The following is a 142391-nucleotide window of genomic DNA, read 5'->3' as shown; positions in this document are numbered from 1 at the left end:
CTGCTGTGGTTTCAAGCCAGCCAGTGGGAGGGGATCCACCCCCTCATTTACACGGAGGCGTCCACACCTCCTGTGGGTTCTGCGGGAGATCCACGCTGGAGGTGGGGAAACTGAGGCCCTCAGAGGCCAGGGCATCATCCAGTGCTGACCAGCCCCCTGACCCTCCTGGTGCTGCATCTCCTGGCCAGTCCTCTCTAGGCGCAGAGCAGGCAGCTACACCTTGCCCAGGGCAACCTCCTCCTCACCTGCCCCCCACCCCAGGCAGGGGCACTGATGTCCATTCCCCCCTTGCTCAGCAAGCGTCTGTCTAGCTCCTGGGTCACATCCCACCCCAACTCCTGGGATTTCCAACCCACTTAGCCAGCCTACCTTGGGGGGGGGGTCGCGGAGGGGGGGCGCAGTTATTTCCCAGGGCCAGGAGACACAACCAGGCCATAGAAAGCCCTGGTTCCTCTTCCTCTCTTGTCCTTAAGAGCTGGTGTATGGTTTAGTGGCCCCACTGTGCCTGGGGGCCACGGTGGGTGGGAAGTAGGAGTCCCCCACTGGGTGACTTTGACCAACTCATTCCCTCCTCTGAGCCTTCACATATTCAACTACACAACAAAGATCATAATAATAACCACTCCTGCTGGGCACAGTGGCACATGCCTGTAATCCCAGCAGCTCAGGAGGTTGAGGCAGGAGGATCTCGAGTTCAAAGCCACCCTCAGCAATTTAGCAAGGCTCTAACCCTGTCTCTAAATAAAAATGAAAGAGGGCTGCGGATGTGGCTCGATGGTTAAGATGTGGCCTCTGGGTTCAATCCCTGGTACCAAAAATAAATGAATTAATAATTATAATGATAATAATTACAATAATAACAACCATTCCTAAAGGTTGCTGTGAGAAAATGGTGGAAAAACTCCAGGGTGCCCTTCTCAACATGCTGGGCACCCAATAAGTGCTTAATAAATACTGGCAGGTATTAAAGAGAGCTTACAGGCCTGTAAGAAGGGGCGCTTAGCCTCTGGCTGAAGGAGGTCACCTGACCAAAGAAAGGCCAGGGTGACAGCAGAGCCAGGGACAGGCAGGCTGCACCAGTGGCCGATGGCCCCATGGGGCTGCAGCCCGCCCCCGCGCTCACACAGGACACCAAATCCCTTGCTCGTGACTGTGACTCAGCTTAGATGCTGCTCTCAGAGCCTGGGGGTGGCCCAGGGTGATCCACGCACAGGGAGGAGGGGAGCTGGGGATATCATCTGGATTTACGACCAGTGTGACAGCCAAGGTTCAGAGTCTGGCTAATATGAACGTAAACCAGGTTATTAACATGCAGCCAAGAGGTGTTGACTAAGGTTAAATGTAGGGAGCACAAAGGAGACCTGTAATAGTGTTGTCACCAAACCTTTCACAGTTCTCTAGAAACACTGAGTGCACCATCCAGGCCAGGGCTGCGGTCTCCCACGCCCACTGCAGGCGAAGCCACACAATACCTGTGGATACAATGGCAGCTGCTCTTGTGGAACTCACGGTAGGCAGGCGGGGAGACTGAGGCCTGCAGAGGGTCAGGGCATCACCCAGGACCCAGGCCATGACCCTCTTTGTGCTGCACCTCCATGTAGACAGTACCTTATAAGTAAACATGAAGTTTCAACAGCAATGAGAACTGAGCAGGGACACTCAAGTGACAAACTATGAGAATATATACCAAAGGAACTAAGGGTCAGGAAAACAGACCAGGCAGAAGGCCTCTCCCAGCTCATAAGGGCAGATGGAATTCAGGGAAGTGACAAGACCTGGCTTAGATATTCAAACACACTCCTGGCTGCTGGGTGAAGGATAGTTTATAGGGGGTCAGGGAGATACAGGAAGGACAGAGAAGAGGTCATGACTGGCAAGTGACGCTGGTGAGCTGGATCAGAGACAGCACACATGTCACCAGTGTGAGACTATGCAACTACCCAGGGCCCTCAGTCAGAAGGGTCCACGCCTAGTTTAAGACTCTATTATTTCTGTCTTGAAATTCTTAATAATTTTGGAGCCACAGGCAGTGTGTTTTTATTTTGCACTGGGCCCTGTGGGTTAGTGACCAGCCCTGACCCAAGTAGCCTCAAAGATACCTCAAAGCCTCAAAGACACCTTTCCCCACTGTATGCTGCAGCTGCTGTCCCACTTCCCAGAGCCAATTGGTTCATTTTGATTTTTTTCTTTAAAAAAAAAATGGTTTGAAGGGGCTGGGGCTATAGCTCAGTTGGTAGAGCACTTTCCTTGCATGCACAAGGCCCTGGGTTCGATCCTCAGCATCAAAAAAATGGTTTGCAACTCGCCATTTAGGGAATTTTGGCAGCAAACATTAGCCCCCAGCCCCAAGGCTGTCTTTATCAGCTATTCCCAGAAAATATCTAAGGTCCACCTCAGCCCTGTGCTGAAAAGACAGTTTTGGGCACCCTCCCCAGGAGATTGGGTCACCACAGTCCCCTAAGTCTGGAGGGCCAGGGAAGGAAGGCAAAGGCCCTCATGGGACAAAGAGGCAGAGGAAACCAGATTTGTGGGGTGGAAACACTTGGCCTGGGCTGCTGAGGTGGGCTGCTTCTTAGGACAGAGAGGGCAGTAGTTTGGGGCCCCAGCTTCAGTGTCCACTGCAACCACTGAAGTCCCCAGCCTTGGATCCGCTTTCCCCGGCTGGAAGCGGTCAGTTAGCTGCCCCCCAGCCAAACTAGGGAGAAGGTCTGACCACATGCTTCCCTCCTTGGCCAGACTCAGGGCCCCGGGAGGGACTTCCCAGAGGGTGAGGAGTCCCCCAGCAGCCCTCGGCCCAGCAATGCAGGGCCTTGCAGAGCCGGACAAGGAAAATGACGACGATTGTCACCACTGCTGTGGATGCACCCGTCCCACCTTCAGGCTGGCGTGTCCCACTTTCTACTCCCTCTCCTACCCGCCAGGACCCTGCGGGAGCCAGGACACATTGCACCCGCTGCCGGTTGGGCTGGCAGGGGTGAGGGGGGTGGGTGAGGGAGTAGGAGGTAACAGGGGTGGCCGGGAGCACGGGGGTGCCGGGATCCTAAGCGGACACCCTTCCTCACGCTCCACCTGGCAAAGAGCCCCCCGGGGAAGGACCCAGCCTCCCCCCCCCACCCCCCCGCACCCCGTCAGGCTGCGCGTGGGCCTCACTGCCTGGGAGATGGCGCCACCTGCAGGCCCCCTGGCGCGCTGCCGCATTGGCCCCTCGTACCCTAAGCCCCAGGCCCTGCTCCCTCTCAGGACTGGGTCACTCTGTCCCTCAGCGTTTCCCAAACGGTGTCGCTCCTTGATCCAGTAGTTTGGGAAATGTCTTGGAGATTCTCAACGCACATTTGACTTGGGTTTGCTCCTGGGTTCCCTGAATCTGAGGCTGTGGGAGAAATGACTCATTCTGGGCTTTGGTTTCCTCATCTGCAGAATGGGCTGAAGCTGTTGCACTAGAAGAGATGATCTCAAAGGCAAGGTGGGATTTTCAGATTTTAATGAGATTCATCTGAAAGCGCATTTAAATTCAAGTTTCTGGGCTGGGGCTGAGGCTCAGTGGTGGAGCACTTGCCTAGCATGTGTGAGGCCCTAGGTTTGATCCTCAGCACCGCATATAAGGACATAAAATAATGGTCCATCTACAACTTAAAAAATATTAAAAGAAAAAATTTATCTTAAAAAAAAATACTTTTGACACGAGAGACCAGATGAGTTAGCGTAATACCTGGCACACACGAAACCCTGTCAATTATCACAGTAGACTGTTTCCCAAAGATGGTCCCAGTGACATCTCCTGCCCCCAGCCCATGCTCTGAGAACTAACCACGTCCCTATCAGAGGTGGACTCTTCTTCCCCTCCTCTTGAGTCTGGGTGGGTTTGCAACTCACTTATAATTAATGAAGTCAGTAAAGTATCCTTGTGGCTTCTGAGGCTAGGTCACCAAGGTGACACACCTCCCGTCTTACTGGCTGGGACAATAGCTTTGAGAACCCTGAGCTCTGACGGTGTTGAGGCTGACATGATGTAAGAAAGCCCAGGTCACAAGGAGAGGCCACATGTTCTTGCTGACAGACCCAGGGCAAGTCCCAGTGGCAAGTGGCATCCACTCACTACCACACACACAACATGACCCAAGAGGGCAGCGAATGGTTCCTGCCTGCAGCACTGGGTCACTCCAGCCTCCAAGCCTTCTCAGGTAGGCCTCAGTTATCACAGATCAGAGACAAGTCACTCCACCGAGGGAGGGGGGTTTGCAAATTTCTAATCCACAGAATCTGAGAGTTCATTAAAATAGTTCTTTTCCCAAATAAGTTTCAGAGTGGTTTCTTTTTTCTCTTTTTTTGGTACTGGGGATTGAACTCGGGCACTCGACCACTGAGCCCCATTCCCAGCCCTATTCTATGTTTTATTTAGAGACAGGGTCTCACTGAGTCGCTTAGCACCTCGACATTGCTGAGGCTGCCTTTGAACTCACCATCCTCTTGTCAGCCTCCAGAGCCACTGGGATTATGGGCATGCGCCACCGCACCTGGTTGCAATGTCCTTTTTAGTCACCCCATCAAACCGTGAGCTTCATGAGCACTGGCACAGAGATGCCCAAATACATTTGCAAGGTTTCAAGTAGAACTCGCCTGGCATGTCGGGGGCTCTAGGTTCCATCCCCCCACCACAAAATAAATCAGTGAAAAATAAAATTTAAAAAAGGGACCAAGAAGGCTGCAAAGAGGAGAGGAAGCCAAGGGCCAGAACTCTGGGTAACAGGAGTTGGGGGGATATGGAGGAAGGGGCCCTGTCATAGAGGGGCCACGAAAGCCATTCTGAGAACTGTCCACCTGAATACTCCAGTGTGGGTTCCAGCCCATCTACATTACAATCACCCAAGGAGTGATTCTCCAGCCCCAGTTCTGGGGCTTTCAACCAGCTTCTTGGGTGATTCTGAGGCACCTTTAGTTTTCCAAACACAGAAGAGAAGGTAGAGGCTGACTACGGGGTTTGAAAGAAATGTCATGATCCGACCTGCTTTTTAAGAGAAACCGGTAGCACTAACCACATTCGGATTTGTTTGTGGGGTCTGATGATTGTGGGTGTCAACTACCCAGCCACCATCCCCTTCTTCCCAGGTATCAAGTGGGCGGGCAGCAAGAATCTCAGGGAAGGGTGGCCCCACCCTCAGCCTTACGGGAGAATCCTGACTGAACCCCTTTGTCTGGCTCCCACTTTCCCAGACTTCCTTGGAGCAAGTAGTAGTCATGCGCCAGGCATGACCCATGAGAACTGAGGGCGTTTGCGTGGGTCTTCAGGGAGTCTGCCTCCTGGTGACGTGGGCAGGGTGAAGGCAGAGTCAGCAGATACTGATCCTGCAGCCATCAGCTGATGACAGGCTCTTGGCCTCTGGGGTGTGAGGCAATGCCAATTAATGACCCAGAGGTGGCAAATCCAAGGAGGAAAAGCCTATGTGAACAGAAGGACCCCAAGAGCCTGGTTCCTGAGGACATGGTTGAGCACTGTCCCAACCCACCACTACTACCAAACTTATCCTGATTAGAAGATTGTAACCAACCTGAAGGTAGAGACCCCACCTGTGAGTCACGCACTCCCAGTGCCTTCAACAGAACCTGGCACAAAGGAGGTGCTAAATACTTTGTAAAAAATATTTGTTATTGGGGGGGTGGTTACTGCAGATTGAACCCAGGAGTGCTTAACCACTGAACCACATCCCTGGTCCTTTTCTTTTCTTGAGACAGGATCTCACTAAGTTGCTTACGGCCTCACTAAATTACTGAGGCTGACCTTGAACTTGTGATCCTCCTGCCTAAGCCTTCCAAGCTACTGGGCTTACAGGCATGCAACACCATGCACAGCAACTTGGAGTGAATTTTGAACGAATAAGTGAATGTCACTTAGGTCTGTTGGTTGAGTCTTCTGTTGCAGGTGAAAGGGGGATGAACGGCTAGTACTCTTCTTTTTTTTGGTACCAGGGATTGAATTCAGGGGCATTGACCACTGAGCCACATCCCCAGCCCTATTTTGTATTTTTTATTTAGAGGCAGGGTCTTACTAAATTGCTTGGTGCCTCACCATTGCTGAAGCTGACTTTGAACTTGTGATCCTCCTGTCTCAGCCTCCGGAGCCGCTGGAATTATAGGGGTGTGCCACCATGCCTGGCTTCTTGGTTGGTTTTAATCTTAAGAGGTTTGGGGAAAATGGGGTATTCTCTCACTACTGCCAATTTGCATGCATACTTTACGATGAACGTGCATAATCTATTTTGCTGAGTCTAAAGTGTTCATCCAATTCTCAAGCAGGTCTAAGAGTTAAAAAAAAGTGGAGAGAATGGAATGGGCTGGACCACAGTCACATGGCAACCCGCAGCAGACTGGAAACAAGGGTTGGTGTTAATTCTGTCACTGCCCACACTTCCTCCCCAGGGAAAGGCCAATTTCTTCAATCCCACTGGCCTTGCCCAGTGGGAGCACCAGGGTTTCCAAGAGGAAAGGCTCCTACCCGTGGACATGGACAGAAGAGGACAAAGACCCCAGAACTACGTGAGAGCCAACTCACCTGAACTGAGCCCAGGGGGTCCCCAAGCAAGGTGAGCCTCACAGATCCAGGGCCTCTAGAACCTGAGTAGATGTCTGATAAGACAAGCTCCACTCTTTGGCTCAGACTGTTGATATATGTCATGTTCAAGTTTTCCATGTTTCCATAGACACCACTGGACCCCATGCTGGCCTGGGAAAGGTCAGCTCCCAAGGTAAATGACAGACTAATTGAACACAACGGCAAAGTATGAAAATTAATTGAGATATTTAATAGACAGTGCAAACCATAATTTCATCTGAATATAAATGTATGCACATGTTTCCAATGAGTTATCTATCAGTTATCACAAACAGCAACAAGGACCTTAGAGCCATGTTAGAAAACCGTAGAGCTGGAATTTAATTCTAACAATCTCTCTTGCTCTCAAGAGAACACATCCATTTCAAATCAGTGTCACAAACTCCAAAAGAGCAGGGGGTGGGAGTGAGGAGGGCCAGGGTGGTAGACACAGGGGCCAGTACACAGGTGACAGACAGAAAAGAAACACAGCTCTCGAGGAAGCCAAAACCAATGCGTTATTACAGCTAAGGACAAGGAAAAGCCTATGGCTTTTAAAAAACGACTTTTCTGCCAGTACCATACAGTCTTACAAAGAGATGTGCGACAAGTCAACTGACTTAAAAGGACAGAGGCTACATTTTCAGATCATTTCAACTGCAAATGGTCGACCCTTTCCATTGAGGATTCAGCAGTGGAGTTAGCATAGTCCAGAAGCTCAATGTTGGATTTGCAAATACAGTTTATTTTACAGAAATTCAACATTATAAACAGCAGGCACCTCCCTCCCGCCCGCCCGTCCCTCCCCCCCCCCCGCCCTCCCGCTGGGCGCAGACCATGCTCTGCAAGAGTGAGTAGCGATGTGGCCTGCTGCTGCTTTGGAGTGAGATTGAGAGCGATGGAGGCTGCCTGCACCACATCCTGCCTGCCCGCACACGCAGCGCCTGCCCGCAGCGCAGGCCACCAGAGTCTGTCTGGGCCCAGCCTGCACTGGACCAGTTATATGGATCCGGCCCAGTTCTCCAATTCCTTCATGTCATCGTCCTCCTCTTCCTTCTTCTTGGCTGTTTAAGACAGAATAGGCTGTTTAGGGCTGGCTGAGAGGATGCTGGTGCACTCTGGCTGGGGACCAGGGCTGCGCTCCACCCTGCAGCCCCCTGGCCTCCAGGCTGTTAACCAGCGGCTCCTCAGGGCCTAAAGCTGTCACACAAAACTCCAGGACCCCAGGCTCACCCTCCCCAAGGCCTCCCCTCGGTCCAGCAGGGGCAGACAGGTAAGGAGTCTCCACACTGAGTCACCAGCATTCCCATGGGGTCTCAGTCTCAGAGCACCACAGGTGGTGGAGAAGGGAAGTAGTTCACAAGAGCTTGATCCTCGCCAGCCTCCCACCTCCACCCCAACTGCTTGAACCCCCAGGGCATGGCCCCAGGAGGCTTGCTGGGCACTGACTGCATGAGAGGCCTCTCCTCTTACACGGAAGACACAGGTGACTACGGCCTGGTATCACACCACTGCCTGGGTACTCTCTCCATACCAGATCAACTGCTTTACCTTTTTCTTAAAAATATTTGTAGTTGTAGATGGACACGATACCTCTATTTTATTTAGTGATTTTTATGTGGTGCTGAGGATCGAACCCAGTGCCTCACACATGCCAAGTGCTCTGCTACTGAGCACTTATCAAGAAGCTCTGGGTGGAATATTTTTATCAGGGGTGAAATATCATGATAGGGGAGGGGGAAAGTGACAGGGAGAAGGAAAATATGGAACAGCCAAAGCTGTCCCCTGCCCCAGGGGCTGTCTCCGAGGGCCTGGGCTTTTGCAGGTGTGCATAGCATAGGATACTAGATGAAGCATGAGCTACTCAACTAAAATTCTCACACCTTCCCACAGGGCCTGGAACTTTCTCTGGCGAAATATCAGTCTAGAATAGGGGCTCTCAGATGGGAATGAGTCCCCAACCCCCACTGCCAGAGGACATTTGGCAATGCCTGGACAAGCTTTTAGTTTCACAAAACAGAGGGTGTTGCTACTGGGGGAGGCCAGGGTGTTGTTATTACCCACAGTGCACAGGACAGCCTCCCAGGATTACCCCTACTTTCAGAATTATCTGGCCAAGTCCACAGTGCTTAGGTTAAAACAAAACAAAAACAACAAAAAACCTGTTTTAGAAACTAGAAAAGCGCAGAAGACATTGTTACTGTGGCCACTGCAACACATTCTGGTTCTCAACCCTGCATAAGCCCAGGACCCAAACTGAAGTCAACCAACCATAAGACACCTCTCACTTGATGCCGGTAGATGTTGGCTGTATAAGAAATACTCACTGGGTTTGGAGGGTAGGGCTATAGAGGGAACATTTGGTAGAGGAACTGTTTCGGGTCCACTGATCTCCAGCAAATTCTTGTCTAGCTCCTCCTGTTCTAGTTCTTCTAATTCTGCCATGAGCTCATCCTGGTGAAAGAAAACAGAGTGAGGGAGAGTCCTCCTGGGAATCCCATCTGCAGCCGTGTCTCTGACAGCCCCTACTCAGGGGACAGACCCTTCTGAGAAGGTTGGGGGGAGTGAACACCAGGTTCCACAATCTCTGACTCATCTTAAACAAGCTTCTATCCATGATTGCTTCACAGCATGGATGTATCACACATCTGGGATCCTGCCATCGGCTGTGAGCATCTTGGGAGGAGGGACTGTATGTACTTCTTTCTTTCAGAGCTGGATACCCTGAGTGAATGCTCAGGAATATTTACTGAATTGAAGTTAACTTTATTACCCATCCAACTCCAATCTGAAACCATGAAAATCCCAGTGTTGGGAGGTAAGGTAAGAGGCTAGGCTGGTTTCTCCTTATACGACGCAAGTCAGAGAACACAAAGAATTTGAGAAGGGCTGACCTTCAAGGGACTCAAATCTAAGGCATAATGAAGTATCCTCACTAGGGGCTGCTACTGCATTTTAAAAACCCAAGGGACTCCAAGTCCCAAACTGCTAGAGCAGCAATGGGTAGGCAGGTGGCCAATGTCCAGAAGGATGGTTCAGAGATCAGAGCTAAACGCTCTTTCCCTGGCTTTTCCTTTACGTTAGAGATGTCCGAGGGGAAATCCCATATACTTCTCCAGGACATGGTCACCTCTGCTCCCCCACCTCTGAGCCCAGTGCCCACCACGGAAAGGTGCAGGGTAACTGCTTGTTGAAACCAATTACCGAGCTGACGCCCGATGAAGGTTCCTTTAGGTCAACTACCCAAAACCATGACAGCATCCCTCAAAATCTAGCATTTAGGAAGATTTAACACCAAGCCCGTCTCTATCCAAGTCTGGAGGGGTAAGAACTGGTGATTTCCAAACCACACGCCCCTGCTGAGAACCTTCAATAACACATCAAGGGACAGCCTGGGTGTCGCCTGTGAGGTTTCTGTGATCTGAATGAAACCACTTACCTCATCAAATTCTTCTCCAAATCCTACAGGTTTTGAAATAGCTGTTGAAATCTCCTCTGCAAGTTCTTGCTGGTCAGCAATGTCCTGCATTAACTCATCGACTTTATCGATGTCCCTTGAAATGAAATGAACAGATTGTTATACTGGCCGACAGGTCTGAGTGAGGAGCTGCAAAGCAGAGCAGAAACCCTCCGCACACAGCCCGCTTCCCAGCTCCATCGCTACCATCAGTCAGGCCCCTCCAGGGATTACTTGTCATTACTGCCTCCTACTCCCCTTTAAAATAAGGAACAGGTATGTCCTTAAGACATCACCTAGTCTAACACCCTAAGAAAATAAGGCTCAGCAAAGTTAAGTGGCATAGTCAAGGTCCCAAACGCAAACGAGCAAACATGTCAGATGAGCCCACAGGACTTTAACTCCTGAACCAACAGCTCCTTTTCAAGCTCAAAGGCAACTCTGTAGGGAGGGAGGTAAAATCACAAATCACAAAATACAGCATGTGACCTGAAAGCCTTTCACATCTGCCCAAATCCACTCTGGCTCCACTACTAGGAAAGGAAAAGTGTATATGCCAAAAGAAAGGCAGTGTGTATGCAGCACTGAGCATGAAACACACAACTATTCAATATGAGCCACGTGCATGTACTTCAAGGCATGCACAGTGTTCACAGAGATGTGCTCTGTTCTAGGTGACTGAGAGAACAGCCCTCACCAGATCAGCCTGGTCCAATGAACATCCACCCTCAGATGACACCTCCCTTATGTAAAAATAACTTTTCCCAAAAAACTCTCATTTCTAGAGCAGGGAGCAGCAAACTCTTTCTGTAAAAGGCCTGATAATATATATTTGTGAATTCGTGGTATCTCTGTAATAAACATTCAACCTTGCTTTGTAGTACAAAAGCAGTCACGGGGCTGGGGTAATAGCTCAGTGGTTGAGCACTTGTTGAGTAGATGTGAGGCCCTGGGTTCGATCCTAAGCACCACATAAAAATAAATAAAATAAAGGTACTGTGTCCATCCAAAACTAAAATTAAAAAAAAAAAGCAGCCACAGATGATAACTAAATTAAAGGCATGACTATGTCTCAATAAAGCTTTATTTAAGGCTGGGGATATGGCTCAAGCGGTAGCGCGCTCGCCTGGCATGCGTGCGGCCCGGGTTCGATCCTCAGCACCACATACAAACAAAGATGTTGTGTCCGCCGAAAACTAAAAAAGAAATATTAAAAATTTTCTCTGTCTCTCTCTCTCTCTCTCACCTCTCTCTTTAAAAAATAAATTAAATAAATAAATAAAGCTTTATTTACAAAAACAGGTGGCAGGCCCACAAGCTGCATTTTTAGGAGGAGGTGGGTACCAGAGATTGAACCCAGGGTTGCTCAACCACTGAGCCACATCCCCAGCCCTTTCTCTATTTCACTTTGAGACAGGGTCTCGCTAAGTTGTTCAGGGCCTAAGTTGCTGAAGCTGACTTTGAACTTGTGATCCTCCTGTCTCGGGCTCCTGAGCTGCTGGGATTACCGGCATGTGCCACCACACCCGGCCCAGAGGCTGCATTTTGCCAACCCCTAGAGCCCAGCTGGGTACTAAAAGGGAAGCAGGAAGGGTTCCAAGCACCCGCAATATAAGCTGCCAAGTCAAGAACTAAAAACAAATACAGAATTTTGTTCATGGAAAAGGCCCTCATTTGAAGCCTCCTACCTTTAGTTACAATTTTAATAACCTTGGTTATCTTGTTTCTTAGGTCATTCCCATGAGAAGCAGCCACCCAGAGAAGGAAGGACTGCTGAAGGCAAAAACATTGCCAACATGACAGCCATAGCCCAAGAACAAGGGAAAAGGCAAGTTTCCACCACAAGCAGACAGAAGAGCAGGGAGATCCAAAGCTCCTGGAAGCACCACACACACCAGGGCCCTACAGTGACGGCAAAGTCACGACCACTGGTTCTAGCCCCAGTTCTGTCCATGCTCACACATAACCCAGGGTGTGTGGCCTTCCTCCTCTGGGATACAAGCTTCTCCCTTGATGAGAAGACTTCCTAAGGACATTCCCAGCTTAAAAAGTACGCTCATCACAATAGTAAAGAATCAGGCAAAAAAAATATTTTTTTCACTCCACGAGTTTTGCTTCCAAAGATGACAGGATTCATAATTATAATTCATTTTAGAAGGCTCCCCAAAAGAAGGCAAATTAAATCAAATTCGGGTGCTTAAATAAGTCAAGGGGTCCACCCCAGGACACAGCCTGAGTGTGTGCGGCAAGCCAGGGCTTCCCTGGACTTGGATGTCCCCTGCACCAGCAGTGACACGTACATGTTGTCGTGGGCAGCCTTCATGGCCTTGGCGGCATAGCCCATGTTCTTGAGCACCTCGGTGTTGGTATTGGCGTTCTCCAGGGCCTCCCGCTGGAACTCGATGGTGGACAGCGTGCCGTCAATCTGCGCCAGCTGCTTCTCGTACCTCTTCTTGCGCTTCAGCGCCTGTAAGGCCGCTGCATGGGGAGAGAACATGATTTCAGAGAGTCCAGACTTGGGAGATGTTCTAGAAGTCACTTGAGCCTTCCCCCAGTTGGGACCTCAGTTGTTGCCTCCACTACAACCAATGGTTAATAAAATATTCTCTTCTAAAGAAAGCACATCAATTTTCTAAGAAAACACAAAAAATCTGCATACCTCAAAATGCAGCCAGGGAGCAAGCACACAAGCAAAAGTTCACACCTCTGCCAACACACACCCAAACCAAAGCAGCCAGAAGAAGAACACTTTGAGGTCAAATTCCAGCTCCCAGATGTTGGTGAGTTGGTAAGCTTCCTGCTAGGTTCACTAGAGTAAATAAATAATGTATGCAAATACCTAGCACCTTAACATGTAGACACCCTCCTAAAGCCCAGCAGCGCTGATTATTATAAAGCAAAATCAAAGCACCATTTAATACCAACTAATTCTAAAAGTAATAAATGCCTATACCAAATACTAGGCGAATTCACATTAAAATGCTAAGCCAACAACTCTATGTTTGCATGTGCCACAGTGCCCAGCCTGGCTTCTTAAGACTGTAGGGGGCGCTGGGGATGTGGCTCAAGCAGTAGTGCGCTCGCCTGGCATACGTAGGGTGCTGGGTTTGATCCTCAACACCACAGAAAAATAAAAGATATTGTGTTCATCTAAAACTAAAAAATAAATATTAAAAAAAAGATTGTAGGGGTGATTTTGTTTTAAAGACCCAGTCAAAGCAAGCAATTTGACCCAAATGAATTTATGAAAAAGCTGTGCCAAAACCACATTTCTCAAAACCCAGATTTCCTTCCCGTTACTGTCTCAGTTCCCCTTTTCAGCACCCATCTTAGATGGGCATCAAAGGCAAAAAGGCACCTCAGCAGCCTGAGGCAGAAGGAATGGTTGAGCTGGGCCACACTGGGCTGTGCGGGCTGCCCAACCCCACCTCAGGTCCAGGAGCACCAGGCCCACAGACACACACAAGCCTATGCGCTCCCTGAGGTCCAAGAGCTACAAAACCAGAGCCACCTACTGCAGGCTATAGGTTACAATCACCTCCCTGACAGGGCTGTGGTTTCTCTGTCACATCAACATGAATAGCTAATAAATTTCTTCTACTCTCATACACTGTTAGTCTAGGATTCCTTCCTGAGAACCACTCGCCAAGGGAAAATGGCTTGGCCTCTACGTTAGTGTCCACAGGTCCTCCAAAAGCAACAGCTGAAACAACCAGGAAGAACTCCCCCAGCCAAAGGATAAAGCAGGCTAAAGAGAACTTGCAGCAAAAGTGAAGAACAATAAAATGTGCCTCATTAAATCTGAAAGGCCACTTAATCTGTTTCTCTCTTGATCCTGACATGAATCACTAAAATGGCTGACCCCAAAACCCTTGCTGAAAACCCTCACCTCCTGCCACCACTAAATCATATGCATGCTACAGAAGTTCCTCACAACAGCAACCCTGTAGGCAGAAGAGGAAGCTGAGGTTCAGAAAGGTTCCATAACCCAGTCCAGGTCGTCAAGGTAGTGGAGAGGGATTTAAGCCAGGTGTGGATCCCAGGTCCATGCATGTCCTGCCTTTCTGTTGTGCCTCCCACTTGATTGAGAGGGCAGGATCTTGCCCTGGAGGGGCTACCAATCCATCAGTGAGTGCCCAGGGGACTGTGGAACAGAAGAGGGAGTGAAAACCAACTACTCCTTTGCTTGAAAAATCTCAAACCCTCCATCTGCCCCCAGGACAAAATTTCCACATGGTTTCATGTGACCTGAAAGGACCTGCAGAATCAAGGGACTGGGATTCTCTTCATAAACCCGGGTCTTGGGAGGCCTAGCACCAGGTCTTCAACAACCACGATAAGAGACACCCTTTCCCAGGTTCCCCACTCCAGCCGTCCCTTATCTACCATTCTAGATTCACCAAGGCATTCTAAGAGCCTGCCACCAGCAGGGCAGCATCCCACCCACCTCATTTCATTGAATCTTCTGGCACTCAGTGATGACAGAGAGCCAGACCCCACTCTAACACGGACAGTGTGGGTCAAAAGGATGAAAAGACACCCAGGCCAGCTATGTGATGTGAGGAGGGGAGGGCTCAGCCACTGTCTGTGTAACTCCCAGCCCTCTGCTGTTCCCTACCACAGGCTCAGAATGACAGCAAGCAATTCAGGGACAGTTCTCAAGAACAAACAGAGAGATGATGGAGCAGTCTTGCTTTTTAGTATCCCAAGTGTAACAGGAGCCTGATAAAATGTTTATGAAGCTAATTTTATACCATCAACATCCTGATCTGTAAAAATTAAAGTGTTTCCAAGGGGAGGGGGCCTGAGGGTAGGGATGATAGTAGAATGAATCGGACATTATTATCCTGAGTGCATGGACGATTACACGACTGGTGTAACTACATCATGTACAACCAGAAGAATACACCCATTTATGTATGATGTGTAAAAATGCAGTCTACTGTCATGTATAACTAATTAAAACAAATAAAAATTTCAAATTAAAAAAAAGATAAAGTTATTGTTTCCATATTAACATCACAAATTTAGAACTACTTTTTCTTTTTTGTGTGTATGTGGGGCAGGGGGTGGGCACTGAACAAAAGGATGCTCTTTCACTGAGCTATATCCTCAACCCTTTTTAATTTTAAGACAGAGTCTTGCTGGGTTGCCAATGGTAGCTTCAAACTTGTGATTCTCCTGCCTCAGCTTCCAGTAGCTAGGATTATAGGCTTGTGCTCCCACACCCAGCTTGTTAAAACATGTCCACTGGCAGTGACTTCTTGATGCCAATCCTAAATTTCTCTAACCTCCACCTCCCCTTCTCAGCTTCCCCCATGATCTTCCAATAAATGATCTGGAAGCAAATACCACTACACAAGGAAGATAAGCAAGAGACACCCTGCAATGAAGAATCGTGATAATACTATTTATCTTTGCAGACTAACATCTAGCACAAGGACTGGGTACACAATATGTGCCTAGTATATATTAAACTGAATCTCTACTTTCATCTGTTTTATAGGATTTCTATACATAGTCTCCAATTTAGAATCTTTCACTTTACAACAGTGCAAATGCACACCCATATAACCACTTCGATTTTCATTTTCAGTATGGTATTCAATAAATTACACAGACATTCAACAACACTTCATTATAAGTAGGCTTTGTATTACATCATTTTGCACACTTGTAGGCTAATGTAAGTATCCTGAGCATATTTACAATAGGCTAGGCTAAAATATGATGTTCAATATTAAATGCATTTTTGAAGCACCTGTATTCTGGCGAGGGTTCCCCATGTGAGGTGCAATTCTGACTCAGAGGAAAAATGACAGCATCTTGTTGAAACTCAGACTAGAGCAATCATCTGGCATGATCCTCTCCCTGCATCTCTTCTGGTTCATCAAATAGGACCTTCTATAAGCTACTCACCATGAAGTGTACCCCTCTGAGACTGGGAATAGGTTCCCAGCAAGGAGCCTGGTTCCAGCAGCCTCTTCCTACTACAAGGTTGACGGAGCTGCCTCCCCTCCAGGTGGGTTCAGGGACTGCTGATCTTTTTTACTCCATCTAACTTCCACGTGTATTTCTCAACTTACTGAAAATGCCAAAAAGAAAAGGTATATCTTGAGAAAAGCCTAAACATGATTCACAAATAAAGTAACCTTATCTGCATGTGGGCTGCAAGAATATGTGTCAATAAATAGTCACAGCACTGGAACCATCCCATCCTGTACAACCTGGAGCACCGCAGTGGAGTGTAACTTGGGGTACACAGAAGGCTGAGAGGAGCCCATTGCTTCTAAAGGTAAGCGATACCCTTCCTGAACAATATCCTTCTTAAAACTTCCTCCAACACAACCATATTCCTGACCATAGAGATTTGCTTCTACATGTAGCCAAAGTCCAAAAGGCCAAGCCCAATGTTCACATAAAAACATCCAGGCTTTTAATGCTGTGCCTAAGGTTTATAAGTTCCTGATGGTTAGATTAGAAACAAGCATTTAAGGCCTGGGGATTCAGTGCAGTGGAAGAGTATCTGCTTAGTAGGCAGAGGATACAGGTTAGATCCCTAGTACTACTTCTTATTTTTGACTAATGAGGGGCTGTTCATCTAAACCAAATATTCAAAGAGGTAGCCAAAGAAATTCCTTTTCTGCCAAAGAACTCCCAGTGTCGTTTGTAAACAAAATGGCTTTAATAACTGAAATCTAACCCAGACCAGGCTGATAGAAGTTTAAGAGGTTGCTTTTAGATGGAAAAAATAGTCCTTGGAATCTCCATATTTAATTATGCCTTTGCTGGTTCCAAGAGAGTAATTACAGCAGCAATTACAGAATCTAATAACCAGCTTTATTGGCTCTGAAAGCTGAAGCAAAAACAACTCCAACCATGTTGAAATAAACATTGGTCTCCAGATAGTTGCTTCATTAGACCCTCCAACAGCTATTTGGGAGAAAGATACAGAAAAGACACCCTAAGAAGCAAAGAGACCAGCGGGAAAGACATTCACTTAGGATCAGAAACCCTTTCTGCAAGGCATCTGTTGTGACCACAGAAATCATTTTCAGAGACTACATCAGTTCCACACAACTAGATAGGACACGGCTCTCTCCTAAGCAAAGGCCAACATCGCTTTGAAGTGGTGTGAGGAGGAAGGCAAGGCTGCCTGCTACAATGTGCCCGAAATTCAGCACAGGGACAAATAGCCCAGAGTGTGTCTAAGACGCCACAAAGTCATAACCACGCAATCCCTACTAGCAGAGTCTCTGGCATATAGAGGAGGGCCCAGTGATCTGCTCTCACTAAACACAGTGGGGTCCACAGCTCTTTCAAAGACCAAGATCCTACATTTGAAGGCATCTGACAGAAGGGATGGGAGGGAAGAAGTGCCCACTGTCAGCATGAAGAAGACAACAAACACAAGCATACTCCAAAGGACACTTACACACAAATGCAACACTGAACTCCAGCTAGGGGGAGAATTCTGAAGAACCCTCAGCAGCCTGGGGGCAAGCAACAGGGCACTGGCAGGCAGCCAGGCAAGTGAGGCGAGGGAGCCCCAGAGAGCCCGGTTCTCCCTGCCTCCCCCCATCGCTCAGACGTTTCTGGCTCATTATGCTTGTGAATCGACTTCAGATGCTGAGGAAACCCTAAGCCAGGAAGGAGAACCACATCTGGCCTTCAAGCCACTAGTCACTTTACCAGAGGTGGGGTGGGTAGGGGTATCATCTGTCATCTGCCTCCTGTATCTGAACAAGATATTGAAAGTCAAAACTACAAAGTTAACCAATGCCAAAGAAACTCATCCTGTAGAAACCTGCTGGTTATTAGCAACCATCCCTGCACCACATGACAATGTGGTATGAACTTGACCAGTTAAGAGTTACAATCTTTTTTTTTTTTTTTTTAAGAGAGAGAGAGAGAGAGAATTTTGATATTTATTTTTTAGTTTTTGGCGGACACAACATCTTTGTTTGTATGTGGTGCTGAGGATCGAACCCAGGCCGCACGCATGCCAGGCGAGCGCGCTACTGCTTGAGCCACATCCCCAGCCCCAAGAGTACAATCTTGGTATCAAAGACAGAGAGGTCTCAGAGGTACTGAATTCAGTCCAACTCTTCTCATTATATAACTGAGAAAAATGATGTGCAGAAGTGGGCACAGGCTGCCAGGACCTCACAGAAAGTCAGAAAAAGAATCAGGACTAGAACTAGTTCAGAATTCCTTCTGCTACCTCAACTCTGTTATCTCCAAACTAACTTGCTAAAAATAAACCAGCAGCTCCCTTTGCCATAAGAAAATATCTGCCTAACTCTCTTTCACTCTATTTCAAAACTCTTCTCTTTGCAAACCCCATTTAAAAGCTTGTGTCACTAGGAGGCTGAAGCAGGAGGATAGCAAGTCCAAGGCCAGTCTTAGCAACTCAGCGAAGCCCTAAGCAACTTAGACCTTATCTCAAAATTAAAAAGCAAAAAAGGCTGGGGATGTAGCTTAGTGGTAAAATCTCCATTACCAAAAAAAAAAAAAAAAAAGTTCCTGTCAAGTCAGGCTTGGTGGCACATGTAATCCCAGCTACTTGGGAGGCTGAGCCAGGAGGATCCCAAGTTCAAGGTCAGTCTCAACATAAAATTTTAAAAAGCTTGGAGATATGGTTCAGTGCTTGCTTTATGAGTGTGAGGATCTGGGCTCAATCTCCAGTATCCCATAGGAAAAAAAAAGTGCATGCTAAGAATCAGAAAGCTGTCTAATTTGCTCTTAGAAGAGTCCCCAGTTAGAAGAAAAAGAAAGAATGGAAAAGAGGTGTTAATTGGTCTGGGTCATGAGTATTTTCCCAAATGGGTGCTACTGATCTTACCTACAGTTTCAGAAAATGGAGATAGGGTGGGGCTCTCATTTCTCTACCCTGTACGGAGGTGGCAAGAATAGCATGGATCTATAAGGCTTACAGAAAATTCTCAGATTTGGGGCTGGAGATGTAGTTTAGTGGTATAGCACCTGCCTAACATGCAATTCAATCCCAGAACCACCAAAAAAAAAAAAAAGCTCAGAAACCAAAATGCACCTTTGAAGCCCTAACAGACCGTTTTCTGTCAACCACTGCTCAGTGTCCAGGCTCACCTGCAGGCCTGAATGCCTCCTCCTGTAACAGTCCTGGACTGCTGTCCCAACACTGCTATATTTTTCTCCCAGGCACTTGTGAGCAGGGTGGTTGAGGCCAGAGGCACAGACACATTTTCCAGAGCAGCCTCCTTCTCTGTGATATATCTCCCTGTTCCCCTAATGTGCTCTCTGTGGCCGGGAGCTAATATGCTCCATTTAGAGATGGTAAAATAAGTATTTGTGTATGACCAGGAAGTCAGAGTCTGAAGCCCTGCTGACTTCATCAGCAAACACACAGGGAGTACAGTACTCACTGCGAAGGAAAACTGGAGAAAAAGAAAGCCCGTTATTATCTTAACAGGGACAAAGAAGAAATAAGCTAGCACCACAATAAACAAACTAACAAAATACTAAATGCTCCAAAATCATTTATTTATTTTTTTGGGAGGAGGGGGTACCAGGGACTGAGTTTACCAGGGATTGCTCAACCACTGAGCCATATCCCCAGCCCTTCTTATATTTGACTTTGAAACAGGGTTTCACTAACTAAGTTGCTAAGACTGGCTTCAAACCTGTGATCCTCCTGCCTCAACCTCCCAAGTCACTGGGATTATGGGCTTGTGCCACCCAAAATCATTAAAATAGCATATACAACTGGTGTTCTATTACAAGGCTTGATGAGGCACCTGAGCAGTCAAGGAAGCTGGGCCACTTCAAATTACAATAGTGGTTTAAGGTTATCCAGTTTTCCAGCTTCAACTTTTAGTTCCACCATCAAGTCCCCCTAAGCAAATTACTTAACCTCAAAATCCCCGTGATAACAACAGCACCAGCACACAGGGCTATTGTCGGATTAGGATGAGGCAAGTATGTGATGTGCAGCACAGAGCCTGAAACACAGTGAAGCGCTAAGTGTCTGCCACTTGTATTTGTAACTGCAGGATTTCTCAGAACTTGTTTTAATGGGAAGAGAACATACCACCACCACAACCCCCGACCCCTCGGAAACCATTTGCAAACCACATTGGGAAAAGTAAATTTAAAACCACCTTGATCATTTTTTGTCACCCCTACCATGGCTGAAGCTTACCAGCACTGTAAGAAAACCAGGTCAGAAACCTGTCTCTAACTCTGAGTGTCATGTAGGTTACTTCAACTCTGAATGTGTTTCAACAGATACAAAATGGGTGTGATACCACTACGCCCAGGACGGATGAGCTCTATGAAGACACTAGATGAGCGTGGTGTTCTCTCCTGCCTGCTTCCTCCTCCTCTGCCTCTCGTGCCCTGCTGGTGTCCATTATGCTCTCTGGAATCTAGCTTCCAGTTCTTGTCCCATCTCCTGGCTTAGCATGTCTCTCTAAGAAAGAGTGTGGTAGAGAAAAATATAATCCTGTAAGTAGTCCCCCTTATCTGTGGGAGCTATGTTCCAAGAACTGGGTAGGTGACTGAAACTGTAGATAGTACCAAACTCTATAAATAATATTTTCTCCTATTATACACACATGTATGTACATAAAGTTCAGTTTATAAGTTAGGCTTAATAAAAGATTAACAATAATAAAGCAGAAAAATTAGAACCATATATTCTAATAAAAAATTTATGAATTGTTTATTTCTGGAGTTTCCCATTTAATATTTTCAGATCACAGATGACCTGTGAGTAATTGAAACTGCAAAAGGCAAAACTGCTGCTAAAGGAGCGCTACTGTATAAAACAGAGTTAACATTTATGAGGGGTGCTAACCACCATGAGTGGTATGTGCTCAGTGGCTATGCAGGAGTTGTTATTGTTCCACTTGGCAGATCAGGATATTGAGGCTGGTCAAGGTCACTAAGTCATATGGTTATATAGTGCCAGTCTGGGATCAAAGCCAGGATATGCCTGTCTGCATAGGGCACATTCTTTCTCTGCAGAGGAACACCTATCCTGCCCAAGTAGGCAACTGGGCCTGTTTCTGTCCTGAGCCTGGCAATCTGAGAGCCTCTGCATCCCACAGATTCTGCAAGCTAGCAGTCTGATACCAAGGGCTTCCAGGGGCTTCTCGGTCTAGCCAGAAACTCCATTAACTGGTAATCCAGGTGGGAAGGCAGTAAAAGTCTCTGAACAAAATTTCTTTCTTGTGGATTTTAAATTGGTTAAAAGCACATGTGATGAAATTCAATCACTTTATCATCTCCCTGCACTTATGCTGATGATTTGACACAGCTGGGAAGTTTACAGAATGCTTCTTTCTAGGTTTCAAGGGATAACTGTCTTCTCCCATGCCTGTCCTATGTCTTCCCTAGACAAGCAGCCCCTCAAGGGCAGAAGCTACCTCTCTGTGTCCCTAACAACACTGAGAAAGGAAGAAAGGCAAGGCATACCAAAATGCTCAGCCAGGTCCTGTCACTTCTTTACCAGTCAATGCCCTCTGTCTCCTAATGGCCTTCCTTCTACATGCCAGAGGTCCAGGGACCTTCATAAGACCTTAAGGTTTCCCACATTTCTTTCACTTGCTTGCTTTTTCCCTATGTTAACCCCATTGAGATTCCAAAGGGTCCAAAGGGTTTGTTATCAGAGATAGTCAGCCTGGGATCTCCCCGGTGACTACCTGGTACCACCTCAAGGGAGGAGGCACAGACCCAGAGTGAGCAGTGGTCTGTTCCAGAACTAGGCAGCAGGAGTGGCCCAAGTATGAGAAAAAAAGGCCAAGGGAAATCAGGCCCACCAAAGGGACCAGCAGAAAGGTCTGTGTGGCTGGTTGTGGCTTCCAAAAGGGCAACTGATAGCTTTCCATAGCTCTGTTGCAGTTAGATTCTATTCAGACAGAAAGAGGAGATTGGTTTTTTTCTTTTTCTTTTGGCAGTGCTGGGGATGAACCCAGGGTCTCCTGCATGCTAGGCAAGCAATCTACCACTGAGCGACACCCCCAATCCCAAGAAGAGCTGTTTCACTTCCCAGACACAGCAGGCAGCAGAGAATATGTAGCTCTTAGTTGATAACTCAGGGCCAGGATGGGATAACTTGGATCCTAGGAAAGAAAGTGACCTACCCCTAGTTATTGAAAGTCATAGTCAAAAAGTCTATGCTCTGAAATCCAAGGTCAAGGTCCTCTCTTATACACAAAACAGTTTACAGAATTTCATTAAAACAGCTTTCAGAAGCTAGCACTGAGCATCCACGAAGCCCACAGATTTTTTTTTAATAGTTGTAGATGGACACAATATCTTTATTTTTATTTATTTATTTATTTGTTTATTTATATGTGGTGCTGAGGATTGAACCCAGGGCCTCACATGTGAGGGGCAAGTATTGTACCACTGAGCTACAACCCCAGATCCACACAGATGTTTTAACTGTCCCAAATCTTAATTAAAACATGTCTTAATATGTAAATTTGAATGTTACATATTTCACACAAAAATTCATCTTTGAGGTTTCTTTTGTAAATTCAGAGTATCTGAAACCACACTGGCACCTAGCAACAATCCATTGGAACTGAGTAGCTGTCATCTTTTAGAAGGAGCACACTCCCATTCACCTCAGAAACTATCACTGCCCACCACCTGCTTCTGGACTGGCCCTCTAACCCCTGACACTAATCTGGAGGAAACTGCTAGGAATTATCTGGTACAACAGCTTGCCTTCAAGCAATTAAGGTTATCCCCAATTTAAAGCTAGTCAAATGAAGTCCCAAAGGTTTGCTTAAAGTCCCAAAATCAGAGGTAATAAACAAAGAATCCAAGCCAAGTGTCCTGAATAGATGCTCCTTCAACAACTCCTGAAAAGACTTGTGTCCAAATACCACCTGCAGCATGGTCCTGTATGTGGCTTTCATTTCCAACTATGCCATAACCAAATTATGTCACTAAACAAGCCTTCTCACTTCTTAGGGCCTCAGACTTCTCATCAAAGACAAGGGAAAGGTAGATATTCTAGTCTTCCTCCAAATGAAACACGATACAGGAAGCCATGTGGTTCTAACTAGATTAAAAAACACAACTTTTTCTGGTTGACCTTGTGTGATCCTGAAAATGTAATTAACATCTTTACAATCCATTTCCTGAAACATAATCAAGTTTGCCCTGTCCAATGAAATTAGCAGTTTCTCTCTCATTTTAACTGATTTCACAAACTGAGTTAGAAAGATCGGAGACTCCCTCTAGCCTCTGAACTCAGCTGCTCCAGCTGGGCAAAGGCAGCCAGTACTGAGATTCAATGCTCACCACAGATGTCACTCAGGAGGAAAAGGTAAATGCAGTCAGAATGTGAACCCAGATGCCTCATGCCCTCACAAATTCTAGCAGTGTTGTCCTCTTGTCTGAAAATCCTCTCCTGCCAACCCTGGGCGACACCCTAGCATGGTTCCCCTACCTGGCAGCCATTTCTTCCCTTTTTTTTTTTTTTTTTTTTGACAGGGGAACAGGGTTGAAGATCAAACTCATGCATACTAAGCAAATGCTCTACCACTGAGCCACATCCTCAGCCCTAGCCATTTCTTCTTGTGCATTTTTCCTAAATCCTTTCCTTCTTCTTAATTCCTAAAGGTTGGAGCTCAACCTTTGGTTCTGAGTTCTTCCTTTCTCACATACTAACCTAAGTTAACACCTATTCAGAAAGTTGGTTTTTCATTTAATCATCATAGTAAGAAATACATTTAATTAGCCTATTTTGCAAATGAGATTTGAGGCCTAGAAAGATTAAAGTGACTTACTAAACTCTAAAAACTTGTGAATAATGAATGGGCAGACAAGATTCAAATAAATGCAGCGCATGGTGGCTCGTGCCTGTAATCATAGCAACTTGGGAGGCTGAGGCAGGAGAATTATAAGTTTGAGGCCAGCTTCACCAACTTGATGAGGCTCTAAGCAACTTAGCAAGACTGTCTCAAAATAAAAAAATAAAAATAAAAAGGGCTGTAGATGTAGCTCAGTGGTAAAGAGTGGCTCTGGGTTCAATCTATAGCACCAAAAACCAACCAAACAAACAAATAAACATTTCTGCTTCAGCTAAGATAGAGTGGAAGGACTATATTTACCCTCCCACCCAAGATAAATGAAAAAATAATTTTCAAGACACTGAATATCAGGCAAAAAAGGACAATGATCCCTGAAATATAGGATATAAACAAGGTGAACCCCATGACTGCCCCAGCCCTTACTGCTTTGAGAGTTTCTAGGCCGAGGTACAAGGCGGCAGACTAAGAAGCCTCAGCAAATCAGGGTTGACAAGACAGAGCTGAGAGTCTGTAGAGACCAAAGTAGCTGTGGCAGAACACAGGGCACCAGAGCAGAGAGCTGCAGAGGGTAACCCTGAAACAGCAGAATAACGACCAGCACACACGAAGCAGCAGCAGCTACCTAAGGAACCACTGAAAAGGATGAGAGCGAACAGAAGTAGAGGCCAGCTGGAGTACAGTTCCTTAGCCAGACGGGAAAAGCCTCATAATTCAAAGTTTTTCAGCAGGGTCTTATCTCAAAGTAGGGAATAAGTGCCTTGTACTAGATTAACACTGTTCTGGCCCTGACTAACAAATCTTAAAAGCAAGACCCAGAAGGACAAAATGTTACTAAGAAAATTGTGCCCAAGACAAAGGTAAAAAACATGTAAAGGAATATAGAAATTTTACCAGGGTAAAACTGACATTTGACATCCAATCATGCAAAGCAGTGGGTAAATAATATCCATAATAGGAAGAAAAACAAATCAACAAACTATCAAGTAATTCAGAACTAATGTGGATGTCAGAATTAGCAAAGACTTTTATTAAAACAGTTATAACTGCTATGTGTTCAAAAAGTTAAGGAAACACATGGAAGATTTTTTTAAAATCCAAATTGAGCTGTGAAAGATTAAAATTATTAAATGGGATTAACAGCAGATTAATACTGCAGAAAACAAGACTGTTAAACTTGAATACATAACAACATAAACTATCCAAAAGAAACACACCTGGTACTAAGTGAAAGAAATATTTCAAGAAATAATGGTTTAAATTTTTCCAATTTGATAAGAACTATAAACCTACAGATCCAACCTCAACAAACCCGGAACATAAGAAACACGAAGAAAACTACACCAGAGCATAGGGCTGTAGATGTAGCTACAGAGCATAGTATGGTAAATTTCATCAAGACCAGAGATTAAAAAAAAAAAAAAACTCAAAAGCAGCCAAAAGAAAATACACTCATTATTTATGAGTGTATGTATGTATGTATGAGGAACAACGATAAAAATGACAAGTAGGGGCTGGGGTTGTGGCTCAGTGGCAGAGCACTTGCCTAGCCTGTGTGAGGCACTGGGTTTGATCCTCAGCACCACATAAAAATAAATAAATAAAATAGAGGTTTTGTGTCCATATACAACTAATATATATATATATATATATATATATATATATATATATATATATATATATTTGTTGTTGTTGTTTGTTTTTTAAATAACACTGGGCACAGTGGCACACACCTTTAATCCCAGCGACTCAGGAGGCTAAGGCAAGAGGATAGTCAAAGCCAGCCTCAGCAAAAGCAAGGCACTAAATAAATCAGCAACATCCTGTCTCAAAATAAAATACAAAATAGTGTGGGGATGTGGCTAAGTAGTCAAGTGTCTCTGTGTTCAATCTCCAGTACCAAAAAAAAAAAAAAAGAAAGACAAGTTACATGATTATAATCCCAGCTACTTGGGAGTCTGAGGCAGAAGGATTCCAAGTTCAATGCCACCCTGGGCAACTTAACAAGACACTGTCCCAAAATAAAAAAATAAAAAGGACTGGGGATCTAACTAAGTGGTAAAGCACTCCTGGGTTCAGTTTCCAGTACTCACCCAAAAAATAAATCCCCAAATATTTGGAAACTAAGTCATATATAGGGGGGGCTAGGATTGTGGTTAAGTGGTTGAACACTCGCCTAGTACATGTAAGGCAGTGGGTTCAATCCTCAGCACCACATAAAAACAAACAAATAAGACAGAGGTATTGTGTCCATCAACAACTAAAAAATAAATAAATAAATTATATATATGTGTGTGTGTGTGTGTGTGTGTGTGTGTGTGTGTGTGTGTGTGTATGTATATCTCATATTTTTTTCTTGCAGTACTGCAGATCAGGGGTGTACACATGCTAGGCAATCACTACATTTCCAGACTTAACAGTATACTTCTAAATAACCCATGCATCAAAGAAATAATAATACAGAAAATCAGAAAGATTGAACAAAATGAATATGAAAACATCACATATCAAAATTTGTGAGATAGTACTTAGGAGAAATTTTATAGCACTAAATGCTGTGGTAGAAAAGAAGACAGATCTCAAATCAATGACCTCAGCTTCCACCTAGAAAAGACCAATATGGTGTCACATGAATGTAGACCCAGCTACTTGGGAGGCTGAGTGAGGCAGGAGGATCGATTTCACAAATTTGAGACCAGCCTGAGGAACACAGCAAGACAGAGATTCAAAAAATAAAATAGGGCTGGGGATATAGCTTTGTTGGTAAGAGTGCTTACCTTGTATGCACAGGACCCTGGGTTCAATCCCCAGCTCCACAAAAAAATAAATAAATAAAATGAAATAAAAAGTAGAAGAAAGGAAGGAAAGATCATAGGGGGCAGGGCACAGTTGCACAGTCTTGGTAATTCCAAGGCCGAGGTGAGAGTATTGCAAATGAGAGACCAGCCTGGGCAACACAGAAGACTCTGTTTTTAAAAAAGAAAGAAAGAGGGCTGGAGTTATGGCACAGTGGTAGAGCACTTGCCTAGCATGTGTGAGGCACTGGGTTCAATTCTCAGCACTGCATATAAATAAATAAATGAATAAAATAAAGGTCCATCAACATCTAAAAAAATTAAAAAAATATATAGAAAAAAGGTGAAAGATCAATAAAAGAGAAAACAGAAACAACAGAGAAGGTCAAGAAAAAGAGCAATAAAAATTGAATTTCTAGGGGGCTGGGGATGTGACTCAAGCAGTAGTGCACTCGCCTGGCATGCATGCAGCCCGGGTTCAATTCTCAGCACCACATACAAGCAAAGATGTTGAGTCCGCCGAAAACTAAAAAATAAATATTAATAAAATTCTCTCTCTCTCTCTCTAAAAAAAAAAAAAAAAAAAAAATTGAACTTCTAGGGCCTGGGGCTGTAGCTCAGTGGTAGAGCGCCTGCCTTGCACATGTGAAGCACTGGTTTCAATCCTCAGCACCACATAAAATTAAATAAAGGGGGCTGGGGATGTGGCTCAAACGGTAACATGCTCGCCTGGGATGCGCAGGGCACTGGGTTCGATCCTCAGCACCATATAAAATTAAATAAAGATGTTGTATCCACCAAAAACTGAAAAATAAATATTAAAAAATTCTCTCTCTTAAAAAAAAAGAAAGAAAAATTTAAAATAAATAAATAAATAAATGTGGTCCATCTATAACTAAAAAAATATTTTTAAAAATTGAACTTCTAGCCAGACTGATCAGGAAAAAAAGATTACAAATACCAGGAATGACAGATGTAGTATCACTACAGATTTCACAGATAAGAAAGGGATAAGAGGGACTGGGGTTATGGCTCAAGTAGTAGTGCACTCGCCTGGCATGCATGAGGCACTGGGTTCGATCCTCAGCACCACATAAAAATAAAAATATTGTGTCCACCTAAAACTAAAAAATAAATATTTTTTAAAAAGAAAGGGATAAGAAGGAAATATTATTAAAAATATCATGTCAATAAATTTGACTACTCATATGAAATGGAAAAATTATTTGAACTATCCAAACCTATGCTCTTTTTTACTATATCAGAGATTATATTTTGCTTTTGATATTTTGCTAGGAACCTAAGGACAAAAATTATACAGTCCCAAGGCTGAAAGAGCTCCCAGGCCAGTAGAGACAGGTAACGTGAGACGATGAAAGAGGTAAGCACCAGGCGCTGGAGAAGACGAGAGGAGGAAACCTGACTTTGAAGTTATATATATATATTTTTTTGTACTAGAAATTGAACCCAGGAGCGCTTAACCACTGAGTCACATCCCCAGACCTTTTTATTTTGAAACAAGCTCTAAGTTGTTTAGGGCCTTGCTAAATTTCTGAAGCTAGCCTCGAACTTCAGAGTCAGAGTTATAGTTGCCACCGCACCCTGCTGAGTTATCACACATTTTAAAAGATGGCAAAGGGCCATCTCCCAGCGGGAGGAACCAAGAGGCACCAGAGTAATAAGCAAAGATAAAAGTCTAGGAGAGAAACTCAAGAATAGACTTGTATGTCTGGCTACAGAGCTGCTGGACTTTATCCTAGTATTACTAGGAAGCTATTAAAAGATTCAAAACAGGACAGAAATGTGAGCAGATTTACATTTCAGCAAGATCCCCCTGGTTGCTGGGGGAAAAAATATTCAACCACTGCAATAATCAAGGTTTCAAGGGCCTGAACTGAGGCCACAGCAGAGGGCTGGCCAGAGGGCTTGCACTTGAGACACTCAGAGGAAGACTCCAGGGGCCTGTGCCACCTGTTTGAACATCCAAGCGAAGGAAATGGAAAGAGATTCAGGATCAACTTCCAGGTTCCTGGCAGGGGTAGCCAGGTTATGGAGAAGATGCCATTAAAAAAAAAAAAAAAATTACTCAGGGAAGACAGGACCAGTACCAGAAATCACTCTCCAGGTCTTTCTGTGGAGCTGTGGCCTTCAAAATTCAAATTAGCACCTGAGATTTGAATTCTCATTCTCATCCATATGATGAAGATGAAATTCAGGAACTTCTGAATGGGTCAAATCGAAATAATTTCTCACAAAACTATAAAGAGCACAGGATTCAAAGGTATCCTAAGAAGCTGGGAATGGTGGTACACTCCTGTAATCCTAAGGGCTTGGAGGCTGAGGCAGGAATAAGTTTGAGGCCAGCCTCAGCAACTCAGCAAGACCCTTGTCTCAGTATTACAAAATAAAAATAACTGGGGCTGGGGATGTAGCTCAGTGGTGCAGTATTTGCCTAGCATGTGTGAGGCACTGGGTTTGATTCTTAGCACCACATATGAATAAATAAAATAAAGGTCCATCAACAACTGAAAATTAAAAAAAAAAAAAAAGACTAGGGATGTAACTCAGTGGTAGAGTTCCCCTGGGTTCAGTCCCCAGTACCCCCTGCCCCCCGCCACACACACACTCAAAAGGTAACCTAAGAGTTACTATTTATGCATGTGTGTGCATCAGGAGACTGTACAATCATGCATTTGTATTTGCAGGGACTATTTTGGGGCCTCATAGCCGGTCACCTTTGAGAGGCACAGAGTAGGTGGGGAAGGAAAGGTACTTTTAAAATTATGTACCATTTATAGGACAGCCTAAAAAAAGTATAAACAAAAAAGCAACAGCCAATTTCTTCCTCTCTTCAGACAGAAAGTCAGTTGTATTTAAAATAGCAAAGGTCAGCTAAGAACAGCCTAATTGCATGACACTGGAGCTACAGTCTGTCCCACCCATAAAAGTGAAGGCCCTCCCCGCACCCACCAGATCACAGGCTGGATGCTCTTAGCCAGAATTGCTCGGGGTGAGCAGGTTCTTGGCTGAGACAGAAGGGGAAAAGGCCTCCCTTGGTTTCCGTTCCCAGGCTGTGATGCACTGTTTCTTTTCCAACTGGCTTTTCTTCCTCTGCTTCCAGCTGAATCCATGCCAACAAGAGCCCCCTTCTGCCTGAACAAGCACGAGAGTGGCAACTGAGAGGACAACAAAGGTCTAGGGACTGGGACATTTGTAGGGAGGTGGGGGGAGAGGGGAACGTCAGTAGAAAAGTATTTCCAACTTGTGCATGCTGCTCTTGTTAGAAGAGCAAAGCAACAGGGAAACTAAACCAGCTAGTTCTCCTTTAGCAATCAAAGAGAAATGCTGAGGGGGCGGGAAGAAGTGGGGGTTGGAGAGACAAATCATTCTCCTGTGGTGGCCAGGGATGAAAGGACACGCAGGTTCTCCTCTGGGAAAAGGTAGCCTTCCCTTGGTCCACAAAAAATGGGGCATAGAGTCCTGGTATCCTACTGAGTATCTCCTTTTTAAACTTCATGCAATTTAACTAGAATGTTCACTCCTGGAGGACAGGCACAGAGCCATATTCACCTCTGAGTCCTTGGTACAAAGGAGGTACTCCGTTTTGACTGGTTCAACACTCGTACTGTCAGGGAAACTAAGGCTCAGGAAGTAGATGCTCAACAAGGTCTCCTACCTTTCCCATCAGCCCGGCTGGGGTTACGCACCAACAGGAGCTAGGGAAGAGGAGAAACAGGACCGGCAACTGTTTTCCTAAGGACCAACCTAAAGACCAAGCCTTTGCAAACAGACTGGCCTCCCAGGCCATAAAGTGGTGGGGCAAGCCTGGGATCCAAGCTAAGACAAAGAACCTGGTTCTCTGGATTATAGTGACTGGATAGCCATGAGCACATGATCCCTGGAACCAATCAGAAGCCCGCTCTGGGATTTTTCTAATAGAGCAGGGAGAGAACTGAGATAGATGGAGGGACTTTCCCTCCAGAAACCAAAACTATAAACCTTAGTGGCCTGCAGCCATGGTCTTGGACTCACAAGGAAGTCAGTACCTAATAAAGTCAACAGGCAGAAAAAGAGCAGTTCCACCCTGCCCTTTCCCCACAGTCATGAGAGTCAATAATTCCCTTTCTGCAAGGTAAAATGGTATGAGCAAGCATGCTGTCACCTGTAACTAAAAAGTACAGTTAGCAATGGTGGAGTCTGAATTCAAACTCAGTTCGCTGACTCCAGAGCCATTTTACTATTATATTCCCATTTTTACAGTCGAGGGCCCAAGCTCCTAGAGGTCAAATAGCTAATTTTAATGGCAAGAGCCAAATATAAGCACTATTTTACTTAAGAGCAAAACAGATTGGTACAACAAGAAGTGGCACAGAACTGCACATTTATAAATGGTTAAAATGGTTAATTTTATGTTGTGTATATTCTACCACAATTAAAAACAACAAAAACTGGGGATGGGAGTGCAGCTCAGTGGTACAGTATTTGCCACTGCGTGAAGTGATATATATGCATGAAGCCCTTGGTTCAATTCTTAGAACCAAAATAAAACCCCAAACACTATGTACTCATCTCCTTGCCATAACCCTTGCCTAAACTGATTAGTGCCTTCATGCTCCATCCGACATAAGACCTGATTTTGGCTCCAGCTCTGCTGCCAGCCAGCTCTGATCAAAAGTCTTATTTTCCTCATCTGTAAATGGGGTAGGCAAATGGACCTAAATGAATTTCTAAGCCTGTATTTCTGATGAGACACAGTAACTCATTAGAACCCCAACAAGAGTCAGTCAGGCTGAGCCATCGTCCTTCTTTCTTTCCTATCTGCTCTCTACACATGTACCAAGATGTGGCTCTGTTGTTGAGAGTCACAGTGGAAGGGGCCCCAGCAAACTTCCAGCTGCCAGCTGATGATTGGCTCACAGCGGCCCCAGCAAACTTCTAGCTGCCAACTGATTGGCTCCTCTGAGGTGATGCTCATTGGGCTGTTTCCCTGCCCTTTCAGACCATGAAGCTGCTCACTGGGGGACTTTTTTTGGCTCCGCCCACACGATCCAGCCAATCTGGCCTCAAGAGCAGGAGAAGTGGGGGAGGTTGAGAGGCTTGTGGGAAGCCAGTGGTGGCAGTTGGGCTCTGAAGGTTTTCCTGAAGAGCTGTGTGGTTTGGTGTGTGTTCTAAAAATAAAGTTCGTTTCTTTTGACAAGTGGTTCCTGAATTGTGCCCAGCCAGACTGCAGCACTCTGTAATGTTCAGATGTCCTAGGGTGCTGTCTCTTTACACTGCCCCTATCTTAGGAACTGGTCTTAATTACCCCAGCTGCCTTTCTTTAAAGAAGACAATCCCTGTGCATCTACGTTGGACATGGCCTTCTTGCCTCCTACCAACCACAGAGTCATATGCCTTTATTAGCAATTAAAATCAAAAACTTGATTCTCATGCAAAGGCTCAAAAAAGCCCTTCCTGGGTATGTTTTCACTTAAGAAATAAAAAGTCTACGTTTTAAAGTATACCACCAAACAGGATAGAGAAAATCAGGCCAAAATTATCTCACAAGACAAAAGAGAAGTCAGCTGGGCTGGGGTTGTGGCTCAGTGGTGGAGCTCTCTCTCCTGGCATGTGTGAGGCACTGGGTTCAATCCTCAGCACCACATAAATAAATCAATAAAGGTATTGTGTTCATCTATGAGAGAGGGGGGGGAGAGAGGGAGAGAGAGAGAGAGAGAAAGTAGTTCCTTAGAGCCTGAGGGCTAAAGAAGGGAAGGAAAGCTTGTTTTTGCTTCTGCTTTCAGCCATGCTGTCCCAGTTGCCACTTGCTTCCCAGAGGAGAAGGCAAGGCTGAGCAAACTCCAGGGCTGCAGATCTTCAGCCGGGCTTGTACCACTCCAAGTATGAACTTGGCTGGAGAATGCAAAGAACTGGTAGAAGTGGCTATAGTTCATGTGGGTTTACAAACACTGCAGAGACTGGGAAACTTAACACGCACATTACATAAACATGCACACCCTTTCCTCTCCCAGAGAGGCAGCGTCTCCCTCAAGTTTCTTCTCCAGCCCTTCTCACTTTTTCCCTTGGATTCTGGTCATAATCCCTTGTGGGCTATAAACCCAAGACAGAAGCCAATCATTCCTCATTTCTGTGCTCCCAGAAATACCTAGCACAGCATCCTGTACTATATGGTGTTTGAGAAACACAAGGAATGAATAGAAGGATAAATGGCCTCTGAGATTCTTAAAGAAGTTGGGGGCTCATGCCTGTAATCCCAGCATCTTAGGAGGCTGGCAGAGGATTGCAAGTTCGAAGTTAGCCTCAGCAAAACCAAGGCACTAAGCAACTCAGCAAGACCCTGTCTCTAAATAAAATACAAAACAGGGCTGGGGATGTGGCTTCATAGTTGAGTGTCCCTGAACTCCATTCCCAATACCAAAAAGAAGAAGAAGAAGAAGGAGGAGGAGAAGGAGGAGGAGGAGAAGGAGGAGAAGGAGAAGGAGAAGGAGAAGGAGAAGGAGAAGGAGAAGGAGAAGGAGAAGGAGAAGGAGAAGAAGAAGAAGAAGAAGAAGAAGAAGAAGAAGAAGAAGAAGAAGAAGAAGAAGTAGTAGAAGTAGAAGTAGTAGAAGTAGTAGTAGTAGTAGCAGCAGCAGCAGCAGCAGCAGTAGTAGTAGTAGGGGTAAACAAATTCTGCTTTCTTTTCAAGTCCTCATCTGTTAAAAAAAATCATCAAGACTGCTGGGGTGCTACAAATGTGCTCTACACTGCCTGGATATACACACATATGTATACATTTGTAAAAACTTACTAGGTCTATAATAAGACTTGTCTGCCTTATTATAAATATGTTGCACCTCAATTTTTTAAAAAGACACCAAAAATTGCTACTTATGTATACCAACTTTTTCTTAGGTCTATCTACAGATTTCCTAATCCTCCCCAGTCTTGTAAAATGGGCTCAAAGAAGAAATTATTCTGAACTGTTAGATGGGAGGAAGCTGGGACACAGGGAGAGACAGTTACTTATCAGCCTGCTTACAGAGTCAGAAATGCAGCAGCAACAAGACCCTGGGATTTGTGATTCTCCACCCAGGCTGTGCCAGCCCACCAAACCACTGACAACCAGTTACAACTCCAAAGAAAACAACCCCCTGAAATAGCAACTGTTTGCTCTGCCTCTCCTGTCAGCTGGCTTTCTAACTTTATTTTCAAAACCTGGCAGGTTAGGAACTGGCCGCCACAGAGGCTGTTTGAGGAAGAGTGAGGCTGCAGAACTCACTGGATGAGGAGACCAGAACCACAGGTTCCCAGTACCAGCTCTGCCTCCAGGGAGTTGTCTCTATTAACAGGTCACCTACCCTCTGAGTGTGGAATTTCTCTAGGTATGGATAAGATGAGCTCTGAAGTTGTGTGATTTTCCAAAGCTGCTTAAGAGACAAGAATACACTGTGCACATTAATAAAAGGGCAAGAGCTGATTTAATGGGCACTAGTAGGGACTTGAGGTTTTAAAGGTCCTAATTTAGAACCAGGTGGGTGATGTTTTCCATATTCCTAAGAGGCTTAGCTGCTCCTGCTGGGGCCAGGACTTACACTAAGCACAAGAACACAGGCCTCTAACACTCCCCACATCACCACTGGAGATGGTGATCACCAGTCACCATCCTAAATTAGAGTAGATTTAACCACAACCACTCAAGTCCCGTCAGCCCTTAGCAGCTGGTTTGGTTCTCCACTATTCTTACATAAGAGACAAATCCCTTAATACCCTATGGTCCCACAGGTGGGTCAGTGAGCAAGTAAAGTCCTGTCACAAGGATGCACCCCTAGTGTGCTTAACTGGTCGCTGCTGGGTTTCTGTCTAGTAGGGCTTGAGCCTGCTCATCCCCAAAGAAATCTCTGATTTGTCAAAAGGCTGGCAATAAAGTCAGGGAGGCAGGCCATTGATTGAAAAGAGGCTCAAGCACCAGGAAAGTCTCCCTCTGGCATTTATGCTCCTTACCTAGATGGAGGCTCAGGGGAGCAGCCAAAAGCCATTATTTAGCACTGGCCTCTGAACCAGGAAATCAAAATGGAAAAATGTCCAGCACCTCTACAAAACAGCCTGTGGCCGCCCTCGATTTTTACAATGAGCAGAGGCATACCCAAGCTGTTAACAGACAAATGAATGCTGAGCTACTCCATCATTTTATGCCGCAAAACTGCTTGAAGCAACACCTGGCTTTCTGGAGGGTCACTGGAACATTGCACCTGTTGACTCAGAAGATGGTAGCCAGGAAAGAACCTCAGCACTCATTTAACACAAGCTTCTCTTTTTATTATTGAGAAAACAAAGTCCCAGAGGTGGGAAGGCACTTGCCTAAACAAACACAGTAACAGAGGAGAACTAGAACCTGGATGCACAGGGAATTGAAGTCCCCTGGCTCTGTTTGACTGTCATGGGTGATGAAGAGAGCACCCAGGGGTGTGCTTCTCAAGATTTTTGTAAATGAATTAAGAGTCTTAGCTGAACCTAAGATGTACTGCCTCAGAAACAGGTCACTGTCAGCCAAGAGAGGCTCCCACAGACCCTTCTGCCTGCAATGGTCCTACCCCTCCCTTCCTCTGTCCCAAATCCCATTCGTCTGTCAAGACCCCATGAGAACTCTCCCTTCCTTGCTGGAATTCATTTCTCCCTCCTTCCTTCTCCTGCCATACTTTAAATACCAATGACAATGTGCCTCATTGTAGAGATGGCTGTCTTCCCCAGCGCTCACCAGACTGGAGCTCCTGGAGAGTGCTATACTGTCCTACACATGAAGTTTCACAGTGAATACTCAAAATGTTTGTCTAATTGGGTGGAACTTACTCTAACAACATTTTTCCTTTTACTGTCATTGTCTGAAAGATGCCCAGGAGGAGGCTGGAATGGTTTCCTCTGTTTTAAGGGGACTTTTGTGTGGCCTGGCCTCTCTGCTTCTCACCTCTGAAATAAGAATAATAGTTCTTGTCTGAGAAGCTGAGTGCTTTGAGATGAGAGTCTCTAGAAACACAGATTCTCAAGTTCAAGGCCATTATTTTAAACTCCCTTTAGACCCTTGCACCATTTACCAACTAATGCTAGAAACTTAAAGCTTGTTTCTAGCCAAATGCCTCTTCTTTGATCACAAATGCCCCAGTGTATAGCTGTTGAGAGAGCTGCCCTGAGGACTCTGGGTAGCCTGTTGACTTTTTATTTCCAGAGTGTAGAGATTTCCATCTCAAGTGTAGAGACAGTTCATGGTTTCAGGAAAAGGCCAGAGTTTCAGACCTGCTATTCGCTTGAATCTCCTGGTAAAATGCTTCTAATAGTCAGTTCTCAGCCTACAGGTTGTGAACCCGCTGGGTTCCCAGTTAGCACTCCAGCGCCCTGTCAATCTGCCTACAAGCATACCACACTCTAATATAGCATCTACCACTTGACCACCTGCTATCACTTATGACAGACAGCCCTAGGCTAGAGACACAGAAAAGTGCATGCTTAATGAAAACTGGTTTAAGGAAATTATGCGCTGTATTTTCTCATTAATGGATACTAAAAGTACAACTATTATCACATGACCATTCCTGATGTGTTCTGGAATTAGAAAAGGATTGTCCAACCTGAAAATACTGAGGATCTTTGAGAGTGATAAAAAAAAAAAAAAACCCTTGGTGGGAAGAATTCAGGTTTGGGTCCCAGACAAGCAAGACTCCCAGAAAGCAAAGCCAGGTGGCCCTGAGCTAAGACTCTAGTCTTCAGCTTCCTCAGAACAACAAAAGGGTATGACTAAAAGTATTCTATCAGGTCCTCTCAGCCTGCTCTTTATGACCCTTTCATCCTTAGATCTGACTCTGGCATTCTAGAGTGACATATGCCTCGGCTGACAAGCCCTAGAGCAGTGGCACTCAACTGAGGAGCTTCTGTCCTCCCAGGGGACATTTAGGAATATTGGGAGACATTTTAGTTGTCATAACTGGAGAAGGATGCTATGGACATCTAGTGGTTAGTCTAAAGATGCTGCTAAACACCCTACAATGCACAGGACAAGCCTCCCACAACAAAGAATTCTCTAATCCAATGTCAATAGTGCCAAGGCTGAGAAACACCATTCCAGAGACTACAAAGAAAATTAGCCTGTCATGGGAAAAGGTAGAAGCCAGGTGAGGAAATGCACAATGCTGACGTCATAGCAGACTGTGAGTAGATTAATACAAGTGAATAAAGGTTATCAAATCATTCCAGACATGTATAAACAGTCTCTCTTTCTGCCTTTTTGGCCCTAGTACCACTGTATGCAGTATGATCCAGCCACACTAAGGACTCCATTCCCAACCTGTCCTCCTTAACCTGACCCTCACCTACTACTGACACATAGCCTTGCTGAAGCTGGCAGGGGAAGCTGAGAATGAGAAAAGGAAGGAGCCAGGAGGTAGCGTGACATGGGAGGAAAGCACTAAATATAGATCCTAAAGAGGGTTCTAGCCTTGACTCTGCCTTTGGAGAAACGACTTAATCACTCTGAGCCTTAGTTTCCTTTTCTACAAAATGGGGTTAAATATCACATCCATCCTCCCCTGCCTGCTTTAAGGCTTTGCCGAGTTTCAAAACCAGATTATGACAAATAAAAAATTAAAAAAAAAACAGTTTATGATGTAAAATTGATTTGGAAGCCATAAAATCCTGTATAAACATGAAGTACTCCTCTACAGGTGCTCACACTAGGGAGGAAATATTATAAAAATTCTCTCCCAATAAAAGCATTCTGTCCACTGACAATTTATGAGCACTCAAGGATGTGGAGTTCTAGCCTATGTGAACACCAAAGACACCAGAATTCAACGGGACTCATTGCAATTCAGGATCCCCAAGTCTGACTTGGGACAGTCCAGTGATTCATGTAATCTGAACACTTTCTCATCTTTGAAATGGGATAATACCACTGAACACATGAGGTTACTCTAATGATCAAAAGTGATCAAGTTTACAAAATATTTGACATTTCCAAAAGATGGGGGATGTTATTATTTTTTATGATTTTTTTCCCCTCCAGAAAAAAATTTAAAGTTTTAAATCAGGGCTGGTGATGTGACTCAGTGGTATGATGCTTGCCTAGCACACATGAGGTCGTGGTTCGATCATTTGCACCAGAAGGAAAGAAAGAAAGAAAGTTAGATAGATCGGTCAATCAATCGATCATTCTTGGGAGGGGGAAATGATGAAAATTACCTAAGTATTTCTATACTGTTATCTGTTCTTTACAACTCTAAAATCTAACCATTAGGGCTGGGGATGTGGCTCAAGCGGTAGCGCGCTCGCCTAGCATGCGTGCGGCCCGGGTTCGATCCTCAGCAGCACCACATACCAACAAAGATGTTGTGTCCGCCGAGAACTAAGAAAAAATAAATAAATGTTAAAATCCTCTCTCTCTCTGTCCCCCCCTCTCTCTCACTCTCTCTTTAAAAAAAAAAAAAAAAAAAAAAAAAAAAATCTAACCATTAGAAGGACTATGTGTAAGCCAGGTATGATGGCGCATACCCATAATTCCAGCTACTTGGGAGGCTGAGGCAGGAAATCTAATTCAAATCTAGCCTGGGAAACTCAGAGAGACCCTGTCTCAAAATAAAAAAGGGTTGGGGGGGGGTATATCTAAGTGGTAGAATCCATGCCTAAAATGTATAAATCCCTGGGTTCAATTCCTAGGTTTTTTTTTTTTTTTTTTTGGGGGGGGGGTGGAGCGAAGGACTGTGTGAAAGCTATGAGTCCTGCTGCCCTGTCAACTAGGAGTCCTGAGCTGTATGGAAAGCAGGATGACACCAGTTCCCTCCTTGCATTTGACCACAGAAGGCTACCTATGCATTTACAACTTGACACTCAAATCTTCTATCTCCAGACTTGCCAAGAAATCAGTGACAATGAACTACCTGTGTGTAAGACTCTAAGGGGAGAAATGCTCTGGAGAGGTGAAAGCCACTGACCCACTAGAGAAGAATTAGCTTCTTTTTTTTTTCTTTTTTTTTGAACCCAGGGCGTTATGCATGCGAGGCAGGCACTCTACCAACTGAGCTATATCCCCAGCCCTGGAGGAAGAATTAAAAACTAGCAATCATTTGGGTTTTAAATGTCAGCTTTGCCAGTCAATGACTTCAAATTCTAAGAACACTGGGACACTAACACAATCTACTTCTTCACCCCAATGGGGAAGTCACAAAGTAAACACTTCATTCTGGGTGCCTAGTCTGGGCAGCAACTCCTCTCAAAGCCTCTGCAGGGAACAGCTGCCAAGTTACACACATGGACAAGACTTGCTTTTACTTTTATAATTATCAGATCTTATAGGAGTACAACAAGGAATTTACAGTCCTGCTTATGCAGACTAACAGAGAAAACATTCCTTAGATTTCTTAGATCCTGCTTCTTTTTGTAGGAAGCAAGACAAATTAATTATCAGAATATACTATGTCTTAAATTTAGTATTCCAAGGCTAATTATTTTATGACTAACCTAAATTAAACATTGATCCGTTCTTATGCCCCCCCGCCACTCTAGGGGTTTCTGATTCAGATAAAGTGCTTTTAAAAACTACTACATATATTTCCTTGTTACTGTTTTTTTTTTATTTCTCAAAACACTTTTCCTATCGATATGCACATTTTGAGTTCCTTTCTAAATTAACATTTCACTACTCTCCAAAATAACTATTCAATAAAATAGACTGGAGGCCCCTCCAATGTAGCTGAAACTGCTTCAGCTCCCTCTACTGCATGTCAAGTACTCTAGATTCTCAACATGCCTCCAGAACAGATCACACTGTACCCCCAATTATCTATTTACCTGCCTGTTAGACTACAAGCTCCTCAGAGACAATAATGACCTGACTTGTCTGCACTTACCTAGCAACTAGGACAGTATCTGGCACATAGCTCCACTTAAAATATGCTTATCTTATCAAATGGATTCAGGAATGAAGCAAAAGTTTCCAGCTACTTAAAAAAAAAAAAAAACATGAAATTAAATGCAAATGTCCATCTATGCAGCATTAAGACTAAAAATATTAAATTTTAACACTGGAATCCCCAAACAGTATTTCAACACTGGAATCAGCTTCAAAATACCCTAAACTTTAATCAGTATACAAACCACCTAGGGAATCTCATGAAACAGCAGGTTCTGCTTCAGTAAGTTAAGATATGGCCTTGGAGTATGCATTTGTGGCAAATTCCCAGAAATTTCCACAGACCACCATTTGCACCAAAGCCATATAATACTGTGATCTGATTTTTGCAGTTTTAGAAGCTACTGCTCACCAGGCATGGTGGTACACACCTGTAATCCCAGAGACTTGGCAGAAGGATCATAAGTTCAAGGACGGCTTCAGTAACTTAGTGACATCCTGCCTCAAAATAAAAGATAAAAAGAACTGGGGATATAGCTCAGCGATGAAGTGACAACAGTGACAATTACTGCTTAGGGATACAAGGAAACTTGCCTGGAATTACAAAACTACCAAGTGGCAGAGATAGAATGTGAACTCACAAGTCTTCTGACCCCCAAACCAGCACCTTTCACTATGCCGTGTCACTAAACTTTTGAGCTAAATAGCCACAACCAAAGGGATATATAGCTCCCCCCATCTCAAATAAATTCTCTAGGCAGTTTTGCCCTTTAAGAAAGAAAGAGAGGGGCTGGGGATGTGGCTCAAGCGGTAGCGCGCTCGTCTGGCATGTGTGCGGCCCGGGTTCGATCCTTAGCACCACATACCAACAAAGATGTTGTGTCCGCCGAGAACTAAAAAATAAATATTAAAAATTCTCTCCCTCTCTCTCTCCTCTCTCACTCTCTCTTTAAAAAAAAGAAAAAGAAAGAAAGAGAGGTTGAATTATGGGAGAATAAAGCCTGTCAGTTCTTCATGTTAACTTCGTGTTTATTTCTTTTAATAAGAATTTTTTATGTTATTATTATTTATTTATTTGTGTGTGTGTTTTGCTAGGATTCAACCCAGTGCCTTGTGCATGTGACGCAAGCACTCTACCAACTGAGCTATATCCCCAGTCCCTGTTTATTTGTTTTCTTATTCTTTTTTTTTTTTTTTTTTTTTAGGTATTGGGGTATTGGGTTTTGCACCCAGGGCATTCTTACTACTGAGTTACATCACCAGCCCTTATTTTTTCTTTTGAAATTGCCTAGGATGGTCTCAATTTTGCAATCCTCCTGTCTTAACCCTCCTAGGCGCTGGGACTAAAAGTGTGCACCACCGCGCCCAGAGCTCACGTACACCTCAATCTTTCAATTCTTCAGCTAAGACTTTTTTTTTCTTTCTTTCTTTTTTTTTTTTTTTTTTTTTTTGGTACTAGGCTTTGACTCAGAGGCACTTAACTACTGAGCCACATCCCCAGCCTCCTTTTATTTTTTATTTTAGGACAGGGTCTCATTAAGTTGCTGAGGCTCGCCTTGAACTTGCAATCTTGCCTCAACCTCCCAAGCTGCTGGGATTATAGGCATGTGCCACCATGCTGGGTTCTTGACTCTTTAAAAAGGGGTTGAAGCTATAGCTAGCTCAGGGGCAGAGCACTTGCCTACCACTTGCGATGCACTAGTCCTTAGCACCACATAAAAATTAACAAATAATAAAGGCATGCTGTCCATCTAAAACTACAAAAAAAAAAAAAAAGAAGAAGAAGAAGAAGAAGAAGAGGGCTGAATAAGGGGCTGAGGGTGGAGCTCAATGGTAGAGTATGTATTCAGCATGTGAGGCTCTAAGTCTAATCCCCAGCACATGCGCGCGCGCGCGCGCGCACACACACACAAAATGGAATGGCTATACAGAATCTAAACATTTCTTTCTTTTTTTTTTTAATACTTATTTTTTAGGTGTAGATGGACACAACACAATGCCTTTATTTTTATGTGGTGCTGAGGACTGAACCCGGGTTCCGCCCAAGCTAGGTGAGTGCTCTACCGCTGAGCAACAACCCCAGCCCCTAAACATTACTTTATTATCAAAAGGCCACAGGAAAGTAGGATTGCTTTTTGGTTGTGGTGGGGGATCTGTCTCAGTAATATGGAAATTATCAGGACCAAAAAGCTACAGAATTAATTTAACTCCTAAACAAATGACTTGACCCTGTATGTTCTGGTCTGTGCCACTCAGACCCTGGCTGGAATATTCTGAGTATTCAGCTCTGCCCACCGCACACTACGAGAGCATACTACAAGAGCAACATGTGAACAGGAGTGTATCTAGAGGACAATCACAAGGAAGGAACAGAAACACTATGTAATGAATAATCAAGGGAACTGAGGTCTATCCCAGAGAAGTGCAGGCTTAAGAAATAAGCACCATCTTTCTCCATCTGTCACCTCGAAGGGGGATCAGATCCAATCTCTGTGGCCCCAGGATGAAGAATTAACAACAGCCTGTTTTCCAGTTTACAGTTGTCTAATGTCTGAGCTGGGATTTGCCCCCAGACATTTCATCTCCAATATGACTCCACCAGCCCAGGTTGCTCCCCTACAAAGCTACCACCCCAATCTGTATCCAAGGTAAACACTATAGAAATCAGACCTCAGTTTCAAATAAAAAGGTGATTTCACAGTCAGAGCTGTCCAAAGACAGAGTAGGCTGTGATGTGCGAGGACAGAGCACCTAATACAGATGCTGTTAGCAGAGGGGTTCAATTGGAGGTTAATCACTAGGCAGGAATACTTACAAAGGGAATCTGGGCTTGGATGGGTGCTGGGTAAAATCAACCCCGCCAATCCCAGAAGAATTATCTCTTCCCGCTATGATTTTTTCAAATGCTTCACTTGTACCTTACTATGGTTTGTCTTTCATCATGGTTACTTGTACCAGTGTGGGTTTTTCTTGCTGAACTATTGCGTCCTTGTGAGAAGGCAGGGTCTTATCCCCCTTTAAACCCTTACTCTGCATAAGACTATATGGAGGAAGCCAAGGAAACACCTCTCTTCTGTGTGCCAGCCCCTCTGCTAGACACTTTATATACACACACCACTTATTCCAGACCCTCACAAGAAGCCTATGAAGAAAGTAGTAGTATTTGCTTTAAACCCATGGGAAAACGAAACTCAGAAGAGGGTAGTAACTGCTGGTAAGTAGTAAAGTTGTATGTGAACTGGAAATCTTTTGCCTACACCACCACGCTGCCTTCCTTCCAGAAGGCAGCTAACTTGAGCTCAACACCTTAAGAGCAGGTAAGTACCATAACAGCCAGATCTGTTGTTTCCCCTTGGTGTGCTTAAATTTTCCTTGCAAATATACTCATCTTTCCTTAAAATGACCAATCTAAAGTTGTTTGGGAGAATCCTCTCTCAAGACTGGAACAGCACAAAACAATTCTGAGCAAGAGGACTATGTTTTCAGATCTTTGTTCCTCCCAGTGGGCCCTGACTCCATGTCAGGGCTCTGACCACTGGAAATAAGTGAGATCCTGGCTTTCTGCCTCAGAGACTGGTGGCCTGTCTACATCACAGACTGTTCTCTGGGACCTCACTCCCCACACTCAGTTACAACTCTGGACAACTCAAGATCTCCCCCAGCACAATGGGCCAGCTTAAAGGTCCTCATATTTGGTTAAATTTCCAAGCGAAATCTATCTTGAATTTCAAATCACATTATAAACCTACTCCAGCAGGCACTTAAAAATATTTAATCTCCCTGCCAAATGGGGCAAGAAAAGATTTTGTCATTTGAATCAAAGGCGCCAGCATGTTTGTACAGCCAAAACATAGGGCCACTCTGACACTCCATCTGTCTTAAGAAGTAAAGCAAACCCAATCTGGCCAACTATTTCTTCTAATGAGAAATTTCAATATCACTAAGGGAAATTCCCACTGCTCAGTTCCCTGGGTGGGTTTCAGGTTTTCCACCTCTGGGTTTCTGGGATAGGAGCTCCTGTTGGCACGTATACCATTAAGATGCTGTGGTTTTCAACCTGATATCTTGAAATGCCAGAGAATCAAAAGGCCATGTTCACTATAAATTTAACTTATGAAGATGTCTTCCCATATGCTAATGTTTTAGAGTGACTTTATTAAATATGAGAATGCCACCCTTGTTCCAGCAATGAACAAGAACTTAATGAGGATATATTTCCCACGAGCTCCTGGCCTCTTTAAATCCATCAACATTCTCAGCTGAACCTAAATTAACCTGCAAATGAACTGATTTGCATCCATAAATCCACAGAAATGTACCAATGTAGGGTGTTTGAGATACCCAGTCTCCATTTCCTAATCTCACACAATTCTCTTGTTGAAGTAAGGTCCTTTCTACAAATCATTTTCCAATTTATTAATTAAAACAGGGGAAAAAAGGGAGGTGGGTAAAATCTGAACCACCTAGGGTAAATTTTTTTCCTTAACTTGTTACCATGTCATAAAAAGAAACTGATCTGTAGCTGGGCACAACAGCACATACCTGTACTCCCTGCTGCTCAGGAGGCTGATGTAGCAGTATGGCAAGTTTGAGGTTAACTTCAGCAACTTAGTAAGACCCCATCTTAAAATGAAACATAAAGGATCAAAGATACAGATCAAATATATAGCTCAATGATTTCCTAGTACAGCAAAAAAAAAAGAAAGAAAAGAGTCTTACGTTTCATTATCTTTTTTAGGTAGAAAACCAACAGAACTGTTTATAAAGGTACCAAAAAAGACGTAAGTTTGGGTGATTCTTATTAGCTCACCCAGAACATGATCCTGTTTTTCATTCAGCTCTCAGTGAAAAAACTTCACCATTTGACAATTAAACCACAAAAGTCTGATCAATAATAACTTTATCAGAAACTCAAAGAAAACACACTCACTCGTTATCCACAACATGCCACACCCTTTCCTACATTATCTTAGCTAATCCTCACTAGAGCCATGTGAGAATATTATCTCATAAGTGATATTTAAGTCTCTTGTTGGCAGGGACCGCATCCAGTCGTCTCTGTATCCCAGCACTGAGCATGAGGCCTAAAACACAGCCTACTGAGCACAATGGCACATGCCTGTAATCCCAGTGGCTTGGGAGGCTGAGGCAGGAGAATTGCAAATTCAAAGGCAGCCTCAGCAACTTAGCAAGGCCCTAAGCAACTTCGTGAGACCCTGTCTCAAAATTAAAATAAAAAGGGTTTGGGATGTAGCTCGGAGATAAAGCACCTCTAGGTATAATCCCTGGCACAATAAATAGATAGATAGATAGATGTCAGCCTGCCACATTCTTGGGAATAAATACATGGCAAAAGGAATGGGAAATAAATTTAGAACAAAACATGTACACCAAATTTTGCTGTAGGCCTCTACCTGAAACAAATGCCTGGGATACACTGCAAAAGTTTGTTCAAAGAGCCGTTTATTATCTTTCTAATGTGCACACCACCAAGATAGCTTCCACATTTGGCTACATATTCTGTAGGACAAGGCTTGGTCCCGTCTCACTTTTCTCTCATTTCTTTCTCACTTAGCACCACACCTTGTACAGGTGGGGCATTTAATAAACTAAGCAATAACAAAGGCCATGATGATACCTCTGGAGATCATGGGAATAAATTGAATGCAAGAAGCCCGCAGCCACCAAATACATTAGCCTCTGAGTTAAGTCCCACCCCCTTAAGCCTCATTCTCCTCTCTGTACAATGGGAACACCAGAACACACCCACAACACTGAGCATTAACCAAATGCCAGGCACTGTGCTGGGAACACAGTGGTGAGCATGATCATAACTTCCTGCTGTGAGCCTCGAATGTAAGAGTTTCATAAACTTCTGTACTGTTATGACACTTCTCCCCGTTTCCCGGCTTGCTTAATGGCATCACCATCTACAACAGCCCAAACTGTAAACTTTGGAGTTGTTCTTCTCTCTCCTTCATCCGACCCACTCCCACAATTCCATTAAATCACCAAGTCTTCCTTGATTCTCCTTCAGAAGTCCCTGACATGTGTTATTTCTCTTTCTGTTTTCCATGCTTCTACTCTGGGCCCTCTGTTCCCACCTGAAAAACTGCAGGTCTCCCAGTGATAATGATAATGGAGGGCATTTATTGATCTCTCACCATATGGCAGGCACTATGCTAAGAGCTTTGCATACATAACATATTTCAATCCTATAAGGCAAAGACTAGAACCGTGGTTTATAGAGGAAGACTCAGAGGCTTGGAGTAACCTGCCCCTGACACACAGCTAGAAAGTAATGAAATTATAGCTCAAATCCAGGCCTTTGAGATTCTATCCATCCCTTACTGTATTCCTGCCTCTCAGTCCCTTCCTGGTCAGTCTACACTCCTTTATTTATGCTAATGAGTATAGGAGAGGAGGTAAACTGACGGCCCACCTCATTCTCCTTCCTCTGCAAAGCCCGTAACAGCCCTTCCACAGGAACTCACCTCTTCAGCCTCAGCCATCATACACACTCATGCTTTAGCACTGACATAATTACTCTCCACCCTCCCCCACCCCCACACTTCCAATCCTGACTTCCTGGAGGGCAGGCACAGTGTCTGCTCATCTCTGAAGCTCAAGGTCCTAGCACTGTAGCAGGTCAATGATTATGATGAGTGATTGGTATGTAGGTGGTGGTGTTAACACCTCACAGAAACATTCTATTACAGAGGACAGTAACAAAAAGACAGGCTAACTCAAGGACAGACTAGAACCCAGCCCAGTGGTGCACACCTGAAATCCCAGCTACATAAAAGTCTGAGGCAGGAGGATTCAAAAAAAAAAGACTACTTTGAACAGTAATTGCCAAGTGAGACTGATGTTCCAGCATGCCAGCAGCCTTTCTCCAAACCTCCTGAAAGCCAATTCAATCACCTGTACAACTGCAGAAACTACAGGACAACTGCTCTCTCAGATGGGAGAGGAGGTAAACTGAAACCTCCTCCACTACCCTGCAACAGGACAAGCTTTCCACAGTGCAAGACAGGCAGAAACCATGATTCTAATTACCACTGGCAAATAACAGAATCCTAATCAAGGGAGAGTTCTCAGAGAAAAAAGCTAGTGACAGCAAAATACAGCCTGCTCTCTATCTCCATAGTTACAACTGGAGTCAAGGCCTCAGATGGACATCTACAACTGCCAGATGACCCACCTCCTTATTCCAGCCCTCATCCCCTCCCACTTTCCAAAGAGCAGTTAGACAATGTTTTAAAACTCTTATCACTGATTAGGGCACACTCCAACATAAAACCCTCCAAAATTCTTCTATCCACTTAGAATCCAATCCTTGAACTTACAACTGAAAAGTTTGGATTCTAAGTTGAAGGTCCAATTGGACCTTCTCCTTATTTCACATTACTCTCCCTTCAATCACTACACTTCTTTTGCTTTCTTCCTCTTTTGGCCAACTTCCTGGCCTTTTCCCTTGCACTCCTCCCAGCCTAGAAGGCTCCTCCTTCCTCTCAAGGCTCAGTTCAAACTTTACCTTTTCAAAGAGGCCTTCCCTGATCATTCTATCAAAAGTGACATCCCTCCTACCCATCACCTGTTTTTCTTGTTCAGTACTTAATTCCATCTCCAAAATGAATACTTTCTTCATTTATTGTTCTGTATCTGTCTCTCCCCCACTGGGGTGGAGGTCATGTTTTGTTCACCCCTATGAGTACACCATTAGGCACTCAGGAAGAATTTCCAGAATGTTTGTTGATTATTGCAGAATAGTATTCTTGGGATACACAATACTTTCTTTTTTAAAATGGCAAAAACATCTATTTAGCTCCTACTATGTGCTGAGCACTATGAATCCAAGATCTTCTTTTCAGAAGGGTAAATTAACTAGCTCAAGGTCACACTACAGACTTTGCTAGCTGACTTCTAAGTTAAATACTTGTTTGACTCTTAAACCCCTCTCATTTCTGCCCTCTTTGAGGGGAAGCACTGCCACTACTATGATTCTTTCTCACATTACAGTAACAAAAAATAACAAACTTTACAGTTGTCAAAGCATTTTCACATTCATCTCACTCAAGAAAAATAAAAAGTACTTGCTCAGAATGCAATAAAACAACAAGAAGTAAAGTAAAGTGCCTCAAAGATCAACAACCGGGAGTGTGGACTGGGGAGGAGTCTGGCCAACGAGGCTTGGAGTCCATATTTCTAGTTCAGAAGCGATGGGGAAGCAGTGAGTCATAGGACTGCAATACGAGGAAACTGATAAAGCCAAGCTGAGGCAACCAAAAGTGAATCACAGAGCTGGAGGACACCTTAGGCCTCATGGAGGCCAAACCCTAGCTGATGGATGGGGAAACTGAGGTCTCAGGGGAAAGCAACTTGTTCAAGTTCACTTAGAATGTAAACAGAGCTGAAACCAGGGGGGCCTCCTGTCCCCCAATCTTCTTTTCTCTCCATCGAGGAGAGTTTTCAAGGAGAACCCTGAGTCAGGGGTAGGGAAGGGGCTAAGGGCAGCTCAAAGACTCCACGTAGGGGTCGGGAGAGGGCAGGGGTGGGGCCAGGAAGCACTTAAATGTTAGGATGGGGGAGCAGACAGGAGCCAAGAAGGGTCAGAAGCAGTGGCCGGGAAGGTGGGTGAGAACAAACAGAGGAAAAGGAGGAACAGACAGGAACAGAAGGCAAGTGCTGCCAGATCAGGGTCTGAAGGGCCTGGCAGGGTGAGGAGAGCCGGAGGGGAGAGGGGTGGCATGAGTCTGGTGTGGAAGAGCCCAGGGTCGGGAGATACTGAAGAGGTCAGAGGCGTCCCGACCCGGAAGGCCACAGAAGGGGATCTGACGGGAAAGAGTTCCAGGGTCGTAGAAGACCCTGAGGCGAATCAGACGAAGGTAGAGTCCGGGCCCGGGGAGCCTGAGGGGAGCGAGTGGGGAGGTGGTGGGGCCCGGGTGACTCACCGCGCTTGTTTTTGGTGCCGTGCTTCTTAGCGGCCGTCAGCTCCTGTTCGATCTTCTTCTCCAGGAACTCCTGTTTCTTGCTTAGCATCTCCTCCGTGTCCCGCAGCCGCTGGATGGCCTCTTGGGGGGTCGGGCCGCCCTTGCCGGCCTTACCCCCTCCAGCTCCGAACAGCTTCCCGAACACCGACATGGTTGCTGCTAGCCGAGGCGGCCTTCGCCGCCCGCTCCGGCTCGGCTCGGCTCCGGCGCCCGCTCCCGGCCCCGCCGCTCCCTGCCGCCGCAGGCCTCTCCTCCGCCTCCGCCCCGCAGCTGGGCCCGGCCGCGCCACCTCCCACAGGCCCCCACGCCCGGCCCGGCCGGCGTCAGGGCAACGCGCCGCCGACTACAACTCCCGGTGTGCAACGTGCTGGCGGCGCCTCGAATCTAATGGTGGGGGCCGCGCTGCATGCCGGGAGGCTATAGTCTTCCGGCTTGAGGCGCTCCACGGCGCACCTTTTTGGTATCGCTGGGGTCAAAGGGCGAGGTGGCATGCTGGGAAATGTAGTCCCCTAGGACTAAATTTCTGTAGGACTGGAAGAACAGGAAGGGAATTAACAGTATTAAAAAGATAGGAGTTGGGGATGTTGTATTAAAAAGACAGGAGTTGTTGGATGATGTTAGAGCCCTGAGTGCGATCCTAGCGCCTAAAATAATAATTATTATAATTATATTTATAATATAATAATATAATATTATGTTATGTTATATATTATATGATAATTATTAAATATTATATTTAATGTTATAAAATATTATAGTTGTTATGTTAAATGCTATATGTAATATATAGTGTGTACTATATATTATGTGATATTATTATTATATAATTAATGGGCACATTCTATGAACTACATATTGTGAAAAGTGTTTTACATATATTATCATATTTAAATCCCATAAGCAGCCCATGATAGATAATACATGTTCCTGTTTTGTAGATGAGCAAACCAAGACTCAGAACTGAGCGACACAAACTAGCTTAATGTACTAGCCCTATTTTTACAAATGCTGTTCCCTCTACATGTAATGCCTTTCTACTCTTCACACCCCTAACAGGTTTCTTGAAATCAGGGAGAGGCTAACTACCTTGGCACAGTACTTAAACTGCAAGGCTTCAAAATTTGCCTTGACCACTTGGGCAAGTTACTTCCCCTACCCTGTGTGCCTCGCTTTCTGCAACTGTAACTGAACATGATGATAACAGTGTTAGGTCCGTGGCAGCGACTTGGTGGCAACTTAGTGGCAACTTAGAACAAAGCAGCCCGCGCTGCTTTGAACATCAATCAGATGCTGCGGAAACGCCTGTCAATCAGCCAGATCTCCTGACTAACGCCTGTCAATCAGCAGGACCCCCTGGCCAATCCTGGAGTTCAGCCAACTCCCCTGACCAACTCCAAGGGGGCAAGGGACCCTAGAGACACCTTTTCCTGTCCCAAGCCCTTCCCTTCCTGCTGTAAGCCCCATAAAAGTCCAGTCCGGTGGAGCTTCCACGCGGTTTCTCCTCAGACTCTTCCCCCTGTCCCATCTGTGGGTCTGATGGTTCCGCCTAGGAGTGATATCTCAATAAAGCCTGTTCAGCGGCCCTTTTAAATCTGCCAACTTTGGTTGCTGCCTGCCCAGCCTGATCTGACAAACAGGACCTCCTAGAACTTCATGTGAGATAGGGAATGTAAACTGCTTACTTAACATAGACCTGGCACACAGCAGGCAGAAGCACTCAGAAATGTGTATTTGAGCCAAGTGTGGTGATGCTTACCTGTAATCCCAGAAACTCTGAAGGCTAAGGCAGGAGGATTGCAAGTTTGAGGCCAGTTTTAGCAATCAGTGAGACCCTGTCTCAAAATCAAAATCAAGAAGGACTGGGGATGTAGCTCAGTGGTAGAGGGCCCCTGGGTTCAATCCACAGTGGTGGTGGGGGGGGCAGTGTATTATTCCTAAGCATTATGAATCATCATTATGGGCAATTATAATTAAAGCAGGGGGCAACCCAGCACTTTCAAAAGTAACAAAAGTGTTGAGAATTTTTTCCCTGTGCAGTAAATATGCCCCACCAGTTCTAGGGCTGCATTTCATTGTTATTCCTTATCTTTGCTGTCAAGAATCACTTCTCAGGGGCAGGGGATGTGGCTCAAGCGGTAGCGCGCTCGCCTGGCATGCGTGCGGCCTGGGTTCGATCCTCAGCACCACATACAAACAAAGATGTTGTGTCCGCCAAGAACTAAAAAGAAATAAATATTAAAAAATAAAAAAATATATAAAAAATTTAAAAAAAAAGAATCACTTCTCAGAACTGTAGATAAGGCTAGAGCTGAGTGGTAGAGTGTACAAAGGCCTGAGTTTCATCCCCAGCACTGCAAAAACAAACAAAAAGAATCACTTCTCCACCATTAATAGCCGATTCTTCTCCAAATACATCATTCTAATTTGCTGCTTTCAATCTTTTGCATTTGTTAGACTCACATGAACAGAGTAAATCAGATCTGAAGTGTTCTACAATAAAGAAAAATATGATTTCTCAAAGGTCTTTTATTCCTCCCTGGACCTTTCTAAGTTACTTGGAAAAAAAAGAATTTTAAATAAATGAGAATTTAATGAACTTCTCCTCTATTACATGAGAAAATATAGATGAGTCTTGTCTCCTCCTTTGGCTACGATCCACATATAAATAATAACCACGCCCTGGATATTGTTGTTGTTGTTTCAATATGCCACAACGCCCACCTGCACATACAGACAGCCACTCCCAGAGGGGTAGAGTTTATGTCACCCAACTTTCCATGTTGGAAGACATTTTCAAATGTGGAAGACATGCTAGAACTGTCAAGAACTCAAAGCAGCATGCACTGTGAAATATAAGTCACACTTGTATTTGCTCTGTAATTGAGACATTGCAATGTTTTCATCAAAGTAAACACACACAGACAGAGAGAGAGAGAAAGAACCAAGGATGTTTCAACTAAGCCCCATAATGGGTACAACAACCACTTCAGATCTAAGCAGTCTGCACCCTTACCTCTTATCTAAGTCATGCTCGAAGGCACACAGGTAATAAAAGATTTGCTAGGTTTGAGCCATTTACCCAAAAAATATATGAAGAGGCAGGTGCTGCAGACCTCACCATCCACAGTCTCACAGTGCTGTGGGGCAAGCTGAGCCCCTCATGTCATAACTCTGTGAACCCAGAAAAATGTCTTGGGAATATTACAGCAGAAAACTCAAATTTAACCTCAAGTACCAGCCCTTAAGCAATTGGCATACCTGCGCTGCTTGGTTAAGAATAATTTTGAGCCGACCTCAGGACTCACCTTGGTTAAGAATAATTTTTTTCCTTCCTCAGGAAAAAAATGTCAAGATCAATGTTCGCCTAGGATGCAGGATGGGAAGTGGTGACACCTGGGCAAAGGAAGCTGCATCTTGGCTGAGGATTCAGCTGCCATGGTGAGGACTCACAGGGTGAACTGCTTATCAACGGGGAGCCTTGGGCTTTAGTTTTCTGGTCTCTTGTGCAAATGCACAGCCTTTTCAAACCTTGACCAACTGGTATTAGTTCATTTAAAACTATGTGAAAAAGAATAAGCCACCAGTACATGTATGCTTGGAAGACTAACAGGTATTATAATGAGTGAAAGAAAGCAGATATAAAAGCCTATTAAGAATGTGCAAGCTGGGGATGTGGCTCAGTGGCCAAGTGTCCCGAGTTCAATCCCTGGCACACATACACACAAAAAAAATGTTCAAGGGGCTGGGATTGTGGCTCAGCAGTAGCACAATTGCCTGCCATATGTGAGGCACTGGGTTCGATTCTCAGCACCGCATGTAAATAAAAAATTTAATTGTCTATCAACAACTAAAAACAAAATTTTAAAAAAGAATGTTCAAAATAGGCAAGGGGCTGGGGTTGTGGCTCAGTGGTGGAGTGCTCGCCTAGGATGCATGAGGCACTGGGTTCGATCCTCAGCACCACATAAATGTAAAATAAAGATATTATGTCCACCTAAAACTAAAAAATAAATATTTTTTTAAATAGGCAAAACTAATCTATGATGATAGGAGTCAGAACAGTGGTTACCTCTGGTAATACAATTACGAGGTATTGGACAGGTTCAATAGCAGGATTCGATGGTGTTCACATGGTACATGAGAATTCACCAGTCTTTACACATAAGATCAATGCCTTTACACACTGTATATACTTTACTAACATGTTATACTGCAATGTAAAAGCCATCTCTAGTAAGAGCAGCAATAGAAGCATATGGTTTTATTTGAAAAATACCTTTGCATACAAGATCCTATCTCATCTCCATCATCCTTCAAAGCCCTGTAATATATAAGCATACTATATCACCTCCTATTGTGCAGCCCAAAGATAATAGGAGTTACCCAAGGTCACACAGTTTATGATGCCCAGTCATCAATTTGTAGTCTTCTTAGAAAACTTGTCAAAAAATGAAAAATTAATAAAACCTTAATTATTATAAAACTTGGTCTCATATAATTATGTTAAATTAAATATGGAAGATTTTGCTGATTTTTAGTTGCCAAGACAATCAAATGTAACCAACATATTCTCCTGATTTTAAAAAAAAATTTTAAAAGGCTGGGGTTGTGGCTCAGTTGTAGAATGCTTGCCTAGCATGTGTGAGGCCCTGGGTTCGGTTCTCAGTACCTCACATAAATAAAATAAAGGTGCATTGATAACTAAAAACGTGTTTTAAAAATTAAATAAATAAATAAAAATTAAAAAAGATTTAATGAACTTTAGGAGAGATCTGCTCAAACTGGTTAAAGGATATATCTGAGAAATCCCAGATAATATCATACTTAGTAGTGAAAGACTAGAAGTTTCTCTCCTAATCAGGAATAAGATAAAGATACCTATTCTCATCACTTCTATAAAACACCATAGTAAAAGTTCTTGCCAGGGAAATTAGACAAGAAGAAAAAAAGATCCAGATTTAGAAAATAATTAAAACAATGTCACTTTGCAGATGACATGATCTGAGATATATATATATATATATATATATATATATATATGAACTAAAACTATAAATCTCTTAGAAGGAAACGTGTAAACTCTGTGACCTTGAATTAGGTTAAGTTTCCTAAATATGACACCAGAAGCAGAAGCAAAAGCAATAAAAGAAAAAAATAGATATTGAACTTCATCAAAACCAAAAATGTTTTGGGGGCTAGGGTTATTGCTCAGTGGTAGAGCATTTGCCTAGCGTGTGTGAGGCCCTGGGTTCCATCTCCAGCTCTGCAAAACGAAACAACCATAAAACCCTACAAACTCCTTTGCCCATCAAAAGAAGTTATCAAGGGGATGGGGATGTGGCTCAAGTGGTAGCGCGTTCATCTAGGATGTGCGAGGCATTGGGTTCGATTCTCAGCACCACATAAATGTAAAATAAAGATATTGTGTCCACCTAAAAACTAAAAAATAAATATTAAAAAAAGAAATTATCAAGAAAGTGAAAAGATAACCCTCATATCTTTTTATTTTCTTCCAAGATTATCTTGGAAGAAAATCTTTGCAAATCATATATCTGATTAGAGGTTAATATTCAGCATATTCATGTGTGTGTTTCTTTTTCTTTTTCTTATATTTTATTTTTGCAGTTCTGCAGTGCTGAGGATAAACCCCAGCGTATTCAAGCACTCTACTACTGAGCTGCACCCCCATCCCCCAGAATATACTTTTTAAAACTCAAGAACAAAAAGACAAATAATCCAATTAAAACATAAGCAAAAGATTTGAATAGAGCTCTTTTCAAAAAAGTTACACGGTCAATAAGCACAACCCGCCCCAAAGATTGTTAACATCATTAGTCGTTAGAGCAATCAAATGAAAATCCCAATATCACAGTGAGATGCTTCATTCCCACCAGGAGGGCAGAAACTAGCCAACAAAACAGAAAATATTGAATGTTGGCAGGAATGTGGAAAACAGAAATTCTCATATATTGCTGATAGATGTAAACTAATGCTGCTGCCGTGGAAAACAGTTTGGCAGCTCTTCAAAAAGCTAATCATAGAGTTACCATATGACTCAGCAATTCCACTCCTACTTTTATACCCAAGAAACATATGTTCACAAAAAAACTTGTACACCAGTGTTCACAGCAACATTATTCCTAATAGCCAAAAAGTGGAAACCACCATTGATATCTAGCAATGGGTAATGAATAAACAAAATGTTCTATATTCATACAATGGAATATTATTTGGCTGAAAAAAAGGAATGAAAAAAAAGAAAAGAAAAAAGTTAAAAAACAAATAAAAAGGCATGAAGTTCTGACTCATGTTAGATTCATAAATTAACCTTTAAAATGTAGCACTAAGTGACAGAAACCAGATACAAAAGGCCTTATGCTATATTCCATTTATATAAAATGTCCAAAATAGGCAAATCTGTAGAGATAACATGTTAGTGGTTGTCAGGTGATCGGGAAGGGAAAATGAGGAGTGAATGCTTCCTGGGTACAGGGTTTCTTTTAGGAAGATGAAAATTTAATAGAACTAGAGAGTGGTAATTATCACACAAAATTGTGAATATGCTGAAAAGCATTGGATTATATGTGTTCAAATAGTTGAAATGATGAATTTTATGCCATTTTTTTTGATACTGAGGATTAAAATCAGGGGGCACTCAACCACTGAGCCACATCCCCAGACCTATTCTGTATTTTATTTAGAGACAGGTCTCACTGAGTTGCTTAGTGCCTTGCTTTTGCTGAGGCGGGCTTTGAACTCGAGATCCTCCTGCCTCAGCCTCCTGAGCCGCTGGGATCACAGGCATGTGCGGCCACACCTGGCTTTATCTCAATTTTTAAAAATATGTTGAAGTGGGCTGGGGATGTGGCTCAAGGGGTACCACACTCGCCTGGCATGCCTGAGGCCCGGGTTCGATCCTCAGCACCACATACCGACAAAGATGTTGTGTCCGCCGAAAAGTAAAATAAATATTTTTAAAAATTTTCTCTCTCTCTCTCTCTCTCTCTCTCTCTCTCTCTCTCTCTCTCTCTCTCTCTGTCTCTTAAAAAAAATGTTGAAATAATGAAAAGAGAATATGCTTTGGTGCCCACCATACACTTCTAGATTGGAACTGGGGTGCAGGGAGATTTGTGGGGCTACTAGTGTAGCTCAGGAGCAGAGATAGGCTAAGCTTGCATGATATGAAGCCTTGGGTTTAACCCCAGCACCAAAAAAAAAAAAAAAAAAAAAAAATCAAGGCTATGGCATTCTTTCATGTACTTTACTTGCCTCAGTTTCCTCATCTGTAAAACAAATGACATCATCTTCCTCACCATGTCATTCTGAGAATTCAATGAGAACACAGAAAAAAGTACCTGACACTAAGTGTGCATCCAATAAGTATTTATAAAATATACAGCCATCATAGGAATAAAAATCAACAGCTGTCGAGCCCCCACTCTGGGTTAGGCAGCTCACACAGAATATCCTATTTAGGCTGGAACTGGGGCTCAGTGGGAGAGTGAACGCTGAGCATGCAGAAGGCCCTGGTTTCAATCTCCACCACTAAATACATAACCCCAAAAGATCTCATTTAGGGGTTAGGGCTGGGGCTCAGTGGTAGAACACTTGCCTGGCACATGTGAGGCACTGGGTTCGATCCTCAGCACCACACTGAAAAATAAGTAAATTTAAAAAAAACAAAAAAAAAATTATCATTTAATCACCCAATTACAGCCCTGTGAGGCAGATAGGTTACAGCTGAAAAAAAAACCAGAAGCTTAGAGGTTGAATAACTTGCCCAAGATCACACCATCATTAAGTGGTGAGGCTGCCACTTGGACCCTGAGAAAATAATAGAAAATCCTTATGGAGCACTTTTTAAGCCACACCAGACACTGAGCTGAGCTTGCTACGTGCATTATCTTGTTTCGCCCACACAAGTGCCTGAAGTGGTCCCCATTTTAGACATTAGGAGCTGGAGAAACAGGAAGAACAGCTTTCCAAGGTCACATGGTTTGTAGGCTGCAGAGCTGGGATTCATATTGTAAAGGGCAACAGCTCGGCCGCTGTCCTGTCCTGCCTGCATCCTAATGAATGAATGGACAGAGAGATGCAGGCACACAGAGGAAAGTAAATGAAGTGTGGTCGGTCTAGGAGCAGGTGTGACCTCCCTGGGGAGTGGGTCAAGTTAGCAGTAGGGTAGATCAGACCCGACCCAGCAGAACCTGGGAGGGATGAGCAGGGGGTAGGGGAGACCTCGGGTTGGAGAGGGGCCTACACTTGAGGTGATGGGGGGTTGCAGGGCCTACTCCATGCCCATTCAGCTGAGCACATACTGACCAGTTGGCAAGTACTATGTTCTCTCAAGGGCCACAGAGGCTCCAGGTGCCTCAGTCTTGGCTGGGCACAGAATCAAGAGGCACCACACACCTTGTAGATTCAAACAGCAATTCTTTTTTCCCCCTGAACTCACACCGGCCTCTACACACGTTCTGGGGAAATCCAAGTTCTGCCCGCCAATTCACGTCCCAAATACTTTCTCAATTCCACGAGAACTCAATGGGAACTCAGGCAGCAGGCACGCCCTATTCTCAGCAGGAATAACCTTCAACCTGGAACTGCCTTAAACCCAGATTGTCTTAAACCGGGATACTTCCTAAAACCTGCAGGATACACCCTAAACCTGGATCCACCCTCGTCCTTGAGCAGGGTCACCTTTCTCAAACATACATGCAATGTCACAGCAAATTTCCAAGGCAAGTCCATTTAACAAGGGGTACGCTGGCAAGGAAATTTCGATGCATCATTCCTACTTGGCAATGGCCCTCAGCATCCAGGAAATGACTTGTGACCTCCTGACCTTACCCCAGAGAAACTTCCTCACCCAGGCCTAGGCCCAAGGCCAAGGTAAACTAGAAATTTCCTTCTGCAAGGAAAGAAAGGTCCACATCCAAACCCGTAGATTATCTGGTTTGTTCAAAATACATCCAGAATAATCCCACTATTCATTACCACCTTCACAACTGTCCCTTCGGTCCAGGTCACCATCTCTTTTGCCTGGACTATTGCAGGAGTCTCTTGTTGAGGGCAGAATAAGAGTATTCCAAAGTTGTCCATGTCCTTTCCCCAGACTGTCCCCTTAAGTGGACTTTGCAGGGCCTGAGACAGGGAGAATATTCTAGGGTACCTGGCTGGATATGATGTAATCATAAGAAGGAAGCAGGAGGGTCAATGAAAGCAAAAATAACCGAAATGGGGACAGACCTCAACAGATGGATGATGCCTTTTATTAGCAAGCAGCAGGATTAAGCACCAGAGGGGCACATTTTCAGGAAAGATGACAACTGGTTACAAGAAGGGTCTGATTTTTATAGGGTTTAAGTGAGACTTGAATCATAGCAGCATCTGTCCTTGGGCAGCCTGTGTCCTTGGGCAGCCTGTGTCCTTGGGCAGTTGATCCTTTGTGAAAGTCCAAAGCCTACTGTTTTCCTTCCTCCCCAGGACCCGTCCCTGGGGGTTCTTGTTCCCTCTTTTCTCTAGGGGCTGCTGTTTTCCATATCCCTCAGTCAGGGTGAGAGAAAGACTGCCAGATGCTACCCTGCCTGCTCTGAAGCTAGATAACAGGGCCACAAAGCAAGGAATGTAGGTGATTTCTACCTGCTGGAAAAGTCAATGGAGCAGATTGTCCTCACCTCCCCCACAGCCTCTAGGAGGGAGGAACACAGCCCTGCCAGCCACCTGATAAGTACAGACTTCTGATTCCCATTCCTGTAAGATAATGAATTTGGGAGGTTTTATGTGTTTGATAACTTGTTACAGCAGCTATGGGAGCCTCATACACTTTACCACTGGCCTTCCTTGCCTCTTCCACCCTCTACGTGGCAACCAAAAAAGTCCTTTAAAAAATATGTCAGATGCAGGGTGGGAAGGAAAGGGAGGAGGCAGGGGAGTAGCAAGGATGGTAGAATGTGATGGACATCATTATACAAAGTACATGTATGAAGACTTGAATTGAGTGTCAACATACTTTATATACAGAGATACAAAAATTGTGGTATATATGTGTATTAAGAATTGCAATGCAGGACTGGGGATGTGGCTCAAGCGGTAGCGCACTCGCCTGGCATGCGTGCGGCCCGGGTTCGATCCTCAGCACCACATACCAACAAAAATGTTGTGTCCGCCGAGAACTGAAAAATAAATGTTAAAAATTCTCTCTCTCACTCTCTCTCTCCTCTCTCACTCTCTCTTTAAAAAAAAAAAAAAAGAATTGCAATGCAAAAAAAAAGAAAAAAAGAATAGCATTACCTTAAATTAGGTAGAGGGAAGTGAAAGGAGGGGGAGGCAGGGGATGTGGGGATAAGAAAGATAGTAGAGGGCTGGGGATGTGGCTCAAGTGGTAGCGCACTCTCCTCGCTGGGTTTGATCCTCAGCACCACATAAAAATAAAGATGTTGTGTCCATCAAAAACTAAAAAATAAATATTAAAAAATTATCTCTCTCTCTTTTTTTTTAAGAGAGAGTGAGAGAGAGAGAGAATTTTAATATTTATTTTTTTTCTTAGTTCTCGGCGGACACAACATCTTCATTTGTATGTGGTGCTGAGGATCGAACCCGGGCCGCATGCACGCTAGGCGAGCGCGCTACCGCTTGAGCCACATCCCCAGCCCCTCTCTCTTTTTTTTTTTTTTTTAAAAAAAGAAAGATAGTAGAATGAAACAGACATTATTGCTTTATGTGACTATATGACCAATGTGATTCTACAATATGTATACTCAGAAAAATGAGAAATTATATCCCATCTATGTATGAAATATCAAAGTATAAGTGCATTCTACTGTCATGTATAACTAATTAATTAAACAAATTTTAAAAATTTAAAAAGTTAAAAAAAGTAAAAAATAAAATTTTTTTTAAAATGTCAGATGCAATCAACTACACTGCCCACAACCCTCCAATAGCTCTCCATGTCCCATCAAGAGTAAGAGTCAAAGACCTTTCAATGTCCCTCTATGATGTGTCATGTTCCTCCTGACCCCTCCCCTGCTAGGGATTGAACCCAGGGGCACTTAACCACTGAGCCAAAACCCCTAGCCATTTTTTTTTTTAGGGTCTCACTGTGTTGCTTAGGCCATCCCTAAGTTGCTGAGCCTGGCTTTGAACTCACAATCCTCCTGCCTCAGTCTCCCAAGCTGCTGAGATTCTAGGCGAGCACCACCACACCTGGCTCCATCTTCCTTTTTCACACGTCATTCCAGACACATTGGCCACTCTGCTGCTCCTGGAACACGCCTGCCCCAGCCCCATGCTCCCCAAACTTCTCCTGTTTTTTCCTTTTCCGATACTTAATGGCTGCCAACACATTACATGGTTCACTTTGCTGCTTGACTTCTGCTCTCTCCACAAGGGATCATCACAGATCATTGTTTATGATGTCCTTTAAATGCCTAGATCTATGCTTGGCACATAGTAGGTGCTCAACAAATATTTGTTAAATGAATTTATTAAAGGACCAAGGTAGCAGTGACCTAGGGGGCAACCTTGCCACAATGAGACTTTAGACAAGACCCTGCTCTCTCTGGGGCTCAATTTATTTTCTGTGACTCTACAAAGGACCCACAGCCTAAAGCTGGCCTTTGGCCACCAGCCCTGGGCTCTGCATCTAAGTATACACCGAGCACCCGGGGCAAGTATCAGACCCTTAACTCAGAGGTGGTGCTAGCCTCCCTGGTCACCCCTCTCAGGTCCTGGGAAGCCAGGCCCTCACTCACTGGCTGGCTTCTCTGGCTGCCATGGGGGCTGGGACAACCTGCAGCTGCCACCTCCACGCCTTCCTCCCCAGGCAGGCAAACTGGTATGACCTGTTTTCCTGGTCCACAGGGACACCTGCTCTGTCAACTGAAACCTCCCAGCCACTGTCTCATCAGATTCTTTCTCTGTCTTCAGTTTTATCAATATAATCTCCCAGGATTCGGGGCCAGGGGTGTCTCAGCCTACATGCAGGCTCTCACTGGGGAAAACGCACCTTGTTTCCCTACCGTGGGAAAGAGGATGGGCCAGGTGTGCCTCGTCTTCTCAAGTGCTCTTGTTCTTCCGTCAACAAATACTGGTTGAACAATTCCTGGGCACTCCTAGGCACTGAAAATGGACCTGTGAACACAAGAGGCCAAAGCCTTCGCCTTTGTGGAACTTTTGTTTGTAATGACAATAGACTATAAAGAACTGTCTAATGTGATGTCAAGGGTGATGAATAAGATAAAACAGGACAAGGAACTAGGAGAACTTTGGCGGCCAGCTATTTTTTAAAAAATTTTTAAATATTTATTTATTTTTTAGTTTTCAGCAGACACAACATCCTTGTTTGTATGTGGTGCTGAGGATCAAACCCGGGCCGCACGCATGCCAGGAGAGTGCTCTACCGCTTGAGACACATCCCCAGCCCTGAGCCACATCCCCAGCCCGCGGCCAGGCTGTTTTAAATAGATCCACTGAGAAATGCCACTCTGAGGAAATGACTCTGAACAACTGTGAACAAAGGGAGTGGGGCTTGCAAAATGAAAATCCATAGAAAGAAAATTCTAGATAAAGGGAATAACAAGTGCCAAGGACCTGAGGCAGGAATTAATTTATGTACTTGTGGAAGGGCAAGAAGATAGATGTGGTTAGAGTGGAGGGAGAGGAGAGCGTGGTGGGAGACAAGGTTGAAGAGTTAGTAGAGGCCATGTCAGGTAGAACCTTGCAATCTATGGGGGAAATGTTGGGAGAGATCAGAAGCCACTGAAGGAGCCAGGTGTGGTGGTGCAGCCTGTAATCCTGTGACTCCGGAGGCTGAGGCAGGAGGATTCCAAGCTCAAGGGCAGCCTCAGCAATTAGTAAAGCCCTAAGCAACTTAAGCCTGTCTCAAAATGAAAAATGAAAAGGTCTGGGGATGTGACTCAGGGGTTGAAAGAAAGAAAAAAAAGAAGCTGAAATTGACACTAGAGCCACTCCAGCAAGTCAGCCATGATGGAAACGCCCACTTTGTGTGTGTGTGTGTGTGTGGTTCTGGGGATTGAACCCAGGGCCTTGGGCATGCGAGGCAAGCACTCTACCAGCTGAGCTGTATCCCCACTTTTGCTGCTAGAGAAAATGAGGCCAGCAAGCTCAGAGGGTGATGGAGGACCACAGGGGAAGAAGGGAAGGAAGCAGGTCCCGGGGTCCAGTCCCGTACCCACAGAGTCCAGACAACAAGATGGATGAGTGAACCGGGCACGGAATGTCAAAGACCACGTGGCTCTTCCTGGCCACCTTGTTTTCCTACTTTTGCGAGACATGGAACTTATAAATACTTCTCTGTAGTATAGCAGATAGCAACTGATATTCAGTCGCAATGTCAGGAAGACGGCAGGGAAGAACAGGGACGATGGCCACCTGGAATGCAATTGTCCACCTAAAGGGACTGAGCTAGATCGGCTCCACCTGCTACCACACCGTACCAGATTAACCAATTTTCTTTTTCATTTATTTATTGTGCACTGCTAGGGACTGAGCCCGGGATCTTGCACATGCTAGACAAGCACTCTACCACTGCGCTTCATCCCAATCCTTTTTGTTTTTTGAGACTAGTTCTCGCTAAGTTGCCCAGGCTGACCTAAGTTACCATCCTCCTGCTTCAGGCTTCTGAAAAACTGGGATTACAGGTATGCACTTAGGTCCCTAGGCTAAAGTGACTCCATTTAGAAATTCAGCACCTGCCCCCCCAGGCATGACCTTCCCATTAGGCCCACCCCAAAGGAGTCCATAACTACCAAAACCACAGATAAGACATCAAGTAACAATCCCACAGCACAGACGGGTTATTTTTTAACTACTCCACTGTATTTGACTACAGAGTTAAGAAGTTTTTTCCTAGCAGGCTGCTGCACCTTACAGAAGAGCAGCCTGGCAGATATTCTGTCAATAAACCTTTGCTTGAACTCAGAGCTGTCTCTCTTGTAGATATTTGTGCCAGATACCCTAACATGCACCACTTGTTTTTTTTTTTTTTTTTTTGGTACTAGGGATTGAACCCAGGGGAGCTTAACTACTGAGCCATACCATGTCCCCAGCCCTCTTTATCTGTTTTATTTTAAGACAGGATCTCACCAACTTCTTAGGGCCTTACAAGTTGCTAAGGCTGAACTTGTGATCCTTCTGCCTTATCCTCCTGAGTCACTGGAATTATAGGCTATGTGCCACTGCACCTGGCTAAAATGTCCTAATTTAATTACATTTTTAAATTTGCCTCTAGAGTAAAGGAACACAGTAAATTTGTATATACTGATTAGCTATTTCAGCATCCTTGCTATTATCTTATCCTTTCTGATTCTTGTATCTTTTTCTTCTCTTATTGCTGTGGCCAGGCCTCCAGTGCTATGTTGGAATAATGATAGAAGGCATCCTTGGAGGCTGGGGCTGTGGCTCAGTGGTAGAGCACTTGCCTAGCATGCATGAGGCACTGGGTTCGATCCTCAGCACCAAATAAACAAACTAAATAAACAAATAAAGGTATTGTGTCCATCTACAACTAGAAAGAAATTACAAAAACAAAACAAACCCATGGGGGGAAAAAAGGCATCCTTATCTTATTCCTGACACAGAAGAAATGTATCTTACATTTTGCCATTGCAGTATGTATTTTTAAAAAATATTTTGTCTTAGTTGTAGTTGGACAGAATACCTTTATTTTATTTCTATGTGGTGCTGAGGATTGAACCCAGTGCCCTGCACGTGCTAGGTGAGTGCTCTACCACTGAGCCACAATCCCAGCCCTGTAGTATATATATTTTTTTTTAAAGAGAGAGTGAGAGAGGAGAGAGAGAATTTTTAATATTTATTTTTTAGTTCTCGGCGGACACAACATCTTTGTTGGTATGTGGTGCTGAGGTTATAACCCGGGCCGCACGCAGCGCACTACCGCTTGAGCCACAATCCCAGCCCTGTAGTATATTTTTAACTTCATAATTTTTATTAATTTATTTTCATAGTGCTGGTGACTCAACACTGTGACTCAACACAGTATGCTAAGCAAGTGCTCTACCACTGACCTACACTCCCAATCCAAATTTCATTATTTTTACGTGTAAGCTCACTTTTTTCCAAAGATCATAAATGCCAATTTGTCTGTTGGCTGGATTCAATCCACGAGTTGCCAATTTGTGGTCTCTGCTTTGTTTGGATTATTTCCCTGAGTTACATCTGAAGGATACAGAAAATCCCCAGAGGAAAAGGGGAATAATAACCTTCAGGGAGAAAAGAACAGTGTGACATCGGAGGTGGGAGAGGGGGGAGGCAAACAGCAGGTCCTGGGCTCTGGAGTTCCACCCTCTCCCAGCCACAGTGGTTATGGAACTTTTGCAACTGTTTCCCTGACTTAGGCTTTGAACTTGTGCAACTGTTCCCCCTGACTGCCCAACCCACAAACTTTGCAAATGATTCAAATCTTATTTCTCATGAAATAAGAACTTAAACATTGGGCTGGGGATGTGGCTCAGGCAGTAGCGCGCTCGCCTAGTGTGCGTGGGGCCCGGGTTCGATTCTCAGCACCACATGCAGACGAAGATGATGTGTCCACCGAGAACTAAGAAAAAATAAATAAATGTTGAAATTCTCTCTCTCTGTCCCCCTCTCTCTCTCACTCTCTTTAAAAAAAAAAAAAAAAAAAAAAAAAAAAAAAAAAAAAAAGAACTTAAACATTATAAAAATAAATATATAAACATTATAAAAATCCCAGACATTTTTCTTACCTGAGAATGTGCCATTCTTCTGCTTAATAAAGAAAGCTTGCTGATTCATTGAGGTCTGTTCCCCATTTGGGTTATTTTTGCTTTCAACATCAATCTCATTGGGGAGGTATGATTATTCTTTTTTTTTTTTTTTTTTTGTAATATTTATTTTTCAGTTTTCGGCGGACACAACATCTTTGTTTTGTATGTGGTGCTGAGGATCGAACCTGGGCCGCACGCATGCCAGGCGAGCACGCTACTGCTTGAGCCACATCCCCAGCCCCTGATTATTCTTTTTAGGGACATGAGGAAACTGAGACTCAGAGGTGAAATGACCTGCCACAGCCAAAAAGCTTGGAAGCAGCAGAGTCAGCTCAACCTGATGCCACAGTCTGTGCGCTTTCTGAAGTGAGAGAGGGACCCTGGACCCCTTAGGCCACCTTCTCTTCACACTCTGCCTGGTTCAACATCTTGGGGCCCTCCAAGGGGGCTCTGGAGTCCCTGTCATCAATTCTCTGTGACCCTACCCAAAGGCCTCCTCATCTCTGGGTCTCAGCTTCCCCATCTGTTAACCTAGGAGGGACTCAAAGAGGGGAACCCCAATACTGTCCCAGCCTGGTCCCCCCATCCAATTCTTCATCTGTGAAACATCAGACCTGACCTTGTTATTTCCCTTATTCTGTGGCCTGCTTCTGCAGCTTACCTGCTGTGATACTTGGACTGCTTAACCTTGACACTCCTGTTACCTCATCTCGGCTGCAAAAGATGGGTTAAAAGCAGTACCTACCTTGGTGTTATGGCTCAGTGGCAGAGCGCTTGCCAGCATGTAGAGGCCCTGGGTTCCAGCCCCAGGACTAAGAAAAAAAAGTAATACACGCCTCGAAGTTCTTGGAATAATACCAGCCCTGCGATAAGTGTCTAGTAAGTGTTATTAGTTTTCATGATCACTAGTAAGTGTGTGTATGTGTACGCTGACAGGAAGAAGTTGTACTAGAATAGAGAAATGGTTCTATTAATGTCATTGCTCCAAATTAAAACCCTGTTTGCTGCGTCCCATGACTCCTGCATTATAGAGAGTGAAGTCCAAATTTCTTAACCCAACATCCAAGGCTCTCCTTCGCCATCCACTCATGTTTCAAAAGAGCAAAGTGGCCAGGAGCCCGATGTGGAGGCAGGTCTCCTGGTTCCAACCCCAGCTCTGCAGCTCACTATCTACATGAGCTTGGGTGAAGAATTTTGTCTCTCTGGGCCTCCTTTCTCAACTGTAAAATGTGGAAAGTAATAGCACTCACCTGATAGGCTGAGGCAATGTGAAGTAAAAATAGCTTAGCCAGCATCCATCACAGCGAGGTGGCTTAAAGAACCGGCAATTAGGGGCTGGGGATATAGCTCAGTTGGTAGAGAGCTTGCCTTGCATGCACAGGGCCCGAGGTTCAATCCCCAGCACCACCAAATAAATAAATAAAATAATAATAATTAAAAAAATATATATATATATGATTATGCCTGCCCCCGTCCAACTCTGGTCAGCCCCAGCCCTCAAGGTCTTGGCTCGCGCCTTGTTCTTCCCCATGTCAATCCAGCAGAACATCCTCTGCAAAGGGCCCAGCTCAGATGCCACCTCCTCTGAAACTTCCTGTCTCCACTGGTCCCTCATCTGGCCTCTTGCAGGCTGAAATGCTCACAGCCATCACCATCAGCTTTGTCCCCGCTGACACACCGCGCCCTTCCTGCCTAAGGATGCCAAAAGTGGGGCCTGGCTCTGAGCTGCAGCCCTGGGTGCCAACACTGGGGCCTGAGGGACGCGCTGGCCTCCAAGGAAACACAGTGTCTGCCCTGGCCGCCCTCCAAGCTCAGCTTCCTCGCCTGTAACAAAGGCAAAGTGGCCCAGGGGCCCTGAAGATACATGGGAAACCTGGTCAAGGCCCCTTTCCTCCTTCCCGTCTCGCACCTGTACTAGCTGGGGAGGGAAGAAGAGGGAACAGGAGAGGCTGGCGTTGCTGGCCACGCAGGGGTCTGCTCAGGATGGGCTCCGGGTTCTGGGCAGAATTCCTGGTTCTGAAAGGCTGGGGCAAGGCCCAGGATCCTGAATTTTTCTCAAGCAGGTATAAGCCTCCCCCAAGATGTGTGCCCAGACCAGGCTCTGTAACAACCATCCCAGGAGCACACACATTCCTTCCTCATAACCTCACAGTGGCTGCAATGTGCCAGCTTCCCAGACCCAAGGCTTTGGAGGAGAAGACTGTCACCTAGAGGCTAAGAAAGGAACTGCCAGGCTCGGGTCTGAGCCATTTGGACACATATGACAGAAACATTTATTGAGTACTTTCCCAGCGAGGACATCATACCAGACGATCTGCACATTTCACCATACTGAACCCCCAAGACAACCCCAGGAGGTAGGACCATCACAAGCCCACTGTATGGATGGCTCAGAGAAGTGAAGTGACTTTACTGAGGTCACAAAGTAAGTGCTTGGCAGCTCTTGGATTTGAAGCCAGATCTGGCTCACAGCTGCCATCTACCTGCCATACTGAAGTGCCTCCTAAATGCCTACCTCACACAGTTTTCTGGGGGCCCTGTGAGGAACCCTAAGGGAAAAGGTCCACTAGGTAAGGACTCTGACCATGTCCAGTCTCCTGAAGAGAAGCTTGATTAGAGGCCATCCCAGGCGGCTGGAGAAGGGTGGCTGGGGCCACCCTGTCTGCCTTGGAGGTGGTCTCACCACCAGCCTAGCTTAGCCAGGCCCGGGCTTCTCAGGCTCCGCCTTCTCTCTTGCCATTGCTCTGTCCTGGGGACGAATCCCAGGATGCTGCAGGACCCTCCAGCAGACTGGGGGCGCAGAAGGGCAGCCAGGGGCCCGGGCTTACATTCCAAAAGGGCTTCTGCCACGCTCACTTCCCCTGGAAGGATCTCTGGTCCTCCTGGGCCGTGGGGCCCACAGGCATCAGGTTGGCCTGTGGGAGCAGAGCTCCACCTCACTCCGAGGCCTGGATGTAGACAGGTACCGCGAGCATGGCACACGGGCCCTCGGCCCCCGCCTGCAGCTCTGCCAGTGCCAGGTTGGAGCCCAGCCCCTCAGCGTGGCCTGGCACTACCAGCTCAGGGTCCCCACCCACAGCGCCACCCACTACAATGGACAGCACGGCATCCTGCTCGGAGAAGGGTGGCTTGCCGGGGGCAGCCTCAGGCACTGGCCCGGCCCCCGCATCCTTCAGTTCCTCTAGCCCCAATGGGTCCTGCAAGGGGGCCACCACCTTGTGCCCACCACTGCCACTGCCGCTGTCGCTGCTGCGGGGAGCTGCCCTCCTCCGGGGTGGCCGCCGGGTTTGTAGGTCCTTGTCTTTTGGGGGGCCAAGGCGGCAGCGGTGATCCTTGAGGTACTTGTGGCGGGAAAAGCCCTTGGCACAGCCGGTGCAGCGGAACTTGTAGTTGCCCGTGTGGGAGCGCTGGTGCTCGGCGAGGTGGGCACGACGGCTGAAGGACTTGCTGCACAGGGCGCATTTGTGCAGCTTCATGCCTGAGGGGGCAGAGGCAAGTCAGTTTGAGGAAGCAGGCCCTCGCCCTGCATGGGTACTTTGTCCAAGGAATGACACTCAGTGTCCTGCCTACCAGTACCTGCGGGATCTGGCCCTGGCTTCCTCCACTCTCCCCCACCACCTCCTCCCAGCTAGTCACTCTGTGCCAGTCACATACTTCCTTAATGCAATAAGCTGGCTGCTGCCTCTGGGCCTTTGCACTTGCCATTTCCTCTGCATGGACCAGTCCACTTAATCCTTAAATCTTGGTAAACTTTGCAGGTCACCATGATCTCTCACCTGGATGACAGAGGCAGCTACCTCCTCTGGACTGTCTACCTCACTACAGGGAGCTAGAAATGTCTTTGCAAAACAAAGGAGCAAGGAGTTCCCTGTTCCAAACCTCCCACTGATTCCCTATGTTCCCTAAGAAGCACGCTGCTGTCTGGCCCCATCTCCTATCTCCAACCAGGCCCTGCGCACAGCCTCCCACCCCCTTCTCCCCCACCATGAGGTCAGCTCTGTTGGCCCCTCTCCCAAAGAGCCATTTCCTGGCTCTTCTTATCCTTTGGGGACTCGGCTCCCAGGGACCTCCCTCATCCCCACACCCTTCACTCTCCGCCCTGTTTCCCTCCTCCCTGCACCCAGTATGCTTGCTGCTTTGTATTTATTTGCTCACTGTTTACTTTTGGTCTCCCCACTAACTGGGAAGTCTCCCAAGAGGGCTGGGTGGGTTCTGCCTGTCTGATGCCCCATGCCACCCACACCTGAGCCCGGGTCAGGCCTCCAGGTCTCCTGAATGAATCCCTGGTGCTTCCACATCACCCTCAAGTCAACCCAGCTCCCACTCACCCTGGTCCATGCACACGCCCTTGGTCGCCGCAGCCTCCTTGGGATGGAGGCTCAGAGAGGCAGTGACTTGCCTGAGGCCACCTACCAGCAAAGTGACAGCCCTGATTCAAACCCAGATCCTGCCTCAAGTCCTTCAACTACTCTCAGTTTTCAGGGTTTCTTTAGCCACTGGTTCCTGTCTGTGACCAGTGGTTCTCATCCAGGGGTGACTTCACCCCATCCCCAGGAGACTCTGGGCCATGCCTGGAGACACGGCTGATAGTCACACTACTGGGGGGAAAGCCATTGACACCAAGTGGACAGACACCTATCAGGGCACAAGACAACCCCCACGACAAAGAATTACCCAGCCCACGGTGTCAAGGCTGCCAAGGTGAAACCCCCTCTTCAAGACTAAGCAGTGGGTGGAACCCAGAGAGCTGCTCTAGGGAGCCCCCGGGAAATGAGGAGTGGTGTGAAGACCCTGCCCAGCCAAGGAGCCTCCAGCCACAGCTTGGATCACACCTGATCCACACTCCTCACACCGGGCACCGCTCCAATTCAAATGTCCCTGCTCAGGCTAGCCTCCCCCCTCAGACTGGGGGGGCTGTGAGATTCGTCTGTACCCCTCAGGTTCTGAGCACAGACTGGCTTCCAGCCCACGAGGGCAAGTCGGTTGGCTGGACTCCACCAGGCAGGGACAGTTGGCCTCGCGGGTGTGTCTGCTTTTCCTCCTCCTGCCGTGGTCACCCAGGGCTTGGGCTGAACCGCCCGCCTGGCAGGCCGTGGGTCCCTTACCTGAGTGGGACAGGATGTGAGCCTTCAGCTTGTCTGGCCGGTTGAACTCTTTACTGCAGCCCGTGTGTGTCCTGGAACCCACAGCCATGAGTCAGGGGAGCGCAGCAAGCTTGGAGCCCTCTTGCTGGCCCCCCAGTGGCCCTGGACAGGACGGAGGGACACCCTTTCGCCCTAAGGGCTGGGAAAGGAAGCAGAGTGGGGAGTGAGCAGGGCAGGCCCGAGGAGAGAGGCCTTCTGCCCGCGGGCCTGGGGTCTTTAGGTCCAGCCCTCCCTGTGGGGACTCTGCACTCCGCCACCACCTGCTGCCACCTGCCGAAGCTCTACTCACGAGAAGGGACATTTGTATTTCTTGAAGGGCTCGTGGATCAGCATGTGCCTCTTCAGCTTGTCCTTGCGGTTGAAGGCGGACTCGCACACAGGGCATTTGTAGGGCTTCTCACCTGCAGGAGATACCCCGCCAGAATGAGGGTCCCAGGGCTCCCCACCGAGCCTCTCAGGGCAGCAGCTCCGCCACGGAGGTGGGCTGGGAAAAACAACTTCTCATTTCTTCATTTTGTTTTGCCAGGGAGAAGAGGGGCCTCTTTTTTTTTTTTTTTTTTTTTTAAGATGGGGTCTCGCTGCATTGCCCAGACGCCTCTGATCTCCTGGACTCAAGGGCTCCTCCGAGGGACTATTTTAGACAGGCTGGTGGGAGAGGCGCCTCCGATACAGCAGCTCAGGAAGAGAGACCCCGGGACAGGGAGCTGCCAAGGAAACGCAGGCAAGGGTCCAGGCAAGATGGAAAGCAGAAGCATGCTGGGGTTCCTGAGGAGCCCCCGGAGGCCCGCATGGGGAGGAAGGGGCATGGGCGAGGTCACCAGGCAGCTGGCCTCATGGGAGGACCTGGGCGGCTGAGGTGGGACCATGGCTTGCATTCTGAGCCGGATGAGAAGCCAGCAGAGGGTCGGAGCAGAGGAGGGACAGGGCCCTCTGGCTACGTGTGGAGAGCAGACTCAGGGGAGTCGGGGTGCGGGCTGGGTGGAGGCTGGGCAACAGGGAAGCGGCAGAGGACAGGCCAGGTCAGGGAAGTGGGGTCAGCAGCCATGACCAGGGGATTGGCCATGCACGAGAGGAAGAGAACGTCCAGCATGAATCTAAGGTGTGCCTGAGTCACGGAGGATGGTCACAGCGTCAAAGCCATCGGGTCCACAATGGAGAGGGAGATTCACACTTTATCCAATCAAATCCCTGAGGTAAGGACTACTATTGTCCCCGTGTTACAGCTGGGAAAGAGAAGGTCAGGGTGACCAGCCCGCAGTCCACACTCTGGCTGGGCAGCTAGGATTCCAGCCCAGCAGTGCAATCCAGAGCCCATCTGAGCTGCCCCAGGTCTTCCTGCTGCTAAGCTGAGCCTATCTGACAGTGGAGGGGTGTGTCTCACCTGATGGCTTCAGAGCCCTCAGGACACCAAGGGAGGTGCCTACAAAACTCATGTGCGGTCACAAGTGCTCTTTGGGAAGGGCTATTCCGGGGCTGATTTGATTTCCTGCCCTTGTGTCCTCTCTGTCCTCCGGCAGAAGGAACAGTGCTTTGGAAACACTTCAATGCAAGTGCTTACGGGAATTCTGGTGCTTACTATGGAATGGTCTGCAGCCAGCAGGGTGTGCAGTGGTGCATGCACGCCTGTAATCCCAGCGGCTCAGGAGGCTGAGGCAGGGGGATTGTGAGTTCAAAGCCAGCCCAGGAAAAGCGAGGCCCTAAGCAACTCAGTGAGACCCTGTCTCTAAGTAAAATACAAAATAGGGCTGGGGAGGTGGCTCAGTGGTTAAGTGCCCCTGAGCTCAATCCCCAGTACCAAAAAATAAAAAATTAAAAAAGTCTAAGGTCAATCTGTGTTCTGTTTCTTATCTGGAAAGATCCCTTAGCCAAAGTGGCAGAGGAAAACCATAAGGGAGTTTAACAAAGTCACTTTCTTGTTAGGAAAAAGTAAAATCCTTATGCCTCATAAAACCCCAGGGGAAGCTGGGTACAGTGGTGCACACCTGTAACCCAGCTAACACAGAGGCTGAGGCCAGCCTGGGCAATCTAGTGCAATTCTGCTGCGACAGGTGACTAAATCAGTCAGGGTCACTGCAGGTGAACTGGGTTGGCACTGAATAATCACACAGAGACAGAGAAAATACCTTTTTCTTGGGGTTCAGTGAGGGCTCCTTGGCCTCAGCTCCCACAAGGGAAGCAAGAGAGGCAGACAGCAGAGCGCCTGCCCGCAGCCCTGTTCACTGGAGGGAAGAAAGCTCCACCCACATGAGGCCAGGGATTGGGTTTCAGTCTCACTGGGTGACGCCCACTCCCAGAGCTTCATTCCTCCGCCAATTTTGAGATCCACCTGTATCTGTGTGCAGGGCAAACCAGTGGATGTGAGCGCTCAAGGCTAAGGGTGCTCAGCTCCTAAGTGGCAGCTCCTGACAAAAATCTTGTCTCAAAAATAAAAAATAAAAAAGGCTGGGAATGTGGCTCAGTATTAAGTACCCCTGGGTACAATCCTGAGGATGAAAAAACAACAACAAAAATTACAATACTTAAGACTTTCCTTTTTTATTAAAGGTAAAATATATATAACATAAAACTTACCATCTTAGCCATCTTTCAGTATTCATGTCGTTCAGTGGCATTAAGCACATGTGCATTGTCATGTAGCCATCAAGACCATCCATCTCCAGAACTTTTTCCATCATCCCAAGAAGAAACTCAGTAATGCACTTACATTTTATTTTTATTTATTTTTTTATTGCTACTGGGGATTGAACCCAGGGCATTTTACCATGGAGCTACATCCCCAGCCCTTTTTTTACTTTTACTTTGTTTATTTTTGAGACAGGATCTTGCTAAGTTGTTGAGGTTGGCCTCCAACATATGATCCTCCTGCCTAAGTGAGGAGTCCCTGGGATTACAGGCATGTGACCACACCCAGCCTGCACATATGTTTTAATCTAGCACTTTCTTTTTTTTAATATTTATTTTTTAGCTGTAGTTGGACACAATACCTTTATTTTATTTATTTATATGTGGTGCTGAGGATCGAACCCAGGGTCTCACATGTGCTAGGTGAGCACTCTACCGCTGAGCCACAACCCCAGGCCTTAATCTAGCACTTTCACTGCTGAGAATATATGCTACTGATCTATACCTGAAGTTTTCAAAAGGACCCACATAACATCGTGTGTACCTTACAAACTAACAGCTGAAAAACAACTGAAGGGCCTGCCCATTGTTCTGCTCCACAAAGGAATACTATACAACTATGAAGACAGAGTTGCTATTCAGGAACATCTTCCAGCTATACTAACAAGGAATTCTGACACAGAGTTCCAAATTATATTCTATGTTCACCTACATAAAAGTAAGCAAGTATGTTGTACAGATATAAAATAAAACCAGGGCAGCCCCTACTAGGTCTTCTCTCACCCTGTGGGAACTCTGGCTCTTTTCTTCTCACTTAAATAAACCCACTATTTTATAATGAAATGAATGAGTGAATGAATGAATAAATAAATAAATAAAACTAGATTGACCCAAACTAGACAGAAATAGCAGTTACTTTTAGGGAGGGGATTAGGAGTATCTTACAAACGCCCAAGTAGCTGGGACTACAGATACACGCTGCCATGCCCAGTTAGTAGTTATTTTAAAAATTGAACACAATTGAAAATATTGCTTTGTGAAACTTTGGTTTCAATATATCTTATGTGCATGTATGTAATTCCTGGGTTTTGATATAAAATATGCTTTACTAAAAAGAATTCGAAAACTGATTGTCCTTGTAATAGAGCACTAGCCTAGCAAGCACAAGGCCCTGGGGACCGTGGGGGGAAAATAACATTTAAAGATTAAAAAAAAAGAAAATCAATGTCTCAACTGAGGAGAGAGGGTTTCGCCCAGATTTGGGTGGGAATTTTGGGAATTTTGCTCTAGAGTCCCGGAGCAGTCTACGGGAGCCGATTCTCGGGGCAGAGCCAAGGTCCCCACCAGCCTCTTGGAGCTTCTCCCTGCTCTAGTGCTGGTGGGGACCCAGGGTTCCTGAGGGAGAGCTGGTGGCCTGGAGGCCGGGCGCAGGGCAGGAGGAGGGGCGGGGCCTGGGCAGGAGTGGGCGGGGCGAGATACCCACCTGAGTGGATGTGAGCGTGCAGCTTGAGGTAGTGCTCCCTCCGGAAGAACTTCTTGCACACCTGGCACTTGAACCTGCCTCCGCTGCCATGCGTGGGCAGGTGACGCCGCAGATAGCGTTCACAAGGGAACACCTGGAGGCAGAGGGCTCGGCTTCAGTGCTGCCTCCCAAGGCCCCTTCCCGCGCACCTTCAGAGCTCACTGAGCCCCTCGTGTCCACCCCCAATGGCGACCCAGCCCTCAGCTCCTTGTGGGCTTCCCTACTCACCCAGGAGACAAGCCCAAAATGCACCTTCTCTGAGTTTCTTCCCAGGCTGTTCTTCCTACCCGAGGGCCTTTCTCTCACACACTCCTACTCATCCTTCAAGACCCAACTCGGATGTCAGTGCCGCTGTAAAGCCTTCCCTGAATTCCTGGTGCCAAGCAGGATCCTGCCTCCCGGTGATCACTCATGTTTTAAAATCAGCATTTAACCCACTGGACTAGGATCCCTGGCTTACATGGGGGCTCTAGGAGGGCAGAGAGGGACTTTCATTCCTCAGCAAAGAGCCCGGGTCAAACGACTGTCGGGTAAAGGAATGAACAGGAAGGTAATAAAGACCCAGAAAACACAGGAACCCAGACCTTTCCCTGTAGACAAAGGAAAGGCTTCACTCACTCACTCACTGGTTAAGAGAAGCGGTCAAGGGCACAGACACAGCGTCCCACCCTCATGAGCCCCACCACTTCCTAGCTAGGTGGCCTTTCTGGGTCTTGTTTCCCCATCTATAAAATGGGGACAGAAAGAGTATATCTGCCCTCCAGGGCTAAGTAGGTCAATTCAGATAGAATAATGGCACCCGGCAGGTGCTTTTTTCTCAATTCATGATACTTTTTGCTTAGACCACAAATTCTGAAGTTAGGTATGTAATTAGAAACATCTAGAACAAGGCTAAAGTGGAGGGAAAAAAGGCTGTCCCGGAAAATCTGCATGTAAGGTTGTCTCTCATGAGTAGAACCTGGTGACGTCAACCCAGAGGGACGATCAGCAAACCCAGATGGCAGGAAGTCCCACAAGGACAACGGCCCAGGTCCTCAACAGATAAATTAAAAGGGGGAATAAAAAAGGAGGCGGTGGGGCAGGGGCGCGGGTTAACAGAGGCTTCTGTTGTGTGGATAACTGCAATATAGGGACTGATTCAAATCAACCATGACACTTGAGCCAGGGACAATGGAAACACTTCCTGGATGTCTGATGGCATAGGAGCAGATTTTAGGAAGGACTTCCAGAGTCACCAACAAGAAGGTCCAATGATGACGACAGGATGGTACATCGGGAAGCTGGAGGCCACGCTCAGATGCCTGTCGGCACCCTGCACCCCCTGGCACTTCCCGAGGTGGAGGAGAGAAAGAAAGGTTCACCCGCCACCTCCCTTGTCACCACCCCTAAGGCCAGCACTGGGGGGGAGGGACAGCACCCACCTTCTGGCAGTGCGGGCAGGGGAAGTTGTGAGTGGCGGTCTGCAGGTGGTGCTCCAGGGCCTCGGGAGTGGAGTACTTGTTGACACATTTGACACACCTGAGTGGGGAGGAGCCGCAGAGGTGAGAAGAGCAGGTCCATCCCCGCTGCCCCAGGCCATCGACCCCACTGTCCCAGGCCATCGTTAGGAGTTTCCCTCATTCTCAATCCACTCCTCTCTCCTGCCACTGCCTCCATCCTCCACTCAGCTGCTGCCACCACCTGCTGGGACATGCACAGTAGCCTCTGGTTCAAGTTCCTGTCCCCATCCTGTCCCTGAGCATCCATTCAGAGGGCAGCAAGAGGGAGCCTTTAAAAATAAAAATCAAGGGCTGGGGTTGTGGCAGAGTGCTTGCCTAGCATATGTGAGGCACTGGGCTCGATCCTCAGCACCACATACAATTAAATAAATAAAATAAGGGTATTACGTCCATCTACAACTAAAAAAAAATGTTAAAAATAAAAAACAAAAACAACAAAAATCAAGCCAACATGGTGATGAACACCTATAATCCTAGCTACTTGGGAGACTGGGGCAAGTTTGAGGCCAGCCTCGACAACTTAGTGAGAACCTGTCTTAAAATAAAAAATAAAAAGGGCTGGGGTATAGTTCAGTGGTAGAGCATACTTGCATTTGGTCCCTAGCATGACAAAGGAAATCAATCAATCAATCAATCAGGGCTCTGTATAGCTCGGTGGTGGAGCCCTTGCCTAGCGTGCACGAGGCCCTGGGTTCCATCCCCAGCACTGCACACACACACACACACAAATCAACAAATAACTAAAAAATGAAAGTGAGAGTGTCCCCCAGTTGCTTGCACTTTGTTGCACACCATGGCCTATGAGGCCCTACGGTCTGACCCACTCCTACCCCTCAGACCTCTTCCCCTACTCCCCACCCAAACCGCTCTGCCCCAGCACCCTGGCCTCCTTGATGAACCTTGCACACAGCAAGATCATTCCTGCCTCAGGACCTTTATACTTGCTGTTCCAGTTCAAATGTCACCTCCTTGGAGAAGCACTCCTTGACCATTCTGTCTCAAGTTGCCCCCCACAGTCTACCCCAGGCACCCCCTGTTATGTCACCCAGCTTATTTTCTCCTTAGCACTAATTACTAGGAATTATTTTATTTGCTTGCTTGGTTATGAACGGTCTCCTCCACTACACGTGGTCCCTAACAATGGAACTACACCTTTCCTATTCACAGCTTGCTCAGGGTACCAGTGAGAATCTGTCATATGCAAGAATCACAGAAAAGGACGAAGGTCCAGCTCCTTCCTGCCTGATGCTCTAGGTTTCCTCACTTGTGTAATGGCTCTGCCTGATGGTCATTCTAAGATTGCCACAGAGTCGAAGGACACAACTGTGCAGAGTGGCTCATAAACTGCAGAATGTGGTAAGCACAGCTCCTGTGGCTGACATGCCCTTGGAACAGCACATTCCAAGGGACTGGGTGTTCAGTGGTAGAACCTGTGTTTAGCATGTGCTTAGCATGTGCAAGGCCTGGGTTCAATCCCCAGCACTACAAGGAGAAAAACAGAACAGCACTTGTAGGTCCTGAGCCACTCTGAAGGAATAAGACCACCATCTCCCCACCACGAAGACATTCACCAGCCAATGGACCCTTATATAATGAGATACCTGTGAGGCATGTCACAGGTGAGCAGGCAAATCATGCCAAAACACAAACACGTGAGCCCTGTTGTCCTTACACTAATGCCACCCACAGGAAGCCCCAGGAAGGAGGTACCCATGGTGGATCTAGGGACCCCTCAGACCACACTCTGAAAACCACACACAAAGTTCTCCAGACAGCAAGAGAGGGAGAGGGGGTGGACTAGAGGGAGATACCAGGGGAGCAGAGACCCAACAAGCTGGTGAGGGGAGAGGACAAAACCTCAAGTCTGGGGCCGGGGGAGATCAGCAAAAGCCATGAAAATCAAAACTCCCTGCCAGAAATACCTCCTTCACTAAGCCATCCAAGGCAGCACAACAGGTTACGGGACACATGATCATTACATGCCTCCTGAAATGGTGCCCGCAGAGGGACAGTATCACTAGTGATGTTCCTGCCAAAAGTACACATCCTGGATATAATAGCAAGGTAAAATCAGGCAGACCCAAACAAAGGCGTTCTACAAAACAACTCAACGACACTCTAAAAATATCAAGGTCAGGCTGGGCACCGTGGTGTACGCCTGTAATCCCAGGGGCTCTGGAGGCTGAGGCAGGAGGATCACGAGTTCAAAGCCAGCCTCAGCAAAAGTGAGGAGCTAATCAACTCATTGAGACTCTGCCTCTAAATAAATACAAAATAGGTCTGTGGTTGTGGCTCAATGGTCGAGTGTCCTTGAGTTCAATCCTTGGTACCCCCCCCAAAACAAAACCTAGGTTAGAGACACACACCTGTAATCCCCAAAACTTGGAAGGCTAAGGAATGAGGATCACAAGTTCAAGACCATACTGGGCAACTTATTGAGGTCTCATCTCTAGATCAACAACAGGAAGGGCTGGGGATGTGGCTCAGTGGTTAAGCACTCCTTGGCTCAATCCCTGTTTTCTCTCTCTCTCTCTCTCTCTCTCACACACACACACACACACACACACACACACACACACACACACACACACACTCTCAAGGTCAGGCTGGAAATGTCGCTTAGCACAAGAGCACTTGCCCACGTGGCCAAGGCCCTGGGTTCACTGTCTAGTTCTTCAAGGTCATGAAAAGCAAAGAGAGGATGAAACTGTTCCAGCTTCAAGGAGGTGAAAGAGGCATGACAATGAAGGTGAGGTATGATCCCAGGCTGGACCCTGGGCCAGAAAAAATGTGTGTGTTTTTCTTTTTTATAAAGGATATTAATAGAACAATTTGGAAGTTTTGAATAAGGCCTGAAGATGAGCTAATAGAATTATACTGATTTTTTTTTTTTTTTTTTGTACCAGGGATTGAACTCTCTCTAGTAGGCACTGAGACAAAATCGGTACTTTCTATTATTATGCAAAGCACAACAGAGATATCCTCAGACTAGCCTGGCTTCTCTGTGTACCTCATGCTAAGTGGTACCACAAAGTTACAGAATCCAAACTTCCCTATTAGACAAAGGGCAGAGGCCCAAATTGGTTCAAAGAACCCACACTGGTTCAAAGGAACCCCAAACAATAAGGAAAAGGAGGGGCGAGGGCTGACGTGCACCATCAGGGAGAACTTACCAGGGCTCAGAGTTCAGGGCCTGTAGGTCCAAAAGTTTATTTCTCTACTTCACCAAATCATGGTAAATGCAGCCAATGCTGGCCCAGAGTGGAAGGAAAAAAAGAAATCCCTGAAACAAAGATAGTTTCAGTAGCTGCAAAAAACTGCCCTTTCCTTCCCCTTGGCCAGACTGTCCAGGGGCAAGTAGCTGATGCCCAAATGTCTCCTGGCTGGCTCACCAAAATGTCTGTCCAGAGTCCTAGGCCGGAGTATGTGAAACTGTGGATGTGTAACCGATGTGACTCTGCAGTCTGTATTTGGGTAAAAATGGGAGTTCATAACTCACTGGAAACTAATGTTTGAAATATGATATGTCAAGAGCTTTGTAATGTTTTTAACAACCAATAAAAAAAAAAAAAAAAAAAAAGAGTCCTAGGCCGGGAGGCCTGACTCCAGGGGTTCCACCAAACCAAGTCTAGCTATTCACCCAAAAAAATGAAACTAAGAAGTTAATGGTAAAAAGCAGACAAGGACTTGAATCACTGGGAAGTCAAAGTGAGACCATGCACTCAGTCCTTTGGGGTGTTCACATGAATTTTAGATTTAAATAGAGGAAGAATCAGGGGAGGGGAATGAGAGATATGCAGAATTAAACAGCTTTGGTCAAACTGTGGTCTGGATGATCATGATCTCACTCTGGTTCTATAAGGTGGTGGCTCAGAAGAAATCCTTATTACTCAAGGGGTCAATCTCCATTTTCTTCATAGTATGCAGGAGGTTTAGTTATCAGACCTGTGATCTAGAAAGCGGGTAACTCGGTTCCTATGAGACAAGTGCTTCTGCTTAGCGGGCAGTCTCATCATGGGTGATTTGTTTGCAAGATTCCACTCTTTCTGGAAGGTGTGGGGGGAGACTGGAGATTTCTTTTTCTTTTTTTTTTTTTGTGTGTGTGAGTATGGTGCTGGGGATTGAATCCAGGGCCTTGTGCATGAAAAGCAAGCACTCTATCAACAGCTATATCCCCAGCCCAAGACTGGAGATTTCTAGGCACCACTCTAAGGTTCTGAAACAGGATGAAATTCAAATGTTCCTACAGATCTTTCCTCAGACTTGAAGGGAGACAAGATGGTTTAGGTAATTTAGGGCTAATAAACCTTATATTGCCAGCTTTTAAATGAACACTCCTTAAAGAATCAACATGCCTAATGCAGAGCTGAGCAGGTCACAAAGTTTAAGGTGATAAAGGAGACAGATACAAATGAAGGCAGAGAAGCCAGGTTTTATCATGCTTTTAGTTCCCCATTGGGCACCTGAAGGCCTAAATGAAGAATCACTGCTGGTAGCAAAAGCAGCTTCTCTAAGTTCCTGTTACAATGCGGAGAAGTGGGTCAGGGTAGATGAGGAATTCCTACTCACTCTGTGCCCATTTATGGTTTTTAAATATTGTACTATTTGTACATAACAATTATTTTTTGAAGGGGGCAATTAATCTTTTTTTAGAACCCCCATGGGTCTCTGACTTGCAATATTGTTTCTAGGAACTTACAAATGAGTAAAGATGTGTGTCCAAAGTTATTCCCTGTAGTACTGCTTATAATAATGACAACTGGAGATAACCAATTATCTAGGAATGAGGGATGGTTTAAATAAGTTATAGCACATCCATGTGCAATGGAATACTCAGCAGCTGTCTAAAAGAATAAGGCAGATCTGCTTATGCTGAAAAGTAGAGATGACTGTCTATATTACAGTTTTAAGTTTTATAGTTTAAAGGTTGAAATGATAACACAAGGGAAGAGTGGATAAAGGGAGGCTGGAATTGATTAGTGAACATTACATGCATGTGTTAAAATATCACACTAAACACCATTTATGTGTACAATATGTTAATCAAAAATAAAATATATACTACATATATAAGCATGTGCACGTGTGTTTGTGTTTGTGTGTAAGATACAGAGTCTTTCTGTGCTGCTCAGCTGGACTTGAACTTGTGATCTTCCTGCCTCAGCCTCCTAAGTAGCTGGGACTACAGGTATTTACCACCATACCCTGTTAAAATACACATTTTTAAAAATAACAACACTAAAGGTACAGAGGAATCCCTCTAAGTTTCAGTCCATTTGTCATAAGGTGCACAATAGAAAGATGGTGTGATGAATTTTCAACAAATCCTATGACCATGTTTAGGATTACCAGACTCAATGTATATATATGATATTTATATCTGTATCTATATCTATAATCGTATACATTATACCAAAATACATACACCAAGAGATTAACAGTGGTTATCTTTGGATGATAGGCATTGTGAGTTTTCTTCTGCGTAAGGTTTTTAAAAATCCTTTCTCAGGCAGGCATGATGGCACTCACTTGTAATCCCAGCAATCAGGAGAATGAGGCAGAGGATCACAAGTTCAAGGTCAGCCTGGGCAACTTGGTGAGACCCTATTTCAAAATAAAATTTTAAAAAAGGGCTGGGAGGGCTGGGGACATAACTCAGTTGGTAGAGTGCTTGCCTCACATGCACAAGGCCCTGGGATCAATCTCCAGGGGGAGGTGGGGTAGGGCTGGGAATGAAGCTTAAAGGTACAATATCCTTGAGTTAAGTCCCCAGTTCTGCCCTCACACAAATCCTTTTTCTCGGTATTAAACATGGATGATTTCTGCAATCAGGAAGGAAAAAATCAAATTACATATATATGTAACTTACATATGCGTATAAGTTTCATATAATGTAACATGCATGTGTGTATGTGTGTGTCTACATATATAGATATATACATATACATATATATATATTTTAAATCAGGTACACTTTACCACTGAGCTACATCCCCAGATCTTCTTATTTTATTTCTCATTTGAGGCAGGGTCTTACTAAGTTGCTGAGGCTGGCCTTGAACTTATGATCTGCCTGCCTCAGCCTCTCAAGTCATTGGGATTATAAGCATGCACCATCACACCTGGTGATACTCTTTACATTTAAAATAAAAATATAAGGCTGGGAAAGCAGCTCATAGGTAGAGCATCCACCTAGCATGCACAAGGCCCTGGGTTCTATTCCCAGTGCATCCCCCCCAAAAAATAAAAAATATAATCTTCAGCAATAAAAGTGAGGCAGGGGGCATTACAACATCAGAGCTTAAATTATACTATAGAGCTGTAGAAACAAACACAGCATGGTATCAGCACCAAAACAGACATGAAAACCAATGATACAAAATAGAAGACACAGAGATAAACCCGCATAAAGAATGGGAAGTTATATCCACGTCTGATATGTCAAAACACATTCTACTCTCATGTATAACTAAAAAGAATTTTTAAAAAATTAGAAATGCAAAATACATGTAGCATAAATACAGCAGCAGATACAAGATTCACTTCAGAGCTCTGGGGAGGTACTCACAGGCAGGCCAAGGCTACATGACTCCCAAGGAACAGAGCAACCACAGGCTCTCACAGGCCTGGACCTCTGAAAATATGAAGCCGCCACACCTGCTCCAATATTAGAGAAATTCTCACCTGTTTCAGTTACCATTACTCTGGGTCTCTATTGTATACAGCCAAACCTACACTGAAGTAATCCAATAACTGTAGCAACTAACTTCACTGAGACCCACGATGCTCCAGGCACCATGTCCACATGCCTCATGCCTGTCTTTCTAGATCATAAAGGGTCCAACACGGTAGGCACTATCATGATCCCCATCTAAAAGATGAGGAAACTGAGGCCCTCGGTAGCTGAGTGCTTTGCACTCGTCCATAAGGCTTGCAGTTAATGGGAACCTAACACAGGTAGTGCAGAGCCCTACATTACCCATGACACCATTCCACCCTTGAGTTTTGCCGATGGCCATCTGCTCCTTGACCAAACTTTGGGACTAACAGGTCAGCCTTTTATCACAGTGAAAGTGTTTCTCCCTGAGCAACGCGTGCTTTCTAACCTCAAGGCCTGTGTTTATCTATCTTTAAATCTCAGAAGCCTCACCCAGGAGTTCCAGGGCCAAAGGAAGTTACCAACCAAGTCTCTAGAGGTACAAGTTTGTACAGAGAAATGTACAAATGGCCCCCAGACAGACATCCCTCTAGATTCCCGGGCACAGGTTTACAGGCAAATGTGCAGAGGAACACCTGCAGGGCCAAAGCCCAGGATGGGGAAAGGTGGGAAGTGGGTGTCTGCAGAAAACGCCCGCTAGAGGGGAGCACCTGACAGAGGGCCTGGACAGCAGCCGGGGAGCCCTCCAAAGGACCACCACAGGGCCAACACCCCAAGGAGAACTACCTGAGGATCTAAGGATGAGCACGAGGCCCCCGAGGGGCCTGCATCACTCCTGCCCCAGGGACCTTCTTCTGACTCAAAGGAAGACTCAAGTGATGGGAAGGGGATCTGAAAAGTCACCCATGTCCACCTACACGAGGTTCACTCCTTATCCATCCCAAGAATCAGCACCCAGCTCCAACTTTAACCTACATTTAACAGATCATTAAACCAATAAATCTTATTTTTAGGAGTTTTGCTTTCCAACATGTGCTTGTTCGAATTTTTTAGTTTAGAAAAAACAATCAAACCTTTTTCCTATTACAAAAGAGGAGATATTAGTTTCCTTTTTTTTAATATATTTTTTCTAGCTGTCAGTGGACTTTATTTTATTTCTTTACATGTGGTGCTGAGGATGGAACCCAGTGTCTCGCACACGCTGGCCAGCGCTCTGCCACTGAGCCCCGCCCCGCGAGGTTCCCTTTTTCAAGGTGTCTTTTTCAAGGTGTCTTTGTCTCTAGCGAATGTCCACCAAGTCAGAAGCCATGTGAGCAGGGCAGCACCGGCTCCCAGCTGTGCCAACATGCAAACCCGCCCCACCAGGCTGGTCAGAGGTTGAGCCTCACTTCCCCCTGAGGTGTTTCACAAGGGCCACAGCCCCCCACCCCCACCCCCACCCCCACCCCCGTCCCGCCCTGTGCACTGGGAGGGCAGGTGGAGGCACCTACTTGTAGACGGCACTGTCCTTCTTGGGGCTGTGCTGTGGCAGGAGGCTGTGGGAGTACTGGTGCACGCCCAGGTCATACAATGAGGGGAAGTCCTTGCCACAGAGGTGGCAGCGGTAGCTGAGCTCCTCCTGGTGGCTCTTGATGTGTTCCAGAAACGCGTCAAGCTTGGGGAACGTCTGGGCGCAGCTTTTGACCACACACTTGTACACCTTGAGGGGAGACTCGGGAATGAGGGGAGGCGGCTGGGGGGGGCGGTAGGAATGTGTGACACCAGCCTGGGGCACTGCTGGTGGGCACCTGTCCTCGCTGCCCCGCTCCCTACTGCCGGAGCCCTGGTTTGCTTCGCTTGGTTTTACTTGATTTGATTTGATTGATTTTGCGGCATTGAGGGCTGAACCTAGCTGCTCTACCACCGAGCTACACCCGTGGCCCTTTTTATTTTTTGAGACAGGGTCTTGCTAAGTTGCCCAGGCTGGCCTTGAACTATGATCCTCTCGCCTCAGCGTCCGGGGAACTGAGATCACTGTGTGGGCCACCATGCCCGGCTTGTATATGGATGTTCTTTTGAACCGACTTTAATAAGTAAAATTCTGACTTATGTCCAGGGTTTCATCTGTAGAAGAGGTATGTTTCTAGCATTTTGAAAACTATACTTTGATAAGTAGTACATATCTCCTGGGGTGCCCACACAATATCACACACTCTTTCTTCCCAACAAAATGAACCCCGATTTACTCAGGGTAACAACATACCTACTTCAAACACTGGATTCCCCTGGCTTCCTTGAATCTAGTGTTAGCCTTGTGACTCCTTTTTGACAATAATATGTAGGCAGCAGTCTTTTAGGATGGCACCCCTCCCAGAATGAAAAGGCAAAAGTTTCCTAAGAGAAATCCCCTCTACCTTTTGCATTTGTCCTGACTGGAATATAGATGTGATGAACAGAGATATAGTAGCTATTCTGTCACCTTGAGAAGGCATGCTTCCAGCTAAGGTAGAAGAAAAGAAAGCTAGGAGCTGGAAGAATCCTGGTCCATGATACCATGTCTGAACTGCTATGCAAGCCCAGTGCTACCTACGTATGGGCTTCTGATGTGAGGGAAATTAAACTCTTAATATTAATCCAATTTCCTCTTATTTCGGCATAGTAACACATTTCTCAATGACAGAGCACAGGCACTGGCTCTGGACAATCAGAGATCTACAGAATGCCTCTAGGAAAGGTTTCCTTGCTGCTCTCAAGGTTTCCATGGTTGGGGACATAGCTCAGTGGCAGACTGCTTGCCTAGCAAGCCCGAGGCCCTGAGTTCAATCCCCAGCACAGCAAAAAATAAGTAAAATTCAATGAAAGAAAAAAAAAAAAAGGTTTCCATTGTTCCCAAATAGTATGATTGAACTGCTGCCTAGGAAGAGTGGCCACCACCCAGCAAGGCAAGGAGAGCCACGGCAGAGGACAATGGTGGCCACCAGAGGAGGAAATTGGTTGAGTCACCTGTCATCCTATCTCAGGCCTCTTGTGCCACAGATGACAGACTTCTCAACTGTTTGAGGTCTCTGTGATTTGCCCTAGGGTGACCGGACTTACTCCACCAACACCCAGCTAAGAATCTCCCCTAAGGAAAGAGGGGGGATGGGACCAAGCTGCAGAAAACATTGTGACTGCATCCTGTCCCTTCAGGGCAGCATTCAAGAGACCCCAGCACTGGCCAAGGCTCCTGATGACGGCCGTGGCCACTGCCGCCCGCCACAGGCCTACCTGCTGGTTCTTGTGCTGCGTCATGTGGGACTTGAGCTGGAAATAGGTGCTGAACGTGCTGGGGCAGAACTGGCACAGGTAGGAGCTGTCGATGAGGACTACCTGCCCGGGCCCCAGCTTGTCCCCCTCCGCCTCACCAGCAGCGGGCAAGGCCTGGGGCTGCGGGGGCGCGTTCGACAGGCTCTGGCCCAGCCCTGTGGAGGAAACCAGGGGAGGAAGTCACCGAGAAGCCGATGAAGGCTTCAGGAGCCACACATTCAGGTGGGACTCAGAACACCTACTGCACACTCCTCCGGGTTTCCCCTGCCGACTGCCATGCGCCTGGTGTGGCACCTGTCCTCAGGTCCACAGTCACAGCCAGCGGGTGTGCACCAGCACAGGCAGGCCAGAGGCACACAAGCAAGGCCTCCGGTGACCCTCCTGGCCTTGGCCTCCCCTCCTGGCCTTCACCTGGGACACCGCCCACGTCTCTGTGCTCTCTGAACACCCTGCCCACGCTCCTCACTCACTCCTGCCTCTCCAGGCCCTTGTTCCCATTACAATCATTGCTTCATTGACTTTCTTCACTAGACTGCTCCTCACTCCCCTGCACCTCTGACCTCATCTCTGTGTGACCTGATGCACAGTAGGCTCCATAAATATTTGCTCAGTGGAACCTTTGGTGCTAGGCATTGTCGGGGTTGCGAAAGCACTGAGGGAAGGGTTCCTTCTCTACTGAGCTCACAGAACTCAGGGCATGTTCCAACAGGAAGCCCCGATGGCCAATCAGGCAAAAGTGGCCACACACTGTCACCCAGCAAAAGTCCCCCGTTCAGCAGCTGTCATGTGGTTGGCATTGCTCACCCTCAGTGCTATGTGGAAAGGACTTTGGCTCTGCTCTCCACTGTCCAACACAGTGACTGTGAGTCACACATGACAACTGAGAACTTGAAGTGCGGCCAGTCCAAATCCACATGTGCTGTCTATGTAAATACACACGGCTATGGAGACTGAGCAAATTTTATTATGTACATTTATAAACACGGCATAATGAATCCCACTATCATGTGATTATAAAGTACCAATAATTTTTTTTTTTTTTTTGGCAGCAGGGATTGAACCCAGGGTTGTTTAACCACTGACCCCCGTCCCCAGGCCTTTTTATATTTTATTTAGAGACAGGGTCTCGCTGAATTGCTTAGGACCTTTCTAAGTTGCTGAGGCTGACTTTGAACTTATGATCCTCCTGCTTCAGCCTCCGAGCCACTGGGATAACAGACATGCACCACCACGCCCAGCAGTAAAATTTTTTTTAAAAAGTAAATACACATTGGATTTCAAAAATTTAGTATAAGAAGCATATAAAGCATTTCAATATGGCTGAGAGCACAGCTAGGTGGAAGAGCACTTGCCCAGAGAGCATAAGGCTCCAAGTTCAATTCTCAGCCCCTCAAAAAGAAAACAAAACAAAATTAAAAAAAAAAAAAAATCACACCTCAATAATTTCTTTATGTTACATATTAAAATAATAATATATTGGACTAAATAAAGTATATGATTAAAATTAATTTTGTGTTTTCTAAAGTGATTTTAATGTAGCTACTAGAGAAGCTTTAACCCTATGTGGTGCTCACGTTATACTTCTGTTAGACAGCGTCACTCCAACCCTAGTGAGTCCCCAGTCCCTCTGCACAAAAGAAATAAATCAACACTAGGGACAGAAGCATTAGCTCTGGAACAAGTGACAGCTTCAATGAATGAGAACCCAATAACATACACAGAGCTCTGGAGACCAACTGTCCCCAGGTTTCAACTCCTAATCAACTGGAGTCACTGCCTGGAACAATATACTCAAAATGAATTGTGAGGTGGGATTCGGGCTCAATGAAAAAATAGACAGGTAGTTAATTAGGGATGTCTGCCTGGGGTACAGTGTGAAGGTGATGCCTCACATATGTGCATCTGTCATCTTTCCTTTCATCTTTTCTTTTCATCCCCTTTTATAAAGCAGACTGAAGCCCAGAGAGGTCAGGAAGTTTGCTCAAGGTCACACAGCTGGCAACAGAAACCTAAAAGCTGCAGGAGGGATGAACTGGGAGAGTGGCTTTCCTCACATCCACCCACCTGCATTCTCCTCTTCCTCTTGCCTGCTGGGGTCTAAGGCCATGACTTGGACAGTCACAGAGTTGCGAGAAACAGTGCCACCACTGCGCCCTGGAGGCCACACCTTATGGGTCTGCATGTGTTTCTTGACGTTGGACTTCTGAGCGAAGGCACGGCCACATGCAATGCACTGGAAGGGCTTCTCACCGGTGTGGCTGGGGAAAGAAGGCCAGTTAGCTCACGTGTGTAGGAATGGGGACCCGGCCTCCGCCCAGGAGCTCCCAGCCGCAGGAAGGCCCGCGGAGCAGGCCCAGATGATGTGGCCACTCTGACCCTCTGTGGGTACATCCTCTGGCTGAGGAAGGCAGACGAGGGGTGGAAAGACCCTGAGCTCTGGATCCTGTTACTGAGCTGCTGAATCAACAACACTAGAGCTGACCTGCTCCAAGGCTATCTAATATCTAATACCATGAGAGCAAACGTTTCTTAATTGCTCCAGCCCATTCATTGGGAACTTCTGTTATTTGAAGAAAACATCATAGCTGCCAAAGCACAACACCTCTACCTCTTTTTTTATCAAGTTGGGCGTGGTGGCACATGCCTGAAACCCAGTGGCTCCAGAGGCTGAGGAAGGTGGATCATGAGTTCAAAGCCAACCTCAGCAACTTAGCAAGGTTCTAACTCAGTGAGACCCTGTCTCTGAATAAAGTACAAAAAAGGGCTTGGGACCTGGTTCAGTGGTTAGCACCACTGGGTTCAATCCCCAGCACCAAAAAAAAAAAAAAAAAAGAAAGAAAGAAAAAGACACTTTTTATCAAGTCAATTCATTTTTTTTTTTTTTTAGTTTTCAATGGACCTTCATTTATTTATATGTGGTGCTGAGAATTGAACCCAGTGTCTCATACATGCTAGGCAAGCGTTCTGCCACTGAGCTAGGACCCCAGCCCCAAATCAACTCACTTTTTAAAAAATCATAGCAATTCTGAAATGAAGAGTCCTATTGTTATTGGATATGAAAAACTACTCGTCATAAATACCAAGTAATCAAGATTGCAATAATTCTAAAATAATGTCAATATCCAGAGGTGCACTGTTCAATAAGATGGATACCAGTCACATAAAGCTATTTACATTTAAATTCGTTAAAATAAAATTTTTTCAGTTCAGTTTCTCAGCTGTGCTAGACACACTGCAAGAATTCAACAGCCACATATGGCCAGGAGCTACCCACAGTGGACAGCACTAGTTGGCATTTACATCACCACAGAAAAATCTACTGGAGAACAGCAGCAGAGACCGTTCGTACTCAACAGAGGTTGACCTTGCCCTCCAGAAGAGACCCGGCAATGTATGGAGACATTTTTGGCTGTCAGAGCTGTGAGGTGGGCAGTCACTGGCATCTAATGGTTAGAAATCAAGCTTGCTGGGCTGGGGATGTGGCTCAAGCGGTAGCGCGCTCGCCTGCCATGCGTGCGGCCCGGGTTCAATCCTCAGCACCACATACAAAGATGTTGTACCTGCCGAAAACTAAAAAATAAATATTAAAAAATTTTTCTCTCTCTCTCTCTCTTTAAAAAAAAAAAAAAAAAGAAAAGAAATGAAATCAAGCCTGCTGCCAGGCATGCTGGTACCTGCAAGCCAGTGAGCCCAGCAGCTCAGGAGGCTGAGGCAGGAGGATCACAAGAACAAGGCCAGCCTCAGCAACTTAGTGAGGCCCTAAGCAACTTAATGAGACCCTGTATCAAAAAAAAAAAATAAAAAATAAAAAGGGCTGGGGATGAGGTCAGTGGTTAAGTGCCCCCGGTTTAAATCCCTGGTACCAAAAAAAAAAAAAAAAAAGACAACAACGAAGTCAAAGATGCTGCTAAACGGTCCACAAAGCACAGCTCGGCCACCAGGAAAGAATGAGTGACTCCAAATCCCTAAAGGCACAGGAACATGGTCTGGAAAGAAGTCGTCCCTGCCACAGTTGGAATCTGAAGCAGCCTCTCCTCCCCGGCCTGAGAAGAGCAGGTATGTGTGAGTATCAGACAGTCTAGCACCAAAGAGAGGGTTGCTGTGATTCTCCAAGAGCTGAAACTGCAAGGGGAATAATCTCATCACATCTTCAGATTTTTTTTTTTTTGGTACCGGGGATTGAACTCCAGGGGAGTTTTGCCCCTAAGCTACAGTGGCCAAAATTTTTTTTTTTTATTTTTTTACTTTGAGACAGGGTCTTGCTCAGTTGCTAAGGCTGGCCTTGAACTTGCCATCCTTCTGCCTCGGCCTCCTGAGGTGCTGGGATCACAGGCACATGCTACTGTGCCTGGCTAGAACTTTTCAACACTGTGTCTATAAAACACCTAAATCACCTCACGGATCAACATATGTCACTGTTAATAGTTTGGAGATGTGGTGTCCCCAAAAGCTCATGTATGAGGCAACGCAAGAAAGTGCAGAGGTGAAATAACTGGGTCAGGAGAGCCTTAACCCAATCAATGCATTAATCCACTTGAGTGATCAGCTGGGCGCTGACTGAAGGCAGGTAGGGTGTGGCTGGGGGACGGAGGTCACCAGGGGCCTGCCTTTGGGGTCTCCATGCTGCTCCTGGTGACCAGTGCTCTCTCTGCTTCCTGGTGCTATGTCCTGAGCTGCCTTCCTCCTTCTGCCAGGACGTCCTGCACCTCAGGGCTTGGAGCAGGGGCGTCAGCCACCTATGGGCTGAGACATCTGGAACCCCGATCCCCAGTGAGGTGCCTCGTCTACAGTAGGTCCCATGAGGCCTTGTGGTCACAGTGGCAAAGAAGATGCCGACGACCCCCAGGTCTGCGGACTCTCAACACCCCTCCACTCACACGCGGAAGGTGGGCCTAGACAGGCGGGCACGCTCTTAGGAGGAGAGGCCCAGTTCAGCCGAGTGGCCCCAGCAGCGCAGGTGGCCGGCAGCTCCCCCGGGCAGCGCAGGACTGAGGTGCCTCAAGCAGGCGCAGAGCCCCTCTCGCTCAAGCACATCGCCCACACCCTCTACCCGCCCAGATGGTCCTCTTGCACTGCGCCCGGCCTGGGCTGCGCCCTGCACACCGTGACAGTGCGGAGGGCCGAGGTGACCCCAGCCTCGGAGGGAGGAGGGGCGCGCCCACCTACCTTCGGATGTGCTGCTGCAGGTCGAAGTTTTTGGTGAAGGACTTGTCGCAGTAGGAGCACTTGAGCTGCTGAGCCTTGGGCTTCCCTGCAGCTGAAAGACAGTGCCAGGAGGGGCTGGTGAGGCTGGGGCACCGCTGAGGGGACCACCCCATCCCCTGGACCTGCGGCCACACAGCCCACACCCAGGAAGGCCACGTCCATGCACAGGCAGGGCGAGAGGCATGGGGGGCTCCTCCCAGTGCCCCGGGAAACCAGCGCGTGCTCTGGCTGGAAAGCAAGACGGCACCCTCAAAGGCTCCCCTTGCCCCAGGGAAAAATCCCACCTTTCCTATGGCCTCCAGCACCCGCACCCTCTGATTCTCCTCAACCTCTCAGCCCTCCACCCAGCTGCAGTGGACTCCTTACTAACCTTGAAAGACCTCAAGCAAGGTCCCATCTCTGGACCTATGCACCCGCAGGTCCCCTTGCACAGATACCCACAAGGCTGCTCCCTTCGCCTCCCCAGATGAACAGGTGGCATCATCTGGGCTGGGGCACTGGGGATTGAACTCAGGGGCGCTTAACCACTGAGCTACATTCCCAGCCTTTTTTCATTGTTTATGTGGAGACAGGGTCTGGCTGAGCTGCTTAGAGCCTCACTGAATTGCTGAGGCTAGCCTTGCCCTTGAGATCCTCCTGCTCAGCCTCCCCAGACTCTTGGGATTATAGGTGTGCGCCACTGCGCCCAGCCAGACCGCATCACTTCCCAGCCTCTCCCCAGCACCTGAATCACAGAACCCTGCTAATCTCCTTCCTAGAGTGACTCCCAGATATTTATTTCCTGGCTCGCTCTCCCAGTAAGCTCTGAGTAACTGAGGGCAAAGGCATCATGGACCAAGATATGAGACCCCCGGTGCCCGACGTGGAGCCTGGTGCTCGCAGGTCAACACATATTTGTGGAAGAAAAGAAAAGGAAAAATGGTTGACTGGAAAGCCTCTGGGAAATTCTCAGTATCTTTCCCTCCTTCTACCTCCTGCTTCTGACACTGTCACCCGCCCCATACTCAGCACCTCCAAAACGTAACAGACACTACTACTTGTCTAACACCATTCTCTCCTTCTTCCCTCAAAAATTCTCTTACATAATGGGAACATCAGTGCTCCTAGCTAAAGCAGACATTTCCCAGCTTCCTTTCCAGCTAGGTATGGCCATGTGACTAAGTTCTCACCAATTAGATGTAAGCAAAAGTCTCATACAGAACTTCTGGAAGCTGGGAGGTACCCCTTTTACCCTTCCTTTCTTCCTCCTTCTTACTGCCTGGAATATGAAATTGATGACTGGAGCTCCAGCAGCCATTTTAGATGATGAGGCACCCTGATAAATGAAGCCATGCTCTGGGGATAGAGGAACAGAAAGACAGAAGATACATGGGTGCCTGGTGACCACGTCACATGATCCCCAGATTGCTTGCTTCTGGTCTTGTTCTACCCAGGACAGAAAAGAAATTCTATCACTTTTTAAGTCACTTATTTTAGATTTTTCTATTACATGCAACCAAAATTAATCCTAACCATTACAAAAGGGAAGACCAGAACCAAACAGCCTGCGGATAGGCTAATGCCAAGGGAAGATGCTCATGGCAGGCTGGGGGCCCACCTTCCGGGAGTCCACTGGCACCTTTAGCCCGTCTGGTCTTCAGTGTTGGTGGGGAGTCAAAGGTGGCCACTGTGCCCCCAGTGGCGCTGGTCATAGGGACAGCGGGGTTTGGTCCTTTCGGTTTGAATCCCTGTTTGCCAGGGCTGTACACCGGAGGTGTGGGGTACACTGGAGCCTCCACACACTGATTTGGCACCTAGAAAGACAGCACATCAGGGAAAGAGCTGGGGCAGGAGAAGAGCCCCCAGCCTCTCCACCAGCTCAATGGGGTTCAGGCACCTGTCACTCCAAGACCCCCGGAACCTCAAAAGCCCTGCCTGGGATAAATCCGGGCTCTGCCACTTACTATTGAAGTGGGCCCTGGGTTTTAATCTCTCTGCCTCAGTTTCCTCCTCCGTAAAATGGGGCTCATCACAGCTCCCTCTCATGGGGTTGTTATGAGAATTTAAAAAGGAACAATTAAGAGCTCAGAGCAGAAGCTGGCATACATTAGGCACTGATAAACATGAGCTGTTATTAATGCTATTATAACTCCTTTTTTTTTTTCCCCTTTTCAGGGCTGGGGATTGAACCCAGTGGGGGCACTTTACCACTGAGCCACATCTCCAGTTATTTTTTATTTTTTCATTTTTTATGTTCTATTTTGAGAGAGGGCCTTGCTAAGTTGCTAAGGCTAGCTTGGAACTTGCAATCCTCCTGCCTCAGCATCTTGAGCCACCAGGATTATAGAAGTGGGCCACCACACCCAGCTATTATTGCTCTTGGTGATAGTTTTAGCACAAGAGAACAGGAAGCCCAAAGGGCCTGTGTCCTCACAGCTAACTAACACCGCCAGATGCTGCAGTAACAGCTTCCTGTCAACTGGGAGCCGATGCTGATGCCACAGAAAGCTGCTGAATGAATTCTGAGTCATTCACAAAACTGAGTTAACTAAGCCGGGATCATGACTGGCACACTGTGAAGAACTTGTTTGCATATCATTCATGGGTCTTCCTGGAATATTCTACCCAAAATGTCACTTCCTATCCCTCTCTGCTTTATTTTTCTCCTTACACTTACTGTTATCTGAAATTCTGAGCCAGGAATGGTGGCACATGCCTGGAGTCCCAGCAACTTGGGAGGTTGAGGCAGGAGGACTGCAAGGTTGAGGACAGCTTCAGCCACTTAGCAAGGCCCTAAGCCATTTAGCAAGACGTTGTCTCAAAAATAAAAAAATTTTGAGACAGTGGACTTCCAGAAGGTGGGCTGGGGTTGTGGCTCAGTGGCAGAACACTTGCCTACTATGTGTGAGGCACTGGGTTTGATCCCCAGCACCACATAAAAAAACTAAATAAACAAAATAAAGGTATTGTGGCCATCTACAATTAAAAATATTTTACCAAAAAAAATTAAAAAATAAAAAATAAAAAAGGCTGGGGATGAGGCTCAGTGGTAAAGTGCCCTGGGTTCAATCAATTAAAATCAGACATTTTCCCTGTTTGTCCGGCTTCATTCCACAGGGCAAGGAGTTCTGCTCCCTACTCCAGGCCCAGGCTCAGAGCCACGCTTGGCTCGAGCAGGTGTTTGACAACGGTCTGCTGAACGAGCACCCTCCCTAAAGCGCTCAGTGGGCACCCGACAGGGCCCAGGCTCAGCCCGGAAATGCACCTCCCTCGACAGCGTGGTTTTGAACTTAAGATTACGTTCTGCCCAGCAGTAGCTGCTGCATGAGATCTGGATGCACAGTGGGGCAGAGAGCGCCCTGTCCAGCAGCCACGTGGGAGAGGGCGGACTGTGCAAGTCACAAGCAAAGGAGCCGCTGGCCCCGCTCTACGTGCCCCTCCTGCTCCCCAGGCCCCGTGCAGCAGTAGACTCCACGCCCCACTGGCCCCTGGCATCAGGGCGCAGCGGCCACACCCTGGCTCCCTGGGCCGAGCTCTGACAGCAGGCCTGAAAACCAGTGGCGCTTCTGCAGCTCTTCCTCCAGCGCCGAAGACACCTACCTTCTGTATTAAATCCCTCTGCCAGAAACGCACGGTGTGGTGTGCACCTCCCTAATCAACCCTGACCAGGACTGCACTCGGTCAATATCTGTCCCAGGCACGAATTCACCTATCACTCAAGGCCTTCCTGGGCAATCAGGTGCCCACCACCGGGTCACGACACACTGACTGTACCGTGGCCCCGACTCTTCCCTTCCTGGACCCATGCCTGTGCTGCACCTTTGCAGGGTGACTCTACAGCTCTTCCCACCGAGAAGTGGCATCAGGTCGGTCCCCTGAAATCTAGGCTGGCCTCATAGCCTACTGTGGCTGGGAGAAATGACTCGTGTCCTTACAGGTCTAAGCTTAGAGTGGCCTCAAGCATTTCTGTGTATTCGCCTCCACCACGGCCAGGAGAACCGCAGGGGGATGAGGGCCACAAAGAGCAGAGCTGAGTCTCATCCTTGTCGCAGTCCAGGCCATCCCAGGGCAGCTGACACCCAGCCAAGATCAGCAGAGGTGCCTGGCTGAGGTGTGAGCACTTGGACATAAACACTGAGGTCCTGGGGGGTTCTTACACAGCAATAGATAATTGATTCATCTCGCTTGTAAAAGAATGAGACAGTTATGCTGATAATTTGGGGGGATCTTCTCCCCAAAGGCAAGTATCCTGACCGTTCTGACTGCCCCTGAGCAGGGCTAGTGTTTCTGCTTCAACCTCTACTTCATCCCACCTCCCAGGTCGCATTTTCCATCGGTGGCTGTGATGCTTCTATCGAGGTCCCGCTTTCTCCCACGATGCATCTCCCATGAGGGCCAGGGTGGGTCTGGTTCAGTCCCCCATGGCACCACACCCCTAGCACAGAGCCTGGCACACAGCCGGTGCTCAGGAAAGGCCTTGGCCATGCCCAAGTCCCCGCACCCCTCCCGGCCCTGGCTCACCTCCAGTGGTGGGTAGGGCTGCATCCCCAAGGCCTGGATCTCCACCGTCCCACTCCCAGCCATGGGCGCAGCAGCACTGTACACCTCCACCACGCCACTGCCACCAGGGTTGGGACGCCCGGGGGGGCCCAGGCTCTGGGGTGGGGGCGGCGGGGGTTGTGGGGGTGGAGGTGGCGGCAGAGGTGGTGGGGGTGGAGGAGGTGGTGGAGGCTGAGTGAGGTAGCTGGGCACAGAATGCATGTTCAGGCTGCTCTGAAATCAAAGCAAAGTAAAGCAAAGCATTAGAGCTGCTGGCTGCCACCAGCATTGATGAGGAAGACTGTACCTGCGCCTCCTCAGGGGACGGGAACGACTCACAGGGACCTCAGAGAGGACAGGGAAACAAAGTCCCAGAGGAATTCTGAGGGGGCATCAGCCTGGAGCCACTATTCTTTTTTCTAAGAACATCAGCAAAACCAACCAGCATGTTGCCATCTTCAGGAGGCCTGTTTACAGGGCTGGCTCTGACGGGCACCTAAGAACGCAGCTTTGGGGACACTCCTGGCTGATACGGCTGCTCTGCCCGCCAGCGGCACAGACCACACACTGTGCCAGTACCAGCTCATCTAGACGCTTTGTACCAACAGTGTGGTTTACTGGGAGCATCTCGGTCCCTCCGGGGAGTCTGGAATTGGTGTCACGGTGGCCGGTCGCCTATGGGTATTAGAAAATCCCAAGGAGCCCCGGTGTATCTTCTAATATTTGGGGGTGGGAAGATTTAACTCAGGGACACTTTATGACTAGCTACATCTGCAGAGACTTGAACTTGTGATCTCCTGCCTCATCCTCCCAAATCACTAGGATTATAGCACGCCCAGCTGACAAGGGACACTTTTAAAAAACAAAAGCAGGAGTCAAAATAGCCAAACTGTGGCGGTTCCCTCAAGGTAGTGAGGCTGGCCGCGGGAGGCTGACAGGCCCCCTCAGCAAGGGGAAGGCCGGCCCAAGCCCCCTTTTTTCTACAAAGTACTGAACACAGGCCTGGAGACAAGACCCAGTGAGACTTGCTTGCATGTGTAAGGTCTCCAGTTTGATCCTCAATACTACAAATAAACACAAAGAACAAAGCAAGAAAAAGAAAGACCCTGTGAGAAGCCGGTGGCCTCCTTACCTGCACAGGCGGGGGCCCCTGGGGCATGGGCTGGTCCAGGGAAGTGAAGGCTGACATGGCGGACATGAGCACGTCATCGCTCACCAAGATGTTGCCCTGCACCAAGGTCTGGATCAGTGGGGACGGGGGCACTGTGATGTACGTGGAGATCTGAGCAGCAAGAGAGACAGACAGACAGGAAGGGATGTGTGAACACCTCTGAGGCTCTGCAGGGAAGCTGAGGGAAAGATCCAGGTTCCCGAGTCCCACAGACCCGACCATGTGACCCTGGCCCTCCACCTCTCCGCTCAATCCTCCCCAAAACAGAATAACAGACACCATACTGCAAAGTACAAGCCTCTGATCCAGCAATAACACTTCCGGTTTCTAGACCAGGGAACCGCTCACACACTGCACAGAGAGCCCAGATGAGAGGCTCCTACGAGCCTTGATTCTTTACCACTGAGCCACACCCCTGGCCCTTTTTCTTTTTTGAGACAGGGTCTTGCCAAGTTGCTGAGGCTGGCTTTGAACTTGCTATCCTCCTGCCTCAGCCTCCCCAGTCACTGGGATGACAGTGTATGCCACTGGGCCGGCCACACAGCCTTGTTTCCAACAGTGGAAAACTAAATAATGTCCACCAAAGGGGGAATGACCACAGGGCTGGGGCTGGAGCACTTGCCTAGCATGCGTGAGGCACTGGGTTCGATCCTCAGCACTACATAAAAAGAAATAAATAAAATAAAGGTATAAGAATTTTTTTAATAACATCATATTCCTGGAATAGAATACTATATGGCATAAAAAATAAAATTGCATATAATACAAAGATTATGTGTTCTTATTTTAAAAAAAAATCTAAAACAATAGCATATGATTCCTTAGTTACTTAAATAAAATATTTGAATATACCTTAGATCATGAAGGATATCTGCCAACAGCTACCTGGGGGCAGGGGAGAGGAGCAGCACCAAACGAGTCTTGATTTGTAACCTTCTAACTTTCAAAAGGTACAAGGGGGCTGGGGCTGTAGCTCAGTGGCAGATCGCTTGCCTCACTCATGTGAGGCACTGGGTTTGATCCTCAGCACCACACAAAAATAAATTAATAGACGAAGATATTGTGTCCATCTACAACTAAAAAATACTTAAAAATAGAAAGTAGGAGGCGGGCTGGGGATGTGGCTCAAGCGGTAGCGCGCTCGCCTGGCATGCGTGCGGCCCGGGTTCGATCCTCAGCACCACATACAAACAAAGATGTTGTTTCTGCCAAGAACTGAAAAATAAATATTAAAAAATTTTCTCTCTCTCTTAAAAAAAAGAAAGAAAGAAAGTAGGAGGCAAGGCCTGAATTACCAGCAAAGGTACAAATCAATAAAAAATTAAAATATCATGCTTAGAATAGTTAGGGGAACAGGCAAATCTTACAAGAAAGCGTCAAACTGGCTGGGTGCAGTGGCGCATGCCTGTAATTCCAGCAGCTTGGGAGGCTAAAGCAGGAGGATCGCAAGTTCAAAGGCAGCTTCAGCAACTTAGTCAGGCCCTAAGCAGCTTAGTGAGACCCTGTCTCTAAATAAAATACAAAAAAGGGCTGGGGATATGGCTCAGTGGTTAAGTACTAGGTTCAATTCCTGGTACCAAAAAATAATAATAACAAATTTTTAAAATAAAATAAAATAAAATAATGTTGTTGATGGAGCACTTGCCAAGCATGTGTGAGGCACTGGGTTCGATCCTCAGCACCATATATAAATAAATGAATAAAATAAAAGATATATCAACATGTAAAAATATAGGGGATGTAGCTCAATGGTAAAAACCCCTGAGTTCAATCTCCAATACTAAAAACAAACAACAAAAACAGAAAGAAAGAATTTTTCTTCTCTTCTTTTGTTGAAAAAAAAAAAAAGTAGGGGAGGGGAATACCTTCTTCTAGTAAAACTCATAATCGAGGAGTTAGAGAAATGACTGTGTCCTATGCTAGGAGATCCTGTGGCAATTTGAAAAGTTTCAGTCTGCATGTCCCAGTGGGCTGGGGGTGAATGCTCTTTCTGATGGCAGAACTGTGTCCAATAAGATTCTAAAAGAGTAAGGAGAGAGGAGGAAGCCACAGGGAAATTCAGCTCCTTGACTCTTCCTGAGAATGCCCAGCCTCCTTCATAAGGGATCCTTTAACCTGGGGCCCCCACCAGACGTCCTTGCTCTAGAACCATGTTCCAGCCTGCCCTCCTTCTGACCTCGGCCTTGGGGTCTGCACAGTCTACACTGTCTCCCTCTACGGCTCCCAGAGCTCATCCAGGTGAACTCCTAATACCCTGCTAAAACATTCTCCTGGTAGCTTTCCCATTTTGGACTCCAACTCAAGTCACCCTTGACTCCTCTTTATGTCTCTTTATGTCACACTCCTCACTAAACTGGCCTACACACCCTTTTGTTAACACCTTCAAAATATTTCCCAAGTCTCCTTCTCACCCCGTCCTCGGGCACCACCCTGGTCCAGCCGCGCCGCCCACTGCCTGGAGCTGCCATCACAGCTGCCTCCTGGCTTTGCTCTCCTTCCTGTCAGAATCTACTCTCTTGACAGCAGCTGAGAGATCTGGTTAGAGCGTAAGTCAGATTACACCCCTCTGCTGCTCAAAGCTTTCCGGCACTTCCCATCTCACTCCAGGTGAAGCCCATAAGACCGACCCACCTGCCAGGCCCCTCTTGCGGGCCCTGTCACCCTCCGTCTTCCTCACCCTCCCAGCCGCAGTCCCCTCCTTGTACCTGGAATGACCTGGCACACTTCTGCCTCAGGTTTTTGTACCTGCTGATCCCTCCACCTGGAACACTCTTCCCCTCACCTCCTTGGGTCTCTGCTCACATATCACCTTTCCACAGAGCCCTTCCCCAGGTATCACTCTGCCTTGGCGTCCCCTAGCTCTGCACTCAACACGCTGAAGGAAGTACAGCTTTATGTGTTTGTTTGCATACTACCCGTGTCACTCAGCTCCACAAGGGCAGGGACCTGATCTGTTTTATCCACTGATGTACCTCCTGGGCCCAGCAGTGCCCGACACACAGTAGGTGCTTGGAAAGATCTGCTGGAACAGATGTGGTGGCGCACACCTGTCATCCCAGCTCAACTCAGGCAGCTGAAGCAGGAGGACAGCAAGCTCAGACCTAGCTTAAAAAAAAAAAAAGCTGGGAGGATAAATGAGTGAATAAATACCTGGCGATTGGCAGGAGGCGGGGCCTGTTGGACTGTGGCAGGTGCTGCTGGAGGCGTGTAGATGCTGTTTGTGGCCAGCGAGACGGTGGCCAGGGCAGGGGCGTTCCCCTGGCACTGTTCTCGCTTGTGGGTCATAAAGGCTGGCAGCGAGTTGAACTGCTTCTTGCACTTTCCGCAGAGAAAGACATCCTCATCATCTAAAGGTCATACCCAGATGCAGGAAGGGACCGTAGAGGGATTGAGTAATGGGGAAAAAAAAAGCAAGATTAAGTCAGGGGCATCAAGGTGAACAGGGGAGATTGCAAAACAGAGAGAACCAGCAACTCTGGACAGCATTCCCGATTTGTTGAGTGTGTGGAACATCAACCGGGAGCTTCCTGGGAGCCACACAGGCTCCTGTGGGAAGAGCCAGCCATGTGCAGCTAGAAGCAAACCATTAGACACCAGGAAATAATAGAATGGGGGGCTGGGGATGTGGATCAAGTGGTAGCGCGCTCGTCTGGCATGCGTGCGGCCCGGGTTCGATCCTCAGCACCACATACCAACAAAGGTGTTGTGTCCGCCGAGAACTAAAAAATAAAAAATGTAAAAAAAAAATAATAATAATAATAATAGAATGGGTTCCGTTCAAAGTTGATAATTTCAGATTTTTTTTTTCTTTTTTGGTACCAGGGATTGAGTATAGGAGTGCTTAAGCACCGAGCCACATCCCCAGCCCTTTTTTGTATTTTATTTAGAGACAGGGTTTCACTGAGTTGCTTAGGGCCTCACTCAATTGCTGAGGCTGGCTTTGAACTCACGATTCTCTTGCCTTAGCTTCCCAAACCCCTGAGATTACAGGCTTGTGCCACTGCACCCAGCTAGGAATCTTTATCCTGCCTGAATTTATTCCTCTGTCTCCAAATGGACCAGGTGAGCACACTGCCCGCTGCTGAGCTGCTTCTCTTAGAACAACTCATTCTGCAAGGCTCACCTCCTCCAGGAAGGCTTAGCCAGAGTTCCTTCCTTTGGGTTCACCTGTCATATATTAGCTTTCTCATCAGCACCAAACTATGAGTCCCCTAAGGGAAAGAAACGTGTCTTCTTTATCACCACAGCTGGGATATCTTCTGCACACTTAGGAGGTCCTCAATGGATGTTTGCTGAATAAATGAAAAGTTAATTGAACCAGACATGGTGACACATAATAATCCCAGCAGCTTGGATCACAGGTTTGAAGCCAGCCTCAGTAACTTAGCAAGGCTATAAGGAACTCTGTGGGACCCTGTCTCCAAATAAAAAAATAAAACAGGCTGGGATGTGGCTTAGTGGTTAAGTGCCCCTGGGTTCAATCTCCACTACAAAAAAAGGAAGGAAGGAAGGAAGGAAGGAAAAAATTAGTGGGAAACATGGCTTCCTAGTTAAAGATGAGTGAGTGACAGACATGCTTCCCAGCCTGCCTTGTAGCAGCATGTCATGTGACTGAATTCTGACCAACAGAATGACAGCAGAATGTACTGTATGTGCAACTTCCCCTTGAAAGGAAAAGGCATGATTTCCACTTCTTTCTTTCTTCCCTTTGTGTTGGCCGGGAGGTGGCGACCACAGTAGGGGCTAGGTGGCGACCACAGTAGGAGCTGGGTGGGGCAGCCACCCTGGACTGCACGTGAGGACAGCAGACCCACAGAAAGAAATCACCAGACTCACCTCAAATGCCCACCAGGGAGATAAATTTAATCTTTTAAAAACCATAAGAAACTTTCCTTTCTCATCTACAACAGTTGAAACCAAGTCCCGAGTACTCTCATAAGGTTCCTATGAAATAGGACAATTATCCCCATTTAACAGACATGGAAACCGACACCTAGGGAGGTTGATTCACTTGGCCAAGGCCACAGAGCCAGGGACTATGGACACAAAATTCAAAACAGGTTTTTATCCTTTTGTCCCGAGAGTGCTTCCTAAGTGCTTAAGAATGTTTGTGGAAGAAATAAATGAACACTCAGTCTCATATAAGGACTTGCAACAGAGTTTTGCCCTATGTCTTAGGGACTTGGTCTTTAAATTGAAGACATTCATGTTCAGCCTATTCTTTCTGGAGAGTTGAGAAACAACTTTCAGAGAAAATAAAAAGCATTGCACAGCATCGGGGCTCCCACAGCCACTAAGTAAGTGAGAGAGCGTCCTCCGAGCTAAGCAGAGAAGGCCTGAATAAACCTGAAGGTACAGGCTGGAGGGTGGGAGACAGGGTTCTGATTCCCAGGGACATCCTAAGGACCCAGTGACAGTTTACTCCTATACCCTCTCAGGAGCCACTGACTCTCCACTGGTGGGCACAGCAGATACTCACCCAATGGCTGGATGGCAGGGGGCGCACTGACACTCTGGCCTGTTGGATCAGGGACTGCTCCTTGGCCATCCAACAGTGACTGGACGGCCAGAACAGTCTGATTGTCCATTCCTGAAAAAGACAACATGGGCTCTGAGGAAAGTGGCCCAGATCTTGCTGTCTTCATCCTCCCGAGCCAGACCCTCTGCAACACCAGGGTAGAGACAGCTGGCAGAGCCCAGCAGATGTTCTCTCCTACTGCCCTGTAACAGATCCCAAGATTTGCTGGGCAGAGTTGCACACATCTGTAATGCCAGCAGCTCGGGAGGCTGAGGCAACAGGATTGAGAGTTCAAAGCCAGCCTTAGCAAAAGTACCTGCCATCCTCACATTGCAAACTGACTTCCGCTGGATTCTCCCATGAAACAATGTTCCAGCCTCTTTCGGTCACTGCTAGTTTGGGTTCCTCTCTTACTGATGGCTACCTCTAATCCTAAACCGTGGAGCCCTTCTGGAAATCTTTCTCACCCATGCCCCATGTCTCACAAGTCTGTCTGAATCCAGGCACCCTTGCCTTCTTTGTTCCCATCTATCTTCCTTTCACTATCAAGCATCTGCTGAAGGCTGTCCTGCTCTTAATCGACCTAACTTCCAATCCTCCTGCTCCAGGGGGACTTAAGCTCCCACCTACCACCAAAGACCACCTGGCAGCATCCAGACACACCATGGAACACTTCCTTCTTGGCTCCAGGTACCACCCTTCCAAGGTCTCCTCCTCCTTTCTGGGGACTTGCTGTAGTTTGGATATGGAATATCCCCCAAAGCCTCCTATGTTGAAGGCGTGGTCCCCAGTGTAGCAATAGTCAGAGGTGGGGCTTTAGGAAGTGATTGGATCATGAAGGTCTCATCTCATTAACAGACTAACCTCTGATGGGTTCATGCTTGAATGGACTACTGGAAAGGGGTGGAAATTAGAAGGTGGGGCCTGGTGGGAGGAAGTGCGTCCTTGGGGACATGCTCTGCAAAGAATAGATTCTTGTCCTTGGCCCTCCCTGCCAAGATGTGGTGAGGCAATGTTCTGCCTTATCACAGGCCCACAGCAATGGGGCCAGCTGACTAGGGACTGAAACCTCTGGAATCATGAGCCAAATTAATCTTTCACCCTTTAAGCTGTTTATCTCATCATAGTTATAAAAAGCCGTCTAGCACACACCTCCTTTCCTCTCCTGACTGCTCCCTAAACATTGCTATTTCCAGAGGTTCCTTCTGCCTCTGGACTCTTTCCTATCCTGTCCCTGAGCAGGATGCAAAACTGTGTTTTAGAAGCTGGGTACGAATCTATACATGAATGTCCACAGAACTTTTACTCATGATTTTAAAAATCTGGAAACATTTCAGAAGACTCTCCAGTGGACAGATAGTTAAACTGGATCATCCATACCACGAAATATTCAGCAACAGGAAAAAACTAGCTACGCACAAGGGCGCACACACACACCTATTATCCCAGTGGCCCGGGAGGCTGAGGCAGGAGGATTGCAAGTTCAAAGCCAGCCTCAGCAAAAGTGAGGTGAGGCAACTCAGTGAGATCCTGTCTCTAAATAAAATACAAAATAGGGCTGAGGGTGTGGCTCAGTGGTCAAGTGCCCTGAGTTCAACCCTTAGTTACCCCTCCCCAAAAAAGAAAAGGAACAAGCTATTGATAGCCACAACAACTTGATTCAACCTTCAACTGAGATGTGTGGGAAAAAAAGCAAGTCTCAAAGGTTATGTATTCTACAGTTCCATTTATAGGATGTTCTTTGGTGAGTGTATGGGTGCTGGGGACTGAACCCAGGGCCTTGCACATACCAGGCAAGTGCTCTGCCAGCGAGCTACACCCCAGCCCTATAATATTCTTTAAATGACAAAACTTTAGAAACAGAACAGATTAACAGTTGCCAGGGGTCAAGGATGATGTGAATGGAGGAAAGATTTGTGGTGTGGCTAGAAAAGGACAACACCTGGTAGTGACAGAACTGTTTTGTGTTGACTGACAGTGATATTCTCTAGTTTACAAGATGTTACCATTGGGAGAGACTGGGTATAGGATATAGGGGATCATTCTATTATTTTTAATTGGTGCATTATAATTATAAATAATAGTGGGATTCAACTGGGTGTGGGGACACATACCAATAATCTCAGAGACTGTGGAGGCTCTCATAGAAAGTTTCAGTCCAGCCTAAACAACTTAGCAAGACCCTATCTCAAAATAAAAAAATACAGAAGGTCTGAGGATACAGCTCAGTGGTACAATGTCCCTGGGTTCAATCCCCAGTACCACACACAGACAGAACAGAGCACCACTCCCAAAATGCCTCTTGGGTACCCCTTCATTCTTTCCTTACCTACTGCTCCCTCCTCCACTTTCTAGACTTTTGGCAAACCTAGCTACCAAATTTGTCTCAGATCCACTCTTTCTTTTTTTTTTTTTTTTAATATTTATTTTTTAGTTTTTTTCAGCGGACACAACATCTTTTTTGTTTTGTATGTGGTGCTGAGGATCGAACCCAGGCCACACGCATGCCAGGCGAGTGCGCTAACGCTTGAGCCACATCCCCAGCCCTCAGATCCACTCTTTCAATCCCCTCAGCTGTCCCCTGGCCAGGGCCACCATCAGTTCTCAGCTGACAACCTGGGCAGAGTCCTCACTCACCTCCCAAGAGCCACTCTGGCCCCCTCCAGTCTGTTCCCGCAGAGGCCATGGTGAACTTTATAAAACATACATTAGCTTGTGCGGCTCCCCTGCTGAAAATCTTTTCTTAGCTCCACACTGATCCCAAGATAAAGTTCAGAAGCTTCATCAAACCAATGGAAGCCTCTTCTCTAGCTGCTCCCCTGCATGAGAAACCAGGGGAGAACTTTGCAAATGCAGTTCCCACTGCCTGGGTCATTCAGATGACCCTCTCCCCTGGATCTTCAGGCCTGCTGCCCTTCCCTCGCCCAGCAGGCATGGTGATGTCCTAGGGGCTGATTTCTCTTTTACTTATTCATTTATATTTTGGTGTTGGGAACTGAACCCAGAGCTTGTGCATGACCCTCCTCTACCACAAGCTCTAGTCCCACCTGATTTCTCTTTTAATTTCTTCTTTATTCAATACACAAATTAATTCTTATAATTATCATTCTAATAGTGCAGATGAAAGAGAAAGGCCTCACTCCATTTTCTTATCCTCCCACACAGAACCCTCACTGACCCTCACCTTTCACATCCATCACCCCTATTTTCTTCATTTTGCACAAATGGCCAGCTGAGATCTTCTTTCACCATCTACCTTTTCTAGAATTCTATCATTTCTACAATTGCTTGTTCTATGTCTCTCTCCACCACAACCGCTAGACTGGGGGGTGCGGATGAGGAGTGTGTCTGGCTCAATGACTATTCTTGAAATTGAATCCCCCTCCATGGTGAGAACTCTTAACCCTCCAAGAAGTAAAGCAAGTGGCCCAGTTTTCCAAGGGAGGTGCAGGACTCAAAGTCTCCTCCCGCCACCCACCCCACTTCACCCCACCCCAGCCCCGCCAGCCCAGTCCTCTTTCGTTTGCATTCTAACCGATTACTCATCTTTCTAGGGTCTGTATTTCCCCCAGGGTCTACTGTGTGCCCTGGTCCGGGGTAGCTAAGGCTACCCTTGCCCCCTGATGCCAGCAGGTGCACACGGAGGCACTCCAAGTTTGCTGTATCTGAAGCCTCCAATTCTCTGGTCCTAAGAACCATTCTCCATCCCGGGATCCTGCAGATCACGAGGCAGTCAGTGGGCACCCGGTATTCACAGCTTGGATCTGAGAGCACCGCGTCCCGCCAGGCACACGCCGGCGGGCATCGTGTGTTGGTCTGAGTGTGCGATACTCGGTGCCCCAGCAGGGCACACGCGGTAGAAGCCCAGGTGTGCGGGCTTGGGTCTGTGAACTGCTAGTCTGGAGCTTGCACACCGATGGCGCCTCTCCCTTGCCAGTCTGCATATAAGGGACTACGTGCCAGCACGAGGCACAGTTCGCACAGGGAAGCTCTTGGTGGGCAGGGCGCTGGCCCAGCTGCCCAAGCCCTGGCGCGGGTCAGCGGCTCCTGCACCGCGTCCCTCCGCGCCTGGGTCCTGCGGAGCAGCGGCGCGGCCCGGCTGTTCCCGCCGGGACACCCCTCCCTCGCCGGCCCGAGGCCCTGAGGCTGGAGCTGTTCCGGGCCCGCGGCCCCCTCCCCGCTGGACCAGCTCTCGACGGCTGTTCCGGGACCGGTGCCCCCGCCAGGCCTCGGCTCCCGCGGCTGTTCCGGTCCCGCTGCGCCCTCCCCGCCGGACCGTGGCTCCCGCGGCTCTTCTTGCCTGCGCCCCTCCCGCCCCGCGGCTGTTCCGGGCCCCGCGCCCTCCGCCCCGAGGCCGCCGCGCGCCCTGGGCCCGGCGCTGCGAGGGCGCGGCGGGAGGGGGCGCAGCGCGGAACAGCCGTCTCCGCGGGCCCCGTAGCTGCTCACCCTCCAGGGCCTCGAAGATCGCCTGCGCCATCTTGGAGCCGCCGCCGCCGCCGCGGGAGCCCAAGCGGGGCTACGCGAGCATTGTGGGAGCGGCGGCGGCGGCGGGGTTGGGGCCGCCAGGGGGCGCCCGAGAGCCGCCGCCGAGCCCCCCGGCCCCCGCACGCGGCCACGGCTGGCGGGACCCCAGCGTCCCTGGGCTCCCGCACCTCGCCCCGGTGGCCCAGTGTCCGGCGCCTCCGGGCCCCATCTCCACCTCCCTGAAGGACCTCAGTGGGTTGCGCCCACGGGACCCTCCCGCCCTGTTATCTGAACCACTCACCAGACCAGACCCCCCACCGACACCCCGACCCCGCTCCCATCCCAACTTTGCAACACCAGCTCACGCGGACCACTCGGCTCTGTCACAAGGACTCCCGCAAACCCCAGCTGAGCGACCCAGGTTCCACCCCGTGTCACAGACTTCCCTCCCGCTGAAGCCCCCATCTTTCCCCACCACCGGTCTCTCCTCGTGTAACTTCCCATCCCTGCCTGGGCTTAATCAGGGCAGCAGAATAGAACAGACACCATGATTGATGTAGGTGACTCTATGGCCAGTGTGATTCTGCAATCTGTACAGTCAGAAAAATGAGAAATTATACCCCAATGACACAAATGTATGAATTGCCAAGATCATTGTAATGTCATGTGTAGATAATAAATAAATAAATAATAAATAAACTATCACCTCAGATTCCTCCATGGCTGAAGACCCTCCCCATTTCCACCTTTCAGGAGCCTCCTATTTTCCTTTCCTATGGATCCATTCCTGCTTCCCCAGGGACTCTCATTTTCTTTTTTCTTTTTTGAAATAGCTGGATTGCTGAGGGTCTCCCTAAATTTCCTAGGCTGGCCTCAAACTTGAGATCCTCCTGCCTCAGCCTCCTGAGTAGCTGGGATTACAGACACGCGCTGAGCCCTGCTAAAGACCCTATTTTTGACACATAAACCCCCAGTGCTCAGCCAGTCACTCCCAGCCCAGCCTCACAGAGGTCCATTCAGGTCTCACAGGGACCCTCCCACCTACCTCTCTCTGTATCTCCCCCCAGATTCATTCATTCATATTCTCTCTCTCTCTCTCTCTCTCTCTCTCTCTCTCTCACCACACACACACACACACACACACACACACACACACACACACACACACCCTCACTCTCTATACAACCAAATTCTCTTAGCTCTAAAAATTCACTGATCCTTTCCCATGAAGGAGTGGGAGAAAACAGACATTCAATCTTTTTTTTTTTTTTTTTAATATTTTTTAGTTGTCAATGAACCTTTATTTATTTATATGTGGTGCTGAGGATCATGGAATCATAGTCTAGCAGGCAAGATAGGCTAAAAACAGTGCCCAGTGCCTCAAACATGCTAGGCAAGCGCTCTACCACTGACATTCAATCTTAAAAATTATTATTTTTTTAGCCGGGCACAGTGGCGCACGCCTGTAATCCCAGTGGCTCAGGAGGCTAAGGCAGCAGGATCTCGAGTTCAAACCCAGCCTCAGCAACAGTGAGGTGCTGAGCAACTAATTCAGTGAGACCCTGTCTCTAAATAAAATTTAACAAAGGGCTGGGGATGTGGCTCAGTGGTTGAGTGCCCTTGAGTTCAATCCCTGGTACCAAAAATAAAATGAATTTTAAAAAAATTTTAATGGTTCTGGGGATTGAACCCAGGGCCCTGGTGCTTGCTAGGGAAGTGCTCTACCCCGTGCTGTGCTGAGGTGCATCCCCAGCCCATCTACTTTCATTCTGCAGACCCCCAAACCACTACATACAGATCCCTTAAGGAGGGTGCGTAGCTCAGTGGTAGAACACTGCACAGTATGTGTGAAGCCCTGGGTTCAATCCCCAGCACCCAAATAAACGAATAAATAAATTTATCCTAAAAATTAAGCAATATTCATTCAAAGCTTCTCCCCTTGTGGAATGCTGCCAATTCATTGTTCTGATGACTTGCTGCATAGACCCTCTGTTTATCCACCACCCAAGACCCATTTCTACCAATGAACTCCCCATCCTGCTCTGAATCACCCCTGTTCCCCCACTACTACCACCACCCCCTCCATTCCCCCTTGCACATGAGCCCTGGGCAAATATCCCCCACAGAAAACCCCCTCTTCTAGACTCTATACCTCGCTCCTTTCCTGGAAAACTTGGAGACCCAGGGCCTACCTATTGCCTCTCTGGTAGGAGTAAGAGCAGGGTTCCCTCTTCATATAACTTTATTATTATTATTATTCAAGTAATAATATATTCACATTCATTTTTTAAAATTGGGGACGTCTACTATGTGCTGACTGTTCTAAATGCTGGGGACACATCCCTGACAAAAAGACAAAAATCCTTGCCTTTATGGAATCATAGTCTAGCAGGCGAGATAGGCTGTAAACAAGAGAGAGAGAGGTTCTGTAACTTTAATTTTTTCTGAGAGAAAGCGAGGCTGGGGCTGGGGATGTGGCTCAAGCGGTAGCGCGCTCGCCTGGCATGCGTGCGGCCCAGGTTCGATCCTCAGCACCACATACCAACAAAGATGTTGTGTCCACCGAGAACTAAAAAATAAATATTAAAAGTTCTCTCTCTCTCTCTCTCTCTCTCTCCTCTCTCACTCTCTCTAAAAAAAAAAAAAAAAAAAGAAAGCGAGGCTGTTTTAATGAGGGTGATCAGGAAAGGCCTCTCCGAGGAGATGGACCTGAGAAATGAGCTGGAGTCAGCTATACGAAGAGCAGAGCGGACACTGGGGTGGGGCTCAGTTTAGAGCACTCACCTGGCAGGTGTGAGGACTGGATTCCATCCTCAGCACCACATAAAAATAATCACACAAGATAAAGGTATTGTGCCCATCTACAACTAAAAAAAAAAAAAAAAATTTAAAAGAAAAGAAAGGCAGAGGGGGCAGGTGCAGTGCCTTAGGCCTGCTGTAATCCCAGCTACATGGAGACTGAGCACAGAGGATCAAAAGTTTGAGGTCAGCCTGGGCAACTTAGCAAGCCATTGACTCAAAATAAAAAATAAAATATGGGGCTGGGGTGGTGGCTCAGTGGTAGAGTGCTCACCTAGCATGCATGAGGCACTGGGTTCGATCCTCAGCACCACATAAATGTAAAATAAAGATATTGTGTCCACCTAAAACTAAAAAATAAATGTTAAAAATAAATAAATAAAAAGTAAAAAATGCTGGGGATTGGGCTGTGGCTGTGGCTCAGTGGTAGAGCACTTGCCTAGCATGCGTGAGACACTGGGTTCGATCCTCGGCACCACATAAAAATAAACAGATAAAATAAAGGCTTTCTGTTCACCTACAACTACAAAAATTTTTTTTAAATACTGGGGATGGAGGCTGGGGTTGTAGCTCAGTGATAGAGCACTTGCATAGCCTGTATGAGGCACTGGGTTCGATCCCCAGCACCATCTAGAAATAAATAAATAAAATAAAGTCATTGTGTTCTTCCTCAACCAAAAATTACAAAAGAATAATAAGAAGAAGATTCCACTAACACAAAGCAACACAAAGCATGGTGGTTTTCCAACATGCACATAGTATATTTTGATCACAGCATATTTAAATTTTATTTTTATTTATTTATTTTACAGTAGAATGCATTTTGACATATTGTACACAAATGGAGCACAACTTCTCATTCCTCTAGCTATACATGGTGCAGAGTCACACTAGTAATCATACATGTATATAGGGTAAAATGTCTGTCTCATTCTACTGTCCTTCCCATCCCCACAGCCCCACCCCTCCCCTCACTCCCTTCTACACAAACCAAAGTTCCTTCCTTCTTTCTTCTCTCCCCCTCCCCCGGCCTTTGAGGATCAGCATCCGTTTATCAGAGAAACCATTTGGCTTTTGTTTTTTGGGGGTTTGGCTTATTTCACTTAGCATGATATTCTCTAGTTCCATCCATTTACTTACAAATGCCATAATTTTATTCTCCTTTAAGGCTGAGTACTATTCCATTGTATATATATATACCATATTTTCTTTATCCATTTATCTGTTGAAGGGCATCTAGGTTGATTCCATAGTTTAGCTATTGTGAATTGAACTGTTATAAACACCGATGTGGCTGTGTCTCTATAGTGTGCTGATTTTAAGTCCTTTGGGTATAGACTGAGGCGTGGGATAGCTGGGTCCAATGGTGTTTCCATTCCCAGTTTTCTGAGGAATCTCCATACTGCTTTCCAGAGTGGTTGCACCAATTTGCAGTCCCACTAGCCATGTCTGAGTGTGCCTTTCCCCCCACATCCTCGCCAACCCTTATTATTGCTGATATTGTTCTGACTGGAGTTGGTTACGGTATACTTTTATCAGCTCTGCAGGGCATTTGCACATGCTGTTCTCTCTTCTTGAAAGGCTGTTTTCCTACCTTCATCAGAACAATGGGAATGTGCCTTCTTGCCTCCTCTGACAAGCTCTCCCTGACCTCCAGGATGGCATTAAACCCTCCTTTGCCATCTTAGGTTCTCCAGTGCCTGGTACAAACCCCTATTATGTGATACTCCGCTACTGGCGGTTCTGTTTTTCTCCACTCCTTCCATGGGGAGCCCTATGTTGAAGGAGTGTGGTGGGGGTGGGCACAGTGGGCCACTTCACCTTTTGAATGTAGTCCTCCTTGCTCTCAGGCTTATTTTTAAATGGACATGTTTTTTCTCTTCTCCCCCTCCCCCTCTCTAACAAGATTAGGGTGACTGTGTTATCTTCCCCTAGTTAATTGCCCTTGAACACACCTGCCAAGGAAGGAGCTATCTGCCAGAGGATCTAAGAAGTGAATACCTAACACAGTTAGGGTGCCCCCGGACCCCCTACAGGATGCAACCCTTGAAGGAGTTCTTTAAAATCCCCCAGGTCCTCCTGATGGACAGAATTGCAGCCTCTGGGACAGGAATCCCCTGTGTTTCTTCTTTACTTGCAAAACAATAACACTTTTTTTCCTTTTTCTCAAGACTGTGCCCTCATGATTCAGTTGGCATGAACTGGCATCACCAGGGACAAGGACTGAGATTGTGGTAACAGTTGGATCTCAAGGCTTGGCACAGAGGCACCGTGGAAATGCCCCGACTTGATGGGACAGCTCATGAAGGGCTGCGAGATGCGGAGCTCTAGAGCCCCACCCCAGCAGGCAGGCAGCCCCCTGCCACAAGCTTTCAACACCAACATTTTATTAGTCCCATGTCCCATTTCCTCAGGGCCACCTAGTTGACACTGAACAGCTTGACTGGTGGCTAATCGCAGCTTAGAGACTTCTGGGACAAGGAGTCATGTAGTAATTCCAGGCATAGAGCCAAGTAGGGAAAAGGGAAAGTCTGAGAAATTTCTAGTGTCCCACTCCACAGTGAGTGTCCCAGCTACCCCAGAAAAGTTGACTTCTGTATAGGGAGGGGAGAATCATGAGGCGCTGGAACCAAACTCCCAGTGGAAGAGGAGTAGAGGACACACAGGGAGCAGCGCTGGGTCCCGCCATCTTGTTAGACTTGTCGGCATTGAGACGAGGCAGAAAAGCAGGGCAGCTGTTACGGACTGAACTTGTGACATTCCCCCCGCTGCCACCAGAATTCACATACCTCAGAATGTGGCTGTATTTGGAGATAGGGCTTTTACAGAGGTGATTAAAGCTGATTGAGGTCACATAAGTGGGCCCTAATCCAATATGATGTGCTTATATAGAAAATGCCAGGACCCACCGAGGTGGGCAGAGCGGGCAATCATGTGAGGACACAGAAGGTGGCTATTAACAAGCCAAGGAGAGAGGCCTCAGGAAAAAGTAAACTTACTGACCCCCTGAATTTGAACCTCTAGCTTCCAGAATTGTGAGAATATTTATGTTGCTGTGCCACCCAGCCTGTGGTATATTGTGATGGCAACCTTGGAAAACTAATATAGTGGTTAAGATAAAGGCCTCTGGAGCCAAGGCAGGAGGCCTGGACTCCAACCTGGCCCCATCCCTTATTAGCAGTATCATCTTGCTTTTCTGTGCCTCATTCTCCCAGAGGATAAGTGGGCATTGTTATAGAAACCACTTCTTAGGTCGTTGTGACAAGGAAATCATTAACAAAGCATTCAGGGGCTGGGGCTGGGGCTGAGTGGTGCAGCACTCGCCTACCATGCAGGAAGCCCTGGGTTGGCCTCAGCACTGCCAAGAGACAAAAAAAGGTGGGGGAAGGGGGAAGCCAGGCACAGTGGCGAATGTCTATAATCCCAGACTCTCTCGGGAAGCCGAGGCAGGAGGATTGTGAGTTCAAAGCCAGCCTCAGCAAAGATGAGGTGCTTAGCAACTTCAGAGAGACCCTGTTTCTAAATAAGAGACAAAATGGGGCTGGGGATGTGGCCCAGTGGTTGAGTGCCCCTGAGTTCTATCCCTAGTACATCCCCCAAAAAAAGAAAACAATTTCTGGTATTCAATAAGTATTCCAGGATGCTCATTAAATAAATTTTATTTATCTGATCAAAGGTCCCTATTATTGAGAGACTCAGAGTTGTGCAAATTAAAAAGTGTCACCAGGTAATAAGTGTTTCTATTGTAGCAACTCTTTACCCTTACCACCCTGGGAGGCTGGTGAGGGCAGAATTTATTCATCTATGTAAGAAAAGGATTAGCAAAAGATGCCACCTGGAAGAACTTACTAAACCAAAGAGTTTCCAATTATCCTCTGCTGATGCCAGACTATGTCATGGCTTAGTGACAAATTCTCCCTGCAAATAGCAGGTGACATTTCTAAAAGTTTCTATGCAGTTCTTTTTCAAATTAACTATATTTTTTAAAGTTTTTTTGTTATTTGTTGCTATTTTCTAACTTTGAATTTTGTGTGCACTATTTTCTTAAAACCTGTCTGTATATTATAATACCTGAAATCTATGTTAATCTGTTGGTTCTTCACATTGTCTTGGGAGTCTGGTATCTTTGTGATGGGCATCATACTTAAGAATTATTTATGGTGGTTCCCTGAAACCAAAGATGGATATGCCCTTTTCCAGAGAGGGTTTGTATTTGCTTTTGTCAAGGGTGTGGGTCACTCCTCATTATTTATCACCTCAAGCCAGGTTCCCCATTTGTAGCTTGACATTGCTTGATTCACCAGTCTCTACTTCCTGGGGTACGCTAGAACTCGTCAATGGTTACAACTTCCCAAGGAAGGGCTTTCAAACAATTAATTTGTCCTTTCTCTTCAACTGTTCTGCTCAACCCCAGACAGTGTTTTCTGCACTTCCCTGGGCTCAGCCAATCCGGTTGCACAAGTTCTTCATGTCGTCAGTGGGTTCTTATCGCATTAGACCAAACAATGAAACTCTTGGGGGGGCGGTATCTCAGCTTAATGTGAGGAGATTCTGCTGTAAGACTCCTCACTTTGGACAGGCCATGGGCTGACACTTCTCTCCCTCTTTTCCTGTGTGGTTGACAAACTGAAACTCACAGGTTCAATATTTGCAAATGCCCTCATATCATAAGTGGCTTGAGTACACCAATATTTGAATTCTAGTGTTAATATTATCTTATTACCAGCTTGCACTCAATAATTGGCCCAGACATTCCTCACACTGTTTAGCATGTCAGTGTTTATAAGAGGATATATATCACACATACATATATGTGTATACAAATACATGCCTTTTTGGTACATAAACTCTTTATTAATAGAAAATGCCTATAGACTCATTTCTTCTTGGACATACTATGGTACAGACATGGTGACCATGTCTTGGTGTTCTGGCCTCAAATGTGAAGGGCCCAGAAGTGGCACAGGCCTCTATGGGTCTTAATCTTCTTCAGTTGCTCCCCATCTTCACAGAGATTGTTGTGCAGATCATTGGCCAGAACTTTGGGTGTCTGGTATCTCTGATTTTTTGCTGGTCATCATGTGCTGGCTATATTTTCCACTCTTTACATCTTTCTATTTGTTCAAGAACCAATCTGGAAGCCAGCAGCTTGTGAGGCTGAGGCAGGAGGATCTCAAGTTCAGAGGCTCTAAGTAACTCAGTGAGACTCTGTCTCTAAATAAAATACAAAATAGGACTGGGGATGTAGCTCAGTGGCCAAGTGCCCCTGAGTTAAATAACTGGTTATCACCCCACCCCCCAAAAAAGTTTTATATACTATCTAAGAAAGTAATTTTTTGGAGGAATGATTAACTAAATAAACTATTTCACCATTACTAAAGGGGAAAAAGAACAGAAAATCCAGTTTTAAAAATAAAATAGATCCAGCAATTCTCTTCTTCACTGGGCTTTGATGTTGTCCTCTGACATTGCTTGATCCACCAGTCTCTACTGGCAATAATATCATGAGGTGGGCTGTGGATGTGGCTCAAGCGGTAGCGCACTCGCCTGGCATGCGTGGGGCCCGGGTTGGATCCTCAGCACCACAAACAGACAAAGATGTTGTGTCTGCCGAATACTAAATAATAAATATTAAAAATTCTCTCTCTTTAAAAAAATAATACCATGAGGGCTGGGGATGTGGCTCAAGTGGTAGCGCCCTTGCCTGGCATGCCTGTGGCCCGGGTTCGATCCTCAGCACCACATACCAACAAAGATGTTGTGTCCGCCGAGAACTAAAAAATAAATATTAAAAATTCTCTCTCTCTCCTCTCTCACTCTCTCTTTAAAAAAAAAGAATAATAATATCATGAGATATGGTCCAAGGGGACACTGGTACAAGTCACAGCCATCAATCAGTGGCAGTTGCTCACTTCTGTAATCCCAGTGACTATGTGGAGGCTGTGGCAGGAGGACTGAAAGTACAAACCAGCCTGGGCAACTTAGCGAGACCCTGTTTCAAGATAAAAAATAAACACAAATGGCAATGTAGCCTAGTGGTAAAGCTACATTGCCCTGGGTTTGATCCTTGGTCAAAAAAAGAAAAGTCACAGCCATCAGTCAGTGTGTAGCTGTTAGCCAGTGTCAACCCCACACAGTAATGTCATATGTAAATGTCACCCATAAACGCTCTGAGACATGAAAGCCCCAAGCTGTATTGCCAAATCGTATTGCTTCAAAAACCATGTACACATTAGGGTTACATCAAAAACAAAACAAAAACGAAAAAGAAGACTAACAGTGAGCAGTGCTATTTTCCATGGGATATCTAGGAAGGCCTCTCTGATAAACAAGGTGTGTGAGCTGAAACCTGAAGGTTGAGAGGAAGTCAGCCATGGGAAGAGCTCTGGGGGACGCATACCCGGTGGGGAAATGGTTACGTGCAAAGGGTTTGAGGCAGAAGGGTTCTTGGCAAGCTCAAGGAACAGAAAGGAAGCCTGTTGGGTGGAGAGGAGCGAGTGAGGTGGCAAGTGAGGAAGGTAGCACTAGTGAGGGAGGCGGGGGCCAGGGCATAAAGTTCTTTTCCTGTGGACCCTGGGGAGGAGTTTGGCTTTTAAGAGCTGGTGGAAGTCACTTAGGGTGTCACTTGATTTATGCTCTGAAAAGATGGTCGTGATGTGGGCTACCAAGTCAGAAGCGTCAAGCCAGTTCCTCCTAATGTCACCACCTAAATCGTCTATTCCAACTACAACAAGCCTACCTCTTCCTGGAAGCCTCCATGCTGGCCCACGCCTGCCATACCTCCTTCCAAGCCCCTGGGTGAACCGAACACGCCTCTAAGGAAAAGTGGCTTCTAATTGGACAACTGCAGGTTTGCCAACCTTCCGGAGGCAGAGTCATTGTGATTGGCTAACGCTCTCCTCTCCCTTCCAATCAGACGGTTATTTTTAAGAGTAAAAACATCCCATTATTGTTGTGGACGAATAAGCTTTGTGATTGGCTCACTCTACATGAGTGACTGCAGATGTAGCCTATGGGTACACAGACGTGGCGGCGCTTTCCGTAGGCGGTGAGCTGTGCTACCGCAACCCGGGGCTGTCAGTGTGAGTCCAGCTGAGTCCCTCAACCCCACTTGCCTCCCGCGCTATGGCCGCCCCGCCGCAGCTACAGGCTCTACTCCAGGCGGTCAACGCACTGCTGCGCAAGCGCCGCTACCACACTGCGTTGGCCCTGATTAAGGGCTTCCGGAACGGGATCGTGTGAGTGGGGCGATAGGGCTGGGAGGGGCTGAGGGACCCGCCAGGTTGAGTTGGAGACGCGAGTTCGAGGCCCGGCGCCGCTGCCAGTTGTGCCCTTGAGCAGCCGTCACGTGTCTCTAGGACTCGGGGTCCACCATCTGTGCAGTGGGAGCCGGGTTTTGACTTCCAAACGCCTTGCCACCTCTGAGCCAGGGCTCCCACTGCGCTGTTTCTGGATCCTCCAGTGCCAGCACCTGTATCCCCTTATTTGGGCCCAGTTCATTCAGCCTGGCAGTGCACCCTTTGGCCTATCTGGCTTCTGCGGCCCTTCTGCACAAACTGGACTCTGGCCTCTAGCAGGCACCTCCTGTCTATATGCCCCCATTAGGCTGCCTTTGGGCGCACATCCTTCGGAGCTAAATCCTCATTTGACACTGGGGACTCCTGGGGGAAGTCAAAGAAAGTAAGAGAAGCAGCAAATATTTGCTGGGCAAATTGATTTCACCTCTTTATAACCTGAGGAGTGAGGTCTTGGGGTCATTTCACCTGGCTGGTGCCCTAAAGGGAGCTTAGCCACCTTTAAACCTCATGCGTGACAACCACCATTTATTGACAGCCTACTGTGTTGGAACTGGCGACCAAGCAGAGAACCAACCGAAAACCTGTGTTCCCCTAAGACATTCTTGGTGGCAAAATGGCATGGTGGCAAGCATTCGCACTGTCAAGATTTGAATCCTGGTGCCACCTATCTGTGTGATCTTGAGCAAGTCATTTAACCTCTCTTAGTCTCAATTTCTGTAAAATGAAACAGTAGTTCTTAAGTCATACTGTCAGAGGACTGAGTCAATATGTGTGGAATATTTACCCCCACACACATAATTGTTGGCCGTTATTGTGTTACAGTCACGTGATGTCTACCTGGCTCACTCACTCCTTCACCTTTCACAGGCCTCTGCTTAATTGTCACCTCTTCGTTGGAGCCATCTCTCCGCCTCCTTTTCTATTTGTCTCTGTGGTACTTGTCACTATGGGATGCTAAAGCATTTGCTTTTCTATCTTGTTTTATGATCCAACTGCCTCACAAGAAAGTGAACTTGATGAAGACAGAAATGTTTACCTACTGTGTCCCTTGACGTACTCACAATACCTGCTACATAACTGTAAATTCTCAAATATGTATTGAATGAATGAATGCCAGCAAAGTAGGTATTGCCATTGTCCCCATTTCCCATATGGGAAGATTGTGGCTCAGAGAAGTATACTCATTGCTCATGGTCCCATCACTTGGTCAGGGCTTGAGCCAGGATTCGAGCCCAGGGATGCTCAACCCCAATGACAGACTCTTGGCTTTCATAAAAACTCAGAGGCAGGTGGAAGCTAGTTCCTGCTGGATCTGACCAGATCATATCAGCCACTGTTTTTTGTGACCAGGGTGGGGTGAGTCCTGAGATAACATCAGTATCCCCTTTGCCAACATGTTCACAGGAGGAAACAGAAGTAAATAGGAGTCACACAGCCCCAGGGTCAGCAGGCATTGCCCAATAATGTTTGTATTTCTTTGTACATCTGCCTCTGCTCTTGCTGTCCCTGTGCCTGCAGTGGACCTTCCCAGCCAAGGCCAACACCTTCTGGGTCAGATCCTTGGGCTCTAATCCCAGATCTTTCATCTTTGAAGCTGAATGATGCTTCATCTCTTTTGGCCTCCATTTCCTGCTCTATAAAACGGAAACAGTCAACTCACCCACTCAGGAGTGTTCAAAGGCAGCAATTGGATTACTGGATGGTGCTACAAAACTGTGCCCATCTGTAAGAACCTCAAGTCCAAAGGGGAAGTCTGAGTTAAACTACCACCGCAGTACCAGGTGACAAATGTCTTTCACAGGAGGTGGTAGTTGTTTTCTGAAGTTGGGATTTTCCAGGGAAAGAAGGGCATCCCCAGCAATGGAATGACCGGAATGAAATCCGGAGGTGGAAAAGAATATCCTGTTTGTGAAGAGAGGGTATTCATTTAGAGAGGCAACTTAGATGATGGAGGTGTTTGAACTTGGTAAAAATTTAACTCACTCTGATGTTTCACTCCTCAATATTTCAGTGTCAAATTTTACTCCCAAAATATTCCACAGTGCTTCTCTAAAACTAAAAGCATTTTCCTATATGGCTAAAGTGTCATGATTGCATTTAATCAATTAATGATAAGAATTCTATAATATTGACCTTTGCTCAGTCAATAGTCAGATTGTCTCAGTTGTCCCACAAGTGTCCTCTATAGCTAGTTTATCCAAGTCAGGACTCTCCAGGACATGACATCCTCCTATCATTATGTCCTTTAAGTACTCTTTGATCCATTTAAAAGAATAATCCTGTGAACAGGAGAGTAACTGATTGGATCTTGCCGGCTCATATCAACCACTCTTGGCTATGACAAATCTCATTATAGTTTGAGGACTTTGGGAAGGGGCTTGGCTGATATAGGAAGTTGGGGGCACTGTTCTGATTGTGTTTGGGGTAAAAGGAAGGGCCATTTAGCTTTGGTCAACTAGAGAAGGCTCAAGGCCTCTCTGTGCAGAGCCTAGATGTGGCTCTGGAGGGCCTAGAGGAAGAGAGCTTCCTGAGCTGAGATGGAGGCTCTGGGCCTCCTGCTTACTGTCAGGCAAGGGAGAGGACAGGAGGTTCAACGGCCTCTGCAACCATAAACCAGTTTTTTTGTTTTGTTTTGTTTGGGCACTGGGGATTGAACTCAGGGGCACTTAACCACTGAGCCACATTCCCAATCCTTTTGTTGTACTTTTATTTGAGACAGGGTCTCATTAAATTGCTTAGGACCTCAGGGCTGGGGATGTGGCTCAAGCGGTAGCACGCTCGCCTGGCATGCCTGCGGCCCGGGTTCGATCCTCACCACCACATACCAACAAAGATGTTGTGCCGCCGAGAACTAAAAAATAAATATTAAAAATTCTCTCTCTCTCTCTCTCTCTTTAAAAAATAAAATAAATTGTTTAAGGCCTTACTAATTTGCTAAGACTGGCTTTGAACTGCGCTCCTCCTGCTTCAGCCTCCAGAGCTGCTGGGATTACAAGGGTATGCCACCACACCCAGTTTATAACCAGCTTTAAATTGTTGACATTTTAAAATTTCTTTCTCATTTTTCTTTTTGACACTGATGATAGAACCCAGGGCCTTGTGCATATTCAGCAAGTACTCTACCACTGAGCTACATTTTCAGCTCATTTTAAAATTTATTTTGAGGCAGTCTCATTAAATTGCCCAAGCTGACCTCAAATTTGCAATCCTCCTACTTCAGCCTCCTGAATAGCTGGGATTACAGGTGCGTAATCCCACTGCACCCAGCTAATTTCATTTTTTAAAAAATTAGTTAATGAAGCTGGGCATGGTAGTGCACATCTATAATCCCAGCTGCTCTGGAGGCTGAGGCAGGAGGATTGTGAATTCAAAGTCAGAATCAGCAAAAATGAGGTGCTAAGCAACTCAGTGAGACCCTGTCTCTAAATAAAATACAAAGTAGGGCTGGGGATGTGGCTCAGTGGTAGAATGCCCTGAGTTTAATCCTTAGTACAAAAAAAAAAATTGGTTAATGGGCTAGAGATGTAATTCAGTGGTAATTACATCTCTAGCCCATTAACCAATGGGCTAGAGATGTGCTTACCTAGCATATGTAAGGTTCTGGGTTCAAGCCCAAGTACTGCCCCCCACAAAGGCAACACTTTCACAAAACTGTAAAAAAAAAAGTTCTGTGCTAAGCTGGAGGTGTAGCTCAATGATAAACTGTGCCCCTAGCACATGTGAGGGCCAAGTTCCATCCCCAGCTCTAAAAATTAAATGCTAAAATGTCCTGCCTGCTCCATCCCTCTGCCACCTTGCGTCTCCCTCTGAAGACCGTCCCTGTGTCCAGTCTCATATCTTCCTCCAGGAACGATGTATGCATATACAAATAAATATGTGCTCCCCCACATCTTTTAAATTTTTTTCTTCTGAAATTTGTACAATTATAGAAGAATTTCCTCATTTTTTGCAATTTCTGCTGTACTGCACACAGTTACACAACTTGCTGTTATAAATCCCACAGACTCTCCAAATCAGTGTGCATAAAGCCGCTCATGCTTTCCACTGGATGATGGAACCATGTGTGTTTACCCAGCAGCCTCCTGTGGACAGATGTGGGTTTGATTCATATATTCAGACACAACAAGGAGGCCCATAAGGATCTTTAGGTCTGGTAAGATCTGTGTCAGGCAGTTAGAAAACCTGGATAGGACTGAGGGTGGAGACACCCAACAAGGAAAAGTAAAAGATGTGCTAGAATCGTTTACATGTGTTATATCTTATGTGAAATGGAGAATACCTTTTGTTTTTTATTTTTAAAATTTTGAGCTACTGGAGATTGAACCCAGGGATACTTTATCACTGAGGTACACCTCCAGCCATTTTTAGTTTTTGTCTTGAGACAGAGTATCACTGAGTTGCTTAGGATCTTGCTAAGTTGCTGAGGCTGGCCTTGAATTTATGATCCTCCTGTCTCCGTCTCCCAGATCACTGGGATTACAGATATGTGCCACCATGCCTGAGGAGAATACCTTTCATTGATGGGGAAAGGAAAGCTCAGAGGTTAAGTGATTTATCTAAGTTCACACAGCAAAACATGGTAGGGCTTTGATGCCAACTACCATTGTCTTTCTACTACCCGTTTTTTTGTTTTGTTTTGGTTTTGGTGGGGAGATACCAAGGATTGAATTCAGGGGCACCCAAGCACTGAGCCACATCCTCAGCCCAATTTTGTATTTTATTAGAGACAGAGTCTCACTGAGTTGCTTAGTGCTTCACTGTTGGTGAGACTGGCTTTGAACTCCTGTCTCAGACTCCCAAGCAGCTGGGACTATAGGTGTGCGCCGTGCCCAGCCCACTACCCATTTTTAAAACAGTGAAGGTAAATACTGTTTTGTTCATACAATCCCAGAGGCTCAAAGGAGAAAGTTGAAAGGGTGGTCAGAGGGAAGAGATTTGAATTTTAAAAAGAGGCAAGTATGTACCATCTAAAAGCAGTGCTTAGCTGGGTGCGGGGGGGAACATGCCTACAGTCCCAGCGACTTGGGACATGAAGACAAGAGGATCACTAGTTCAAGGCAAGCCTCAGAAAATGAATAAGACCCTGACTAAGGATGTAGCTTAGTGATAAAGCACCTCTGGGTTAAATCCCCAGTACAGTCAATCAATGCATGATTATTAGAGATCATTTTGGAAGTGCTAAAAGGTTAAAAAAGCAAATAAAAACAAATTTCCCGGCTGATGATGTAGCTCAGTGGTAGGGTTTGCCCTGGGTTCAATCTCCATTACCCAAAAGAATAATAAGTAAATTCCCATATTTCTCAAGATCAGGAAAAAACATTGTGACGTATTTCTGTCTAATTATTTTAAATGTCTAGTCTTTCTTTAATGCATAATTAAAAACTCGGGGTCCAGTGTATAATAGTTGTCAAAACATATGTATTAAACATGTAGAAGAAAGTAAAATGTTACATGATGGGCTGGGGCTGGGGCTCAGTGGTAGAGCGTTTGCTTAGCACAGGTGAGGCACTGGGTTTGAGCCTTAGCACCTATGTGGTGCTATTTATTATTTATTTTTATATAAAATAAAATAAAGGTATTGTATCTACCTACAACTAAAAAAAAAAAACATTAAAAATGTTACATGACAGATGTTTTAGGGAATCTCTTAAGTTGAACTAAGCTGAAGATAGAACCTTCTAGAAATCACCTTCCCTCATGAGTAATTAAGGACTCTACTAGAATCAGCCAATCAGTAATCATTTTACTGAGCATGTACTATATGTTAGGTATCCTTCTGGGTGCTTGAGGACTCTGCAGAGGACAAACAAGACCCAGTCCCTGTCCTCATAGAGCCCACAGTCCAGTGGAGGAGGGAGTTAACTATAAAAGGATAAATTACTAGGGATAAATGAGCCTTTAAATTGGGCATATGAAGAGCTGCAGAGAGCCACCAGATGTAGTGGTGCTCACCTGTGATCCCAGCAGTTTGAGAGGCTGAGGCAGGAGGATCGAGAGTTCAAAGCCAGCCTCAGCAACCTAGTTAAGACTCTGTCTCTAACTAAAACACAAAAGGACTGGGGACATGGCTCAGTGGTTAAGCGCCCATGGGTTCCATCCCTGGTACCAAAAAATTTTTTTTAAAAAGAGCTGCAGAGAAGTTTGGGGATCTGTGGGGCAATAAACTATTGCCCAAACCTCGTCTTAAGGGTCAGAAGGTCTGGCTGAGATTAGAAAGCTGAGGGAGAAAAGGTGGCTGGGAGGGGTAAGGGAAGAGCACGCTGTGGACCAAGGCAGGATGGCAGGGGCCGGGCGTGTCAGGAACTGCAGGGAGGTCAGCAGCTTCCATCAGAATTATGCCCAGAACCCGAGGTTTGCATCTCTTTTTACAGTTGGGGAAACTGAGGCTCAGAGATGTCCGATGACGAGCTGTGTCCATACCACAGGATAAGAAGAGCTGAGCTTGAACCCAGATCTCACTGGGGAGCCCTCATGATTTCCCTTCCCTGAGTGGTACCAGAATGAGGAATGGGGAGAGGGGACAGGGTTCCAAGGGGGGTGTCCAAAAAGAAGCTACGAGCCCGTGATGCCAGAGTAACCGTTTTCTTTTGTTTCTGCAGCTATGGAGTCAAAATCCGGGCCCCTCACGCACTGGTCATGACCTTCCTCTTCAGGAGTGGCAGGTACCACCCGTTCTGGGCACCCGTCAAACCAGTTCCACCCTCTGTGCCTGGCTGGGTCGAGCCTGGGCCCTGCCGTACCTAACTCCAGCTCCGGTCCCACGTCCTTGCTTGAAAATGCCCAGGCTCCCCACTGTTTCCAAAGAAGCCCAACTTCCAGGCCTGGCCTTCAGTGCCTTCTGTAGCCTGGCCTCAGCTCTGTCCACCCAGGGATGCCCTGGGCACACAGAGCTCCCCACCTTTCCATGCACTTACCACAAGTGGTTCCACTTCCATTTGCCCAGCTCCACCTACCTCCAGGATGCCCTGTCCTCCTCCTCCACACCTTTACTTCCCTCCTGTCAATCTACACTTGCTCTTTGTGGCTCTGTCCTCTGCGAAGTTAGTCTCTGATCCCTCCTCCCTCACTTAAGCATCTCTGCCTTCCTTCTGATCTCCCATAACTCTTCCCTTCCTGGAAAACATCTTGTGGTGCAGTGACCTACCTGGAGCTTGTAGGGGTCACAGAAGCTCCTACCAACCACGTCCAACTCATTTGAGAGTTTCTCATTTTGTATTTTTATTTTGCTGGTTTATTTTTGTTTGGGCTTTTAACCCTCTGAACTTTTTTTTTTTTTTAACTGATTCATTTAACAAATGTTTATCAAGAGGACGGGGATGGTGAGGGAAAAGGTAAGGAAAATATTTATTTATTTAATATAAAATATTTATTTACTATGTGCCAGACACTATTCTAGGTACCAGGGATACGACAGGGAACAAAACTATGATTGTGGCGCTGTGATCACAGCAGCTCAAGAGGCTGAGACAGGAGAGACAGGAAGTTCAAAGCTAGCCTCGGCAGCTTAGCGAGGCACTAAGCAAGTCCATGAGACCCTGTTTCTAAATAAAATACAAAATAGGGCTGGGGATGTGGCTCAGTGGTTGAGTGTCCCGAGTTCAATTCTCAGTTCCAAAACCAAAACAAAACAATGATTCTTGCCTTCCTAGAGCTTATCTTCTAGCAGCAGGTGGCAGAAAGCCAGCATAATAAATAAAGAAAGCAGATGGGGTGTCAGAGGGTGAAACAGATTGTGGAAAAGAAAAATTGGAGCAGGAGAGGGAAGAGTGGAGGGTGCTGTAGGCAGGCAGGCTGCCAAATTCAGTAGTGAGAGCTTCCATGAGAAAGTGATATTGGCAGCCGGGCGTGGCGGTGCAGCCCTGTAATCCCAGCCGCTCGGGAGGCTGAGGCAGGAGGATCACAAGTTCAAAGCCAGCCTCAACAAAAGCAAGGTGCTGAGCAACGCAGTGAGACCCTGTCTCTAAATAAAACACAAACTAGGGGTGGGGACATGGCTCAGAGATTGAGTGCCCCTGAGTTCAATCCCTGGTATCCCCTACCCCCCCAAAAAAAAAAAAAAAACCCAAAACAAAGAAAATGACGGTGGCCTTATGACTAGAGTGGGTGAAAGAGCTGGCCAAGCAGTCACCAGGGGAAGGAGCATTTGAGGGTGCTAGAACGGTCAGCGCAAAGACTCAGGTGGGATCATGCCCAGTGAATCTGAGGAGGTAGGAGCTGGGTGGTTGAAGGGGAGAGGCCAGAGGAGGGTCACAGCAGCAACCTGGGTCAGGCTGTCCAGCTTAAGGCCAGAGAGGAATTCGGCTTTTTCTTTTAGTAAAACAGGAAGCTGTTGTAAGATTTTAAACAGGAGTTGCCATTGACCCCCTCCATGGGGATGGGGGTCTTGCTGTGTTGTCCAGGCTGGCCTCAAACTCCTGGCTTCAATCCTCCTGCCTCAGCCTCACAAGTGGCTGGGACTACCGGCACAGGCCACTGTGTCTGGCTTATCTGACTTACTGCAGTGGCGTGAGGGTTACTAATGTGCAGCCGGGTTAAGAAGAGATTGGCGGAGGAGGTGGGAGTGGCACCGGGCCAGAGTAGGTGTGTACATAGGCTGACAGTGGTGCCACAGACTGTCAGGGAGAGGCCAGCTGCTCAGGAGGCTGAGGCAGTAGGATCAAGGCCATGCAACATAGCGAGAGCCTGTCTCAAATAAACAGAAGTAGGTGTCCATTAGGAGACAGGGGCAGTGACCTAGGTGAGCAAAAACTGGCCCGGACTGAGACTTCACATGGAAATCCAGCTTTCTTTCCTTAGAACTGACAACGCTGGGACCCATGTTCCCGTGGGGCGAGAACCAGCTGCTACTGGCAAATTTCCAGTGGGCCCAATGGACCCACCTCACTCCTTTAGGGTCCTTGAGGACTCTCAGATGTGGTATTCCTGATTGAGAGGTGTACACTCGGCTTCCCCCTGCCGTCTCTTTACTGCCACCTAGTGGGGTTTTTTTGTTTTGTAGTCTGGGGGTTTAAACCAAGGGCTCATATATACTGGGCATGCGCTCTACCACTGAGATCCATCCCCAGCCCTTTTTATTTTAATTTGAGATAGGGTTTTGCTAAATTGCCTCCAATTTGCCATCCTCCTGCCTCAGCCTCGCCAGTAGTTGGGATTATAGGCTTGCTGCGGTTCCCAGCGCCCCGTAATGATCCTCAAAAGAATCACCTCCATTAAACCGGTCCCGTTTCAGGGTGAAGACAAAGCTCCTCCTGCTGCCCTGCATCCTTCTCCCCACACATTCTCTACTCATAGCCACAGTGGTCTCTCTCTGTTCCTTTACCCCATGCTCTGTCCCTCCTCAGGGACTCTGCACATGCTGAGTCCTGTGCCTGGGATGGTCCTCTCTCCCCACCTGACTTCATTGATTCCTCCCCATCTTTCAGACCCGTTGGTACCATCTTTTATCAAAGTTGGACCCGGCACAAACTGGGGAGACAGCCACTCTTTCATTTCTTCACATGTTCAAAAAGTTTTGTTTTGTTTTGTTTGGTACCAGGGATTGAACTCAGGGGCACCCAACTACTGAGCCCCATCCCCAGCCCTATTTTGTATTTTATTTAGAGACAGGGTCTCACGGAGTTGATTAGCGACTCACTTTTGGTGAGGCTAGGCTTTGAACTCAAGATCCTCCTGTCTCAGCCTCCGAAGCCACTGGGATTACAGGCATGCACCACTGTGCCCAGCTCAAAAAGTATTTTTTTTAAGACTTACTATGTGCCTGGCCCTGTCCTGGGCCCTGCAGATGAGTAAGCCAGATCTGGACACTACCTTCCAGGTGCGGGGGCAGGGATAATGGAACATGATACAAACCAGGAAAGGTCAGGTGGTGAAAAGAGCCATGAAAAGAAAGTAGGGTATGGGGACAGAGTGTGGTGGCATTCCCTGTGTGGGTGTCAGGGACCAGGTGGCAGTAGTGAAGGCCCAATCTGTTGAGAGAGTTGCAACAAGCATCTGCCCCGAGCTTCTGCCCTTGAGCTCCTCGCCTAGTGGAGTGTCAACGTGTGTGATAGGTAACTGCCCTTGGAGCAGCTGGGCCCACTCTCACGGGAGCTCCCTGTGTCCGTGCAGCCTCCGCGACAAACTTCGAGCCATTCTGCAGGCCACCTACACCCACTCCCGGAATCTGGCCTGCTTCGTGTTTGTCTACAAGGGCCTCTGCGCCCTGCAGTCCCACACACAGGGCAAGACCTACCAGTCGCACCCGTTCCTGGCTGCCTTCATCGGGGGCTTCCTGATATTTGGAGACAACAGTAACATCAACAGCCAGGTAAAAAATCCCCCTCAGGTGGGGCTGGGGGTGGGACAAAGTTTAGGTATAAAGCTAGGGGTGGGAGTTGAAGATGAACCCTTGACTATCTTCCATGTCTGAGGTCTGTGACTGCCAGTCCTTGGAAGGTCACTTCTCCCCTCTGTTTCCCCATCTGTAAATCCAGCAACTGCCTGGAACTCATGTCTCCCAAGTCAATGTTACATTGCTCTCTAGGGAAAATAGATTGTTTTTTAAAAATTTGCTCTGTAAACTGGGCACAGGTGGCACACACCTGTAATCCCGGTGGCTCGGGGGGCTGAGGCAAGAGGATCGCAAGTTCAAAGGTACTAATGCTTTGACAGATATATTTTCATAAGTATCTCTCTCCTTCTCTCATCTATAGCTATTCTTCTTCTTTTGGTACTAGGGATTGAGCTCAGGGCCAGTTACATTTTACCACTGAGCTACATCATTTTGTTTGTTTGTTTGTTTTTATTTGTTCTAATTAGTTATACATGACAGTTGAATGTATTTTGACACATCATACATAAATGGAGTATAACTTCTCATTCTTCTGGTTGTACGAGATGGAGAGTTTGTGTAATCATATATACACATAGGGTAGTAATGTCCAGCTCATCCTATCATTCCTGACCCTATGCCCCCTCTCTCCCTTCACTCCCCTCTGTCTAATCCAAAATACCTCTATTCTTAACCCCCCCTGTAATTCTCAGACAAGGTCTCCTGGGCGTGGTGGCTCATGCCTGTAATCCTAGCTGCTCAGGAGGCTGAGACAGGAGGATCAGGAATTCAAAGCCAGCCTCAGCAAAAAGTGAGGCACTAAGCAACTCAATGAGACCCTGTCTCTAAATAAAACACAAATCCTGGCTGGGGAATTTGGCCCAGTGATTGAGTGCCCCTGAGTTGAATACCTAGTACCCGCCCCCTCAAAAAAAAAAAAAAAAGTGTCACTGATTTGCTCAGGGCCTCACTAAGTTGCAGAGACTGGTCTCACACTGGTGATCCTCCTGCCTCAGCCTCCTGAGTCTGGGATCTCAGGCATACACTGTCCTGGCTCCAGCTCTTCTTTTCAATCTCTTCACATGGGCTTTCACAGAGAAAATTTTTAAATTTCAAAGAGATTCAGTTTATCAACATCTCCTGTTATGGATTATATTTTTGATATCAAGTTACCTTTTGGTTTTGAACCAGGTATATTTATTTAAAAAAATATATAGTGAAAAAGAGTAATAAATAGCAGACAACTAGAAATCCCACGATGTCTGCCACCTGCCGCCTCACACCATCTTGCACACCTACTTTGAGAAGCCCTGGGCCCCAGCCCGGGAGAGGTCCCGGTGTGGGGACTGGGGTGGGAGGAGGGTTCCTGGTGGCCATGCCCATGAGTAACCCGGGCACCCCTCTCCGCAGATCAACATGTACCTGACGTCGCGTGTCCTCTTCGCGCTGTGCCGCCTGGGCGTGGAGAAGGGCTACATCCCGGAGCTCCGGTGGGACCCGTTCCCTCTCTACACCGCAGTGGTTTGGGGGCTTGTCCTGTGGCTCTTTGAGTATCACCGGCCCACGCTGCAGCCCTCGCTGCAGTCCTCCATGACCTACCTGTACGAGGACAGCAACGTGTGGCACGACCTCTCGGACTTCCTCATCTACAACAAGAGACGCGCTTCCAAGTAGGCTGCTCCCAGGTGCGCCCCCCGGCCCGGCCCACAGGCACCTGGCGAGCTCCGCTGGGCGCCCTCAGCACACCCTCCAGAGGGTCCTGCCTTCTCGAAATCAGGCCTCACACTCCGTCTTGGCTCATCCCAGAGCTCCATTTGTGGAAGTAAAAGCACAGATTTTCACGGCTCAGCAGGTACTTTGCACGGTGCCACAGATGGCTGAGTCAGGTTGAGGAGTCCTGGACTCGATTCCAGCCACGCTGCTGCCCTCCATGACCAGGGCCAGGTCTCTGGGCTTCAGGGGTCCTCGAGCCCAGAAGAGGATCCTTAGAGAGGGTCTCTTTCTGGTGGGTATTGCATTCTTCCACTGTTCTTCTGTAACAGAGGGCACCTGCATGGTGGGCAGCGGGTTGCAAATACTTTTTAAAGAAATATGAAGTTCCTGTCTCTGGTGTTGTATTGGGGAAGTTCTAGAACCGCACTGTCCAGTAGAAACATAATTTGAGTCATACATGGAGTTAGATTTTTTTCTAGGGCTGGGGATGTAACTCAGTGGTAGGGAACTTGTCTAGCCTTTTTTTTTTTTTTTCCTAGAAACCAACATTTAAAAAAAAACAGAAAGAAACAGATGGAATTAATTTTAATTATATATTTTGACCTAATGATAACAAAACATTATAATTTCAACAAATGATTAGCATAGTGAGATATTTTACCATCTTTTTTCTTATACTAAGTCTTCAAAATCAGGTGTGTGGCCAGGCACAATGGCACACACCTGGAATCCCAGTGACTTGGGAGGCTGAGATTGCAAGCTTGAGGACAGCCTTGGAAATTTAGCAAGACCCTGTCTCAAAATAAAAGAAAAAGGACTAGGGATGTAGCTCAGTGTAGAGTGCCCCTGGGTTCAAGCCCCAGTACTCCTCCCCCCAAAAAAATCAGTGCATATTTAATACTTCCGATACACCTCAGTTTGGATGAGCTACATTCCAGTGCCCAGTAGCCACATGGAGTTAGTGGCTTCCATATCAAGCAACACAGATACAGAACACTTCTATTCCCGAAGAAGTTTCTAGTGGACAGTGCAGATCTAGAGCTGGAGGATATGACTTTTGTGCTACCACTCCACTGTGAACCCTTGGGGAAGGTTCTCGACCTCTCAGAGCCTCAATTTCTCATAAAATGAGAATAATATAATAATACCCAGTGTCCACATTGGACTCTTACAACTACAACTTCTGCCACTACTACTGGTTCCTTCCACTTAGTGAGTTCTAATTTCCTCCTGGGTGCTTTGCATATTTTTATTTTTAATCCAAGCAGTGACAATGCAAGTGTGTCTGTTGATCCCCATTTTATGGATGTAAAAACTGAGGGTCAGAGAGAGGAGGTAACCTGCCCAGGGAATATAGTTCATGTAACAGCCAAATCAGTATTTGAACCCAGATCTGCCTGATTCCAAAACCCATGTCTTTTTTAGTGCCTTGTTTTAAATTTTGATGCCATGCCATACAAATATTAGCTAGTCATAGGATTGAGCCCCAAAAGGGTACCAACTCAGATGCCTGCAGTCGTCCCTAGTGGCATAAATGGAAATGTTTGGGGTGCTCTGCAGTGGAAAGTGACGGGCACAGTGGATCAGAGCCTGGGTGCTGGTGGAATTTTTTCAAACCACTGTGCAGAACAAGCCTCCAGGAAGACATAGTCCATAGGCTATCAGTCTGGGATCCTCAGTCTACTAGGAATACTTCCATTAATACACGTACCACTTCCATATCCTTTTGTATCTTAGAAGTTACTAGAAATGTCCACAAAAGTCACTAGAGAGCTTGTAAAAATGTAGATTCTGATGGATTGGGTCTGAGTTGGGGATCAGACAGGCTCCCCCCTGCGGACTCCCAGATGAGGCTGGTGCTCAGCCCTGAGCCCCACCCCAAGTAGCAGGGTAGTGTGGGGCATGACAGAGCCAACCATCATTATTCCCTGTGACCAGTGTGTCACAGTGTGGGGGTGACTGCGGTGGGATCATGTCAGATTGGACAGGCAGTGCTCCTAGCACGGTTGACTGCAAGCTCAGGGGAGCAGATTCTCACTGTGGAGGCGTGGGGGGGTCGGTGTGGTTGGGCCATCTCAAAGCAGGTTGTTCTGATGAGGTGGTGGGGAGTGTGACCTGCTCCACCTCCTCCAACCTGCCACTTCCACGCAACCAACCACCTCTCCTGTTGCCACCATCTCCTGCCTGAGGATTCACCTGTCACTGGGTTCCGCTTCTCCAGCTGCAGCTCCCCCTCTGGGCGGGGAAACCCTAGGCTTGAGCCCTGTGCTGGCCCCCAGAGCTCCCCAGCTGGATGGAGCCTCAGGAGGCCACAGTGGGCTGGCTCAAAGCCACACCCTCCCTGCACCCTTTCTTGAGCCTCTGCCAGTGCTTCCTGGGGTCACTTCCCCCTCAAACCACTCAAGTCCTTGCCTCAGGGTCTGCTGCTGGGGAACCCCAAACTAAAATTGGCCTCTGTACAGCAGGTGGAGAGGGAGCATGACATGGCAGTTAGGGACATGGGCTTTGGAACCAGACCACCTCTGCTCAAGACCTGGCCTGGCCCCTCTTGGGCAAGTGACTGACCCTCCGTGCCTCTGTCTCCTCATCTGTAAAGTAGCTTTGTAACAGCTCCTGCCTTAGGAGGGTCTGGATGATTAATTGATTCGACATATAAAAGTGAACACTCAATAAACGTCGTTGTTATTTCTAACATGGCGTCTGATGCAGTTGGATGCGAGGTCCTGAGAACTGAGTGCACCCCGCTCTTAGCCTGCCCTGCTCCCTGGCTCAAAGTAAAGCCTTGGCCGCCTGCCCTCCTGGGGTCCCCCCACTGCTGTGGGGTAGGTCTGCTCCACCACCGACTGTCTCTGCTCTCTAAGAATAGGTTTCCCTCACAGATGGCATCTGCCTGGATCCTGTCGGAGCATCTGCTGCCTCCAACTGCACACACCAGGGAGGAAGGCGGTGGGGTGGTCCCTGCCGGGGAGCAGGACTCTGCCTTCCAGCAGCCGAGGAAGAGCCCTCAGCTCCTTCTTAGCTGGGCCTCCATTTTCTTTTTACTCTTCTTTTTTGGGAGAATGCCAGGGATTGAACTCAGGGACACGCAGCCACTGAGCCACTTCCCCAGCCCTATTTTGTATTTTATTTAGAGACAGGTCTCTGAGTTACTTAAGGCCTCACTAAGTTGCCGAGGCTGGCTTTGAACTCGCAATCCTCCTGCCTCAGCCTTCCGAGCCACCGGGATTACAGGTGTGTGCTACTGCCCAGCTGAGTCACCATGTTCTGTGATCTGTGAAACCGGATGGCCAAAGGACGCTCGACACAGTAGCCACTTACTGTTCCCGAATGCTAGCTCCTGAAACAGCATCCTGGTTTAACCTGTATTTATTTAAGTCTTTTGACATGCAAAACTATAAAAAAAAAAAAAAAACTTTAAATCAATTATACGGACACATAGTACAAAACTCAAATGGTATAAAAAATGTGTAATGGAAAAACCAGGTTCCCTCCTACACCTAAGCTCCACTCCAAATGCCTCCTCTGCCAGGGGCGCCCACTCTCAGCACTTTCTGAAAATACACAGCCACCTCTCCTCGTCTCATAAGAGACTGTACATTGCAATGTCATCTCACCTCTTTGGTATTTCCTTCCTTGTCCTCTGTGTGTTTGGTTTCTCTTTGGTTAATAATCCAGTATAAAAGTGAGTCTGTGGACCTGGCCTGTCCCTTTGCCCCCAAAATAGCTTGGGAAGTCCTGCTTGTGATCAGTACAATAGTAAACCACCCTGGACATCCTGAGCTTCCATGTAAATGGCACCCAATGTTCCGGCCCCAGAACGCCAAGTGAAAGAGGAAGGACAAAGTGAAGTTAATTTGAGGCCCTTCTGCTGCTCAGCTCCCAAATTAGAGCTGGCTGAGCGAGCCCACGGGAGAGCGATGATTCATGTGCTGAGCAGCCAAGAAACTGCCTGGTTTGGTGCTGGTTGCTCGGGCCGTCCACACCCGCGCTCCAAAAAGGATCCATCTCTGTCCACACCGCCATCCACTCTTCCTGCACCGTGACTGCACTTTGGCTTTGAAGCTGGCATCCCCCCAAACCAGGGCACCTCATGTGCTCCACCTCCTGGAACCAGCCCACAAACCCACAACTGTGACTTCAAATGGCCGCTTTCTTTGACAAATTAGAGGGTATTTATAAAAAGAAACGCTTTTTTTCCTCTCCTTTTCTTGTTCCAGTTTCCCAGGGGGAGAATGTCTGTCTTTAACCTTAAAGGGTTTTTTTTTTTTTTTTGGTAAATGGGGATTGAACCCAGGGTCTAGTGCCTGCTATGCACATACTCTACTTCTGAGCTACACCCACAGTCCGACAATATTAAATTTTCTGTTTCTAATTTATTATTGTTGTTGTTGTTGTTGTTGTTATTATTATTATTATTATTTTGGTACTGGGATTGAACCCAGAGGTGCTGTACACTGAGTTGCATGCATCCTCACCTTTTTTTTTTTTAATATATTTTATTTAGTTGTACTTGGACACAATAAATTTATTTTATTTATTTATTTTTGCGCTGAGCCACAACCCCAGTCCCCCTTTTTATTTTTTATTTTGAGACAGGGTCTCACTAAATTGCTCAGGACCTCGCTCATTTGTGGAGGCTGGCTTTGAACGTGATCCTCCTGCCTCACCCTCCCAAGCTGCTGGATTAGTTAGCTGTGTGCACCACCGTGCCCCAGGCTGAAGGGCATTTTTGAGTGAGGAGGTTTGGGTTTTCAGCAGAAGGCCCCTTTTAGGACTCACTGTACTGTAGGTAGCAGGAAGCCAGACTGGCCCACTTGGAGGACAAAGAAAGACTGTACTCTTTTCTGGTGTTGATTTGAGGAGCTTCCCAAGGGAGGACTCTCTGTTTTCTATACCAGAACTCTGTGCTCAACGCTGCTGTGGATGTCGTGATTTAATAAATGAGACAAAAACCAGGCAGAATTGAAACGCAGGTCCCAGGGCTGGTGTCAGAAACCCTGATCTCATTGCTCTTCCGGGCTTCTCCCTGGAGCCTCTGCCTGTGAGCAGCATGTCAGCTGAGAGTAGGACCCGGGCCAGGCCACATCAGCTCTTTTAAGACACTTCTTTTAGAGTGTCTTTGTTTACATGTGTCATGAACCCCTTTGGCATTTGGTGGAGCCTATCAACCCTCTTGAGTGCTGCTTCCAAAACCCATTCAGTAAAATACATAGGATTACAAGAGAGACCAATTATAATGAGTATTGAAATGGTTCTCAGAAACAATCTGTGTGTGTGTGTGTGTGTGTGTGTTTGGGAATCTAACCCAGGACCTCGAGCTTGTTAGGCAAGCACTCTAATACTGAGCTATACCTTCAGCGCCCCTCCCCCATTGTTTTTTTAAATTCATGATAGGAATGTATGCTCTTACAAATACATTAAATGCAAGTTCTAGAGGCAGAATCCAAAACCATGATTTTAAAGTTGTGATAAACAGTATCCCAAGTTAATTGCAGCAAGTCGGTCGTGGTGGTGTACACCTGTCATCCCGGCAACTTGGGAGGCTGAGGCAAGAGGATTGCAAGTTCAAGGCCAGCCTCAGCAACTTAGTGAGAATCTACCTCAAACTAAAAAATAGAAAAGGACTGCAGATGTTGCTCAGTGGTGGAGCACCCTTGGGTTCTATCCCAGTTACTAGGGGCAGGAAAAGGAAGAAGAAAGAGAAAAGAATCAAGGAAGTGCTAGGTTCTGTGAAGGCAGTGTCATGGAGGGACCAGAGAGGGGAGAGCCCGGTGTCTCCCAGGGGGTGAAGTTTGCTGTGAGCCCTGAATAAAGAGAGCTGTGCAAAGCGGTGGAGGAAGGGTGTTTCTGGCCAGAGATCTTCAAAGTGCACAGTCCCTGAGGAGGGAACAGCTGAAGGCACTGGCATTCCAAGGCCCTGAAGAGGAGACTGCAGCGGGCTCCTGGAGGGGCAGCCCAGGGGCAGGCTGGCCTGGGGCAGGCTTCTCGGCTGGGGAAAGCGCTTGGGTTTTCTTTTAAGCCTGTTGGGCAGCCTTTGTTTTTAGGAGGTAAAGGATGTGGTGCTAGTTACATGTGGGCAAAATGCTTCTAGCAGCTTGTGGAGGACAGAGCATAGGGCCAGGCTGGCAGCAGGAATCCATGTGGCCTAGAGATGAAAGAGCATGGTGACCAGGACAGAGGCCGGGATGGTGACAGAGATAGAGAGCAACAGGCAGATCTGGGGTGTACTTTGCAGAGGCCCCGTGGCCCAGGGCCTTGGAGGGGTATACCGTAAGGGGGGTAATGATGGCCTCCATGCTTCCCCTCTTTAGGCCTTGCCCCCTGGCTAAGAAACAGGCCCTGACCTTGCCCCCCACCTTGCCTGCTCGGGCCCCCCACTGCCCTCCCTGGCCCCTCTGGGGCCTGCCTGCCTACCCACCGGGCCCCTGGCGTGCCAGGCTTCCCAGCTGGCCCTGATTGTTGTCACTCCCCAGGGAGCCATGGGAACACACTCCGCCTGCCCCTCCACCCCCCTCTTCCCAGACAGGCCCAGGCCCTAACAATGCCCCCACCGCCAGCCAGTGGTCTGCACACAATGCCCCTGTTTCGGTTCAGCGGCAGCCCCGGGAGGCCTGGTGGGTTTCCTGGGCTGTTTGGCATATATATAACCCTGGCTTCCAGCAGGGATTTTTTTGTTGTTTAAAAAAAGGGGGAGGGAACCTCTGGCTCCTCCTCTCTGAATATCTTAATATATTATAAAAAGCCTTTCTCTTCCCTCCCTGAGCGCTCCCCATGGCCCTCCCTGACTGCATTTGCCCTGTGCCTGTCAACCCGGGTACCAAATGCAGGGCAGCAGGTGTCATCAGGAAAACAAGAAAAGGATTAAAAAAAAAAAAAAAGGCGCTGAGGGTTCCCAGTGGCCAGCCTCAGCCTTGGATGCTGAAGATCCTGGGGTAACCTGAGGGCTGTGACAAGCCAGGTGCTGGACCAGGGCTGTGTCAGAAACCAGTGCTGGTTTTTTTTTTTTTTTTTGGTGGGTGGGGGAGGATTCAGGGGGTGCTGGGGATCGAACCCGGGGTGCTGCGTGGACACCTGCTCTATCGCTGACTTACACCCCAGACCCCTCCGCATTTAAAAATAATTTTTTTTTTTTAGCTGTAGATGGACACAATACCTTTATTTAATTTATTTTTTTAATGTGGTGCTGAGGATCGACCTCAGTGCCTCACATGTGCTAGGCTCTACCACTGAGCCCCAGCCCCAGCACCCCCCTCCGTACTTTTTGAACATCATTTCTTTCGTTTTTTTTTTTTTTTTTTTTTTAAAGAGAGAGTGAGAGAGGGGGACAGAGAGAGAGAGAGAGAATTTTAACATTTATTTATTTTTTCTTAGTTCTCGGCGGACACAACATCTTTGTTGGTATGTGGTGCTGCTGAGGATCGAACCCGGGCCGCACGCATGCTAGGCGAGCGCGCTACCGCTTGAGCCACATCCCCAGCCCCTGAACATCATTTCTAAGATGCCACCAAATATGAGACTTTCTTTTTTTTTTTTTCGGAGTGGAGGTACCAGGGATTGAACTCAGGGGCACTCACCTACTGAGCCCCATCCCCAGCCCTATTTTGTATATTATTTAGAGACAGGGTCTCACTGAGTTGCTGAGGCTGGCTTTGAACTCCAGATCCTCCTGCCTCCGCCTCCCGAGCCTCTGGGATTACAGGTGTGAGCCACCATGCCTGGCAGATATTTGAATTCTTCTATAGGATTCCCTAATTTTTAAACCTTAAAACGAATTCATAACTGAAAAAATTACGCAGTGGGCAAATTATATCACACCTGTGGGCCAGTTGGTGAACTTGGCTTGTGTTCTCATGTGACCCTGATACCCGTCCTGGTACTCCTGGTTCTGGGGCTGAGGTCACACTTCCCAGGTCAGAAAACCAAGAAGGCCCAGAGCTGACGTCTGCCTGACTCCGAGGCCTTGCTCCCAGGTTACACCACTGCTTGGCTGGGTAGGAGGCCTGTTCAGACATAGTCGGAGCTGGCACAGTGACAGAACAGCTCCAAGGACAGTAAACTGTCAGTCAGTGCAGCGTCCCTGGGCCATTCAAGAAGCACCAGGAGCTGCAGATGCAAAACTCCCCACTTCCCTCTGCCAGGACTCAACAATGGATGTCTCTGTGCCCCTTAATAAAATTAAGTCACCACAGAACCATTTCTCCCAATTATGCATTCCTTATAATGATGACACATTCATATTTGGAAGTTTTTTTTTAAGATAAGAATGTATGTTTGTGGGAGGTGCTGTGAAATAAATCGTTTTCAATTATTTGTGTCAGTCGACAGACTTCCTAATGAGGATACTGTGTTAGTCCATAGAAATAATTCTTTACTTTCCCACTGGACTGTGAGCTCCAAGTGCCCAGGAGCGGTCTGTTTTGTTTATGGCTGTGTCCCCAAACACCCAGCACAACGCCTGATTACATGGTAGGTGCTCAGTAGAGGCATAGAGGAAATGAAGGGAATCACACAGACCAAGATTCCTATTTATGTCCATGTGATTTGGAAGTCCCTCCTATTACCTTTATGTCATCCTGCATCTTAGAAAGAACCAAAGGAGGGCTGGGGATGTGGCTCAAGCGGTAGCGCGCTCGCCTGGCATGCATACGGCCCAGGTTCGATCCTCAGCACCACATACCAACAAAGATGTTGTGTCCGCCGAGAACTAGAAAATAAATATTAAAAAAATCTCTCTCTCTCTCTCTCTCTCAAAATAAATAAATAAATAAATAAATAAATAAATAAGATTAAATTAAAAAAAAAAAAAGAACCAAGGGAAAGATGTCTCTAGGCAGAGGGCCCCCAGCCTAGGAGCTTCTGCCTTCATGGATTCCTACAGAGGAGGTAGAGATAATGATGGGTCTAAACACCTTCTAACTAGGCTATTATCTACCATAATGAATTTTGGAAACTACACATTATAATCCCAACAGGCCTGAGCCTGGCTCTTGGGGTATTAACAGAGGGTTGCAAGATTTTGCAGTAGAACAGGCTAAGTTACCATTTCAGTTCTGCTGTGTGACCTTGAACTGTGAGTACCCCTCTCTGAGCTGCCTCCTTCCTGAGCCATGTAGATAAACAAGCTTCATTTTCAGGATTATTGGGTTGAAAGGGGACCATCAATGAAAGTGGCTGCCCAGTGACTGTGGATTTTTGGAAGCCAATCAGCTGGAGAACTGCTGACATTGAGAACAGCCTTATCAGGATCTTCCAGGCTCAGGGCCAAGAGGCCCCATCTCTCAGGCCTTTCTGCTTCCCAGTAGGTATGGACAGATCCAGAAGCCCTTATCTCTTCCTGGTTTCATGCTGGAGATCCTGGTCTTCACTCCTTTCTGCTGCAGCAGGACACCAGGGATTGTGGGAAGGAGGCAGCTGCTTCCACCTGCGATGTGTACTGGAATAATTTGGGCAGGGCTGAACTTTGAAAAACCCCTGGCTTTGGCCTCCTGAAGCATGAGTAATACCTTTTTCATCGACTAGGCAAGCTCATGCTCTTCGGGTCTCAGTTTCCTCATCATAAAATGGGGCAATAACAACAATCTGTTTCCCTTGTCCAACAACCACCATGGTGAGGCTTTGTGCCTGTTGAAAGACTATGAGGTAGGAAAGGCCTTTACAAAAGGGAGTTTTATCGGGGACTGGGGTTGTGGCTGAGTGGCAGAGCACTTGCCTAGCATGTGTGAGGCCCTGGGTTCGAGTCTTTTTATTTAAATAAAATAAAGTTACATTTACAACGAAAATGAACATATCTTTTAAAAGTGAATTTTACTGTCATTGGGGCTCTTTAGGAAGGAGTGGAAAGGGCTGAGAACATGGCTCAGTGGTAGAGTACTTGCCTACCATAGGTGAGGCCCTGGGTTCCATTCCTAGCACCATCAAAAAATTGAAAGACGGGCTGGGGATATGGCTCAAGCGGTAGCGCGCTCGCCTGGCATGCGTGCGGCCCGGGTTCGATCCTCAGCACCACATACAAACAAAGATGTTGTGTCTGCCAAAAACCAAAAAATAAATATTAAAAAAAAATTAAAAGACCATATAAAAAAGGAAAGAGTGGGGAAAGGCAATGTCTCCATCTGCAATGGGAAAGTGCTAGCCTCTCGGCCTCTGGCTGACTTTCCCCTTCCCGGAATGGACCTCATTTTCCCATCTGTACAGCAAGAAGCTTATGTGGTCCCTGTGGGCCTTTGTAGTTCTGATACATTCTAGGATTTTTGCAGTACTAAGGGTTGAATCCAAGAGCACTCTATCCCTGAGCTATATCCTCAGCCCTTTTTATTTATTTTGAGAAAGAGTTTCACTAAGTTACTGAAGCTGGCCTTGAATTTGTAATCCTCCTGCCTCAGCCTCCCAAATTGCTGGGATTGGGGCAGTGCCACCATGTGGGTTTATATAGTCTAGGATTTATATTGGACTAATTTTATAAACTGCTCATCAGAGGGGGAAAAAACTCCTGCTGCTTTTTGAAACCACTTCATAGACAATAAAAGATTTTCAAATCCCTTGTGCTTTTCATCCTCATAGCAGTCCTAGAAGGGGCAGGACAAGGTCAATAACATAATAGGCTGAGAAGCATCTTTAGGAACTGTAACTTGAGAGACACATTGGTTGTATATCAATTTGTTCTCAAAGGTAAGTACACATAAAAATCACCTGGTAAGTTGGGTATGGTAGCATACACCTGTAATCCTAGACACTGGGGAGGCTGAGGCAGGAGGATTCAAAAATCAAGATCAGCCTATTCAGTAGCAGAGCGCTTGCTTAGCATGTGCGAGGCTCTGGGCTCAATCCTCAGTCTCTCTCTCTCTCTCTCTCTCTCTCTCTCTCTCTCTCTCTCTCTCTCACACACACACACACACACACACACACACACACACACACACACAAAATTCAAAGTCAGCCTGGGCAATGTACAGAGACCCTATCTCAAAAATATAAAATAAGGGCTGGGGCAATAGCTCAGTGTTGAAGTGCTTGCCTAGCATGTGTGAGGCACTGGGTTTGATCCTCAGCATTGCATAAAAATAAATAATATTAAAAAATAAATATGAAAAAAAATCATATATATATAAAATTAAAAGGGCTGGTGATGTAACTCAGGGGTAGAGCAGATGGCCCTAGTTCAAAATACAAGTACTGCCAACAACAAAAACCCTACTCGGTATGGGGATGGGGGTTGCTTATTAAAATGCAGATTTTTGGGCTCCTAGAAATTCTAAATTGTCAGGGCTGGGGTAGATCTGAAGTTAACAAGTGCCCAGGTGATTCTGAAGCCAGGTCCCTAAGGACCATGGCGAACCTTGGCCTCCTTTTTGTGGTCCTTCTTCACAACGCTGGGCTCCATTTCTCTCATAATCTTTTTCAGCACCAACTGGAGGCCAGGCCAGTGGGAGGAGGCCTCGCTGGAGCCCCCAGACTGTCGAGGAAGGCAAGCGGAGGAATGCAGGGTGTGGTCATGTTGGGACCGACACAGCATGGGCAATGGAGAAAATGAGGAACCCTGATTCCGGAAGGCTCCCAGGGGGAAGTGACGTTGACGCTGGGCCTGAGGATTTGATTCTTATTTGTATCCTAGCTACTTTTTTTACCCTTGTGGGTCACACGAGTCACACACCAGAGGGCAGGCAAGTCTGTAGACTTTACTGGTAGTGTTTCACATCTGTCCTCAGTGCTGGCACATGGCCTAGCCCAGAGAGGACAATATTGGTCGGATCAGTTGACCTGAGCAATGAGAAATGCTGATGGAACTGTCCCAGGGCCTCAGGATTGAATGCATTTTCACGCTCAGCATCCTTACCTTCTCCCTCTGTGAGGTCTAACATGGGGTTTATTTTTTTGGTACTGGGGATTAAACCCAGGGAAGGGTTTACCACTGAACTACATTCCCAACTCTTTTTATTTTTTAAGACAGGGTCTCGCTAAATTGCTCAGGAACTCTCTAAATTGGTGATGCTCCGGCCTCAGCCTCCAGAGCCGCTGGGATGACAGGCTTGCGCCACCCAGCTTGGAACCTGGGTTTACTTCTTAATGGTTGACTCTTCATGATACCGTGAACACGTTTTCTCTTCCCCTTCTTCCCTTTTCACTAGACTGTTAGCTCCGTAAGGCCCTAAGTCAAGGTCTGAACTAAGGATTTGTGAACAGAGTAGATTCTCAAAACTTCTCCTGAGCATTCGAGAGGAGTGAAGGAGCTCAAGCTGAGGTGCGCGTGCACTGGCGCTGGGGGTACGTTGCTATTGAAGGGACTGCAGCTAAAACTGGGCTTGGGCACTGGGCAAAAGGGCTGGGCCAGGAAAAGGATTTGAGTAAGCGGTGTAGGTGGGTCAAGCTGAGGATGGCGCACGTGGCTGGGGCTTTGGAGGTGGGAGGTGGGCCTGAGCATCCAGAAAAGAGGAGGGGTCCGTTTCTGGAGCTCTGAGCTGAGGTCTGAGATGAGGGTGTGGGGGCTTCAGGTGGAGGGTTTGGGGGTCACGTGGGGTCTGCTGATGGGGAGATGTGCAAAACTCTGAGCTAAGCCTTCACTACACCCGTATCATCAGGACCGGGTGTGTAGGGGCGGAGGTGGGGTCAGTGTCCCCACGCCTCCTGCAGAGGCCATCCGACCTGGGGGCGGGGAGAAAGAACGCGCCTGGCACCGCCCCGACAAAGCCTGCGCGCGCCCCGCCCCGCGATTGGCCGCCCCGCCCCGCGCCTCCGCCCGGTCCCGCCCTTCACAGCCGGTCTGGCGCGCTGCAGCCAATAGGAGGCACCGCCGCTTCCTCCGTCAGAGTACGGACAACCAATGGTGACGGCGCTCTGCGGCTCGTGGCTCTTTCGCGGCAAAAAGGATTTGGCGCGTAAAAGTGGCCGGGACTTTGCAGGCAGCGGCGGCCGGGGGCGGAGCGGGATCGAGCCCTCGCCGGGGCCAGCCGCCATGGGCCCGCGCCGCCGCCGCCGCCTGACACCCAGGCCGCGCGGGCCGTGAGCACCATGGCTGTGGCTGGGGCCCCCGCAGGCGGCCCATGCGCGCCGGCGCTGGAGGCCCTGCTCGGGGCCGGCGCGCTGCGGCTGCTCGACTCCTCGCAGATCGTCATCATTTCCACGGCGCAGGACGCCAGCGCCCCGCCGGCTCCAGCTGGCCCCACGGCGCCCGCTGCCGGCCCCCGCGACCCCGACCTGCTGCTTTTCGCCACGCCGCAGGCGCCCCGGCCCACACCCAGCGCGCCGCGTCCGGCTCTTGGCCGCCCGCCGGTACGGACCTTAGGGTCGCCAGGCCCTGTGCGCCACCGTACCCCCGCGCAGACCCGGCCTGGCGCGGTGTTTGACCCAGAGGCGGCGGGGGAGGGGGGACCGAGGAGTCTGGCTGGGCGGTGCAGAGCCTGGGTTGGGCCTCTGGGCCCCGCCCCGGGGTGCGGGGTGACCTCGGGCCAGTCCCTCTTTGCTTCTCTGCTTTGGGCCTCAGCGTTCTCACTGGAGCCACTCAATCGTGGGCCAGTGACAAATGGCTCACATGTATTCAGCTGGTGCTTACCATATGCCAGGCCTTTGGTAGTCTTGAAGCCAGCTAAACTGTGAGCTTCATGTCACTGTGCCCATCTGACAGATGGAGGGACTGAGGCTCGGAGGGGGAAGTGACTTGTCAGACAGCTGCAGATGGTGGGGCTGGGATTTGAACTGATACCTGTTGGCTTCGACCAGAATCAGTGGCTGGGTAGTGGGCACAGTTGCGGGGAGTGGGAGTGCCGCGGAGGCTTGGAGCTTGACCGTTGGGGAACCATTGAAGAGCCCCTTTCTGCCTAAATGCAGGACTGCCAGGTGCAGGCCTGTCCCTCCAGGCCTCTGGGGATAGGCCTCCTGACTGGGAGGCCTTCTCTGCAGGGGCGGGGCACTGGGCCAGCTGCTGATCCCCTCCCTCAGCCTGTCCTTCCATCTGCCACCCTCCCAGCCCCTGGTTACCATGGAACCTCATTAATCAGGCAAACCCCTGAGCCTCTGTAGTAGGACTGGGTGGGCTGGGCCTCTGGGAGCTGGAGAGGAGGCCCCTAGTGCCAGGAGAGAATGTCCCAGGGAGATCCTGGATAAAGTCCTTCCTGACCTCCCAGCAGCAGGAAGCTCAAGACCAGTTTAGGTTCTAGAAGAGGCAGCTGAGTTACAGTGGGAAAAGGGAGCAGAGGCCTGAAGCTTGAACCTGTGCAGGACAGGGTGTGGGGACCAGTTTTACTGGCATGGCCTGTGACTGAAGGTGGGGCAGGGGCAGGCAGTCAGAGGTTGGCTAGGCAGGATGGAGGTCTCGGCAGGGGGCCTGGAGAAAGTGGAAGGGGTGAGGACAAGGAGGGAGACGCTTCTCAACTGCTGATGGGGGTGTGGGTGGCAG

General features: G+C 47.1%; 4 protein-coding genes and 2 long non-coding RNA genes across 17 annotated transcripts in view; 3 read left to right on the top strand and 3 right to left on the bottom strand.

Moving 5' to 3' along the window:
- Window positions 1-7308: 7308 nt before the first annotated feature.
- On the bottom strand, window positions 7309-48810 carry Chmp4b (charged multivesicular body protein 4B). Its single transcript, XM_005329919.5, has 5 exons — window positions 48472-48810; window positions 12344-12521; window positions 10026-10140; window positions 8914-9040; window positions 7309-7650 (listed from the first exon to the last, which is right to left on the bottom strand). Exons 1-5 carry the CDS (start codon window positions 48659-48661, stop codon window positions 7586-7588), a joined length of 675 nt encoding a protein of 224 aa, XP_005329976.1. The 5' UTR covers window positions 48662-48810; the 3' UTR covers window positions 7309-7585.
- On the top strand, window positions 47723-54267 carry LOC144378111 (uncharacterized). The gene is made up of 3 exons (XR_013439648.1): window positions 47723-48405; window positions 51848-51948; window positions 54136-54267. It is a non-coding gene; the product is annotated as an uncharacterized LOC144378111 (long non-coding RNA).
- A 12259-nt stretch (window positions 54268-66526) lies between these two features.
- On the bottom strand, window positions 66527-105974 carry Znf341 (zinc finger protein 341). 11 transcript variants are annotated; one of them, XM_078051642.1, is made up of 16 exons: window positions 105866-105926; window positions 104057-104238; window positions 101381-101491; window positions 99052-99248; window positions 95863-96012; window positions 94713-94964; window positions 91810-92005; window positions 90174-90264; window positions 87072-87265; window positions 84969-85162; window positions 83213-83454; window positions 74987-75083; window positions 73527-73659; window positions 69711-69822; window positions 69383-69453; window positions 66527-67755 (listed from the first exon to the last, which is right to left on the bottom strand). In XM_078051642.1, exons 2-16 carry the CDS (start codon window positions 104103-104105, stop codon window positions 67214-67216), a joined length of 2631 nt encoding a protein of 876 aa, XP_077907768.1. In that variant the 5' UTR covers window positions 104106-104238; window positions 105866-105926; the 3' UTR covers window positions 66527-67213. The 11 variants fall into 11 exon arrangements, with proteins under 11 accessions (XP_077907768.1, XP_077907769.1, XP_077907772.1 ...); XM_078051643.1 differs by lacking the exon at window positions 104057-104238 and having other exon boundaries at window positions 105866-105974; XM_078051646.1 differs by lacking the exon at window positions 104057-104238 and having other exon boundaries at window positions 83213-83421; window positions 105866-105974.
- Window positions 105975-113514: 7540 nt separating this feature from the next.
- LOC144378110 (uncharacterized) lies at window positions 113515-115495 on the bottom strand. The gene is made up of 2 exons (XR_013439647.1): window positions 115422-115495; window positions 113515-113896 (listed from the first exon to the last, which is right to left on the bottom strand). It is a non-coding gene; the product is annotated as an uncharacterized LOC144378110 (long non-coding RNA).
- Window positions 115496-115730: 235 nt separating this feature from the next.
- On the top strand, window positions 115731-130694 carry Pxmp4 (peroxisomal membrane protein 4). Of its 2 annotated transcripts, XM_005329921.5 has the most exons (4): window positions 115731-115920; window positions 122580-122642; window positions 126088-126286; window positions 127700-130694. In XM_005329921.5, the coding sequence occupies exons 1-4, from the start codon at window positions 115808-115810 to the stop codon at window positions 127961-127963; spliced, it is 639 nt and encodes a 212-aa protein (XP_005329978.1). In that variant the 5' UTR covers window positions 115731-115807; the 3' UTR covers window positions 127964-130694. The 2 variants fall into 2 exon arrangements, with proteins under 2 accessions (XP_005329978.1, XP_005329977.1); XM_005329920.5 differs by lacking the exons at window positions 115731-115920; window positions 122580-122642 and having other exon boundaries at window positions 123318-126286.
- Window positions 130695-140864: 10170 nt separating this feature from the next.
- E2f1 (E2F transcription factor 1) overlaps window positions 140865-142391 on the top strand; it is a 9869-nt gene continuing 8342 nt past the window's right edge. The window contains exon 1 of the mRNA XM_078051637.1: window positions 140865-141268. Coding sequence (XP_077907763.1) covers window positions 141008-141268 — 261 coding nt within the window. The 5' untranslated portion in view covers window positions 140865-141007. The remainder of the gene's footprint in view (window positions 141269-142391) is intronic.

Source organism: Ictidomys tridecemlineatus, chromosome 5 (assembly GCF_052094955.1).
Source record: "Ictidomys tridecemlineatus isolate mIctTri1 chromosome 5, mIctTri1.hap1, whole genome shotgun sequence".
In the NCBI taxonomy this organism is placed as follows: Eukaryota; Metazoa; Chordata; class Mammalia; order Rodentia; family Sciuridae; genus Ictidomys; species Ictidomys tridecemlineatus.
The sequence above is the reverse complement of the archived record's forward strand: the minus strand, read 5'-3'. Positions and strand labels throughout refer to the sequence as shown.

What these genes read in the sequence shown, in the direction of transcription:
- Pxmp4 (XM_005329920.5), top strand. Translation starts at nt 125,876, where the DNA reads ATGGGGACAGAGTGTGGTGGCATTCCCTGTGTGGGTGTCAGGGACCAG. An exon ending in ACAGTAACATCAACAGCCAG is followed by an intron (nt 126,287 to 127,699) that starts GTAAAAAATCCC and finishes CCCTCTCCGCAG; the next exon opens with ATCAACATGTACCTGACGTC.
- Znf341 (XM_078051642.1), bottom strand. Translation starts at nt 104,105, where the DNA reads ATGGCCTCTGCGGGAACAGACTGGAGGGGGCCAGAGTGGCTCTTGGGA. An exon ending in AGCCCTACCCACCACTGGAG is followed by an intron (nt 92,006 to 94,712) that starts GTGAGCCAGGGC and finishes CTGTCTTTCTAG; the next exon opens with GTGCCAAATCAGTGTGTGGA. An exon ending in AGAGGAAGAGGAGAATGCAG is followed by an intron (nt 85,163 to 87,071) that starts GTGGGTGGATGT and finishes TTTCCTCCACAG; the next exon opens with GGCTGGGCCAGAGCCTGTCG.
- Chmp4b (XM_005329919.5), bottom strand. Translation starts at nt 48,661, where the DNA reads ATGTCGGTGTTCGGGAAGCTGTTCGGAGCTGGAGGGGGTAAGGCCGGC. An exon ending in CGGCACCAAAAACAAGCGCG is followed by an intron (nt 12,522 to 48,471) that starts GTGAGTCACCCG and finishes CTCCCCATGCAG; the next exon opens with CGGCCTTACAGGCGCTGAAG. An exon ending in AGCCCTACCCTCCAAACCCA is followed by an intron (nt 7,651 to 8,913) that starts GTGAGTATTTCT and finishes TGTCTTAAACAG; the next exon opens with CCAAGAAGAAGGAAGAGGAG.